Raw genomic sequence first — 105,305 nt, 5'->3', positions numbered from 1 at the left:
ACGCGTACTGCGCTCTCAGTACGTGCCAGGCACTTCGTGGGTGTTTCCTCATTTCATCTTCACAGCAGTTCTACAAAGTAATAATATCTCCATTTTATATCTGAGGAAACTGACACTCTGGGAGGGAGGTTAAGTCAGAAAGCAGGACCTTGGGCAGAGCCAGCACCGAAACTGGGTCTGTCTGAGTCCTAAACCTGAGCTCTTCCCCAGGGAGAGCTAGATGCTTCCTTTTAGGTTCTTTTTCAGCAGCTGGAGCCACCGCCTTCTCTGAAGTCTCTCTGCCTCAGCTAGCCATGGACTGTACTTGCTCATACACTAATGATAGCTCTAGGAACGCTGTGTTATCTGACAGTGTGCAAGGAACTATGGCCCAGATTTTGCGTGAAAAATTCCTGAATTGGAATCCTCACTCTGCTAACTTGGTGCCTACAGCAAGATGCAAAAATGTTACTAAGCCTCAACAGTAATTTCTTTTTTTCTTTCTTTCTTTCTTTTTTTTTTTTTTTTGTCTTTTTGCCATTTCTAGGGCCACTCCCGAGGCATATGGAGGCTCCAAGGCTAAGGGTCTAATCGGAGCTGTAGCCACCAGCTTACGCCAGAGCCACAGCAACATGGGATCCGAGCTGTGTCTGCGACCTACACCACAGCTCACAGCAACGCTGGATCCTTAACCCACTGAGCAAGGCCAGGGATCGAACCCGCAACCTCATGGTTCCTAGTTGGATTCATTAACCACTGCACCACAACGGGAACTCAGTAATTTCTTAAAAGTGGGAAAAATACTACTAAAGTCTTAGAGTTGTTGTGAGGACTATACGCGCATGTAATGAGCAGCTTAATACATGGCACATCCTACATGCTTAATAAATGATGGCTATTCAATTATAATAGCATGAGCCTAATCAGTGACGCTCAGGCTTGACTGCAGTTTGGAATCACCCAGGGAGCTCTGGAAACACCAAAGCCTGGGCTGGCCCCATCCTAAGAGATTCTGGTTTAATAGGTCCGTGGTGCAGTCTGGGCACGGGAGTTTTACAGACTCTCCGGGTGATGCGTAAGTGGTTCTCAAGACATTAGCATGGGCTTCAGGATCACCTGGAGAGTGTGTGTTGAAACACAGCTTTGCTGAGCCCCATCCCCAGATTCTACATTTGGAATCTGAAATCTTTCAGACAACCTGCAAGCTTTCTAACTTCCTTAATGAAAAGAACATTTTTATTGAATACCTCTTTTGTGCGGAACATTATGTTAACTGCTTTACAGGTAGTGTATCTTACTTAAACCTCACAACAACAAAAAAATGATGATTTTTTATTTTACAGATGGGGAACCTGAGGCTCAGAGAGATTAAGTGACGTGCTCCAGGCCCCACAGTTGTTAGGTGGACAGAGCCAGTTTGGGTTCCCAAGGGACATCATCTTTGTTAAGACCTTGTAGGCCTTCTTTGCTCCTAAAACAACGATTCTTTTTTTTTTTTTTTGTCTTTTCAGGGCTGCACCCAAGGCATATGGAGGTTCCCAGACTAGGAGTTGATTTGGAGCTGTAGGTGCTAGCCTACACCACAGCCACAGGAATGCTTCGTCCTCATGGATGTTAGTCAGATTCATTTCCTCTGAGCCACAATGGGAACTCCAAAGCAACTATTCTTTGATCTTACTGAGACCTACAGACCTTGGTCTCTTTTTTTCTCCCAGCATTCATCCTTCTTTCCTTCCCTTTCTATCCTGCCAAGGGTGGAGCCTGAGAAACTGCATTTATAAAAAGTTGCCAAGGTGGTGGTGATGCTTCAGGTCTGGGAACCACAGGTTGAAAACCACTAGCCTAGAGGAAGTGGGGAGGGAATGGAGAGGTGAAAAAGCGCTTTTAAAATGCCACACCCAGGGAGTTCCTATTGTGGCTCAGCGGGTTAAGAACTTGACATAGTATCTGTGAGGATGTGGGTTTGATCCCTGGCCTTGCTCAGTGGGTTAAGGATCCCATGTTGACATTAGCTTCAGCATAGGTCGCAGATGTGCTCGGTTAAACCTTGAGTTTCTGTGGCTGTTGTGTAGAGGCTGGCAGCTGCAGCTCCAATTCGAATCCTAGCCCTGAAACGTCCATTAAAAATAAATAAATAAATAGGAGTTCCTGTTGTGGCGCAGCAGAAACGAATCTGACTAGTATCCATGAGGATGCAGGTTTGATCTCTGACCTCGCTCAGTGGGTCGGGGATCCAGTGTTGCCATGAGCTGTGGTATAGGTGGCAAACACGGCTCATATCCTACATTGCTATGGTTGTGGTGTAGGCCAGTGGCTACAGCTCCAATTCGACCCCTAGCCTGGGAACTTCCATATGCCGTGGGTGTGGCCCTAAAAAGCAAAAATGAATGAAATAAAATAAAATAAAACAAAATAAAATAAAATCCCACACCCAGGACTCAAGTGATTCACTAACCATTTGCTTCGAAGAGCAGAACAAGGTTCCAAGCTTGGGTTTCCTCACCTGTTAAGCGAGTGGGCTCAGAGTTGCGGTTAAAAGTGCCTGGGGGGGTTCCCGTCGTGGCTCAGTGATTAACGAATCCGACTAGGAACCATGAGGTTGCGGGTTCGCTCCCTGGCCTTGCTCAGTGGGTTAAGGATCCAGCGTTGCTGTGAGCTGTGGTGCAGGTTGCAGGTGCGGCTCGGATCTGGTGTTGCTGTGGCTCTGGTGTAGGCCGGCGGCTACAACTCTGATTCAACCCCTAGCCTGGGAACCTCCATATGCTGCAGGAGTGGCACTAGAAAAGGCAAAAAGACAACAACAAAAAAATAGTCCCTGGGATCTGGTGAGTGGAACGAGAGGGCAAACAACATCTAATCTCATACATGGCATAAGGGCCACCTTTCCTCTAAGACCCAGTATGTTTAGAATAGGCAATCCCATCAGGAAAGGAAACATTCTTAGAAATTCTTTACATATTGCTGACAAAACCTCCTGCCCTCTGCACAGCGATTCCTTAATGGCTTTCTTTCAAGCTACACAACAAAGCATCCTGGATTTACTCTATTATCCCTTCCAGGAATATTTGCAATTAAAAAGAGATTGATAGGAGTGTGAAGTTAATCACAAAAGATCGCATTGCTATCTGACAGAACTATCTAGAACTAATACAAATGTCTTTCAGTGGGAGAAAGAGAGCTGAGCTAGAAGCCATCAAACTATCACCAGGCAGGGTCCTTCCATCAGCTCAGATTCCTTGTTAACTGGGCAACAGTGTAGGGTCTATACACTGGCTGACCCCGTCCAAGTAGGGTTTTATTGAGGTCACCAGAGGGGGTGGAGGATGGATTTAAGAGGGCAACAGTGGAGCCAGTGATACCAGGTCAGAGTCTCTTGGAGTAGCTGAGATGAGCAGCGAGAGGTAAGAGGAAGCCGAGATGGAGAGGAGGTTCTGGGCGTGAGATTTTTTTCTTTTTTGTCTTTTTGCCTTTTCTAGGGCCACTCCCATGGCATATGGAGGTTCCCAGGCTAGGGGTCTAATTGGAGCTGTTGCTGCTGGCCTACACCACAGCCACAGCAACTCGGGATCCAAGCTGCGTCTGTGACCTACACCACAGCTCAAGGCAACACCGAATCCTTAACCCACTGAGCAAGGCCAGGGATCGAACCCGCAACCTCATGGTTCCTAGTCAGATTCGTTAACCACTGTGCCACAACGGGAACTCCTGGGCATGAGATTTTAAGAAACAAGAATCTGCAGGGCTTGTGATAGGTTAACTATGAGAGGTGACAAGAAGGAGGAAAAGTCTAGCATAATGTAGGATTCTAACTCTCAGAAGGAGTTGGGGGAGCTCCCATTGTGGCTCAGTGGTAATGAACCTGACTAGTGACCATGAGGTTGTGGGTTCGATCCCTGGCTTCACTCAGTGGGTTAAGAATCTGGTATTGCTGTGAGCTGTAGTGTGGGTCACAGGCTCAGATCCTGAGTTGCTGTGGCTGGGGTGTAGACTGGCAGATACAGCTCTGATTCAACCCCTACCTAGCCTGGGAACTTCCATATGCTGCAGGTGTGGTCCTAAAAAGCAAAAAACAAAACAAAGCAAAAAAACAAAACAAAACAAAACAAAAAAACACCGAAAAAACAGAAAGAGTGGGTTTACAGGTAGAGAAAAGAACGAGGGTCACAGGCAATTGTTTTCATGCGTTTGGATCAGCTGAGTCAAGGTATCAAGTAGGTAACATTTACTGATCAAAAGAGATACTGTGACCAGTGCTTTACAGACCTTATTCCTCAACTCTTTTGGAGATGTACTTCCTTTTCATTTTCTTTTCTTTCTTTCTTTTTTCTTTTTTGACTTTTTGGGGCCTCACTTGCAGCATATGGAAGTTCCCAGGCTAGGGCTTGAACTGGGGCTACTGGCCTAATGCCACAGCCACAGCAACTCAGGATCCGAGCTGCCTCTTCGACCTACACCACAGCTCCCGGCAACGCCCGATCCTTAACCCACTGAGGGAGGCCAGGGATCAAACTAGCATCCTCGGAGATCCTAGTCGGGTTCGCTACGTCTGAGCCACAAGGGCAACTCTCATTTTCGATGAGAAAGAGAATTAATCGGTAAGCTAAATAAATTGTCTAAGGTGAGTGACAGAATCGGGGTAGAAGCCCAACCCCTAAACTAGAGGATGTTGGTATTGGGAGGAGAGGTCTGTGCTCAGGGCCTGAGACTTGGGAGTCATCACAGATGAAGTGGATTGGAGCCATGGCAGGGAACAAGAGAAAGAAGGTGAAGGGAGAGTTCCCGTCCTGGCCCAGTGGAAAGGAACCAAGAGGTTGTGAGTTTGACCCCTGGCCTCGCAGTGGGTTAAGGATCCAGCGTTGCCGTGAGCTGTGGTGTGGGTCACAGACACGGCTTGGGATCCCGTGTTGCTGTGGCTGTGGCATAGGCCGGTCTAATCTACAGCTCCAATTAGACCCCTAACCTGGGAACCTCCATAGGCCACAGGAGTGGCCCTAGAAAAGGCAAAAAGACAAAAATAAATAAATAAATAAAATTAAAAAAATATATATATATATATTTAATCACCTAAACTTTTGTATTATGAAATCTTTCAAGCACCTAGAAAAGGGTAAAGTTATAAAGGGGAGTTCTTTGGAGTTCCCATCGTGGTGCAGTGGAGACAAATCCGACTAGGAACCATGAGGTTGTGGGTTCGATCCCTGCCCTTGCTCAGTGGGTTAAGGATCTGGCGTTGCCATGAGCTGTGGCGTGAGTCTCAGACATGGCTCGGATCTGTTGTTGCTGAGGCTGTGGCATAGGCCAGCAGCTGCAGATCTGATTGGACCCCTGGCCTGGAAACCTCCATATGCCCTAAAAAGACCAAAAAATAAAATAAATAAATAAAGGGGAGTTCTTTGATGGCCTAGTAGTTTAAGACTCCTGCATTTTCAACACTTTAACCCTGGTCACTGCTGTGGTACAGGTTTGATCCCCGGCCCAGGAATTTCCACACGCTTCTGGTGTGGCAAAAAAGAAAAAAACCAAAAACCAAAAACCAAGAGAGAACCTGAAATAAATGTTGAAACTTTCTTTAAAAAAAAAAGCGATGTAATGAACATCCCCACTCACATTTGTCGTCTCTTAATAATGTTTCACTACATTCTTATATACCCGTATACTTCACGTTTAAAAAATTAGCCACGATATGCTTACGTTTTCAAATGCTGAATATTATTGCCTGCCTTCAGAGAGTCTATTGAGATAATGATCTGATTTATGTTCACTTATGAAGTGCAAGGGATGGCCTTGCGGGATGCTTGTGGTACAAGCCTGCTCAGACAGGGTGGGGAAGACTTGACTGTGTAACAGAGCTGGGTTGTACCCACATCCAAAATAGGATCAACCTATAAATTTCTTCTTTCTGGTTCTTCTTTTTTTTTTTTTTTTTCCTCTCTAGGGCCACACCTGAGGTTTATGGAGGTTCCCAGGCTAGGGGTCCAATTGGAGCTGTAGCCGCCAACCTATACCACAGCCACAGCCACACAAGATCCAAGCCAAGTCTGCAACGTCCACCACAGCTCACGGCAACACCGGGTCCTTAACCCACTGAGTGAGGCCAGGGATCGAACCCACAACCTCATGGTTCCTAGTCAGGTTCGTTTCCACTGTGCCTGGTTATCATTCTTGTCAAGTTTTTAGAATTAAAAATCCTTAATCAAAGAGTATAAAATTTCAGTTATAAGATATATAAGTTCTGAAGATATATGATATATAAGTTCTGGAAACCTATAGACCTCCATACTGGCTACAGTTAATAATTTATACTTGAAATTTGCTAAGAGAATAGACCTCAATTGTTCTTAACACCCCCCCCCCGCCCCGCCCCACCACACAGACAGACAGACACACACACACACACACACACACACACTCATGCACACAGTGGTGACCATGTGAAGTTGTGGGTATACTAATTAGTTTGTGGTATCATTTCCCAACGTACAGGCATAACTTGTTTGCTTTACTGCAATTGTAGATACTTCCTTTTTTTTACAAATTGAAGGTTTGTGGAAATCTTTTTTTTTTTTTTTTTTTTTTTTTTTTGCCTTTTTACGGCCGAACCTACAGCATATGGAGGTTCCCAGGCTAGGGGTTGAATCAGGGCTGTAGCCACCGGCCTACACCAAAGCCACAGCAATACAGGATCCGAGCCTTGTCTGCCACCTACACCACAGCCCACGGCAACGCCAGATCCTTAACCCACTGAGCGAGGCCAGGGATTGAACCTGCAACCTCATGGTTCCTAGTCGGATTCGTTTCCACTGCGTCACAACGGGAACTCCTTTTTGTTTTTTGTTTTTTTTTTTTGGTCCGAAATCTTGCATTAAGCAAATCTATGAGTACCATTTTCCCAACATCATTTGCTCATTTTGTGTCTCTGTGTCGCATTCTGGTAATTCTTACAGTATTTCAAACTCCTTTTTTTTATTTTTTGTTAAGGTGATCTGTGATTAGCGATCTTTTTTTTTTTCTTTTTTGGCTGCCCTATGGCATATTGAGTTCCTGGGCCAGGGATCAGATCCAAGCTGTAGTTGGGACTTACACTATAGCTGTGGTAACCCCGGAAACTTTAACCCACTATGCTGGTCTGGGGATCAAACCTGCATCCTGGCACTGCACAGATATCACCAATCCCATTGTGCCACAGGGGGAACTCCTGTGATCAGTGATATTTGATGTTACTTTACTATGACTTGCTGAAGGCTCAGATGATGGTTAGCATTTTTTAGCAATAAAGTACTTTTTTTTTTTTTTGGTCTTTTTTTAGCTATTTCTTGGGCTGCTCCTGTGGCATATGGAGGTTCCCAGGCTAGGGGTCGAATTGGAGCTGTAGCCACCGGCCTACGCCAGAGCCACAGCAACGCGGGATCCGAGCCGCGTCTGCAACCTACACCACAGCTCATGGCAACACTGGATCATCAACCCACTGAACAAGGGCAGGGATCGAACCCACAACCTCATGGTTCCTAGTCAGATTCGTTAACCACTGCGCCACGATGGGAACTCCAATAAAGTACTTTTTAATTAAGGTATGCACATTGTTTTTTTTTTTAAATGCTATTATACAATATACCACAGTAGAGTATAAACATAACTTTTACATGAACTGGGAAAACAAAAAATTCTTGTGACTCATTTTATTACATATTCACTTTATTTTGGTGATCTGGAACTGAACACATAATATCTCAGAGATCTGCCTGTTATATATGGTGTATATGTAAATCAGAACATCACACTGTACACCTTAAATATATGAAATTTTTTCTTTGGAGAGTTTCTGTTGTGAATGTAACAAACCTGACTAGCTCAGTGGGTTAAGGATCCAGCGTTGCTGTAAGCTGTGTTGTAGGTTGCATATTCAGCTTGGATCCAGTGTTGCTGTGGCTGTTTGTGGGCTGGCAGTTGCAGCTCTGATTTGACCCCTAGCCTGGGAACTTCCATATGCCGAAGGTTCAGTGCTAAAGACAAAAACGAAAAAACAAACAAAAAAAGTTGTGTATAGGCAAAAAGACAAAAAAAAAAAAAAAAGGTGTGTATTAATTTTTGCTGTACAGCAAAGTGATTCAGATATATATATATGTATATATATATGCATACTCTTTTTAAAAAATTCTTTTCCATTATGATTTATCATAGGATATTGAATATAGTTGTCGGTGCTATACACAGTAGGACCTTATCGTTTATCTGCTTCATGTGTAATAGCTTTAGAATTCTTCTTCTTTTTTTTTGTCTTTTTGCCTTTTCTAGGGCCACCTCCCGAGGCATATGGAGGTTCCCAGGCTAGGGGTCTAATTGGAGCTGTAGCCACCAGCCTACGCCAGAGCCACAGTAACACGGGATCTGAGCCGCATCTGCGACCTACACCACGGCTCACGGCAACGCCGGATCCTTAACCACTGAGCGAGGCCAGGGATCGAACCCACAACGTCATAGTTCCTAGTTGGATTCGGTTAACCACTGCACCATAACGGGAACTCCTAGAATTATTCTTAACACCACTCAGCCATAAAAAAAAGAACAAAACAATGCCATTTGCATCAACATGGATGGAACTAGAGACTCTCATACTAAGTGAAGTCAGGCGAGTTCCCGTCATGATGCATCAGAAACAAATCTGACTAAGAACCATAAGGTTCGGGTTCAATCCCTGACCTCGCTCAGTAGGTTAAGGATCCTGCATTGCCGTGAGCTGTGGTGTAGGCTGGCAACAATAGCTCTGATTAGACTCCTAGCCTGGGAACCTCCATATGCTGCAGGTGCAGCCCTAAAACGACAAAAGACAAAAAATAAAAAACAAAACAAAGTGAAGTCAGGAAGAGAAAGACAAATACCATACGATATCACATATCTGGAATCTAATATATGGCACAAATGAACCTATCCACAGAAAAGAATCTCATGGACTTGGAGAACAGACTTGCGGTTGCCAAGGGGGAGGGGGAAGGAGTGGGATGGACTGGGAATCTGGGATTAATACGTGCAAAGTATTGTGTTTGGAGTGGATAAGCAATGAGATCCTGCTGTATAGCACAGGGAACTATATCTAATCACTTATGATATAACATGATGGAGGATAATATGAGAAAAAAAATGCATATATATGTATGTGACTGGGTCACCTTGCTATGCAGTAGAAATTGACAGAATACTGTAAACCGAGTGTAACGGAAAAAATAAAAATCATTAAAAATTATTCTTAAGTACAAGTAATTGTTTCCTAACTTTGTTTCTTAAGGAAATTTCCATATTATTATATCACTTACCTATCTGTATTTACATGGTATTTTAATTATTTGCTTTCCTAATGTAAGCCAGGGGCTCTAAAACCTGGGCCAGTACCCCTTCTTGTTTCTATTCTCAGGGTACCAGGCATGTTGTTACTCCCATGACATTTGTTGAAGTGATTTTGGAAGTCCTTCCCACTGAGGGTGATGGCTGAGGTACATAAGAAACATCTCCAGGAGTTCCCGTCGTGGCACAGTGGTTAACAAATCCAACTAGGAACCATGAGGTTGTGGGCTTGATCCCTGGCCTCGCTCAGTGGGTTAAGGATCCAGCGTTGCCATGAGCTGCGGTGTAGGTTGCAGATGCGGCTTAGATTCTGCGTTGCTGTGGCTGTGGTGTAGGCCGGTAGCTACAGCTCCGATTAGACCCCTAGCCTGGGAACCTCCATATGCTGTGAGAGCGGCCCAAGAAATGGCAAAAAGACAAAAAAAGGTTTAAAAAAAAAAAAAAAAGAAAAGAAACATCTCCAAGGAGTTCCCGTCGTGGCTCCGTGGTTAATGAATCAACTAGGAACTATGAGGTTTCGGGTCGAACCCTGGCCTTGCTCACTGGGTTAAGGATCTGGCATTGCTGTGAGCTGTGGTGTAGGTTGCAGACACAGCTCGGATCCCGCGTTGCTGTGGCTCTGGCGTAGGCCGGTGGCTACAGCTTAGACCCCTAGCCTGGGAACCTCCATATGCTGCGGGAGCGGCCCTAGAAAAGGCAAAAAAAAAAAAAAAAAAAGACAAAAAACAAGTATATATGTAAAAAATAAAATAATAATAATAATAAAAAGAAACATCTTCAAGAGAGAACTCGGTTAGGAACTGCACACTCGGCTAGGTACAGTTTACAGATTTAATTTCTGTTCTCATTATCTGTGCACTTACAAGTCTCACAGAAACATATCTTCACAATGTTGCCATCTGCTGCATTTATTACTTGGCTTCTTGACTGCTGCCTGTTTATAAAATTGATAATAAGCACAGTGGTGATTTATTAAAAATTTTAAAAGAGCAAACCCAACAGTTCTCTGCTGCCTTATTGTTTACACATAGGCAAAGGCGGCTGCCCACTAAGTCAGACCTTCCTGTCTCCTGAAGAGTAATAGAAAAAGCAACCCATTAGAAGTAACAGCTGGTTTTCCTGGAGTTCCTATCATGGCTCAGCGGAAACAAACCCAACTAGTATCCATGAGGACACGGGTTTGATCCCTGGCCCCGCTCAGTGGGTTAAGGATCCAGCATTGCTGTGAGCTGTGGTGTAGTTTGCAGACATGGCTCAGATCTGGTGTTGCTGTGGCTGTGGTGTAGGCCAGCAGCTGTAGCTCTTATTCAACCCCTAGCCTGACAACTTCTATAAGCCTCGGGTGCAGCCCTAAAAAAGGAGAAATAAGAGCGGGTTCCCAAGTGGACTTTGCTGCTTACTAGTTGTGTGAACTTGAAGGAATCATTTACCCTAACTGAATCTCACTTGTCTCATCTGCAAAATGAATACTTGCCCTAGACTTTTTCTTTTTGATAGATTTGAGTACCAAACAAAATAGTACCTGCAAAATCCTTGAATACTGCATAGCTCTTTTCTATTTAGACGGAAGAGTCTTCACACACATTCACTAGAGTCTGGTTTTTTCTTTTCTTTTTCTTTCTTTTTTTTTTTTTTTTTTTTTTGTCTTTTGTTGTTGTTGTTGTTGTTGTTGTTGTTGCTATTTCTTGGGCCGCTCCCGAGGCATATGGAGGTTCCCAGGCTAGGGGTCTAATCGGAGCTGTAGCTACCGGCCTACGCCAGAGCCACAGCAATGCAGGATCCGAGCCGAGTCTGCAATCTACACCACAACTCATGGCAACGCCGGATTGTTAACCCACTGAGCAAGGGCAGGGACCGAACCCGCAACCTCATGGTTCCTAGTTGGATTCGTTAACCACTGCGCCACGACGGGAACTCCTTCTTTTCTTTTTCATTTGGCATCATCCATGGCATGCAGAAGTCACTGGGCCAGGGATTGAACACATGCCACAGTAGTGATGGTCCATAACACCAGATCCGTAACTGCTAAAGTACCAGGGAACTCCAACTAGAGCCTGATTTTTTTTTTCTTTTCATTTTAGGGCCACACACATGGCATATGGAGCTTCCCAGGCTGGGGGTCAAATCGAAGCTATAGCTGCCAGCCTATGCCACAGCCACAGCAACGCCACATCTGAGCCGTGTCTGCAACCTACACCACAGCTCATGGCAACGCTGGATCCTTAACCCACTGAGCAAGGCCAGGGATCGAACCTGCAACCTAATGGTTCCTAGTCAGATTCATTTCCGCTGTGCCACGACGGGAACTCCTGATTTTTATTTTTAAAATTTTATGTATGTATGTATGTATGTTTAGGGCTGCATCTGTGGCATATGGAAGTTCCCAGGCTAGGGGTCGAATCAGAGCTGCAGCTGCAGGCCTAAAAACAGCCACAGCAATGCCAGATCTAAGTAGCATCTGTGACCTGTGCCACAGCTTGTGGCAACACTGGATCCCTAACCCACTGAGCAAGGCCAGAAATTGAGCCAGCGTCCTCATGGGTACCGATCAGGTTCTTAACCCGCCAAGACACAATGGGAAGTCCTGATTTTCTTTTTTAATTTTTGTTGAAATATGGTTAATTTAGAAGGTTGTGATAATTTCTGCTGTACAACAAAGTGACCCAGTCGTACACATACACATATGCATTCTCTCTCAGACTCTCTTCCCACACAGATTATCACAGAATATTGGGCAGAGTTCTCTGTGAAACGGCAGGTCCCCACTGGCATATGCACACTGAGGTATATGGAAGATTGGAACTCTTGATTTTTAAGCTCTTTGTAAAATGTTGCTATGAAGAGTCCAGTGCAAGTGTTTCAACTCAGCCTTGGACGCTGAGACGTACATCCAGAGCGCAGTTTACCTATTGGCTGCGATAGCCAGTGCCTGGCACAATATCCGGCAAAATGTAAGTGCTTGATAAATATTTGCTGTATGAAAGAAGGAAGGAATGAAGCTGGGCAAGTAGGTGCAAACACTGTTTCTCTTTAAAGTGTGGAAAAGCAGAGTAGTTGTGTGAATGTAGCGTACTGACCACTTTAGGCTTTTAAGGCAGGATTTCAAGAGTGAGCAGCATCGGTTTGTGGCAGCCAAAGACAAACCATTTTGCATCTGTTTTGTTTTGAATGAAGAAATAACCTTTGTACCTTTGACTAATCTAAGGAGGTGAGAAAAGGCATAAAGGAGAGAGATTGAATCCGCATTTTGTCCGAAAATATTCTTAATTAGAAAAATGCCATCAGGAGTTCCCGTCGTGGCTCAGTGGTTAACGAATCTGACTAGGAACCTTGAAGCTGAGGGTTCCATCCCTGGCCTTGCTCAGTGGGTTAAGGATCCGTGTTGCCGTGAGCTGTGGTGTAAGTTTCAGACATGGCTCGGATCTGGTGTTACTGTGGCTCTAGCATGGGCTGGCAGCTACAGCTCCAATTGGACCCCTATGCCACAGGTGCAGCCCTAGAAAAGACAGAAAGACAAAAAAAGAAAAGAAAAGAAAAACACCATCAGTTAGCAATACCCAGCAATTAAAAATGGAACAGAGTTCCCGTCGTGGCTCTGTGGTTAACGAAGCTGACTAGTGTCCCTGAGGACTCGAGGTCCATCCCTGGCCTCGCTCAGTGGGTTAAGGATCCAGCGTTGTGACTGTGGTGTAGGCGGGCAGCCACAGCTTGGATTTGACCCCTAGCCTGGGAACCTTCATATGCCGTATGAGGCCCTAAAAATGCAAAATAAATGAACAAACAAACAAACAAACAAATAGCAAACTTTGTAGGTAGTACTGCCCTTACCACCCATATCTAGACTGCTTCCTCTCCTGTGTCTCCTAGCCAGACAAGAAGTGCTGGCTGCTCAAACCTCATGCTTTTTCACCTCTGTGCCTCTGTTCTCTTTCCTTCTAGCTGCCTATAAGTCTTAAACGTTTTTCAAAGATCTCAATGAATTGATTACCGGATCAACAAGAATTTATTGTGTTCAGTGACCACAGGAAGTTCATAGTCTAATTCTAGTAGGAGAATAAATACATATAAATACATAATTTAAATACTATATGATAGGTACTTTTTTTTTTTTTTTGTCTTTTCTTTTTTTTTTTTTTTTTTGTCTTTTGTTGTTGTTGTTGCTATTTCTTGGGCTGCTCCCGCGGCATATGGAGGTTCCCAGGCTAGGGGTCAAATCGGAGCTGTAGCCACCGGCCTACGTCAGAACCACAGCAACGCGGGATCTGAGCCGCGTCTGCAACCTACACCACAGCTCACGGTAACGCCGGATCGTTAACCCACTGAGCAAGGGCAGGGACTGAACCCGCAACCTCATGGTTCCTAGTCGGATTCGTTAACCACTGCGCCAACATGGGAACTCCATAGGTGCTTTTTAATATAACAGCTTTATTGACATAATTCACACACCATAAGGTTCACCTTCTTACAGTGTACAGTTTAGTGGTTTTTAGTATATCAAAGAGTTGTAAAACCAACATCACTGTCTAAATTTAGAAGATTTCATCACCCCCAAAAGAAACCCATGTTCATTAGCAGAAATTCCCCATTCCCCTCTCCCTCTCAGCCCCTTGGCAACCAGTAACCTACTTTCTGTCTGTCTCTGTGGATTTGCTTGTTCTGAACATTTTATACAAACAAAAGCATGCAATATATGGCCTTTTGTGACTGGCTTCTTTCACTTAGCATAATGTCTTCAAGTTTCACCTAGGTTGTTGTAGCATTTATCGATACTTCATTCCCTTTTTTTCCCCCCCGCCTCTTCTTTGGCTGCTCTGCAGCATATGGAGTTCCTGGGCCAGGGATCAGATCTGAGCCACAGTTGTGATCTACACTGCAAATGTGGCAACACTGGATTATTTAAAACTTTGGGCCAGGCCGGGGATCAGACCTGTGTTTGGGGAATGCAGAGATACTGACGGTCCTATTCCATCACAGCAGGAACTCCACTTAATTCCTCTTTAAAGCTGAGTAGTACGCCATGGTATAAATATACCACATTTCTTACAGTTAGGTCTATGATCCCTTTTGAGTTAGTTTTTGTGTGTAATTTAAGGGAAGATGTTTTATTTCATTCTTTTGCATATGGCTATAGGATTGTCCCAGAAACACATTTTTTGTTTGTTTTTTCCTTTTGCTTCTCAGGGCCATACTTGTGGCACATGGAGTTTCCAGCCAAGGGGTCAAATCAGAGCTACAGCTGCTGACCTACACCACAGCTCATGGCAACACAAGATCCTTAACAGACTGAGCAAGGCCAGCGATTGAACCCATATCCTCGTGGATACTAGTCAGGTTCACTACTGCTGAGCCAAAACGGGAACTCCTACATTGTTTTGATTACTATAGTTCCTAGTAAGTTTTGAAGTCAGGAAGTGAGAGTACTCAAACTATTTTCTTCTTCTTCAATATTGTTTTAACTATGCTGGTTCCTTGGCCTTCCATTTGAATTATAGGTTCAGCCTATCAGTTTCTGCCAAAAAATGCTACTGAGATTTTATTTATTTTGTCTTTTGTCCTTTTAGGGCTGTACCTGTGGCATTCGGAGGTTCCCAGGCTAGGGGTCCAATCTGAGCTGTAGCTGCTGGCCTACACCACAACCACAGCAACTCGGGATCCAAGACGCATCTTCGACCTACAGCACAGCTCACGGCCGGATCTGTAACCCACTGAGCGAGGCCAGGGATGGAACCTGCATCCTCATGGATACTAGTGAGATTCGTTTCTGATGACAGGAACCCCCTTCTTTTTTCGTAGGCCGAGCCCATGGTATGCAGAAGTTCCCAGGCCAGGGATCCAACCTGAGCCACGCAGTGACAATGCCAAATCCTTAACCTCTAGACCACCAGGGAACTCCTATTGTCTTTAATTTCTTTCAACAATGTTTTAGAATTTTCAGTTTATTCATCTTGTACTTTTGTTAAACTAATTTCTTATTTCATTCATTATGATGAGATTGTGAATAGAATTAGTTTTAAAATTCATTTTGTGGTTGTTTCATTGCTGCTGTATGATAACACAATTGATTTTTGTATATTAATCTTGTATATTAATCCTGCAATCTTGCTGTCAGAAATTTTTTCTTTTGGCTGCACCTTCAGCATGTGGAAATTCCTGGGCCAGGGATAACCCACGCCATAGCACCAACCCAAGCCACTACACTGACAATGCCACGTCCTTAACCCACTGCATCACAAGGGAACTTCCTTGTTGAGTTTTTTAGGTCTAATTTGTGTGGATTCATTAGGATTTTTATACAGTATCAGGTCATCTGTGAATAGTTTCATTACTTCTTTTCCTATCAGGATGCCTTTTCTTTCCTAATTTCTTGGGCTAGACCTTCCAGGACAGTGTTGAATAGAAATGGCAAGAGTATGGAGTTCCCGTTTTGGCTCAGTGGTTAATGAATCCGACTAGGAACCATGAAGTTGCGGGTTTGATCCCTGGCCTTGCTCAGTGGGTTAAGGATCCGGTGTTGCCCTGAGCTGTGGTGTAGGTTGCAGACGCGGCTCGGATCTGGCATTGCTGTGGCTCTGGTGTAGACCAGTGGCTACAGCTCCAATTCGACCCTAGCCTGGGAACCTCCATATGCTGCAGCAGTGGCCCAAGAAATGGCAAAAAGACAAAACAAAAAAAAAAAGGAAATGGCAAGAATAGACATTCTAGTCTTGTTCCTAATCTTAAGGAGAAAGCATCTAGTCTTTTACCACTGAGTGTGTAGTTAGCTGTGTGTTTTTTACAGATGCTTCTTCTCAATTTGAGGAAGTTCCCTTCTCTTCCTTATTTCTAGTTTGTTGAGTGGTTTTTTTTTTTAATCATAAAAGGATGTTGGATTCTTTTAAATATTTTTTCCATATTAATTGAGATGATCTATATGGCTCTTGTCCTTTATTCTGTTAATATCATGTAGTACATGGATTTTTGTATGTTGAGCTAACCTTGCATTCCTGGGATAAATTCTACTTGATCATGACATATAATGTATTCAATATATTGCTAGATTCAGTTTGCTTTATTTTCTGTATTCATGAGGGATAGTGGTCTATAGTTTTGTTTTCTTGTGATATCTTTGGTTTTAGTATTAGGGTAATACTGGCCTCATAGAAAGTTGGGAAAGTGTTCCCTTCTCTTCCATTTTTTGGAAGAGTTTGTGAGGGATTAGTGACACTTCTTTAAATATTTGGTTCAACTACCAAAGAGCCATCTGGGTGGAGAGGTTCTGTAAATACTATATGATAGGAAGTTTGGACAGTTGTGGGAGTTTGGAGGAACATGTGAATAACTGCCAAGAAGAAAGGAAGCTGGAAAAAAAGGAAACAATAACAGTTTTAGGAGTTCTCGTTGTGGCTAAGCCGAAAGGAATCTGACTAGTATCCATGTGGACGAAGCTTCGATCCCTGGCGTCCTTGCTCTGTGGGTTAAGGATCCGGCATTAATGTGAGCTGTAGTATAGGTCACAGATGTGGCTTGGATCCTGCGTTGCTGTAGCTGTGGGGTAGGTGAGTGGCTGCAGCTCTGATTTGATTGCTAGCCTGGGAACCTCCATATGTCGAGGGTACAGCCCTAAAAAGACAAAAAAAAAGTTTTATTTATATGGCTGATATGTTAGGGGCGAGTAGAGTGAGAGGAAAGGGGCTGGAAAGACAGCCTGGAGAGTGATGAAGCAGGACACTGAATGTGTTTGCCAGACTCTCACTAAACTGTGTGGTTGTTTTGAGGGCAGGGGAAATAGGGAGGTTATTTGAGGGCTTTTAGCAAATAGAAAATCCACTGACCAAACGATGGTAGAAACTCACCTAGAGGACAATCAGTCAGTAAAGATCACACTTCATGATGAAGAATGTAGTTGAAGCCTGAATGTCCAATAAGGTGGACAGCTGATAGACTAGATACATTAAGCTGGAGGAGGTAACAAAGTGAGGATAGAAAATGGGTTAGCCATGTTGGTGACCCAGGGATTTAGAAAAGCATTCCCGTGCAGACCATCTGCTGTAGCATCCTAATGCTTTGTCTGGGCTAAAACCATGTTCTTAAGGGGTCCACACCTCATCAGTCAGCCAAGTTCTTTGAAAATTTAATCAGATTTAAATTTTCTTTAACAGCAGAAATCATGTCCTGTGTATCTACCTTCTACAAAGAGATTTACCAAAATCGAAAGAATGCATCCTGGGGGAGGAGGAGGGAGTGGGATGGATTGGGAATTTGGGGGTAATAGATGCAAACTATTGCCTTTGGAAGGGATAAGAAATCCTGCTGTACAGCACTGGGAACTATGTCTGGTCACTTGTGATGGAGCACGATAATGTGAGAAAAAAGAATGTATATATGTATGTGTAACCTTGCTGTGCAGTAGAAAATTGGCAGAACACTGTAAACTGGCTATAATGGGAAAAAACAAAAAACAAAAAGAAAACAATGCATCCATTGGAGTTCCCATTGTGGCTCAGTGGATAACGAATCTGGCTAGGATCCATGCGGACACAGGTTCAATCCCTGGCCTTGCTCAGTGGGTTAAGGATTCAGCGTTGCTGTGAACTGTGGTGTAGATGGCAGACGCGGCTTAGATTCCGAGTTGCTGTGGCTGTGGTGTAGGCTGGTGGCTATAGCTTCAATTGGACCCCTAGCCTGGGAACTTCCATATGCCATGAGTGTGGCCCTAAAAAGGTGAAACAAACAAAAAATAATGCATCCATTATAATTTCTCTGGACAGTTTAAAACAGAATGACTCATCTAAGTCCGCCTCCCACCTCCTGCCCTACCAGCAAAACTCTTAAATTCCTTTTTTTTTTTTTTTTTTGCTCTTTAGTACCACACCCATGACATATGGAAATTCCCAGGCTAGAGGTTGAATTGGAGCTACAGCTGCTAGCCTCAGAATCTAAGCCGTGTCTGGGACCTACACCACAGCTCACCACAATGCTGGATTCTTAACCCACTGAGAAAGGCCAGGGTTTGAATCCACATCCTCATGGATACTAGTTGGACTTCCCCAAACTCTTAAATTCTTAATGTGTCAGGCACTGGCACTAGCTCCAGAATCAAACTTCAGAACAAGAAGGCTGTCAACTCTGAGGTAGACTACCAAGTCCTATTTCTGTCCTCTAAGCTGCAATGAAGATCTCTCAGCCAAAATGTCTCTTCCCCACCAAAAGAGATCATTTTAACCCAAACCAGCCACACAGGCAACTCCCAGTCCCATTTAGAAGCCCTATGGTATTCTCAGAGGGAGCTTGCTGTCTGGGTAGTCATGGACACAACAAGGAAAGAGCATTGGGTTGGGAGCCAAGAGACCTGAGCTCCAAGGACGGTCCTGCTGCTAATGAGCTGTGTTGCCTTCGTGGGGCAAGTCGCTTAACTTCTTTGGCCTTCTGTGAAACAGCAGAGTTGGAATAAAATTCACAAAAGTCTCTTTCAAATATGAAAATAGCAAGCCTCTTTTTTTTTTTTTTTTTGGTCTTTTTAGGGCTGTACCTGTGGCATATGGAAGTTCCCAGACTAGGGGTCAAATCAGAGCTGCAGCACTGCAGGCCTACACCACAGGCACAGCAATGCAGAATCTGAGCTGAGCCTGGGATCTTCCCTGTAGCTCCGGGCAATGTTGGATCCTTCACCCACTGAGCAAGGCCAGGGATCAAGCACACATCCTCATGGATACTAGTCGGGTTCATTACTGCTGAGCCACAACAGGAACTCCTGAAAATAGCAAGCTTTGATGATACATTTGATAATTATTTTTAACAACCATGTTATTTATAGCTATTCTAGAATGTTATTTCTAATGGGTCTCAGGTATATTTTATAAATTATGGTTACCCTGTAAACAAAGTGACATTTTATAAAATTTAAGGTGTGATATTACTAAACTGCTGTCAGCTCACCGTAGCTTCTCTTTTGTGGCTTATTATTGGTCAGGTGTATGTCCAGCTCTCATTAAGTCATACTTTGTGACAGTCTGCACTATTTTAGTTTTGAAATCTTTGAAACCTTACATTAAGATTTCTAAAGTATAAAAGTGGTTTATGGCCGGTGTAGTACAGTGGCTAAACACACAGTTTCTGGAGTCAGAATTCCCAGGTATAAGTTCTAATTCTGTCAGTGCCACCTGTCATTGTCACCAAGTTATTCTTTTTTTTCCTTTTCCAGTCACATCCATGCCTTATGAAAGTTCAGTAGAGACAAGCTGGACCATGAACCCACTGCACCACAGTGGGAACTCCTCACCAAATTATTCTTAGCCTTTGATTTCCTCAGTTATCAAGTGGGAGGTGGGGGGTTTAAAGACATTTACCTCATTGGTTGTTGTGAGAATTAAATGAGATGCTTGTAATGGTGTTTGGCATATGGTGTTGGTTCAATAAATAAAATCTGTTTTATTGTTGTTATTTACATATGTAAGGAGAAAGATCTTTCTCCTCTCTCCCATCAACTTACTCAACAGGGAGTGAGTCCCAATGATTCTTTTGGTATTGACTTCCAGAGTGATGATATGATTCAAAATATGGTTTGCAGAAATGAATTCTGATTAAAATCAGGTATTTCCCCTATTAGCCAGAGCAGAGATACAGATTTGGATAAGAAAGGGATGTCCTGTTTCAGAGGAGCAGTTTTTCTATTTCAGAGGTGTATATTCTTCCCTCTAAGGCCAACAAAACTGATAGATACCCTTACCAACCTTCTTTTCCAAGATCTACTGGTTGTTAAAGTGCATGTAAATTCCCATGCTCCGAGAATCTGACTAGAATCCATGAGGATGCAGGTTCTATCCCTGGGCTTGCTCAGTGGGTTAAGGATCCGGCGTTGCTGTGAGCTGTGGTGTGGGTTGCAGGTGTGGCTCTGATCTGGCATTGCTGTGACTGCGGCGTAGACCTGCAGCTACAGCTGATTCAACCCCTAGCCTGGGAATCTCCATATGCCACTGGGTGAGGCCCTAAAAAAGTCAGGGAAGAAATAGTGCATGTAAAGGGGATTTAACAATGGGAAATAAAGCAGCCATAAGGAAAGTGACCAGTAATTGAGAGAGTCTAGAATTTTAATAAGAGAAATTTGTTGACTATTTGAAACAAATAATACAGGGAAGCATTTTTAAGTATATAGTCTATAGTGGTAACCACGAAGTGTTTCGAGCTGGTGTATATATTTTATTCCAAAATTCCAGTTCATTTTGAGAAGGGGAGCAACAAGATTGAAGTTGGCTTTTTAGACTTTAAAAAAATGGTGCTTAGGATTAGTAAATACATATTATTTACAAATGAGGAGGTAACTACAAGAATAGAAAAACAGCTGAAAGTGGATACTAGCTACCTCTGGGAAGCAGGAACCAGGGATCAGGGGAGTACAGTTCTTTATTACAAACCATGTGCAACTATTAAACTTATGATATACTTGTATTACTTTGATTTATATATTTATTTATTTTTAAAATGTTTTATTTTTTATTATTTTTAATTTTTTTGCTTTTTGGGGCTGCACCCATGACATATGGAGGTTCCTAGGCTAGTGATCTAATCGGAGCTGTAACTGCTGGCCTACACCACAGCCCCAGCAACGCAGGATCCCAGCCACATCTGTGACCTACATACATCAGAACTCAGGGCAATGCCAGATCCTTAACCCACTGAGCAAGGCCAGGGATCAAAGCTACAACCTCGTGGTTTATAGTCGGATTTGTTTCCACTGTGCTACGACAGGAACTCCAAAACAAGTGAGTTTTAGGAAAATCAATTTGTTGACAATTTTCAGAAGGAATAGAGGCAGTGGCTCTGAAAACCCTGGCATAAGATTTTTTCCAATGTGAGGTTGAATGAGACAAAAAAGGATAATATAGTACATTTTTCATAAAGTTGATTCATATAACTAATACAAAAATTGTCTTTTTGGAGTTCCTAGCCTGGGAACTTCCATATGCCGCAGGTGTAGCCCTAAAAAGACCAAAAAAAAAAAAAAAAAAAAAAAAAAAGTAGCCTTTTATGAAATAAAGGGGATGGAAATCCTGCTGTGGCACAAGGGACCAGCAGCGTCTTGGGAGCGCTGGGACACAGATTGATCCCTGGCCCAGAATAGTGGGTTAATATGGCTTCGTTTTCATCTGTGGCTTGGATGTGATCCCTGGCCTGGGAGCTCCATGTTCCAACAGGTGGCCAAAAAAAAAAGTGACCATAAATGTTCATTGGTTTTGATTTTAAATATCCTTCTTACCAAAATTAAGAATTGAAATTCTTTCCATGGTGGTCACCCTTCCCTCTTTTTTTTTTTTTTTTTTTTTCTTTTTGCTATTTCTTGGGCTGCTCCAGCGGCATATGGAGGTTCCCAGGCTAGGGGTTGAATCAGAGCTATAGCCGCCGGCCTACGCCAGAGCCGCAGCAACTCGGGATCCGAGCCGCGTCTGCAACCTACACCACAGCTCATGGCAACACCGGATCGTTAACCCACTGAGCAAGGGCAGGGACCAAACCTGCAACCTCATGGTTCCTAGTCGGATTCGTTAACCACTGTGCCACGACGGGAACTCCTTTTTTTTCTTTTTTGACCACCCCATGGCACATGGAGTTCACCGACCAGGCATCAGATCAGAACCGCAGTAACGGGCTATGCTGCAGCTACATCAATGCTGGATCCTTTAACCCACCATGCTGGCCAGGATGGCATCTGTGTCCTGGTGCTGCAGACACCGCCAATCCCATTACACCACAGCGGGAGCTCCTCTTTCCTCATTTTTGGTTTAACTTTCTTTTTTTTTTTTGTCTTTTTGCTATTTCCTGGGCCGCTCCCATGGCATATGGAGGTTCCCAGGCTAGGGGTCCAATTGGAGCTGTAGCCATCGGCCTACGCCAGAGCCACAGCAACGGGGGATCCGAGCCTCGTCTGTGACCTACACCACAGCTCACGGCAACACCGGATCGTTAACCCACTGAGCAAAGGCAGGGACCGAACCCGAAACCTCATGGTTCCTAGTCGGATTTGTTAATCACTGCGCCACGACGGGAACTCTTTTTTTTTTTTTTTTTTAAATCTTTTCGTTGGGCTGCACTTGCAGCATATGGAGGTTCCCAGGCGAGGGGTCAAAAAGGAGCCGTAGCCAATGGCCTACCCCAGAGACACAGCAACATCAGATCTGAGCCACAGCTGCGACCTATACCATAGCTCATGGCAACACCAGTTCCTTAACCCACTGAGTGAGGCCAGGGGTCAAACCCACAACCTCATGGTTCCTAGTTGTTTCTGCTGCACCACAACGGGAACTCCTGGTTTAACTTTATTTTTTTTTTTATTTTTTATTTTTTTTTCCAGGCTAGGGGTTGAATCGGAGCTGTAGCCACTGGCCTATACCAGAGCCACAGCAACGCGGGATCCCAGCCGCGTCTGCAACCTACACCACAGCTCACGGCAACGCCAGATCGTTAACCCACTGAGCAAGGACAGGGACCGAACCCGCAACCTCATGGTTCCTAGTCGGATTCGTTAACCACTGCGCCACGACGGGAACTCCATCCTGGTTTAACTTTAAAGTCCTGTGATATCCAATCTTCCTAGAAGCCACTGGATGAGTGGGAAAGATTTTTTTTTTTTGGCTATAATGCCTTTAATGGAGGGTGGTACAAAATGCATCAATGCAAAAGAATGTTTTATGTACTCATTAGCATAGTGATTAATGTAAATTAGAGATACACAATGTGTTAAACCTTAAAATCTACAAAGTTTCCTGCAACCTAAAATAATGTAAAAGATTCCTTAAGTTTTTACCCACCACCTTTAAAGTTCTAAATGGTATCTGGGGGAACTGAAAATGTATGTGTAGTATGTTATTTAGAAGAATTTACAAGTTTCTGTTGACTTTGTTGATTGAGCATGACTACTAAAAATTATGTAATGAAATTGAATACAGAAACTTCCATAATTTAGCTCATGCAATGTTTTTTAACCCTCTTTAGAAAGGAGCTGCATGTAGAATGAGATCACATGCTTGCAAGATAGCAAATACCCTTTTTATATTTGAAATGTTTGCTTTAGGAATTAATAGAAGGCATATTTTTCTAATTTTATGACTAAATTTAGAATGAACTGAATGATTATTTTTAAGCCATCGTAAAGTCTCCGAGTGGTAAAGTAGTGTTGCTTTCTAAGCTATCACAGTTGACTTTATTCTTCTACTCTGAAAAAATCTTGACTTGTTTGAGTGTATATAATATATATAAAGGGAGCCTTAATGGATTTGTTTTCATAATTTAATATTTTTTGTATTTGCTCTTGTATAATTGTTTTTAACGGAAAGTATTACAGAATTGAGGGTGGAATTCTTAGAACCAAAGTTATTCTTAATAAAAATCACCACATGCTTGGAAAAAAAAAAAAACAAAAAACAAAAAACTGCACTCTAGTGGAGGGCAGTTCCAACCATTGCAAAGTTTCTGTACTTTTGGCCCAGAAGGGTCACTTGGGGAATGGCGGGGGAGTGACCCAAGCATGTTATCACTGGGGAAACTCCAAGGTCTCTGGCGACCACCTGGACACAGGGGAAGTCACAGGTGAAGGTTTCCTCAGGCACCATCAGTCTTTATTTCTGTTGCCAGCAGCCTTGCATCCCGGGCCTGTGCACACCGTGTGGCTGAAATGGCTCCTGCCTCTGCTTATCTCACTTCTACTTGTGGATTTTCTTCAAATACTTCTGCTCATTGGCCGCTTTCTGGTCTCCCTGGTGGCGATTATGTTGCCTTTTTGTGTAATGCCAGAGCCCTATGCACCTTTAGGATACTAATCACTGTTTGCAATGATATATTTATTCTGGGGATTATTTGTGTCCCCCACTTAATAAGGGCAAGTAAGTGCTTGTATTTACTATGTATTGTATTTCCAATGCCTAACACCTTTCTCACCTGCTGCATAGTATGGTACTAATTCTTGTTAAATATATGACTGAACATCAGGACTGACACTTTGTATAGACTTGTACAGCCATTAGAAATCTCTAGGTGAGGAGTTCCCGTCATGGCTCCGTGGTAATGAACCTAACCAGTATCCATGAGGATGCAGGTTTGATCCCTGGCCTTGCTCAGCAGGTGAAGGATCTGGCGTTGCAGTGAGTTGTAGTGTAGGCTGCAGATGAGGCTCACACCTGGCATTGCTGTGGCTATGGCATAGTCTGGCAGCCGTAGCTCTGATTCAACCCCTAGCCTGGGAACTTCCATATGCCTCAGGTGCAGCCCTAAAAAGACCAAAAAAAAAAAAAAAAGAGAGAGAGAAATCTCTAGGTGAGACTGCACTGACATACAAGTGAACAAGGTATAGCCTGTCATAAAAATTATCTTCACTGTCTCCAAATGGCAATGCCCACCAAGTAAACTATCTCAAGGACTCTTTAAATATTTCAGACAGACACAAAGCAGGGCAACCTTGATTTCCTAGTATAGGTTATATTTTACCAGAATAAAAAAAACTGACCCTTTATCAACCAAATAGGTGGATAAGTAGGCACATTATAGGGAAGCAGAGGAACTCAGGAAATAAGAGTAACAAAGCTTCCTTTCCTTCCTAATTTTTTTTTTGGGGGGGGGGCTTTTTAGGGCTTCACCCATGGCATTTGGAGGTTCCCAGGCCAGAGGTCTAATTGGAGCTGTAGCCACTGGCCTACACCACAGCCATAGCAATGCCAGATCAGAGCTGCATCTGCAAACTATACCATATCTCACGGCAACACTGAATCCTTAACTCACTGAGCAAGGCTAGGAATCAAACCCGCATCCTCATGGATGTTAGTCCCGCTGAGCCATGATGGGAACTCCCCTAAAATATTTTAACACTCAGTCCTATCAACCCACCTTGACTTAAAATATAAGGTTTGCTGCTCTTCTTTCTTCTCTGACTAGGTTTTTCGAGAGGCAAGGATGTACAGTATTCTGCAAAGAATTGGTTCCAATTTCCCTCTTGCCACCAGTTAGCAAAATCTGAGGATGCTCAAGTCCCTTATTTAAAATGACAGTAGTGGCACAAATGAACCTTTCCACAGAAAAGAAACTCATGGACTTGGAGAACAGACTTGTGGTTGCTGAGGGGGAGGGGGAGGGAGTGAGATGGACTGGGAGTCTGGGGTTAATAGATGCAAACTATTGCTTTTGAATAGATAAGCAATGAGATCCTGCTGTATAGCACTGGGAACTGTGTCTAGTCACTTATGATGGAGGATAATGTGAGAAAAAGAATGTATATATGTACGTGTGACTGGATCAGCTTGCTGTACAGTAGAAAATTGACAGAACACTATAAACCAGCTATGATGGAAAAAATAAAAATAAATGACAGTATTTGTATATACCTATGGCACATCCTCCCATTTATTTTTTTATTTTTTTAATGATTGCACCTGTAACACATGGAAATGCCCAGGCCAGGGGTTCAATCCAAGCTGCGGCTGCTTCAACGCCGGATCCTTTAACCCATTGCACAGGGTTGGGAGTTGAACCTGTGCCTCCACAGGGACCTGAGCTGATGCAGTAGGATTCTTAACCCATTGTGCCACAGCAGGAACTCCCCGTTTATTATTTATTTATTTATTTATGGCAGCACCTGTGGCATCGTTACCCAGCCAGGGATCAAAGCTTTATCATAGCAATGATCCAAGCCATTGCAGTGACAACGCAGGATCCTTAACCTGCTGGGCCACAAAGGGAACTCCTCCCCATTTAGTTTAAATCACCTCTAGATACGTAATACAATGTAAATGTAATGTCAATAGTTGAACTTCTTGGACTTTTTTTTTCTCCTAATATTTTCAAGCTCAGGTTTGGTTGAATCTACCCCTGGGTGCGGAACCAGAGGATACGGAGGTCCGGCTGTACTCCTGAGCAAAGGACATGAAGCAAGGAGTGTGGAGGAAGGCATTCCCGAGGTGGCGTCTTCTCACTGAATGTCCAGTTTAAACAGAGCAGTTCTGTGGTCCCCAAGGAGAAGACATTTCTTGTCCAGATTCATGGCATATTTCCATATGTGTAGTTCTTCTGTGTATTTCCCTACCACTGGCAGTCAGTAAAAATCTTAATGCTTTTTTTCCTGCCTTGGTCGAGTCTGTAATCTAAGGTCAGAGAACTAACAGTCTTTTTGGTTGTTGTCTAGAGAGACCCCTCCCTGCAGGGAGATTGTTATTTTGTATTAATCTCTTTCTTCTTTAAAGACACTTCTTTACAGATTCCTCTCCCCTGAAAACCTATGACGTGTACATTATCATCACCCCTATTTTTACAGGTGAGAAACTGAGTCCTTGTAAGGCTAAGGAACATGCCCAAGGCCACAAGGTAGCAAGTGGCAGGGCTGATTAGTAAGCCCACACTTTTTCCACACAGACTACCTGTAATAATTGCTGTAATAAAGGTTCAGACCAGTAATTTGCTTAAATGTATAATGCACAGGATAATTCTTAGAAAATTATAATGTGTTTAGTTATCCTGACCATCATCTCTCCCTACCTCTCCACTTCCAAGAGGTTAGACCTGTCCAGGGAGTATAAAATGTGATCTCTTTTACAAGTGCATCCAATGCAAATAACTAAGAAATATCAGTGGCTTGTAGTAGCCTCAGAACACAGGCTTTTACTTTGATTTGCTTTTTTAAAAACTGAGATATAAGTCACATACTATAATATTCACTTTTTAAACCATACAATTCAGTGGTATTTAGTATATTCACGTTTGAGCAACCATTACCATTATCTAATTCAAGAATATTTTTATACTTTGATACTTTTGAAGGCTCTTTTCTTACAGGTATGAGAACTGGGTCTGTCCAGCGAGAACTCCAAGAACTCCAAGAAAGATCTAGAGACCTTGAGACAAAACTGGAGCCAGCTGGAGTTCCCTCGCGGCTCAGTGGGTTAAGGATCTGGCGTTGTCACTGCTGTGGCTCTGGTTACAGCTGCGGCACAGCTGGCCCTAGAACTTCTGTATGCTGCTGATGCAGCAAAACAAAAACAAAAACAAAAAAAGGTGCCAGCAAATGCAAGCTGCTACTGTAGTGTTTAAAAAGGAGTTGTAGGAGTTCCCGTCGTGGCACAGTGGTTAATGAATCCGACTAGGAACCATGAGGTTGCGGGTTTGGTCCCTGCCCTTGCTCAGTGGGTTAACGATCCAGCATACAGCTGTGGTGTAGGATCCAGCGTTTCTGTGGCTCTGGCGTAGGCTGGTGGCTGCAGCTCCAATTCGACCCCTAGCCTGGGAACCTCCATATGCCGCAGGATCGGCCCAAGAAATAGCAAAAAGACCAAAAAAAAAAAAAAAAAAGGAGTTGCAGGATTTCCTGCTGTGACACAGAGGGTTAAGCACCTAGTGTTGCCACAGCTTTGGTCATAGCTGTGGCTAGGATTTGATTCCCGGCCCGGGAGGTTGCACATGCTCTGGGTACAGCAAAAAATAAATAAAAATAAAATAGAGTTGCAGTGCAAGGAATGACACCTTATCTTTTGTCTAGATCAAGAGCTGCTCTTTAAAAGTGATAAGAGGAGAGGAGTTCCTGTTGTGGTGCAGTGGTTAACGAATCTGATTAGGAACCATGAGGGTGCAGGTTCGGTCCCTGCCCTTGCTCAGTGGGTTAAGGATCCGGTGTTGCTGTGAGCTGTGGTGTAGGTCGCAGACGTGGCTCTGGTGTAGGCTGGTGGCTACAGCTCTGATTCGACCCCTAGCCTGGGAACCTCCATATGCAGCGGGAGCAGCCCCAGAAAAGCCAAAAAAAAAAAAAAAAAAAGTGATAAGAGGAGAAGGGTACAAGAATCATAATGAAGATAATTAAAGAGCAAGAAAGTAAGATTCATAATGAAAACTTTAAAGAGCTTGCAGTAATTTAGTTATTTAAGAAAAAGGCTGTGAAAAGATTTTTATACAGAAAATGGTGACCTTTTCTTTCTCCATCTTTCATTAACAAAAAGACAAAGAAAATGGATTCATTTTATAGTATGGAGGATTAGGTTAGCCTAAAAATCATGAGACACAGCCTCATTAAACATCCAATGGTGGGGGCTGCAAAAAGTCCTCTGATGCTTAAAAAAAAATTTTTTTTAAGTTGCAAAGAATAGTATAAAGAATTCCTTCACTCAAATTTTCCAATGTTAACATTTTACACACTTGCAGTATCATTCTCTTTCTCTCTTCATACACACACACATATGGATGTGTGTGTATGTGTGTAGTCAGAATCATTTGAGAATAAGCTATAGATAATTTCCCTTTATCACTAAATACTGGGTACTTTAGATCTAAAGCAAAGGACATTCTCCTGCGGAACCACGGTAGTATCACAAAAATTAGGAAAATAACACTGACACAGTACTATTATTTAATTTTCAGACCTTATTCAATTGTTTTCTATTGTCCCACAAATGTCCTTTAAAGCAAAACAAAAGAGTTTTTCTGGTCCAGGATCTATATTGTATTGAGTTGTCATGTTTTCTAAATTCCTTTAATCTGGAATAGTTCTCGAGTAAAGAATTTTAAGGTCTTTCATGACCTTAAGGGTTTTAAGAACATAGGTCAGTTATTTTGCAGCCTGCTCTCAATTTGGGTCTCTGCTGTTTTGAAAAAAGATTCCCATTTAAGAAATAAAAATTTAAATCGAAGTGTAGTTGATTTACAATGTTGTATTAGTTTCAAAGCGATTTACATTCGTTTTGGGAATTTTAGGTGTGGTCTTGAGTGAGGACCACAGTTAGAAGGAGCTCCTCTTCTCAAGCTTCCTGCCTCCTACCGATTAGTCCCACTATATTAGAACGACTGTTCAATGGATGGTTCCATGGACACAAAGTTTTTGTATTTGGAACTGATCTTTTTGGGTTACATAGTTTTCTTGGCATTCCTGCATTTTATAAGAGTTTAATTTCTTTCACGGTAGATTTGTTTGCGAATAATTAGCACCTACTCTTTTTTTGAAAAAACTTTTGAGACTTAAGTAACCCGTAGACGCCCATTTTCAGAATCTCACCTTCGAAAGTGATGAACTATGCCCTAGCTCGGGAGACAAAGAGCTGCAAAAATGGGTGGGTGTTGCTCATTAAAATCATTCAACAAATATTTGTTGAGTACCTGGTGTATGTCAGGCTTTATTCCAAGCCCTGGGAATACATTCGAGAACAAAATAAAACAAAAATCCCTGCCCTTGTAATTTAGTTGGGCAAATTAAAATTTAAAAGAAAAAAAAGTCGGAAGCCAGGAATCCAACTTCCTTAAACAGGAAGAAAGCAAATCTCTGAGAAAATGGGGAGCTCTGAGATTCCGTTCAAGTGTGGACAACGCTGCAGAACCCTCGGCAAACGCGCTGGTAATCAAGTTCTCAGTTTATCCAAACGCGCTATGCAAATGATTAATCCGAACACCGAAGGCCTGAAAGGACACGCGAGGCAGAACTTCCTGGGCTGTTTTAACCACATTTTCACCAACAGTTTTCCCCCGGTGAGGAGCCTTCCCCGCCGCTGCCGCGCACTTTTGGGTCAGCCCGGCGGGGGGCCAGGCACCTGGCCTCGCACCCCAGCGAGGCCGCACCTCCCGCTCCCTGCGCGGCGGAGCACCTGGGAACCGCGCACCGAGAAAGCCCCGCAGGGAGGAGGCTCAGGGGAACCGGCTCCTCCAGCGGCCTCGCCCACTGCAATGCAATCTGGGTGGTTTTTCCAGGTCCCTCCCTGCCTCGTTCCGCGCCCAGTCCCTGCCCCCGCGGCGCCTGCGGGCCCGGGAGGGTGGCTCGGTGATACCAGGACGAGGCGGGGCGAGGCTATCGCTGAGAGCCAGCCGAGGGGCTGCGGGGGGCCCTTTCCGGACCGGCACCCTGAAGTCCAAGAGCTGAAAGCATGCGCCGCTGGAACTCCAGCTTGGGACAAGGGTGGTGCTATTCACCCTGGTGGCCCTTCGCACGGCAGCCTGGCCCCGGCAGAACCCGGCCTTAGCCCGCTCTCTGGGGACGCGAGCTGTTACCAGTACCGAACCGCCGTCATCAGCACCCTCTGCAGCCGGGAAACGCGGCGGCGCGGGTCTCGGGCTCCTAAAACCCTCCCGCCAACCCCTCACTCCCGGAGCTTCAGCCGCCTCCCTACTCAGTCCGCGATTGCTCCCGGTCAGGAAAGCTGGCTCTCCAGCTTCCTTTGATAGGAACGGTTCTCAGATTTGTACCCGGAGCGGGTTACTGTAGAGATAGGTGTACGGTTTCCTGATTTCACATCCTAAATAAAGGGCTGAATACCTGGAACCGAATTAGTAATACTTCAGACGGAATAGACTAGTTTCAAATGTAAAATCCGAGGAAACTTCCATCCCTAGCGCTTTTCTCTCCTAAATGTCAACAGGACCCGCCACACAGACAGCCGTCCGACTTGGGGCGAGAGGGTGGCGTAGGGTGGTGGCGAAGGTGGGTAGAGCTCGCTGAGCTGGAGTAGGTAGGTAGACCGCGCAGGAACTTCGCCAAATCCACACAGGTGCAAAGGCAAAGGTATGAGGTCGAGGGTGGGAGATCAGAGAGAGGAACTGTGGGAAAAGCTTGCTTTTTGCCTGATTCAAGGAAACAGGTAAGGGCGGCAGATACTTTTAATTTGGGGCCCAGGGCCAATCAAAGGAGGTGGGCCTCTGCCCCAGAGGAGCCTCCAGACTCCAACTAGCAGCCAGTACCAAACAAGGCATAGCAATTAAGGGAACAGTTGAGAAAAAAGGGAATGGGGTCCATTGTGCCTGAACTTCCTCACCGGGGACCCCCTGCTGCTTTGCGCGCCGCATACGCGTACTTAGGCGTAACTTGGTGCCTAGGTGTCCAGCCCCGGGAGTTTGGTTCAGCCGCGCGCAGGGGTTTCACTCCCCAGTGTGGGCAGCGCCTCGGGGTTTGGAGGAGCTTGTGCCCGGGCTCCGACCCGGAGAGGGGGAGGGCCCGCAGGGTTTCGCCTGCTGTTTGCACTTAAGGTGTGTTGGGCTCGGGAGCGGCTTTTCCGGTGCTTGGCAAGTGCTCCCGCCACCTCCGGGCTGCCGTTGGCCGGTCCCTCCCTCCGCGGTTCTCCCTCTCTGGGCGCCGCGCCCTAGGCAGCTCTGCACCCCGGCCTCACCTCTGGCCTCCTTTCGCCTCCCTGCGCCAGGCCTTTTCGCTTGACCCTTTAGAATCTCCGGCTTCGTTCCCCACAGCCGGCCTTTCTCCAAGCCCCCCACACCTCTCGGCCACTTCCAAAGGGGTGTCCGGCCCTTCCGCGCCCTTTACCCCACACCCTTTTCCCGTCTGGCCTCGGCTACCCTCGGGGCGGCAACCGTCTCTTCCCCGCCCCTCGCGTCTCCCCCTCCTCCCTGCTCGCCCTCCCCTCGCCAATCATCCAGCCATTGTCTCCCGCCCCCTCCTCCCCTTTCCCCGGGCGGCCTCCTCCCCCACCGCTGCCACGTCGTGGTTTGAAGGAGCCAATGGGCCGGCGCCGCCAGGTGTCTCTTACCTGCACCACGTGGGGGAGGGGGAAGGGGCGGGCAGGTAGAGCCACATCCCAAAACAGAAAAGCTTTCAGCCATTGCGCGCGCCTCCCGGGGGTGCAGCCCTGCTCCTGGCTTTTTGCATAGACGCACGGGCAATTGAATACAAAAAGGGCAGGCCGCTTTCGCCCTCCTTCCCACCCCCCTTCCTGCCCTGGGTGTGGAGCTCGGGCCAGGTGTGGGCTTGGGTGGTTGGTTACCGCCTTTTGCATCGGCGGCGGCGAGGAGGGGGGGTGGGCGCTCTTTCTTTTTCTCTCAGAAGAGGTTTTAGCACTGGTTTCCTCGTTCTCACTTCCACCCCACCTCACCGCCTCCCGACCCCCCTTCTCCCCCTCCCCACCTATCGTCATGACGGCGTCTCCGGATTACTTGGTGGTGCTTTTTGGAATCACTGCTGGGGCCACCGGGGCCAAGCTGGGCTCGGATGAGAAGGAGCTGATCCTGCTGTTATGGAAAGTCGTGGATCTCGCCAACAAGAAGGTATTTCTCCACGTTTCTGTCCAGATAATAGGGGAGTGTGGCAAAAGCTTGAAAAAGTTTGGGGAGTCGGTAAACAAGTGCTCTTGTTTGCCCGCTTGTGAGGCTGGACCCAGGGCCTAGAGAATCCAGAATAAAACCAAACTTCTTGGCCAACCGCCTTGGAGCCTCCAAAATCTGGCCCAGGTGGGGAGGCCGGGCGCCGCCGAGCCCAGTTCTCTGCCAGTCGAGGGACGCTCCGCGGAGTTGGGGTGGGAATCCCTTGGGGGCCCAGGTGCCCACTTCCAGGGCCTTTCGGACCTGATCCGGGTGGGGGTGGGGCTGGGGGCAGGGCCGCGCCGACCTCTCGGCCACTGGACCCGCTGGCGACGAGAGAGCTTTGATTCTGAGGTCAGTCCCGTCGAGAGGTGTGGGCCGCCCTTCGAGGGAGCGAGGGAGGAGAGTGAAGACAGAGGTGCCCAAATTGAGGAAGGGGAAACTAAGCCCTACTTCTCCCCCCACCCCTCCACCCGCGAGGTGGGACAGCTGCACGAAGTACTAGTTAGACCGGATCAGTTGGAGCTGACGGAGGATTGTAAAGAAGAAACGAAGATTGACGCAGAGAGCCTGTCCTCCGCGCCGCAGCTGGACCAAGCTCTCCGACAGGTGACAGCCCCCGGCAGCGCCGCGCGGCCCACCCCCATACTAGTCGCCCAGGCGTCCCTCCCAGCCGGCCGAGCCCTAGTAGTCCCACGCCCTCGCCAGGCGGTCCACGCAGTATCCCCGGGGTGGGTTGGCGAGACCCAGACTTGGAGCCCCTGGTGGACCTTTTGCGAGGAGGTCGCTGCTTCTTTTTGCCTGCCAGCCCCTCTCCTCCCAGGGTCTTGGGCCCAAATTCGTTGGTTTGCAATTTGCTTCCTGAATCTATTCCTGCGGCCGGAGAATCAGCCGGGGTTTACCAGTAAAGTGATGATCGGAGTTGGAATCCTAGCGCCCCCACCCTCGGCCCCAGACCCCAGACGCGTCTGTTCTCCGCCGGGGTTTGGGTCTGCGGCTCAGCCCTGGGGCAGGGGGCGCTGTGGTGTAGAGGAGCTCGGCGTGCCGGAGCCCGCCCCAGCTGGGTGGGAACCTGAAGGTGCCTGCTTAGGGTCAGACTCCTGACCCCCCAAAGGTTCGGTTCCGGTTCCGTTTACTTCTTTAGTGGCCTCGGTCTCAGCTCCGGGAGGGATTGCAGGCCCGAACACATAGGGTTGCTCGTTGGGTCCCCGTGAAACTAGTGGAATCCCCTTACTGGTATTGAGCTGACCTAAAACCCGACTGCTGCAGGGTGCAGACGGATACTGGGGCGCCAAACACCTGTGCACAAGTGAGTGTTCGGTGCTCTGACGGCCCCTGCCCTGGCAACATGAGTTGCGAGTTATATGAGAAAGTTATCATTTATGGGATGTGTTACAGGAAACGTGTTACCAGATTTTCCTGAAGTCTGCATATCCATGACCCACATTTATTTATGAGAAACTGACATCTTTTAAGTCTGGCATCCTAACATAAAAAAAGTAGCAGGAGGGAATGATGTAATCGGAAGGCAACTTGCTGATGAAATGAAATGAGACCTCTGACTTAAAAGCCTTGAATGCATTTATCACAAAAATGAAAAAGGGAGTGGGGACGGGAGGAAGAGTGCCTTTACTCAATTCCGATGTGCTTAAACTGGGGATTGATTGGAGAGCTTCCCTATCTAAAGGAAGCTAGACATTTTGTGGCAACTGCGACTTTGTAATGTTGTCCCCAGCAGAGGTGTTCTTAACGGCAGTTTTTCTTCATGGCTCAGTTTTCTCTGGTTAACTAGCGGAGCCACTTTTCAGAGTTTGTAAATCCTGCCTCAATCGCATTCCCTGGGTATGTTTTGTTCTTTTCAGTTTAACCAGTCAGTGAGCAATGAACTGAATATTGGGGTAGGAACCTCCTTCTGTCTCTGTACTGATGGGCAGCTTCATGTCAGGCAAATCCTGCATCCTGAGGCTTCCAAGAAGGTAAGAGTGCTGGCTTCTCTGGACCTTTGGCGTGACTAGAGTCTTTAAAAATGGTTTAACTAAGTTCCTCTATTTTAAAAATATGCATAGGGGAGTTAGCATTTTGTGAGTACAGAATTTCAGTTTGAGAAGTGATGAAGGAATGGTGCTGATGGTGACAGGTTCTCAGTGCTAACACTGAACTTAAAATTTGTTAAAATGGTAAATATTGTGTTGTGTGTATTTTACCACAATGAAAAATTCGGAGCGCTCTCATAGAGGTGGTTATGAATACAGTAATTTTATAGATACTTTTGATGATTTAATGAAAGTTTCCCTGTTATTTACGTCAAGTTTGTGAGATGCTTGACATTCTTTTCCAAAGCGCATTAGCTAAATTAGCATATTTTAAAAACAAAGGTAGGTAGGAGAGAACTGTATTTTAATACATTGTAATACTCCTATCCATGTGGAATATGCCTTATCCTGGAAAGGAAGGAGCAAAGGAAAATCCAATTAAATCTTTTACATTGTAATTCTAATAATTTCATTAAAAGGCTTTGTACTGTAACACTTAAGCATATAACTAAGTGAAATCTTAATTATTATAGCATACTGTGCTTTGCCTGACTTAAAGTAAATGTTCGAAACATTGAATTTGGTATCAAAACAATAAGGTCAGCCTCATCTTTTACCTTTGTTTACCTTTCTGTTATGAAAAAGTGTATGAAACGAGAAAAATACAATATTACTGTAGATGTGTAATTTCCCTTCCTGGGAAGAATACTAAGGGGCCGAGAAGAAATGCTGAAAGTGGATGGCAGACCCAGTGTAACCAGTCACTGCTAATATAGTTGATTTTAATCAACTTAATTATTTAGAGCTGTAACTTTTATTGTGGTAGGCAGATAACTTAGGAAGATGGAAGTAAAATACTTCAAGGAAACTATATGAAATAAGTCTTACAATGAAAAGTTTAGACTGGCAATTGATGTCACAAGTTAGTGGGTAGTCAGTGCAGATTTCTTTACTGTGGTAGGGAAAACGGAAAAAATGAATTAAATGTATAATGATGGTATTAAAAGTTTGAGAAGCTGGAATTCCTTTATCTTGAGGGTTGAAAAAACTCCTTTTTACAGCATTCTTAGTAATTATTTGATTAAAAGAGGGGAGTATTTTTTTAATTAAATGCTAGACCGATTGCTATACTCTTGATCCAGAAATAGATATATATTAGAATTACCCCTCCAACTCATATAAGGGATAAAACTTGATTCTTCCCTGTTGAGCTATAGCAAAATGGCTGTTTTTATTGTTTTAGATCCACTGCTTTGGATGTGGGAAAACCTCCAGAGAAAAATTGAGATTATTTTGCTGAGTCACTTCCATTTGGATTTTGATAAAGAAAACGAAAACAATTTAGTATCATAATGAAAATAATTCTATTCATTAAGGAAAAATAAGAAATGGTAAAACATCAAAAAATTCTACAGTCAGAAAACATTAAAATGTTTTTTTCTGAATATGAGCATACTTGAATGTTTTCTTTCAGATTTTTGTCGAAAAGCCTTAGGGAACATTCATACTACCTAAGCCTTTTAGCCTACTTTGTAATTTAACATCAATATCTTATGTAAGCAATAAAATAATCAGTACTTTAAATGGATACACCTATTTAAAGTAATCTTTTACTGTTGGGCATTCAAATTATTGCCATTATAAATTGCTTTTAAATAAGCAATTTTGTAGGTAATCTTGAAGATTCACAATTCTTTTGGTAACTATTTTGAAAAATGTCACCATGAACCAGTGATACCTATTTCAAATATAGCATGAGCAGATCACATATAATAGAATCCAATAAAGGAAGTTTAGCTAGCAAGACAATTATTGCATAAATATTGTAGGTGACGAACATTAAAAAGTCTTTTATTTCCTTGACCTTATAATGTACAAATAAATTCTCGTAAGTGAACACACAAATTATTTTGAAATTTTAAGAAAAGTCTAAATTTAGTTTTAAAAAATTAATTTTTGAAAGTTAGTCAATGAGGTTTAATATTTCACGGAAAAAATGAAACAGTAGTGTAATATTTGTTTAGTTGAGCTTTGTGTAATTACAAGAGTCGTACTAGGAACTAAGATCAGTAGGCAACCGTTTCTACTTTGCCATTGAGATTTGCGAGCTCTCTCTATATCCTTATTTTCTTTATTTCTTTATTGCTGTGCCAGTGGCGTGCAGGGATTTCTGGGCCAGGGATTGAACCCATGCTACAGCTGTGACAATGCTGGATCCTTAATCCATTGAGTCACCAGGGAACTCCCTGTAATATATATATATATTTTTTAAGTCTACTTTGAGTCCTCAGATATGGCCAGAATAATAATGGTCAGGAAAACTAACGTGAAACTATAATTTGGTGCCAAATAATCCTTTTTAGGTAATTGGGAGTTTACTATCTTAATCTAATTTTAGTGTACAGAATAAGCATTATCAGAAGCCAGTAGTTTAAACTACTGTGTTTTAATGGAAAACTAAATTTTGATAAAGACATAAAATCCTATGTCTAGTTATGCATTATAAACATGCACATATGTATGAGAACTGAGAGGGCTAATATTACCGACTGAAAATACAGATGGTCTAAAATGATTGTGGCTAGACAAGGAGCATAGTTTTATCAAGCAGAAAATATAAAATATGTAATGTTTTATAGTTGCAGAACAGTTTTGAATGGCATACAAAGTGGAGCAAAAACATATAATCCATTGCCTTAAAATAAGGCAATTTTTTCCTTGAGACTTTTATGTAGGATATAACACCGAAACAGAAAATAAAGACACTCTAATATTCAATTTAAAACATTTTTTAGGAGTTACCATTGTGGCTTAGGGGAAACTAGTATCCATGAGGTTGCAGGTTCAATCCCTGGCCTTACTCAGTGGGTTAAGAATCCCGAGTTGCTGTGAACTGTGGTATAGGTCGAAGACTCAGCTCGGATGTGGCTGTGATGTAGGCCAGCAGCTATAGCTCTGATTCGACCCCTAACCTGGGCACCTCCATATGCTGTGGGGGCGGCCCTAAAAAGCAGAAAAAAAAAATTTTTTTTTTCAATTGTGGCAAAATATGCTTACATTCAATTCTTAGGTTCCTAATTGATAGGAAAGGCTTGAACTAAATTCATCTAGGTAACAATGTCTACTTTGTCCTTCCTCAGAATGTATTATTGCCTGAATGCTTCTATTCCTTTTTTGATCTTCGAAAAGAATTCAAGAAGTGTTGCCCTGGCTCACCTGATATTGATAAACTGGATGTTGCAGCAATGACCGAGTGTATCCTTTAAGCCATGCCTCAAGAATCATTTGAAAAACACAGCTCCAGAAAAGAAAAGGCAACTCAAGAAATGTTAAAACACTTTTAACTTTGACAGTGTATGAAAGTTGGCTTATCCAAAATTTGTCTGCTCTGCTAGTAAAAAGTGAAAGTGCAGTTAAAGGTATCTTTCAAAGTAGTTACAATGTACTTACTGAGTTTGGTGATTTTGTTAGATTTAGACTTGGATTTTTGTGAATTCTACACATCTAAAATAGAATTCACTTTCAGATTATGGAAGTGGTTTTGTTTTGCTCTAGGTTTTTTTTTTGGGGGGGTTGATAAATTGATGAATTTGCAATTCCCATGCCACTTGTTCTGGATTATCTTGGTTTTAGAGTTGATTTTGACTTCTTTTGAATGGATAAGAGGTTTTTTTTTTTTTTATTTAAAGTAGTGAATGTGTGCTCTTTACAACTGTTCATTAGTACTCTTTTAACCTGTGGGTTTGTCAAGTACACATAAATTGTGGTAATAATTAGCTATATTTGAGGTTCAGATTTTACCCCAAATTCTTTCACTACCAAGTATATCTGATGCATTATGTATTGTAAAAGTAACTTTTATAATCACAAACCTTGTCATGAATGACCCATCATCTTTAATCCAGTAAGTCTTTAAAGTGCTAACTAATAAGCAGTCATGTGCTAACATATCAGATGTAACACTGAGTAATGGCAGTGTTGGGGACTCGCCCAAAGCCACTATGAGAATCATCATGAAGTCGGACTCAAGTTATTTTTGAGAACTTGTAGGTCGTAGATTTTTATTCTTCCCCCCCCCCCCCCCCGCTCTGCTCATGGCATGTAGAAGTTCCTGGACCAGGGATCAAATCTGTGCCACAGCAGCAACCCAAGCTGCTGTGGTGACAATGCCAGATCCCTAACAGGCTGCATCACAAGAGAACTCCCTGTGGATGTTTATTCTTAAACTTTCTCATTCTTTTTCAGGAGCAAAACCCTAATTTTTGTTTTATTTCAAAATTTCTTTTTTTGTTTTTGTTTTTTTTTTGCCACCCTACAGCATATGGAGTTCCCAGGCCCAGGATCAGATCTGAGCTACAGCTGTGGTAACACCAGATCGTTAACCCACTGTGCTGGGCTGGAGATCAAACCTCCTCCCCAAAGCCCCAGAGATGCCACCAATCCCACTGTGCCACAACGGGAGCTCCCAAAGTTTCTTGATGAAAAAGATTGTTTGGATATTTTTCCTAACCATGTGTAAGCAAGTCAATTTCATCTTATGTGCCTTCTTCATGGAAGTAGGTAGCTAAAATTTTGATTTAGCTGATTTAGCTACTGGTTAGTTACTGGTTTAGCTACAGCAGTGCTGGGAGAAGGGTAGATTTTATGCTCATTGGAGGGAATTCTAGTAAGAGTCATTAGAAGGCTGGAACAGTGGAAACACTTTTGCTATGTGTCTTGTTGCTTAGAGTACTGTATTAGTTAGCTCAGGCTGCCATAACAAATACCATAGACTGTAGCTTATAAGCAACAGACATTTATTTTCTCAGAGTGTGGAAAGTTCAAGATCAGAGTACCTTTTGGCTTTTTCTCTATGTCTTATATGGGTGGGGGCTTGGGGGGAGGTACAGGGCCTGGCAATGCGGCCAGGAATGGTAGAAGAATATCTTTCTTTTCCTCTTTATAAGGCCACAGGCATAACAGATTAGAGCCCCTTCCTCATTTAATCTTAATTGCCTCCTTAAGTACTCTGTCTCCAGATACAGTCACATTGGGGATTAGGGCTTCCACACATGAATTTTTGGAAGGGACACAGTTCCATCCATAGCAATGCTAAACCATTTAATGCACTGGTAGAAAATAGAGAAGTATGCTAGCAAAGTGTTAGTAGTTAATGGAGGGAATCTAATAAGTTAATTTAGAAAAAGACAATTTGAGTAGAAAAGGCAGTATATTAATAACTGTTTATCCTTGACTACTCAGTTTTCTCTTTTAGAGAAGAAAATCTTTCCTTAGTAATTATAGGTCAGATTTTAGTAAAAATTTCCATAGCTACAAGCAGGAGGTTCTTATATTTTAGGTGTATTGGTTTTCTCAGTGTGTTAACAGTTCAGGGGAAACTTGTTCAAAGCTCATCCATTTTTTTTCTCATTGATTTCTTCTTAAAAGTTTCACATATATAAGATCTGGGGTTGTTAGTAAACATTTTCAGTATGGTAACCTGGGCTTTTCACTTGCCCTATGGCATATTATCTACACGCTAGTTCTTGCATTATCTGACCTTTAGGTGAATGGGTAAGATTTTGCTCATTGCTTTTTCTTTTTTTCTTTTTAATGATTTTTATTTTTTCCATTATAGTTGATTTGCAGTCTCATTGTTTTTTTCTGTCATTCCTTTCCATCCTAGCTCCATAACTATTTGTTGGCAGTTCTTTTTCAAGCACCATGGAGATGAAAATCAGAAATAGAAATAGTTGACTATAGGTAAACAGGTGAATTGTGAATAAGGCTCAATTGGGCTCCATTTCAGGCACAGCACACCTGAAATTTGAGTAAAGGTATCATGGCCATTAAGTAATGCACTCATTGAAAAATTAGGGAGTTTTATATTTATTTATTTTTAAAAAGTCTAATTTTAACCTAGTTTATTTGGACTTACACTGGAGAGGTCTTAGCTTTTATAGTTTTATTGCCAATCAAAAAGTGGATTTTAATCTTTCGTGTTTTTATTGGTTCATTTGCATGTTTCTTTGCCCTTTAACAAGTAAGAAATGTTATTAAGCTTTCCTATCTGTTGTTTTTGTTTTATGTTGCTGCTGTGATCAATTATTTTATGACTCCTATTCAGAGGATTCATTATTTCCTGAACTAGGCCACCAAACTAATTCCTCAAGCCAAAGGCAATCATGCCAGATTTGACTATGCAAAAAATTTCTGCAATGTCTGAACTGAAGAGCTAGCTGTCCAGTTTTTTCATACCACTAAACATTTATCTTTCTAATAGGGAAATGGCATTGGACTAAAAGATGCTCATTACACATCCTTGAATGGTTTTGCCAAGAAGATGGCATTTGTTTCGCAGGGATTACCTGTTCCACCAGGTAAACCAGTGGGGGAGGGGAAGAGGCTCTCGCTCACCCTTGGACAGGAGGAAGTAAAGTAAGAATTTGCAACTTTGCTTCCTTGAGAAAGTTACTTGCCTTCTCCAAGCCTCACTTTTATCTCAGGTATTCCCCAGTAAAAATTTCTTAAACCATTGGGTGCTATGTAAATGAAGCAGTATGACCACTTTGATTTTAAAAAGTGGGGGGAGAAGGACTAGGCATTTCTTGAATGCCTTTTTGTTTTAGTACTTATTTTCCTCTTGTCTTTGTCTTGGTTCTAGAACCACTTCTGGTGTTAGTATTGAGTCTCTGAGTTATTCCAGCTGCAGTTTTTTACCTACTTTTTGAGTTACATAGCCTTAGCTGGACAGAGAACTTTGTTTAGCAGGTGACCTGTGGGTGGTATTTTGTAAGCTTTTTACTTAATCAGGTGTGGTGGTGAGATTGTGTTGATAGGAATGTGATTTTTTTTTTTTTTTTTTTAAAGGAAGAAATGTCATATGGTGGCTCTGTTAACAAACCTGACTAGTAACCATGAGGACGCAGGTTCGATCCCTGGCCTCGAGCAATGGGTTAAGGATCTGGCATTGCTGTGGCCGTGGTGTAGGCTGGCAGCTGCAACTCCTACTGGACCCCTAGTCTGGGAACTTCCATATGCTGTTGGTGCAGCTCTAAAAAGACAAAAAGAAAAAAAGAAATCTCCTTTATCCCTTGGGGAAATTAATACCAGTTGTCTCCTGCTGAAAGTACATTTTGATTCTAAGGCTGTTGTACAATGACTGATCTGTTTTTTAAAAAAGAACAACCCTATTTCCCCCACGATGTTGGATGGAATTACTTCCTCCTGGTTTCTTAACCTATTTTTCTTAGCTTTGTTGTTCATGAGTTGCTTTATTCTCCTTTATCAAGACCTCTACCATTGTGTTTATTTCACTCTGCTGAGCCTTTACTAAGAACTCTTTTTTTGTTGTTTGTTTTTGCTTTTTAGGGCTGCTCTGGCGGCACATGGAGGTTCCCAGGCTTGGGGTCTAATTGGAGCTACAGCTGCTGGCCTACGCCACAGCCCCAGCAATGCCACATCCAAGCCATGTCTGAGACCTACACCACAGCTCACAGCAACGCCGGATCCTTAACCCACTGAGCAAGGCCAGGGATCAAATCCGAAACCTCATGGTTCCTAGTTGGATTTGTTTCTGATGCACCATGATGGGAACTCCACTAAGAACTCATTTTAAATGAAGTATAGCCTTGTCTGGAGAGCAGGTGAAAGAAGAGAACAATCAATTGGGTGCTTCCTGTATATATCCCATCAGTAGCTTCCCAAGAGCCCAGTGGAGGAAGTATTGCCCTGTTTTTATAGGTGGGAAAACTGAGGCTTAGAGGTTTTGTCTTGTTTAGAAGTGTCAGCACTTGAACCTGAATGTGATTGCAAATATCCTGCTTGTTAACTAGGGGATAATGTTCTAGAATTTATAAAGATAATTTGAGGGTGGGGTTGGTTATTTGGATTTTTCTCCCTTATAAATTTGTATTCTGTGTTTCCAGAGATTGTTCAGGAATAAAGGGAAGTGAATTTTGTAAAATTTCCATTAAGTTGTAGGATATTGCATCCATGTGTGCTATTCGACGTTATTATCAAATGCCATTTCCTTAGTGCAGCTTTCCAACATCAGGGTTAAAAAAAAAAAAAATTGCTGAACCAATCTTGTCTGCCCATCCAAGAGTTAGGAGGGATATATGTGTCTGTTTATTTTTCACCACTAATTGTTTTTTTTTCTTTTTATTTTCTAGAGCCACACCTGAGGCATATGGAGGTTCCCAGGCTAGGGGTCTAATTGGAGCTACAGCTGCCAGCCTATGCCAGAGCCACAGCAATGCGGGATCCAAGCTGCATCCTCCACCTACACCACAGCTTATGGCAACGCCGGATCCTTAACCCTCTGAGTGAGGCCAGGGATTGGACCAACAACCTCATGGTTCCTAGTTGGATTCGTTAGCCACTGAGCCATGACAGAAACTCCTGTTTCACCACCTCTTGATGGGGCTGAAAGATATGTGTTTGCATGGGCATGCTACCAACACAGTGCTGATGGCCTGCTTTCCCCATATATATTAAAGACATAGGAGTAGCCTTGTGGTGCAGCAGGTCAAGGATCCAGTGTTGTCACTGCAGCAGCTTGGGTTCCCCCCTGTGGCTCAGTTTTTATCCTTCACCTGGAACTTCCTTGTGCCATGGTTATAGCCAAAAAAAAAAAAAAAAGAAAAAAAAAAGATAATAGCCTTACAGCGGAGTGGTTAAGAGTAGAAACTCTGGAGTCAGATTTATTGGGGGTGAATTTACTGTACTGCTCAGTCTCAGTTTTCCCATCTTAAAATGGGCATCACGATTATAAGGAATCACAGGACAGTATATCCATGTGCCCCTTAGCCACTGCTTGCCCTGCTGTGTGCTCTCCAAGGTTGACTGGGTTGTTGGGTGTCTCTGAAGAAAAACAGCTATCAAGGAATCTGAAAAGGTCTTACTGATTTAAGACCTTATCTAAACTATTTACACCTAAAATTTTTTTTTTTTCCTAACCTCATGTGAGACTGGATATAGACCTTTCAGAACATCAGCTACATGTTAGTACAAGTAAACCTCAGTGTTAATTTAGCTTCTCATTTGTAAAATAATGTATGTGAGTGTGGTTCATTCTGTGCTGACTTTTTTATTCCTTGTTTGGCCCAACCGTGGCATACGAAAGTTGTTCCTGGGCCAGGGATCAAATTCGAGTTGCAGCTGTGAACTGTGCCACAGCTGCAGCCATGCCAAATCCTTAACCCAGTGTACCACAGCGGGAACATCCCATTGCTCTTTGTTATTTTTAAATTTCATTTCATTGGGGGTATAGTTGATTTACAATGTTGTATTTGTTTCAGGTATACAGCAAAGTGAATCAGTTGTACATATAAATATGTCCATTCTTTTTTTCCATATGGTTTGTTACAAACTGTGGAGTAGCTTTTCCTGAGCCATATGTAGTAGGTTCTTATTAATCTTCTATATAGTAATGTGTATGTGTTATTCCCACCGTCCCGATTCTTCCCTCTCCCCAATGCCTGTTGCTCTTTTCAAAGAGTGGAAGCAAATGCTGCATGTTTTTTTGGGTAACTTTTTGTATATGAAAGGGATTTTAAATATCTCCAAGTGTAGAGTTAAGCTGGGTTAGTAGTTGACCTTCTTAGCTGGAGGGGTAGGGAATTATCTTTGGCACTACATCAGCATGATGTGAGCCAAATTGGCGAATTCTTTGGTTTGTGGTCTGTAGTAAGTAAAGTGGCTACAAATAACGTATATTCTTGGCCAGCCCTCAGTTGTGTTAATTTTGTGTGGCTTATTTTGATTATTAAAATAATTTACTTTTAAAATGTGAGTTTGGGCATTCCAGGATAGTTTTCTCGTGTTAGAAGGCTCTGGAAGACTTATTATCATGGAGTCTCCCTTTCCTAATTTGTTTATGCCATATAAATGATTTTTTCTAAAGTAGAAATTTTCCTACCTTTTGTTGCATTAGTCTCTACTTCTCTCTTATTTCTTCAAAAGTGTAACTGACTTGTCAGTTTTGTGCTTTGATACAATATCTCCTGAAGTAATAATTTGTTAGAATGGATCTTGTTTGCCCCCCTACCCCTAATCCTTGGAAAGAGTAAGCTTCTGAGGAATAGAGTTAATATCTTTTCCTAGCATTTATTACTGGTGTAAAAGTTTATGTTGCCTTGGCTCCTAATTACATTCTTTTACAGAAGGCTTGATTTTCTTCTTTCAAAGCTTCACGTTATTAAAATATAGCAGATTGGAATTCCCGTGTGGCTCAGCTGATTAAGGATCCAGTGTTGTCACTGCAGTGGCTTGGCTTCAGTCCCTGGCCTGGGAGTATCCACATGCCATGCTGAGGCCAAAAAAATAGCAGATTATTTATAGAACCTATTTTTTAAATTATGCAACTCATATAAGGGTAATTTATCACTTCTTTCCTTCACACAATTATAGGAAATTCAGTTCTTAGTTGGAGCACTATTTCTACTTTTCTCGCCATGTTTTATGTTTGCAGTATATTCCTTTGTTCCTTTAGCAGAGGAATCTTACTGACAAATGTTTGGCAGTATAGCCAATTGTGTTATACTATAAAAGTGAAACAGGAGTTCCCGTTGTGGCTCAGTGGTTAACGAATCCGACTAGGAACCATGAGGTTGCAGGTTTGATCCCTGGCCTTGCTCAGTGGGTTAAGGATCCGGCGTTGCCTTGAGCTGTGGTGTGGGTCACAGACGCGGCTCGGATTCTGTGTTGCTGTGGCTGTGGTGTAGGAGGGTGGCTACAGCTCCGATTCAGCCCCTAGCCTGGGAACCTCCATATGCTGGGGGAGCAGCCCAAGAAATGGCAAAAAGACAAAAAAAAAAAAAAAAAAGAAAGAAAGAAAAGAAGAGAAAGAGAGTGAAACATAGAAGGAGAAGAAACAAACTTCTCTTGGTGGGAGGTGGGATTCAGTGGTAATGAGAAATGGCTTTGAGTTGAAATTATGAACTGGGATGCAATTTTATTTTATTTTTTAATTTTAAATGATTTTTATTTTTTCCATTGTAGTGGTTTATAGTGTTCTGTCAATTTATACTGCAAAGTGACCCAGTCATGCATACATATACATTCTTTTTCTCACATTATCTTCCATCATGTTCCATCATAAGAGACTAAATATAGTTCCCTGTTCTATACAGCAAGATCTCATTGCTTATCCATTCCAAATGCAATAGTTTGCATCTATTAATTCCAGACTTCCAGTCCATCCCACTCCCTCCCCCTCCCCCCTCCTCCTTGGCAACCACAAGTCCATGAGTTTCTTTTCTGTGGAAAGGTTCATTTGTGCTGTAAATTAGATTCCAGATAAAGGCAATATCATATGGTATTTGTCCTTCTCTTTCTGACTTACTTCACTTAGTATGAGAGTTTCTAGTTCCATCCATGTTGCTGTGAATGGCATTATTTTGTTCTTTTTTAAGGCTGAGTAGTATTCCATTGTGTGTATATACCATATCTTCTTAATCCATTTATCTCTTAATATTTAGGTTGTTTCCATGTCTTGGCTATTGTGAATAGTGCTGCAGTGAATATATGGGTGCATGTATCTTTTTCAAGGAAAGTTTTGTCTGGATATATGTCCAAGAGTGGATTGCTGAGTTATGTTGTAGTTCTATATTTAGTTTTCTGAGGAACTGCCATGCTGTTTTCCATAGTGGTTGTACCAGTTTACATTGGGATGCAGTTTTAACATAGTCTAAACGTAATTACTCCACAGTGTATTTATTTTATATGTATGCTTCTATTAAATGGAAACTAAAAGTTTAGTTTTAAAAAGATGTTATTTATGGGAGTTCCTGTTGTGGCTAAGTGGGTTACAAACTTGACTTGTATTTATGAGGATTCAGGTTCGATTCCTGGTTTTGCTCAGTAGGTTAAGGATCCAGCATTGCTCTGAGCTATGGGCCACAGACGAGGCTCGGATCCTGCATTGCTGGGGCTGTGGTGTAGGCCAGCAGCTGCAGCTCTGATTTGACCCCTAGCCTGGGAACTTCCATATGCCACAGAATCGGCCCTAAAAAAAAAAAAAAGTGTTATCTACACATGAAAATTGTTCTGAAACCAAAGGTGTCCATTTTCAAGCTGTTGGGAAAGGTAGCTTCTTTTGAATGGATAAGTTAATCTTGATGGACTTTGTAAAATCTCTCTCTCTGAGGTCCACCTTCAGACAGTATAAACTTGGGGTAAGCCCTGAAATCTGTTTCACTAAAAGTGATACCCAGGAATCGTTGCCCTGGCTCAACTAGAGGCAAAGTCTCTGGACTTCTCTGAGTTCTGTATAAATGCAGCACTTTGCTCAGCGGTGGCCTGAAAGGCTTGTTTTGTTCCCACCGTTTGGCTTTCCCCTTCCTCGTTTCCCGTGGCATTTCTCATTTTGTAAAGCTGGCTGAGCCTGTCGGTGCTGTTGTGGCTGCCTCAAGGGCAGAATGACTCAGTTGCATGACGAACCATAAATAATCAGGAGGTGCAGACTCATCTTTCTTTCCCTCAAGATCAGACGTGCAGCAAGTAATTCAATATGTAATTATAAATTGATAGGGGGAAGAATTGGTACTAAAAACTTGTTTCTCCTTCCCCTTTATTTGTTGTTCATGTTATATTCGGGTCAGAATTATGAACGGGACACATGTTGCGAAGACGGGTGTGGGTGGGTAGGTAGGTGGTTTGGGCATGCAGAAGGTTGGGTGACTTTTCAGAGTTGCTAGGAGCTTACAGCTGCCGATCTTCCTGGTGTGCAATGACACATGTTGGGACGTGTAATGTGGAACCAAGTTAGCCCAATGTTGAGAACATCTTCTTAATTAAAAGTAGGATTCAGTAAAGTGGTTCTTCAGCTACAAATCTCTTCTATCCAGACAGCTCTTTCACTTGGTTTTTATATATCCATTTAGAAAATTCTCACCAAGTATTGCTGAAAACAAAACTAAGCAAACCTTCTTATCTCAGTGTAGGGAATTACACGCACATAGCAAATCAGAGCTGAGTGATAATTCCAGCTCCATGACCTACCTGCCTGGAAACCTGAGTAAGTTACAGAACTTCTGCAAATCTTAGGTTCCTCATCTGTTTGATGTTACTGTTATCTACCTGGCAGGGCTATGGCAAAAAAATAGGAAATTGTGTTTGGCATAAAATGGTGTGTCATAAATGCCATCATTTATGTCGACAGATTCTTAGAAGTGATCGGTGCCAGGATAGATGGAAAGAGAAGGTGTTCCCTGGTGGCCTAATGGTTAAAGGACCTGGCATTTTTACTGCTATCGCACAGGTTTGATCCCTGGCCCGGGCATTTTGTGTGCTGGGGTCGTGGCTAAAAAAAAATAAAATAAAAATAGATGGAAAGGGATCAGGGGAAGGTGGGCCTGTGCTCAGAAAGTGCATAATATAGTTGAAGAGGGTACTATTTTATAAAAATGGTATCCAGTCAACTCTTAAATTGATAGTTGTGACCTAGAGCAGTTGGGGAAGGCTTTGGTGCTGAGTGGGAGTGACCCATGGCCTAATTTGTTTCAGGGATTATGAAGATAAGAGGGCTTTATAGGGGAGTTACCTGAGCAAAGGTGAGAAGGCTTAGATGGTTCTTGTCATTTATAGAAGAGAAAAAAATGGGTGTGAATGAAGTATACTTTCCCATTTCAGTTCCTTCAAAACTTATTTTTTCCCCAAGATTCCGCTTGCGGGTAGAAAATTGTACTGTGACAAACATATCCTGCGGCAGTCTTTATTTTTGGCAATTTCCATTCCTCTAGGTCAGAAGTCAGCAAATTTTTCCATTAAAGGGCTACATAAGTCAATATTGTAGGTTTTTTGGGGGCCACATACAGTCTCTGCTCATATTCTTTCTTTACAACCCTTTAAAAGTGTAAAATCCATACTTTCCTCTGGGCTGCACAAAAATATGCCAAGGATCAAGGGCTGACTCTTGTGTTTTCATCCATATCCTTAAGGTGTAGCGTGTGTGTGAGTCCGTGCATGTGTGTGTGTGTCTGCTGATAGGGGTTTTGACACAGCATCAGGTTGGTCCTTAGGCAGTATTTCCTTGGTCAAATTTCTTCAAGATTTCTGTCCAGTAATGGCCTCCTACATGTAAAAATTGTCATTGAAGGATCAATAGATAGATAGTAAGGGGTTAAGCTGCCACTCCTGGGAGCTGTTAGCTTACACCTATGGTTTTCAGCCTGGGGCAGAGCTGGGGACATTGGGCAATGTCTGGTGATGTGACTTTTTTTTTTTTTTTTTTTTTTGTCTTTTTGTCTTCTGTTGTTGTTGTTGTTGTTGCTATTTCTTGGGCCGCTCCCGAAGCATATGGAGGTTCCCAGGCTAGGGGTTGAATCGGAGCTGTAGCCACCGGCCTACACCAGAGCCACAGCAACGCAGGATCCGAGCCGCGTCTTCAACCTTCACCACAGCTCACGGCAACGCCGGATCGTTAACCCACTGAGCAAGGGCAGGGACCGAACCCGCAACCTCATGGTTCCTAGTCGGATTCGTTAACCACTGCGCCACGACGGGAACTCCTGATGTGACTTTTTTAATTGTTAAATTTTAAAACTTGGGTAGGTAGAGGTCAGCATGCTACTAAAATCCCAAAGTACACGGGAACATCCTCCCACTCCCCAAACAGAATTATCCACCCTACGTGTTACTTATGCCGAGGTTGAGAAACCCTGGCTTATACAATGACGTTGGTTCCCTTTCTTGGATCCATTTCTCATTCCTTCATTAGGCTCTTGCAAGGCTGCAAAGTGTTATTAGAATTGTGGGGTTCCAGATGAGCGTTTGTTGGCAGAGTTTATGTGATAAACTATGACTAGTCACAGCTTATTCTTAGTTCTGTAAGGGCCCTTAAAATCTCTTCCATCTCCCTCAGAAAACATTGGGCAGTTGTCTCCCTAAAGTGTCTTCCTCATCCTTTGGCTTCAGTTTTTCCATCCCGTCATCATATTTGAAAATGGGCACTGAATTAATAAATACTTTATAACGCACTTTTCCAAGGATAACCATTTGCATGACCCCAATCGGTGGTCATTGTTCTGTTGTTTGAACATCTTCTGGGCTTGATTTTCTTTGTTGTTGTTGTTGTTGTTGTTGCTATTTCTTGGGCCGCTCCCGCGGCATATGGAGGTTCCCAGGCTAGGGGTCGAATCGGAGCTGTAGCCACCGGCCTACGCCAGAGCCACAGCAACGCGGGATCCGAGCTGCGTCTGCAACCTACACCACAGCTCACGGCAACGCCGGATCGTTAACCCACTGAGCAAGGGCAGGGACCGAACCTGCAACCTCATGGTTCCTAGTCGGATTCGTTAACCACTGCGCCACGATGGGAACTCCCTGGGCTTGATTTTCTAATCCCTCAGTGGGCAGCACATTTATTTCACCACAAGGTGGTTGATGTCAAAGGGCGGGACTGCAGAAATCATCCTCCATCTCAGCTTGATGATTATCCTCTGAGTATACAGATAGGCATCTGGTGAGTTCAGATTTTTTTGGTCATAAATGTGACCCTCTTAAAGTGTGATTATCCTGGGTTATGAAAGTTGGTCACCTGAGGTTTCTAGGAAGAGGGGGAAGGAAGAACGTCACTTATTAAATGCCTGCTTTGTGCCCTGGGCTTGTTTTATCTCAATCTTCACAAGAGCCCAGGAAGGTAAAGAGTATCACAGTCTTGGCTTTACAGATAAGCTGAAGTTTAATGGGGTTAAGTAATTTGCCAAGGAACACACAGCGGACGTCCTACACGCAGCATATTAAACTGCATAGAAATGCAACAGGTTAAGAGTTAACACAAAAATGAAGTGGCCTAGCACGGTGGGAAAGAAATGCAGTGTGCCTCCTTGTGGGAGAAAGAAAAGAGGAAGCTGGAGGGATGAAATGGAAACGGATTTGGAATGGAGAATGGAAAAGAATATAATATTTGTCTTAATTTTTTACCCTTATTACAAAATACCAGTCAGAAAACATTTTTATAAAATAGGGCAAACATTTTAATGACCACCATCCAGATGGCTGGTTTAATTTTAAACTTGAGGAAAGTTAGAGTCCTGTAGTATTATTTGTTACATGCATTGTACTACATTTCCAAAACGTATGCAAATTTGTACCTAACACAAAGTGACTATAACTATAGCATTGAAACTTAAAACTAAAGAAAGTAAACATTTCAATGATTGTTAGTTCCTAAAGTAACTTTTTAAAATTTGAGTTTATTGGAATATAGTTGATTTACAATGTTGTATTTCAGGTGTATAGTAGAGTGAGTCAGTCATGCGTATAAATATATAAATATACATATATTCTAAGATAATGATTTTTGACAAAGATACGTGCTTATTTCAGATTGGAAATTCATAAAACTTAAGGGAAATCTCTTTTGGTTGCGCCCTCAAACCTAACTTTAGCCACACATCTCTTAAAAGCCACTTGCCCTGGCTTGCCCAAACAGGGTAGTCCCTAAATCAAAGGCCACGTTGGCCATTGTTGGCTCTGAGTGCTTGAATTATTTCTACAAATTTACTCTCAAAGGACAAATATTTGCTACCATCCATGATGGCTGTATTATGGGACTGCAAGAATCTTCTAGAAGGGAAGTTCTGAATGAAAATGGCATCATAGATGTAGTGTTAGCAGTCATCCGAGGTGTCTCGAACATTAGGCTAAATAAAGTGACTTCATACTAAATAGTCTTTTTTTCTTTTTCTTCTTTCTTTCTTTCTTTTTTTTTTTTTTTTTTTTTTGTTGAGGAGCAATCCTGCAGCATATGGAAGTTCCCAGGCTAGGGTTTGAATCAGAGCTGCATCTGCCGCCTTTGCCACAGCCACAGCAGCGCCAGATCCAAGCTGCATCTGGCTTACAGCAATGCCAGATCCTTATCCAACTGAGCAAGGCCAGGGACGGAACCTACATCCTCATGGATACTGTGTTGGGCTGAGCCACAACAGGAACTCCACTACTTTGTAGTCTTGATGGATGTGATTATATCTTTAAGTCAGGAAGGTCATTAACTTGTGTGTGTTATAAAGATCGGATTAAGGATTCTGTTAACTTTGTTGTACACTTCATGGTTTGAAACTAAAATGCTTATTTGTCATGCATTTGCTACTACCCAATACACATGTTATCCTGGTATTACTCATCAGGACAGGATGGCTTTGGTCATCTTAACCCAAAGGTCACCTGGACACTGAGGGACTGTTGGTAAAGTCCAGACTGATCAGAAGCAACTCTTTCTGAGATTTAAAAGAATTGTCAATCTGGATGCATTTTACTTACTTGGCTTCTTGGCTCTGTTTAATTTGGGGTTCGAAGCAGCCTCATTTTACCAAAATGTTTCCTTAACTTAATCTCCCAGGTTTAAATTTTGAGAAGAATAGTTCAGCCTCCCGGTATGGAGCCTCTCAAGTAGAAGATATGGGAAATATAATTTTAGCAATGATTTCAGAGCCTTATAGTAAGTATTGGTGTTGTAACAATGTGGACCCAGAATCTGATCCTATCCACTTTCCCTCAGCTCTACTTCTGAATTTCCCCCCACAGCTTTGTCTCCCTAATAGCTAAAATGATGGCTTGTGTGTTCTCATTTTAGATCACAGGTTTTCAGATCCAGAGAGAGTAAATTACAAATTTGAAAGTGGCACTTGGTAAGTACTTGAATACTATTCCATTTGAGCCTTTTGATATGTTTTTATTCATATCGTGATATTTAACTCCCCTTATATTTGAGTAACTTTATCAAAACGTTTGGCTATCAATGTTCTAATATTAGGTCATTCATCAAAGTAAGCTTGGGTGTTGGGATTAACATTTAATGAAACAGGAATTTGTGTTGTGGCTCAGCGGTAACGAACCCGACTAGTGTCCATGAGGATGTGGGTTCAATCCCTGGCCCCCTCAGTGGGTTAAGGATCTGGCATTGCTATGAGCAGTGGTGTAGGTCGAAGACTTGGCTCAGATCCCTCATCGCTGTGGCTGTGGTGTAGGCCGGCAACTGCAGCTCCAATTTGACCCCTGGCTTGGGAACTTCCATATGCTCCAGGCACAGCCCTAAAAGCAAAAAAAAAAAAAAAAAGTTCCCTTTCCAAATTTAAGGAAATATTTGTAGCCTTAGTTCCTATCACCATATCCACATCATATGTTTATGTTTACAATTTTCATTTTAGCCTCTGAACAGTCCATACTCCATGGAAAACTTTCAAAGGAAAAATCATAGGTTTTAAAAGAGTTCACTTTATTTTATTTTTTTTATTTTTATTTTTTATTTTTTTATTTTTTTATTTTTTTGCCTTTTGTCTCTTTTGTTGTTGTTGTTGTTGTTGTTGTTGCTATTTCTTGGGCCGCTCCCGCGGCATATGGAGGTTCCCAGGCTAGGGGTCGAATCGGAGCTGTAGCCACCGGCCTACGCCAGAGCCACAGCAACGCGGGATCCGAGCTGCGTCTGCAACCTACACCACAGCTCACGGCAACGCCGGATCGTTAACCCACTGAGCAAGGGCAGGGACCAAACCCTCAACCTCATGGTTCCTAGTCGGATTCGTTAACCACTGCGCCACGACGGGAACTCCTATTTTTTTTATTTTTAAGGCCGTATCTGTGACATATGGAGGTTCCCAGGCTAGGGGTTGAGTCAGAGCTATAGCTGCTGGCCTTCTCCACAGCCATAGCAACTCCGGATCTGAGTCGTTTCTGTGACCTACACCACAGCTCGTGGCAAAGCCGGATTGTTTAACTCAGTTAGTGAGGCCAGGGATCAAACCTGTGTCTTCATGGATGCTAGTCAGATTCATTTCCATTGAGCCACGATGGGAACTCCCCACAAGATTTTTACTGAGATAGTTTAAAATATGTTCTATCAGTTCCTACTTTAAAGCAAAGGAAACAACTGGGGAGAAATATGAAATGTGGTATCTCTTTGTGATCACAAGTAGCCCCAAGTCCTTAAGTCACTGCAGTGAATTGCATGAGATTGCTTGGTGCCGGAAGTAAACAGAAACTCCTGACATTTTTTGCCCATAAGAGAAACATCGAGGTGGATTTAGTTGTGGAAAAAGTGACTCATTAGTAAAATGTCCTAGGAGTACTGAAAATACAACTATGGGAGAAAGAGAACATCAAAAGGTGTCAACATTTAGAATAGGTGATTTACAAATGACTCATCAAGTTGTGGGAACTCCCAAGCATTTCCATAAACACTCTCTGTGATGCCTCCCTGTTTGGTAGGAGAGGCATTTTAATGGCAGACTTCTGACCACGTGCACACATTACTGATGTGGGTTAATTACTAGCAGTGTGTGGATCTTAAGTTTTACTGTCAAACTGGATTTAAACCCCACTGGTGGGAGTTCCTGTTATGGCTCAACAGTTTACGAACGCAACTAGCATCCATGAGGATGCAGGTTCCATCCCTGGCCTCACTCAGTGGGTTGAGGATCCAGCATTGCTGTGAGCTGTGGTGTAGGTCACAGATGTGGCTCGAATCTGTGGCTGTGGTGGAGGCCAGCAGCTGTAGCTCCAATTGACCCCTAGCCTGGGAATTTCCGTATGCTGCAGGTGAGCTCCTAAATAGCAAACAAACAAGCAAACAAACCACCCCACTGGTATATTACTGGCCAGATCAGAAAATGAATTTAAAGGAACTTAGAGGCCATCAGGGTATTGGGAGACCCTTTCCTCTATAAATTGATCCTGGGTTCTTTTGCGTGCAAGCAAGGAGCGACTTGGCTGCCAGGTGGTTTGCAGGGGCAACAAGTTGGGTTGCACCTGCATAGATAGTCACCTTTCTATAGTAAACCACCTAAAGAGTACCTTGAAGTGTGCCCAGATAATTTTTGAGTGATGAAGTCGATCGGGCAGTATTACAAATCTGTCTGAACTCCAAATAAATAATATCTCATGTATAAATAGGCCATGTACCTTATGGGGGTAATAGGTCAGACTGCCTAGCATTGATCATGCAACCTGAAGTTTTGCTTGATCCACAGCAGCAAGATGGAACTTATCGATGACAACACGGTGGTCAGGGCACGAGGTTTACCCTGGCAGTCTTCGGATCAGGATATTGCAAGATTCTTCAAAGGACTCAATATTGCCAAGTTGGTTTTCCTTAGTCTCTGTTTTACTTAACAATTCCAAAGGGATCGTAGGCTTTCTGTCATTTTCTCGTCTTTTTTTTTTTCCCTACTGTTTTTGTTCTGTTATTTTTAAAGGGGAGGTGCAGCACTTTGTCTGAATGCCCAGGGCCGAAGGAATGGTGAAGCTCTGGTCAGGTTCGTAAGTGAGGAGCACAGAGACCTAGCTCTCCAGAGGCACAAACATCACATGGGGACCCGGTACATTGAGGTGGGTCCACACATCCTGAAGAGCCTCGGCATCTTTAGTGTTAACGTCAGAAGGTGCAGAAACTGTATTTACTTTCCCTTTCTTTTCTCAGGTTTACAAAGCAACAGGTGAAGATTTCCTTAAAATTGCTGGTGGTGAGTACTTTTTGTATAACATAGCTATGATAAGATTCTGAAATTTTACGTACACACCAAAGTTAGATAAATAGGGTCATGAAAGTTTATTTCCCAGTGAAACATAGGAGTTGACTTTTTTTTTCCTTTTTAGGGCCTCACCTGCAGTATATGGAAATTCCCAGGCTAGGGGTTGAATTGGAGCCACAGCTGCCAGCCTGTGCCATAGCAACATCAGATCTGAGCCATGTCTGCAACCTACACCACAGCTTGCGACAATGCCATATCCTTAACCCACTGAGCAAGGCCGGGGATCGAACCAATATTCTCATGGATGTTAGTTGGATTCTTAACCCGACGAGCCACAATGGGAACTCCAGAAGTTGACCTTTTTTAATTAGGAGGAAAATATATCCAATAGTGGCAGTTAGTATAATGTATAATGCTTGCCCTAAGGTTGAGTCAACCAACTGTAGTTAAATAGCCATTAAAAATTGTTCGATACAGAAGTCAAAGGGTAATAGAAAGTCGTGTACAAAAGGAAAGAGTAGTTCATGAAAGAAATTAAATGGTCTGAAAACTGCTTTCAAACAGCCATACCAGAATAACAGGAATTGTTGTATATATGCTTCCTAGTTTTTCTTTTAATTTCCTTAACTCATCTGTGGCCAGGAACATGGGAGCTTTTTAGCTGCTAGTATTTTAGAATATGTAGTGTTTGCAGTAATATAGCCAGAAAGAAGTGGAAACAGATAAAGTCTTTATCTAATTCTTGAGTGATTCATAACTTTAAAACCTAAAAATAATAGATGCATAAAAAATGTTAACTGTAGTTTGTCCAACAGATTTTTTTTAATGTGTTGAACTATTCTGTAAGATTCTGTTGCTCTGCTCATACTGCTTTAATTGCCTTTCTCCTTTTAGTATATTATGACTATCTTCTTATATTACTGTTTTCTTAAATGTTAATTGCTATACAGTATTATATGTACCATAACTTAAAAAAAAAAAAAAAAAGCCAACAATCCTACTAGGCATTTAGAGCTTATTTCCGACTTTTCACTCTTAAATATGTCACAGTGAGTATTTTTGTGTACAGAGATACAAATGCCACTCATTAGGATAAATCTGTAAAAATAGGGTCACTAAACAGGGAATGTAGGTGGACCTTTTAGGGGGCTTTTGACACTTATTGCAAAATATAGTAGGGTTACATTCACTTAAATGCAGGGAACATTTATATCTTTTCATTATTATAGCCCTGATAAAAATCCTTATATCCGTAAAACTTGTAGCAATGGCATCCTGTTTATACGATTGCTGGTGTATTTCTTGCACTTATTTCTTGAGATAAACCAAAGCCTCCAGATTCAGGGCTTACATTTAATGGTGTTTCTAAACCTCCCAAAGCAGTGTTTGCATTGGTTCAAGATGAAATGTATTTGGAGTTGTATGATCCTGAGATTCCATGGTAGATAAGACCATGCATTGCAGGCGGCAAAGTTAACAAATGTTCACATCAATACCTGGGATTTCATGGTATATGGGCAGTATGATAAGAATTTGCTCTTAGGGAAAATGTTACTAGTGAAGGATGTATGTTTGAGTGTTTGCTACAAAGCAGCACTGTAAAGATTGCTTTATGCAGAGTGTTGATAAATGTTGAAACTAGTTTCCGGGTATATTCATTATGCTTTCCACTTGAGTATTTTTGAAACTTTCTTAATAAAAACTAATCAGGAAAAAAATAAAAATCACTAAAGTGCTTTCTGTGTAATAACTTATTTTCATAATTTATGAGGTAGGTAATTTTACAGATGGGAAAACTGAGATACAGAGGTTAAACTTGACTGAGGTCATATCCTAGTAAATGGTAGAGCCACAATGGGAGCTAGGCATTCTAGCTCCAGGACTGCTGCCCTTAATCACCATGATGACTTGTTGCCTCTCCTTGAGAAGAATATGGTGGGTGGCCCATGACTTAACCCTATGGCTACCTTCCTAAATGAAGAGGGGTATTTTATGAAAATGAGAGGCGGAAAGTTTCAAATCTGGGGGAAGAGAATTCTGGTCCCTGGGATGTTATTATGAATTCACTTGGGAGTGTGGGCTTTAATTATGAACTCAGGACATTGTCAAAATGTCCAGCATTTTAAATTTGCTAAAGTTGATGTCTTAACCATTTCTCCCTGTGCTTCCTGATCTCTGTGTTCCCTAGGTACATCCAACGAGGTAGCCCAATTTCTCTCCAAGGAAAACCAAGTCATTGTCCGCATGCGGGGGCTCCCCTTTACAGCCACAGCTGATGAAGTGGTGGCCTTCTTTGGACAGCATTGCCCCATCACTGGGGGGAAGGAAGGCATTCTCTTTGTTACCTACCCAGATGGTCGGCCAACAGGGGATGCTTTTGTCCTCTTTGCTTGTGAGGAATATGCACAGAATGCACTGAGGAAGCATAAGGACTTGTTGGGTAAACGATACATTGAACTCTTCAGGAGCACAGCAGCTGAAGTTCAGCAGGTTGGTTTTTAAGAGCACGTTGGTAGATTCACATTATTTCTGATCTTTTAAAAAAAATTTTTTTTCTTTTTTTGCCTTTTAAGCCCGCACCCACGGCATATGGAGGTTCCCAGGCTAGGGGTCAAATTGGAGCTGTAGCTGCCGGCCTACACCACAGCAACACAGGATACAAGCTGTGTCTGCAACCTACACCACAGCTCACGGCATCGCCAGATCCTTAACCCACTGAGCAAGGCCAGGTATTGAACCCGAAACCTTATAGTTCCTAGTCAGATTGTTTCTGCTGTGCCACAGCAGGAACTCCCCTGTTCTTTCTTTTTTTTTTTTTTTTTTTTTGTCTTTTTGCCTTTTCCTGGGCTGCTCTCTCAGCATATGGAGGTTCCCAGGCTAGGGGTCTAATCAGAGCTGTAGCTGCCAGACTACACCAGAGCCAAAGCAACGCAGGATCCGAGCTGTGTCTTCAACCCACACCACAGCTCACGGCAATGCCAGATCCTCGACCCACTGAGCAAGGCCAGGGATTGAACCTGTAACCTCGTGGTTCCTAATCGGATTCACTGACCACTGAGCCACGACAGGAACTCCTTTTTTTTTTTTTTTTTTTTTTTTTTTGTCTTTTTCTAGGGCCTGACCGTGGCATATGGAGTTTTCCAGGCTAGGGGTCTAATTGGAGCTACAGCTGCCGGCCTACACTACAGCTCATGGCAATGTCAGTTCCTTAAGCCACTGAGCAAGGCCAGGGATCAAACCTGCAACCTCATGGTTCCTAGTCAGATTCATTAACCACTGAGCCATGACAGGAACTCCACCCCTGTTCTTTATTTCTGAAAAAAATCCTACATTATTCATTGCATTAAAATAAAACTTGGAAATTACACAAAATATACGGCATGAAAAAGAATCTTATTCTGTAACCAAATGATAACCACTATTATCTTACAGAAAAAAATATTATGCCTTCCTTTTTTTGTTTGGTTGTTTGTTTTTGCACACCCATAGCATATAGAAGTTCTTGGACTGGGGGTCAAAACTGCCACAGCAGCAACCTCAGTTGCAGCAGTGACACTGCTGGAACCACAAGGAAACCCTCTATGTTTTTATATAATTGGAATATTTCTATAGATACACCTTTGAATTCTGTTTTCAAAGTTTATTCACGTTTAGGTGTTACCATTGTGGCTTAGCAGGTTAAGAACCCCACTAGTGTCCGTGAGGATGCAGGTTCGATCCCTGGACTTGTTCAGTGGGTTAAGGATCTGACGTTACCATGAGCTGTGGCACAGGTCACAGATGCGGCTCGGATCTGTCATTGTCATGGCTGTGGCGTAGGCTGGCAGCTGCAGCTCCAATTGGACCCCCAGCCTGGGAACTTCATGTACTGTAGGTGCAGCCCTGAAAAGAAAAGGAAAAAAAGGAGAGGTTATTCATGTTTGAAAATTTTAATCTTTAATCTTTTTTCCTATCATAAGAAATTTCTACGAGTTCCCTTGTGGTGCAGCAGGTTAAGGATCCAGTGTTGTCACTGCAACAGCTGCTGTGGCCTGGGTTTGATCCCTGGCCCAGGTACTTCCACAGGCATGCCCTCCTCCCCCAGAAAAGGGGGGGGGGAGAAATTTCTAGGTAAAGATGCTTATAAAACTGTCAATTTCTGATTGATTTCTTTAGAACTGGATATTAGGTTTGAGCTTTTGAGGTTTTAATGTCTTGCCAAATTTATTTCCCAAAAGACTTGATCAGTTCCAAACTGTTGGTGACTCTGCAAAGTGTCATTTTGTCCTGTTACTACCTTTCAGAATTCAGTGCTGTTTTTGAAGCACAGATAAAGCAATCAGTTCCTGAAAGCATAATAAAATGGAGGCATAGAACCATCTGTAAGGTCTTAAGCCTTCTAGCTATTTTTCTTGACTTACCAGCTGAGCATTCCTCTTCAAGGTTCAGTTAGTACTACCTTTGCAACTGAGATTATGGAGACTGCTTTACATGGCTCTTCAATTTACTCTAATTGGCTTCATAGTAGAACACAGTCATTTCAATGATTCCTTTCATCTTTTAGGCAAACAGTTCAGATCCTGACTCTACTATTATTTCTGTGAGTTCATAAAATGATTTTTTTCTAGCTTCTGCAAAGCCTATTGTATGTTGTGATTAGAAATAATTCCCCAAGTTAAATAGAACCAATCACCTGCTAGGATTATCAGATTTTTTTTTTTTTTTTTTTTTTTTTTTTTTTTTTTTTTTCTGGCTTTCCCCTTGGCATTTGGAAGTTCCTGGGCCAAGGATTGAACCTGTGTCATATCAGTGTCAGCACCAAATCCTTAACCAACTGAGCCACCAGGGAATTTCTCAAATTGATTTTTTTAAAGTATAGTTGATTTATGAGACTGACGCCACTGCGTACTGCACTAAGGAAGCAGATTAAAGTATCGTTAATTTAAAGTGTTATGCCAATTTCTGCTGTATAGCATAGTGACCCAGTCATACATATATATACATTCTTTTTTCTCATTCTATCTTCCATCATGTTCCATCCCAAGAGATTGGATATAGTTCCCTGTGCTGCACAGGAGGACCTCATTGTTCATCCATTCTAAATGTAATAGCTTGCATCTACCAGCCCCAAATTCCCCATCCATACCACTCCTTCCCCCTCTCCCCTCCCCCTTGGCAACCACAAGTCTATTTTCCATGTCTGTGAGTCTGTTTCTGTTTTATAGACAGGTGCATTTGTGCCATATTTTAGATTCCACATATAAGTGATATCATATGGTATTTGTCTTTCTGACTTCATCAAATTGATTTTTATACCTTCAATAAGTGTAGTTAAAATTCTACGTTCTAGGTTCTATTATACTGGTGCTCTTAATCCCTAAACTATGAGCCTATGTGTAGTTTAAAAAATTCTGTACCTTGGAGTTCCCGTCATGGCACAGTGGTTAATGAATCCAACTAGGAACCATGAGGTTGTGGGTTCAATCCCTGGCCTTGCTCAGTGGGTTAAGGATCCAGCGTTGCTGTGAGCTGTGATGTGGGTCGCAGATGCTGCTCAGATTCCGCGTTGCTGTGGCTCTGGCATAGGCTGGCGGCTACAGCTCTGATTAGACCCCTAGCCTGGGAACCTCCATATGCCGCAGGAGCGGCTCAAGAAAAGGTAAAAAGACCAAAAAAAAAAAAAAAAAAAAAAATTCTGTACCTTGTTGAAAATGAGCATCATAAATTACAGATCTCTAAAATAATGCTGAGCATGCTTGAAGCTTTAAACTAAGTGGAGTTCCCTTCATGGCTCAGTGGTTAACAATCCCAGCTAGGATCCATGAGGATGTGGATTCGATCCCTGGCCTTGCTCAGTGGGTTGGGGATCCAGCATTGCCGTGAGCTGTGGTATAGGTCACAGATGCAGCTCAGATCCTACATTGCTGTGGCTATGGCGTAGGATGGCAGCTGCAGCTTCAATTCATCCCCTATCCCAGGAATGTCCATATGCTGTGGGTGTAGCCCTAAAAAGCAAAAAAATAATAAAAATAAATAAACATTACAGTACATATTTCCCAAACAGGAGGAGAGGAAATAAGTTTTTTTTAAGATCTTTAATTTGAAGAGCAGTTTCATGGAAATCATAGCCTAGACTGGACTACTCCAGAGACTTGGCTACTGTCTGTTAATAGGCTTGGTTATAGAGTATGCTGACTTTCTATGACTCTACCAGAAGATGGCTTTGAGTGTGCATAGGCTGCTTCTTTCCAGGCTTCCACCCCTAATGATTTCTTTACTAAGCTTTGAAGTAGTCATGGACTCTTCACCGTCTTCATTTCATTACTAATAATCATTTCATTCAGTAACTTTTTACTCACTTGCACTGCCTGTCCCAAGTTTGTTTATAACCACATTTATTTCCTATTCATGTTCTTCACCTTAATGTTTGCACTGTGTCTGGGTTGTTGGTGTATTACAATCTTGCTTCCTCTCTGTCATGAAATTTCTTTGGTGGTGGTGTATATTTCTTTGATGTCCCCTCTTATTCAGATAGCAACCAGACCCAGTGTAAGGAAATGAGGGCAGTTGTGGGGGAGTTCATTAATTTATATTTTTAGTTATAAAATGATAAAGGCTGCAGTGGTAAATTGTTCAGAAAACCTGGGGATTCCATACATGGCATTGGCACAGGAACCTCTTCCTGTTACCAACTTAGTGGGAATGTTCTAAACTGAGACAAAAGTAGATAAGAACCTTGTAATATGAGTATTGTCTGGGAGCAGTTCTTTCTCCAAAATGTATTGGACCTCTCATTTGATCTCAAGACAGCTGAATTCCATGAATTTCAAAGACCGTCAAAATCCTCTGTCTTTTACCATTGTCTCAAATTCAGTGGAAATGAAGTGATTATTTTCACTAAATGATTTTTTTTCAGGTTGCTATTATCTGGCCCTTCTGTCTTCTGCTTTACACATCATTATAAATGTATCATAGGTGTTCCCTGGTGGCCCATTGGGTTAAGGATCTGGCATTTTCAGTGTCATGGCGTGGACTTGATTCCTGGCATGGGAACTTCAGCATGCCATAGGTGCAGCCAATAGAAGGGACATTATATTTTAACATAATCCAGAATCTCTCTTTGGCCTGTTATTCTTTACTAGCTCATTTTCTCTATATTTCTTGGGTTTGGAGGTGGAATGTGAAATGAAATCTTAATAGGTTGCTCTGTAAATCCACACTTGCTATTATGCCCCAATTATATAAAAGCAGTAGACTTTAATGATATTTAGTGAAATGAAATCTTAATAGGTTGCTCTGTAAATCCACACTTACTATTATGCCCTAATTATATAAAAGCAGCAGACTTTAATGATATCTGTCTGAGAGTCCCCCGGTGGCCTAGCAGTTAAGGATCTAGTGTTGTCACTGTTACGGCTCAGATCACTGCTGTGGCTTGGGTTGAATCCCTGCCCTGGGAGGTTTTCATGCTGTGAGTGCAGCCAAACAATAAAAAAGGATCCTCATCTCAAGGCAGGCAATGATGGATTTTTCCAGGTGGATAAGTCCTTAATCTAAGAGCATGGTGTTGTGTGTGGGTATACCGTATACCCAGCATGCATTTTACAGAAGTATCATGCTTTCCCAGATGAAAAGCATGAGTGACTTTCTCCTTGAGTATTTCTCAAGCTTTAATATGCTTGTGGATCACCTGGGGATCTTGGTCAACTGCAGATTCATATTGACTAGGTTGGGATGGAGCTGAGATTATGCATCCCCCCCCACCCCCGCCACTTTATTTTATGGCCACACCTGCAGCATGTTCCCAGGAAGTTCCCAGTCTAGGGGCAGGAAGATGAGCTCCAGCTGCCGACCTATGCCACAGCCACAGCAACACGGGATCTGAGCCGCATCTGACCTACACCACAGCTCGTGGCAATGCTGGATCTTTAACTCACTGCAAAAGGCCAGGGATTAAACCCACATCCTCATGGATACTTGTTGGGTTCTTAACCCACTGAGCCGCAATGAGAACTCTGAGATTATGCATTTCTAACAGGTGCCCAAAGATACCAGAGCTGGGCTGCAGATAGCCTTGCAGTAGCCAGGCTCTAAATCACTTCTGTTTTGCTTTGAGTACAGGTGCTGAATCGATTCTCCTCGGCCCCTCTCATCCCACTTCCAACCCCTCCCATTATTCCAGTACTACCTCAGCAATTTGTGACCCCTACAAACGTTAGAGACTGTATACGCCTTCGAGGTCTTCCCTATGCAGCCACAATTGAGGACATCCTGGACTTTCTGGGGGAATTTTCCACAGATATTCGAACCCATGGGGTCCACATGGTATTGAATCACCAGGTAAGAAAGTCACTTACTGGAAAGCTAATTTGCGTATTATGATCAAAGACACTCTTTCAATAAAAGTGACAGGTGTTCATCAGTTGTACAGTAAGCCTTGAAGGAAAGATTTAAGTACAAACGTAAGAGGTCTTTAAGATCAACTCCTGAAAGAATGCTCTCTTTGGTATGGTAATTGAAATTCAGCTTTGGTTACATCATCACGTAGGTCTAGCAAATTAATGCCAGGGAGGAGACAAATACATTGTCAGTCTAACAAAACATTTTACTATTGCAGCTACTGAACTCTGCAGCTCCACTGCTGTAGAGTTGAAAGCAATCCCAGTCAATGTATAAACCAGTGAGCAGTGTCTGTGTTCTCAGATATTTGGTATCCATACACTGTTTAGAAAAGGCTTATTTCATATGCTATGTATCAAAAGTAAATATCTTATTACATTCAGTAGAGTACAAACTCCAAAAGGACTTGTATTATTACCACCTAGAACAGTATGTGATCATAACAGGCGTTCACATGTATTAATGAAGTAATTATTGAAAATCTTCTGTCAAAACCAAATCAGATTATTACAGTTGGCAGCATATATTCTAAATATATTAAAAGTAGTTCTTGGGAGTTCCTGTCGTGGCGCAGTGGTTAACGAATCCGACTAGCAACCAGGAGGTTGCAGGTTCAATCCCTGGCCTTGCTCAGTGGGTTAAGGATCCAGCGTTGCTGTGAGCTGTGGTGTAGGTTGCAGACGCGGCTCGGATCCCATGTTGTTGTGGCTCTGGTATAGGCCGGTGGCTACAGCTCCATTTCAACCCCTGGCCTGGAAACCTCCATATGCCCCAGGAGCGGCCCTAGAAAAGGCAAAAAGACCAAAAAAAAAAAAAGTGGTTCTTGGAGTTTCCTCGTGGCTCAGTCGGTTAAGGATCCCACATTGTCACTGCTATTGGCTCTGCTTGCTGTGGTGGCGTGGGTTCAGTCTCTGACCCAGGAACTTCCACATGCCTCGGGTGCAGCCCAGAAAAGAAAAAGAAAAAACAAAGTAGTTTGTGGCTTGGTGCTCTTGCTTTTTTGGTTAAATAAAGTTAATTATGGAGTACCCACGGTGATGCAGTGGTTTAGAATCTGATTGCAGCAGCTCAGGTTGCTGCAGAGACAAGGGTTTGATTCTGGGCCCAGTGCATTTGATTAAAGGATCCAGCATTGTGGCAGCTGTGGCTCAGATTCAATCCCTGGCCTGGGAACTTACATGTGCCCCAGCCGTGGGCATTCAAAAAACATTTTTTTAAAATCTTAGTAGTTGCTGTGCAATTTGCCAGTATTTTATGCCATCATAACCAGAACAGAACTATGAAAACCTAGTACTTCTAATTAAAATTTTGGAACTCTTTATTAAAAGCAAAGTTATATTAGTTTTTGAAAACAAGATGTTTTCATAGTTTGAATCTAGGTTTGTATTGGAAATACCATCTTTTTCTAAACTGCTGGTTTCCATTTTCTCTTGTGAAGATTTGGTCACATTCATAACCATAATTCTGTCTCGCTGGAAAGAGTGTGCCATGGGCTACATTCTGAGCTTCTGCTTGATGTCCATACCAGCACACCCAAGTTCTCACTGTCAGGTCAACATTAAACTATGCAACTTTTTATCTGACTAGGAGCCCTCTCAGCATGCTTCACTGATGGGAGTCCTTTTGAGTAAAATTGTCCACAATTCAGCAACACTAGGGAATTGTTTGGTTTCTCTCTGAGTCACCATTTCTAATAACCTACGGGCTATTATTACTCTATGATTAACAACAGTAGTCAGATTTGCCTCTTGTTGACCCTCGTGACCTATGGTGATTGCACTTGGGAGAAATGCTTCTTTGATGACGGAGCTCTTAGCTTCCTCGAAGATGTTAGTTTTCCATCTTGGACTGGGTTTCCCTGGTGTCCCTGATTTCCCTGGTATGGTAACTTATGGTAACTTGCATGGTAATAATTTGCAATAACTAGTCCCTTAAAGACTTTTTAAAAGAAATCCAGGAACTAAAAAAGGTAGCTTTTTTTCTCTCCCATAAAATGTCTGTACTAAATAAAACTAAGGCGTTCTGGTCTGTGGAACCCAAATCTACCAGCTTTGGTTCAAACAAAATTTTTAGCAAGCTGTCCTGTTTGGCCAATGTTTAAAACAGAGATGGAAGGGAAGAGGTGAGAGACGGGCTCCCAAGCGATGCTGATGGTGCAGCTCTCACAACCCTTCACTGCATTGCAGCTCCCAGTTCCTCTCCTCCTTCCCTTTCCACAAGCCACATCCCAACCTAGGCTTCAGGGATGTTGCATGTCAGTGAGAGAGAGAATTGAAAGCCAAAGAGAACACTAGTTTATTCAGTTTCACGTCGGAGGATACATGAAGCTCTAATACTGGTTCTGTTACTAGCTTTTCTCAATCAAGTAAGATTTTAATCCTATTTTTCAGAAAGGAAAAACCCAGTACACAATCCTATACTTCGTAACTGCAGTCACAAGGAGACCCTTTCAAAAGTCCATAAATCTAATTCTGATTGATAAAAACCAAAAAGGATCGCTTTCAGCTCTGAGCTCTCAAAACCATTTCTTCAAGGTTTTGTGGGCGATTCTGTGGATTCAGGGATGAAATTCCAGTCAGATTTCAGTCAATCATGCTGTCACCCAGATTTTGTGGCTAAACTGTCTTGGACTATGGGTGATTGTCAACTTTGCATGTTTTGTAAGCAACCATTTCCTTGTTGAAGGAGACAGTCTCCTTTTGTTTTTATTCTTCCCCTACGCGCTCAGGGCCGCCCATCAGGAGATGCCTTTATCCAGATGAAGTCTGCGGACAGAGCGTTTATGGCTGCACAGAAGTGTCATAAAAAAACCATGAAGGACAGATATGTTGAAGTCTTTCAGTGTTCAGCTGAGGAGATGAACTTTGTGTTAATGGGGGGCACTTTAAATCGAAATGGCTTATCCCCACCGCCATGTAAGTTACCATGTAAGTTTTTCTTGGGTCTTGGCGCTCTTCTACGCTGTATGCTGGTAGGTGCTTCAGCTGCTTTCATAACTTTCTGTGCCCCTGGTTCTTTCTCAGGCAGGTGAGGTGGTTACATAAAGGCTTTTTCCATCTGAAATCGGTAGTATCTGGTAATCATGTAAGACCTTGGTTGTGGACACCCATAATTAGAGATGCTACACATACCTCCTTTCAAATCATATTCTTGCTTTTCCAGTGATAAGCACTTGATTTCTGAAGCTTAGTGTGCTCAAGATAAGCACTGACTCTGGGAGGCAACCTGGCTATGTAGATGTTTTAATAACGCATTTAAAGGTAAAATAAGTATGGCCAGATCCTTTTTCACTTTCTTTTTTTTTCCTGCAACACATTGAACTTTTATTAAAAAAAGGGAAGAGTGGCGTTCCCATCGTGGCACAGCAGAAACGAATCCGACTAGGAACCATGAGGTTGTGGGTTTGATCCCTGGCCTCGCTCAGTGGGTTAAGGATCCGTCCGGCATTGCCTTGAGCTGTGGTGTAGGTCGCAGATGTGGCATGGATCCTGAGTTGCTGTGGCTGTGGTGTAGGCCAGCAGCTGTAACTCTGATTCAACCCCTAGCCTGGGAACCTCCGCATGCAGAGGGTGCGGCCCTTAAAAAAAAAAAAAAAGAAAAAAGAAAAAAAAGGGTGAATTGATGCCCATTTTTTATTTTTAATTTTTGGAGCCCTAAGTATTTGTTGGGAAGGATAACCCAAAGAGCATCTCTCTTGCTCTCCAGGATACCTGGAATGAACAAGCCAGTAAAATACATAAATGCGTGAATAAATTAGCCAAAGTTTCCATTGGATCACAGGATCAGTGCTTAATATCAAGCCATGCTCTTGCTCATTGGCACCTGGGTGCAAGCCGTCTTGGAATCCTGTTGGAGAGGAATAAGCCCTTTAGTCTGGAGACCCAAGTTCTGGTTCATGACTAAGGAACATTTGGGGATCTGATGTTAAAACTTGAATTTGGGGGTGAAGTTGTCGCTTTTGAGTAAGATGTACTTCGGTGTGAAGCATGTTGGATATGTTTAAAGAATGTAGCACTTGGAATAGTCCAAAGATACCTGAAAAAGTAGACTGCATTATGTGCTTGATGCCAATAAAATGGGGAATATTAAGACATCACTTTCTAGTAAAGAGGGATCTATACCAATAAACCTATTTGATAAAGTCTTGTTCCATAGAACATTTGGTGGGGCTTAATCCTTCACTTCCCTTGGAATTCCTAAATGGTAATGTTCTATTTATCTGCTGCTTGCTGTTGGTGAATATCTGAGTTGATCACTAATAACAAGTTTTTAAAATTCATGATTGGGTTTAAGTGGATATCTTAAAAGTAATCTTAGTCATATGTTTCCTGTCCATTAACCACTGATAATATCAGTAACTTTTGCAATTTCCTTTTGTGATAATCTACCCAGCATTGTGAGGCCAGGGAATTTCTCCATCATGTATAACCCAGCTTGTTATACTATAATATTCTTTTACTTCTCTCTCTTCCTGGTGGAAAAGTGGTCATTACAGACTTTATAGGAATTCTATCTTAAATCTTTTACCCCTCACAAGCCCTAAAATACCAACTTTAAAATTTTAAGTGCTTTTTTTTTTGCATAAATGTATTTCCATGTCTTTTAGTAGTGTCTAAAATTTTTAACTAAAATCTGGCCTTTTGTCATTTTAGTGGAAGAGTTTACTCGATAAAAAATCAGAATTCCAATTTGTGCATGCTAATAGGCTTGTTCTTTTTTTGCTGCTAACTCCCTTTAGATGACAGCCTATTTATAACTTAGGTGCCTCAGTTTGTTCTGTCTGCCCTTTTTGTGGACTTTTTAAAGCTGGGGATCATGATTTTAAAATGATCTAAATTAGGTATCTAACATGTAGCACAATTTTGGGGTATGAAGAAGGTGCCCAAAAGTGGAATAGATCAGTGTACCAATATACTTTGGTTCATCTACCCATATTCAGATGACTTTCTCACTCATCTCCATAGACATGTAGAAACTCATAAGAGCAAAAGACAGTAGAGATTTTCAGGTGAAATGTTAGCCCTTATGCCTCAGCTATTTGCAAAATATATCAGGTGGTTCCAGGTTTGAAAATTATGAGAATTCTCGGAATTCCCGTCGTGGCACAGTGGTTAACGAATCTGACTAGGAATCATGAGGTTGTGGGTTCGGTCCCTGCCCTTGCTCAGTGGGTTAACGATCCAGTGTTGCCGTGAGCTGTGGTGTAGGTTGCAGACGTGGCTCGGATCCCGCGTTGCTGTGGCTCTGGCGTAAGCCGGTTGCATATGCCGCGGGAGCGGCCCAAGAAATAGCAAAAAAAGACCAAAAAAAAAAAAAAGAAAATTATGGGAATTCTCATGGCTCAGTGGTAAAGAACCCTACCAGTATCCATTAGGATGCAGGTTCAATCCCTGGCCTTGCTCAGTGGGTTAAGGATCCAGCATTGCCATGAGCTTCGGTGTACGTCGCAGACATGGCTTGGATCTGGTGTTGCTGTGGCTGTGGTATAGAGCAGCAGCTTCAGCTCTGATTCGACCTCTAGCCTGGGAACTTCCATATGCACATGTACGGCCCTAAATAGATAAAAAGAAGAAGTGGAAAACCAAAGTCAGAGACCCCAGATTCAGGCAATCTCTCAGTTATCTCTTCTGTTGAGTACAGATGGCCTGTCTACTTGTGTTCATCCCCCATGTTAAAGCTAGTGACCAGCAAGTGGTCTAGCTTAAATGAGTTACTGGACCTCAAAGATGTTGCAAAACCAGGAGACAGGAATTTCATCCTTTTTATTTTCTATTTGATCTGAATCAACTCTTCATCAGCTGACTCTCAAGTCTTGTACATAATCTTTGGAGTTACTTCTCAAGTTGGATTTTTTTTTTTTTTTTAAACAATGGTCTGATGATATAGATTAGCTTCAAAGCCCATCTTCTAGGTGCCTTGAAGTATAAACAATACAGAATAAATCTACTCCTTTTGGGTCAGTTTACCCTGGCACAACCTATGCTTTGGCATAACATATGGTACTGGTGAAGTAGTGTTTTATCACAACTGTCTTCATGCAGATCATAAGATAGAATAGCAGTGTAGCTTTCAGAGGGAAAGAGAAAAACAAACCTAGCTTTTAGTTTGAAGTTAGAGTAAATGTGAGTCCTGTGTACCTTTCCTTAAAGAGTTAGTTTGTGGTAATTGGGGCTCAGGAGTGGTGGTGGGGGAATCATTTGTCATGAAATGGTCAAGAAGACCTGAAAGTCCACTTGATCCTGGTTTCCAGATTTCAGACTTTAGGTCTTTAGGTTCTTTAGATTGATAGAGTCTGAGAGTTGAGATTGCTTCTAGGTGTGATCTATATAATCAAAAGAAAGTTGCTGGGGATGGTATAAGGAACTGGTCTCTTGCAAACGTGTATGGAACAGTGACCTTCTGGCTGTAGTGCTAGCACCTGTGTCCACCACTACAGCTATATCTTAAGGTCTTCTCTCTTTGCTCGTTTAGGCCTGTCTCCTCCCTCCTACACATTTCCAGCTCCAGCAGCAGTTATTCCTACTGAAGCTGCCATTTATCAGCCCTCTGTGCTTTTGAATCCGCGGGCACTGCAGCCCTCCACAGCGTACTACCCAGCGGGCACTCAGCTCTTCATGAACTACACAGCATATTATCCCAGGTAAGGCTTGATGGAATTGGCAATGAGGGACAGAAACAAAAGACCCTTTGATAGTCTGTGTCTGAGTTCACAAAAGAATATTGTCTGCCACACTGAAGGTTAGCATGGGCGGACAACAGCTTTTGGTCCTATCTCTGTTTTTTTGTTTTTGTTTTTGTACCCTCGGCATATGGAGGTTCCCAGGGCTAGGGGTTGAATCAGAGCCTTAGCTGCTGGCCACAGCCACAGCAATGCAGGATCTGAACCATGTCTGCGACCCACACCCCAGCTCATGGCAATGCTGGATCCTTAACCCACTGAGGGAGGCCAGGGATCGAACCTGCATCCTCATGGATGATAGATTTGTTTGTGCTGAGCCACGACAGGTACTCCTCTTTTGGTCATATCTCTGACCAAGAAATTGTTTCACGGCAAACCAAAATGTTTATTTATTTTGACCATATATTGACAGCGTGGTCTTATATTGTTGCTTATATAGAGAGCTTGCCATTTATCCTTTATCTTAGGGCCATTAGTGAGTAGCACAGCAATCATTGTAATAGGGTGGCAGTATCATGTGAATGAATTACAAAACAGGACAATCCATGGTGGGGACATTATATTTTTAAGTAGCATGAATACATGTCAACCCAAAATAAATAAAAATTGCTGTTTTAAATTTTGTAGGGATGCTTTCTTTGCTCTCTAAATCTTTACTAACAAGTCCAGAATGAGATTCTTCAGTACTTACTTAGAATCAGCATATTTTATTTTCTTTTTTTTTTTTTTTTTTTTTTTTTTTTGGCCATACCCACACTATGTGAAACTTCCCAGGCCAGGAATCAAATCTCTGCCACAGAAGTGACCTGAGCCACCAGATCCTTAACCCACTGCGCCACAAGGGAACTCCCTAGATCAGCATATTTTAAATCTGATTCTTTTTAGTTGTCCCCAGTTTCTTGGAGGCAAGAGGATATAACGGAGAGGAGATCCTGCTGTGGTGCAGCGGGATTGACAGCATCTCTGGAGCCATTGGAACAGGGTTTCGATCCCCAGCCCAGCACAGCGAGTTAAGGATCTGGCATTGCTGCACTGGTGGCATAGCTTGCAACCTCAGCTCAGATCTGGTCCCTGGCCCAGGAACTCTGTATGCCGTGGGGCGGCCAAAAAAAGAAAGAAAAAAAAAAAGGACATATGGGGAGAAATGTGTCCGTCTGGAAAATGGTACACTTGAGTTTTAGTCTTATTTCTTCTTCTGCCTGAGGCAATTCACTTAACCCTTCTGGTTCTTATAAAATGATGGGATTAGCCAAACCCAGGCCTGATTGCCTGTGATCCTAACTTGGATGTGTAATGGCCTCTCAAAGAGAAAATTTTTTAAAAATCTTTGTTTAGCTACTAACTAGTTCAATTTATTACATTTTTTCACTTTAGCGCAAGCAGTGTTGCTCAAAGTTTTTTTTTAAATTATACCAGGCCTTGTTTTTTCCTTCTCAAGCTGTTTAAAATAAATAGTTTGAGGAGTTCTCATTGTGGCTCAGCAGTAATGAATCTGACTAGAATGCGTGAGAATGTGGGTTTGATCCCTGGCCTTGCTCAGTGGATTAAGGATCTGGTGTTGCTGTGGCTGTGGCACAGGCCAGCAGCTGCAGTTCCAATTCAACCCCTAGCATGGAAACTTCCATATGCAGCAGGTGTGGCCATAATAAGAAAAAAAAAAAAAATTGAGTACATCTACCACTATGTATGTGAGGTTTTTGATAAGTGGTCTGAAACTAACCTATCTGATCCCTGTAGTTTCTATGTCCCATTGCATTTTTTATTCTCTCTCCAGCTAGTTTTCCAATAGAGAACAAGAACTTTGGAATCTTGGCAGTGGTGAAGCTTCTAGCTGTTACTAATTATTTATTTATTTATTTTTAGGGATTAAAATTTTTTATTTAAAAAGCATTTTTATTACAGTTGATTTACAATGTTCTGTCAATTTCTACTATACAACAGTGACCATCATATATACATATGTGTGTATGTATATACATTATATACACATTATTTTTCTCATATTATCCTTCATCAAGTTCTATCACAATTGACTAGATAGAGTTCCCTGTGCTAGGAATTTTTAAAACATTCATTAATTGAAAATATTCTTTATTTTACTGATCTAGAAGTGTAGGGAGAAAGCCGTGACGGTCATCAACTGGCCATCTTTTGAAGGTTTGGAAAAGCTCAGAGGCATGTGTGATAGTTCATGGTTGAGTACTGTCAGGCACTAGCCCAAGCCCAATGTGTCACCTTCTCTGGACTCTGTGACAATCACTTGCTGGCACTGGGCACTGGGTATAAGAAAGACCTTTGTCTTCCTTTCTTACACCATCAGAATGTCAGGCATGGAATGAATGCAGTGGATGCTGGTGCAGTTTCTTGTGCTTGCCTTAACATTTGCAAAGTATCCAGTTTTACTCAACCTGGTGTCTGTTCACTGTTAAAGGAATCTTTTAGAAAGAGTTTCCCATCATAGTGAGATGGTAACCTGAGTCTTGAATTGAAGCCCCAAAGGCAGAAGGTATTAGTATTTTTGGCTTAATAGCTCTTGTAATTTTGGGCCCCTATTATATGTTAATTTTTTTCTGCTAGGAGATTTAACATTTGTAATGTCCTCACTAATACATCTAAAACAAAAGTATAGTGAGTGTAAGTAGACTCCCATTTTACACAGGCTAAGTCCAGAAGTGCACATACCTGATTTTATATATATATATATATATATCTGATTTTATATATATATATGTATATATGATAACATACACATATCTGCATGCTTGTAAATAATGTGGCATACTAACATACTGCCCACTTAACTTTTTTTTTTAACTTGCCGGTATGTCATTGACTTCCTCCCTAAGAAAGATCTGTATATTCATCTCAGTCTTGTAACTTCTACATGATAGCCCAAGGCTGAAAATATATAATATATGTATTCTTCTATTTTTTAATGTATAACTTTGTTTTTTGTTTAAACAAAACTCATATTGATCTTTTTTATTTATTTATTTTTTAACAGAATAAAAAACAAAACTCATATTGATCTTTAAACACTTTTATTTCTATAGAATGATTTCACAGAAGTGGAATTTTTTTTTAATCAAAGGCATGTGCATTATCATTAATATTTCCAAATAACTCCTAGAATGTTTCATAATTTTAACTTAAATTTCCCTAATTCTAGTGAAATTGCAGACTGTTCAGACATGGGGATGTGCTATGAACTATACTTAAAATCTGGAATAATTTAAAACAAATTCCCAAAACCTTACAGTTTGGGGAGACCACCATTATTTTCTAACCTCACATAACTATGAAGCAGTTGAGATTTTGTAATGTAAATGTTCAAGTGTATTTTGGCCGTTTCTTTGATACCTAGGGAAGAATGAGTTAGCATATTTTGGGCCAAAACAGGATGTTAAATCAGAAGCTCTGGAGCTTGTTTCTTTTTAAATTAAAAAAAATGTAAATTCTCTCCATTAAAATTTTTTTATTTGATTTACAATGTTTTGTCAATTACTGATGTACAGCAAAGTGATTTATACATATACATGTGTGTGTGTGTATACACACATTCTTTTTCTCGTAATATCTTCCATCATATTCTATCCCAAGTGATTGGATATAGTTCCCTGTGCTATACAGTAGGACCTCATTGCTAATTCTTTCAACTTTCTAAATGAAATATGTCTGACTTCAGATTAAGGCAAATGTTCACTGCTTTAAAACATCAGGATGCTAATGTATTTTAGAGATTTTTTTAAAGCATGTCCCTCAAAAAAAGTGACTTGTTTTAACTTTTTAACTTTGGATTTAACTGCGCCAACTGTTATTTAATACCTCTGTGTGCGACATATATTGGGAACATTAGGATTTGTAAAATATGTACGCTTTCTGATGTAGAGTAGCTGACAGGATTCATCTCTATGCAAAGTCAAGACTCTCAGGTAGAGGGTATTTGTTCTTATTTTATTTCCTCTAACTTGTTCTATGTAGATAGACACTATGGCTGGTGTTGCTCTGACAATATAGTATCTTTCATCATAGGATTTGCGTGACTTCAGGAACATATAAGGAGAAAACAACAAACTAGTGAATTGCTTTTATTTATTGTTAAATGAATTTTTAGCAGTCCAAATGTGTGACTATAACAACAGCACCTTTTTTGCGTGTGTGTGTGTGTGTGTGTGTGTGTGTTTAGCGTGTTACCTGCAGCATATGGAGGTTCCCAGGCTAGGGGTTGAATTGGAGCTGTAGCTGCTGGCCTACGCCGCAGCAACATGGGATCTGAGCTGCATCTGAGACCTATACCACAGCTTGTGGCAACACCGGATCCTTAACCCACTGAGCATTATAAATAATAACATACCACCTTGAACCAAAAGAGAGGGCAAGGGATACTTGACTTTTTTAATGAGTGGTACTTTATTTGCATACCCATGAGAAAGGTTTATGATTGGTGAAAAGCCTCTTCTTTCTTGGGATAACCTTCTCTTGTAAAATCAGCTCCTTTCTACCCAAGCATTGAATATGTATATTTAGTAATATTGAGGCATTCTGCAGTGCTTTGTTTGTTGTGTAATGTTTTTGTATTCTATTCTGAAATTTTTTGCAATTGAACCAAAAGAATACCAAGCCTCTGAGAGACGCCTACATTGTTTTTGACTTTTTTTTTTTTAAAGCCACACATGCTTCAGGTGGATCGAACCCACACCATAGCAGTGACCTCAGCCACTGCAGTGTCAATGCTGGATCCCCAACCCCATTCACCACAGAACTCCTACATTGCTTATTTTGAATCCTTGCCTTTCTTGTTCCAGTTTCTTTTTTTTGAGATAATTATAGGTTCACATATGGTTTTAATAAACAGTGCAGAGGCATCGCATATACACTAGTTTCTCTTAATAGTAACATTTGACAGCCAGTTACCCTTTTTTTCCTTTTTTCTTTTTTTTACATTAAACACAATGACATTTTATTAATTTGCAGTAAGACATGTAATGATCAAAGAGAACAAATGCCCATTTCCACTTGACAGCATAGCTGTCAGATATTTCATGGAAGCCAGATTACCATGTGAAGGTTTCCAAGTGTTCCTACAAACTTAATCATAGTGCTACTTTTAATAGCACTTTTTTTTTTTTTTAATACTTTTAAACAATCATAAAACTAAGTCCTGGTACAATTTGCTTTCCAGTTTACTTGTTGAAAGCTTTTTGAAAGAACAAAGAAAAAAAGATTCTCGGTTAAAAAATTATTTTTACAACCTAAATATTTAGTACCACAAATGCAAACTGGAAGTCGGCATGCAATGAAAATGACACTAGAATATTGTAACAATGCAACGGTAATACAATATCAAGTGAAGTTGTAATAATGGAGAAGCACCAGATAATTTTTGTTGGTGGGAACAACAGTTGTAATGATGTTAATGAATGATGTAAGCAAGGACTTCTGTGGGCAATTCACTGCTATCAGTCACTGAGAATTCAGTTCAGTTTCATAGAGGGAAATCGTCATTTGCTAGCCTAAGACCTTATCCATATAATGAGCAGTTCAGGGAATTAAACTAAAAATATGCTTAAAATTCTTTTTTAGCGTTGTAGAAAATTATCAAGTGCAGTAATTTTAATTACTCAAAATATCTGATTGATTTCAATGTATAACAAGTTTTCTTTCCTAAGGATTTTTTTTATAAAATGATGTTATATTTGGTATTTTCAAGTATTACTTTAAAACATTTTGTATTATAGAAATTTTGAAGCAAACATCATTTGAGATAATATCTATTACCCAATTTAAACAGTACCAATATTTTGCTAATCTTGTGTCAACTATTCCCTGTGTTTACCCTGCCGTATCCACACCTCCAGAAAAGTTTAAAGCACAAAAACCCTACAAAAAAGGCATAAAAACCTTGAGATCATGTTGCTATTTATATGCCCATCGTATCTTTAAATTAAGCACCTTCGTCTTCAGCATCACTAACTTGAATTAAAGCAGAAGAACTTAACTAAAATACATATACCAATCTTGATAAACAGAACAAACCTAGTTTGCCTCCACTGTGCTAAGTAAGTGTTTCCTTGGTATATTTTTTAAGATCTTTTTTTTGTCTTTTTGTCTTTTTGCCATTTCTTGGTCCGCTTCTGTGGCATATGGAGGTTCCCAGACTAGGGGTCGGATTGGAGCTGTAGTCGCCCAGCCTTGTCTGCGACCTACACCACAGTTCACGGCAGCGCTGGATCCTTAACCCACTAAGCAAGGCCAGGGATCGAACCTGCAACCTCATGGTTCCTAGTTGGATTTGTTATCCACTGAGCCATGATGGGAACTCCTATTTTTTAAGATCTTAAGTGAAGAAGCCTTAAAGGAAAAAAATGACATTTGTCTATAAATTTTATGTAATAATAAAGATTAATGACTTTTGATTTTTTTTTAATGATATGTGGTCTTTTAAGCTGCCTTTTCTTTTTTTTTTTTAACCAAAAGCAAAATGGCTTTATTAGCAAATATTTTCCATTTAAGTTCAAAATAATCCATAATAACCATGAAGCTAGAATGAAATTGCTTCTAGAGAGGTTCTGATTTTTGGGGAATGTTGTGATGGAGTTACACGGCTGCTCTGTATTTGTACCTTCCAATGCTGTACTCCATTCCTGTTCACAACAAGACAAAAGTGCATTTAAAATATCAGCTTCCAAAGTAATAACTTGTTTATGTTACCTCTGGAAATTGTCATCTGTTACTTTGCCAAGGAACACAAATGTCTATGGATCACAGTGCGTTTTGCTTGCTTTTCATCTAGATTTTTCATCAAAAATACTATTTTTTATTTTTTTTATTTATTTTTTTTGTCTTTTTGCCATTTCTTGGGCCACTCCCGCGGCATATGGAGGTTCCCAGGCTAGGGGTCCAATCAGAGCTGCAGCCACCGGCCCACACCAAAGCCACAGCAATGCGGGATCCTAGCCGTGTCTGCAACCTACACCACAGCTCATGGCAACGCCAGATCGTCAACCCACTGAGCAAGGGCAGGGACCGAACCTGCAACCTCATGGTTCCTAGTCGGATTCGTTAACCACTGTGCCACGACGGGAACTCCAAAAAAATACTATTTTTTAAACTGTCATTTTCTTCTAAACAAGCAAGAGGATTGACTATCATTTTGTACTTTAAATCAGGCAAAAAGATTACTTTAAAAATAGAAGTTCCCTGGTAACCTAGCGGTTAAGGATTTGGTGGTGTCACCTTTGTGGCTTGGGTTTGATCCCTGGCTTGGGAACTTCCGAATGCCATGGGCCTGGCCAAAAAGGAAATTTCTAGTATAGAATTCAGTTTTCAAATTGAAAATGAAGCATCGTGGGGGCAATTCTTTTTTTTGTTGGTGTTTTGTTTTGTTGGCTTCGACGATGGCAATGGTCCTTCCACAGGGCAGGGATCGAACACATGGCAGTGTCAGAGCCAGATACACTGGGCCACCAGGTAATTCCAGGATGATTTTATTTGCTTTTTTATTTTTTTGGTGAGGGCAATTCTTATTTTGAGTAACTAGAGTAAGTAGTTTTAATTTTACTATGTGTTTGGAACATACGATAACTACAGTAAGGGGTTATATTTTTTTGGTAATCTTTGATGTAATTTGGTGTAAATTTAAATTTAGTTACCAAGTTTTTTTTTCTTTTTTGGCTGCCCCGGCATATGGAAGTTCCCCAGGCCAGGGATCAAGTCCAAGCAAGAGCTGCGACCTACATCACTGCTGCAGCATTGTCGGATCCTGAACCCACTGCACTGCACAGAGACAAACTGGATCATTATCCCACTGCACCACAGTGGAAAGTCTTTCAGAATATATGGAGGGGAGTTCCCGTTGTGGCCCAGTGGTTAACGAATCCAACTAGGAACCATGAGGTTGCGGGTTCGCTCCCTGGCCTTGCTCAGTGGGTTAACGATCCGGCGTTGCCGTGAGTTGTGGTGTAGGTTGCAGACACAGCTCGGATCATGCATTGCTGTGGCTCTGGTGTAAGCTGGTGGCTACAACTCCGATTAGACCCCTAGCCTGGGAACCTCCATGTGCTGAGGGAGCGGCGCAAGATATAGCAAAAAGACCAAAAAAAAAAAAAAAAAAAATATATATATATATATATATATATATATATATATATATATATATGGAGGTTCCCAGGCTAGGGGTCAAATCCAAGCTACAGCTGCCAGCCTACACCACAGCCATAGCAACACCAGATCCTGGCCGAGTCTGTGACCTACACCACAGCTCGTGGCAATGATGAATCATTAACTCACTGAGTGAGGCCAGGAATCGATCCTGAAACCACATGGTTCCTAGTCGGATGTGTTTCTGCTGCACCACAATGGGAACTCCTAAAATATTTTGTCGTTGTTGTTTTTCTATGGCCACACCTGCAGCATATGGAAGTTCGCAAGCGAGGGACTGAATTGGAGCTGCAGCTACCTGCCTGAGCCACAGCTTCCACAACACCAGATCCAAGCTGCATCTGCAACCCATGCTGCAGATTGCTACAATTCCAGATCCTTAACAGCCATGGAATGAGGCCAGGGATCAAACCCGTGTGTGGTTTGACTATTCCTTATCTTTCCTCCAACCACCATCATAAAGAAAATGCACACAATTTTTCATTATCTTTATTCTGTCATGGCAGCAAAATCCATATATATTGTGAAGCTATTTTTAGGTTTAAAATTATTTCCCGGAGTTCCCGTTGTGGTGCAGTGGAAACGAATCCTACGAGGAACCATGAGGTTGCAGGTTTGATTCCTGGCCTCCTTCAGTGGGTTAAGGATCCGGCATTGCCATGTGCTGTGGTGTAGGTCGCAGGCGTGGCTTAGATCCCGCATTGTTGTTGCTCTAGTGTAGGCTGGAGGCTACAGCTTGGATTAAACCCCCAGGCTGGGAACCTCCATATGCTGCAGGAGTGGCCCTAGAAAAGGCAAAAAGACAAAAAAAGAATTTCTGGATCATAGGGTAACTTTGTTTTAACTTTTGAGAAACAGCCAAGCTTTTCCAAAAGGCTTTGCCATTTGACATTCCCATCAACAATGTTTTAGAGTTTCCATTTCTTTACATGCTTTTCAACTTCTTAAACTTTTCGTGGGTGCAGATTTGCTATGTCATTATGGTTTTGATTTGCATTTACTGAATGACCACTGATTTTGAGCAACTCTTATATGTGTTTATTAGCCACATATATGTGTATGTGTGTTTTGGAGTTTGGGGGTTTGTTGTTGGTTTTTTGTTTTGTTTTTGTCTTTTTAGGGCCAAGCCTGCAGCATATGGAGGTTCCCAGGCTAGGGGTCAAATCAGAGCTGTAGCCTCAGTTGCAGCAACTCAGTCTGGGCCACGTCTGTGACCTACATAGCTCGCAGCAACACCAGATCCTTAACCCTCTGAGCAAGGCCAGGGATTGAACCCACATCCTCATGGATACTAGTTGGATTTGTTTCCACTGTGCCATAACTGGAACTCCCAATATTTTGTTCTTTTTGATGCAATTATGACTGGAATTGTTTTCCTAATTTCATTTTTGGATTGTTCATGGTGGTGTGTAGAAATGAATTTGATTTGTTTTGTGCATTGATTTTGTATCTTGCAACCTCGCTGAACTGGCTTATTCTAGTAGTAGTTCAGTAAGCTCTATGATCTTTATTTCAATAAGTTAAAATACCTTGGAATTTAGGTTGAGAGAAAATTTAGTCTCATGCCATGGAAGGCAGACAGATTATAAAATATATATAGCCGGTATTCCTAGAATGAAAAATAAGGAGTTCCTGCCTTGGTCAGTGGGTTAAGAATCCAGCATTGCTGTGAGCTGTGGTGTAGGTCGCAGATGTGGTTCGCATAGGCCGGCAGCTGTGGCTAGATTTAATTTATGAGATCTTAATCCAAAGGATTAGAATATTCCAGGAGTCATAGAAGTAAGTTGTGTATTATGGAAATGATCTGACTTTCATAGCCAGCATGGGAAGTCTGAGTAACTCGGCCTCAGTGCACAAAAGTCTTGATGGTCTTTGAAAATTAGCATTAGTATCAGGCATTAGACATGAGCAAATATAGTGCTTGAATGGGGGAGGAAACATTGAACTAGAAGTTGGGAGATCTAGGTAGTTCTGGTTTTGGGAAGAGCTGCCTGGTTGTGTGACTTTTGAGAAATTATTATTATTTTTTGTCTTTAAGGGCCACACTGGCAGCATATGGAGGTTCCCAGGCTAGGGGTCGAATCGGAGCTGTAGCTGCCAGCCTACTCCAGAGCCACAGCAACGCTGGATGCAAGCCGCATCTTCAGCCTACACCACAGCACACGGCAATGCCGGATCCTTAACCCATTGAGTGAGGCCAGGGATCGAACCCTCATCCTCATGGATACTAGTCGGGTTTGTTAACCACTGAGCCACGATGGGAACTCCTTGAGAAATTATTTAACTCTTAGTTTCTGTTTCCACCTCTGTAAAAATGAGGTGTGGCTGAATGATGGCAAAAGTCCTTCTCAGGCCTAAAGTTAAACATTCCCTCTCTCTTGATTCTCCCAGTTTTAGATTCTCCATAGAGAGCTGTAGAAATCTCTCCAAGTGCCTCTAATATGCAGACAAGTTGAAACTCACTGTTTTAGAGGCTTAATAAGTTATGGGCAGCTTAATATCAAGTCATATTTTCAGGCTCCCATGTTTTTGAAATGTTGAAATAGAAGAATGGTTATGGAAATAGCAAGAGAACAATAATAAAATAAATGATTGCATTTTATTGTTTATGGATTAATTAATTTGATACGTTAAATCATTGAAGCTGAAGAACAATTCTGTGAAACTAGAAGGTTTTGGCGGCCCATTTAGCAAATGATGAAATTAGAATTCAGAGAAATTCAGTGAGAGACTCAAGGTTACCGTGCTAATAAAATGGAGGCTGGGACTGGATTCATCATCTGATGTCATTCCTGTTAACCCATCAGTGGGGATTATGTGGGATAGATACTCTCGAAGATTTTTATTTAGTCCCTTCCATTATGTGTTGACTTGTCTTTAAAGTGGGATAATTACCTACTTAGAGTGATTTATACGGGTTAATAATCTAAAGCTGTGGGTCGTTATTGCTCTTTAAGGTAATAACTTCTCTTTAAAAATTTCCCTGTGCGTGTATATTTTCAAGTATGGTTATCTATCAACTAATTGGGGTGGAAAACAGATTGGGTGGGGTGAACTTAATTTCATAATATGGTAATCACTTGAGTTACCACATCAAGCATAATTAGGTATTCACGTGGCTTGTGTTCCTTGGAGGTAATTGCTGCAGGTGTTCAAGGAGGGACCCATGCAACCATTTCCCCTCCTGTTTAATGGTGGTTGATTTCATTTGTTATGCATCCCTTGCAATTTACCTGCTTTGCCCCACCCCACCCTACACATTTTTTTTTTTTTTTTTTTTTTTTTAGAAGTAACTCATGGGTGCTATAGTACTTTGGTGGCTTGTTGTGCTGTACTTATATTGTGTTGTTCATTTGCTTATAGGGGTAGAACAGTATTCTTTGGAGCAATCATTTTGTATACTTTATGGTCTCTGTAGCTATGGTTTCTATTATTCCTTTGTGTTCATGCCTTTTCTTGCCTTAGTATTCCTAATACCTAGCCAGTTAATCATCAATGAGCTGGGCTCTGGAAGTGGTGCTTTGTGGTTGAGTGGCTGCCAAAGCTTTACTCTTTCCTTCCTCCATTTAAGAACCTCAGATAGAACTGGATCTTTGGGGAAACCCTGCATTTAATTCTGCATTAACCCTTCTATCTTTCAACTTTTGGCTTTTGTGGAAATATGGGGCAGAATAGCTATGGTGTACTTAACCTATCTCGCGAAAGATAACTCAAAAGAATTTTAGCAAAGATCACCTTGAGAAAGTCTGTTTCCTTAAGTAACTAATGTTTTTAGAGTAAATATTAGACATTGTCTGTTTCTATTGGTTCACTGTGCTTTCTCTCCCTTTAGCCCCCCAGGTTCGCCCAATAGTCTTGGCTACTTCCCTACAGCTGCTAATCTTAGCGGTGTCCCTCCACAGCCTGGCACGGTGGTCAGAATGCAGGGCCTGGCCTACAATACTGGAGTTAAGGAAATTCTTAACTTCTTCCAAGGTTACCAGGTCAGTACCTTGAAGAAGAAAAATGCTCAGTGCCCTTATTACTTAAGTTGACTTGCTTAAAGGATGCAGCCAGGAAGGAAGCAAATTCTAAGACTCATGGACAAGCAGTAATAAATAAACCGGAGTCAAAGTCAGGGGGACTAGTTGTCTGAGTGCTAACTTCAAACTCTTCCCTTTGACAATATTCGGGTTTTCCTATGCTGTTTTAATGACTTCAATGTAATCTGTTGATGCAGTTTTGTTTTGTTTTGTTTTTTAATTGGACTGCTTTGGGAAAGCTCTTGAGGGCACACAGCTGTGTGGGTCTTTCCACCTAAAATAGGACTGGCTAAGAAGGAATTTTCCTTGAAGTCAAATTCTTGATGAACAAAAAAAGTACAAAGCTTTAAAAGTAGTCTGAAGCCTCTCTGTATAATCTGGAAAAAACAAGGAAGATTCAATCTTTAGATGGTAATCCCTTAAAATGAGCATATTCAGGGAGGGTTTTTTTATGATCTGCTAATGCTGGTGAAACGGATATTTACTCTTGTCAGGTTTTCTCCCACTGCCTGTGTCCATCGGTTGTTTTCTGATTTAAGCTAAGGAATGAGATATTTCTTGGTGAGAACTCTTAACAGTGAGCAAAATCTTCTCATTGCCACCTCCCCTGAGCAGACACCTTTCCTTCCTCAAATTACGTAATTACCTAGAACCTGAACTCCTTTCCTGCAGTGTCTAACAGTCAATAGTGTCTTACAGCCATTTGATTGTCCTAAGAGTGAAAATGGTCTTTCCTCTTGGAGCCGAGCTTCACTTGAGTCTTTAGAGTTGAGAAACATTCATAGGGATGATCATCAAATTATAAAATAGCCGCTGAGCATTTCAGTACAGCATTATGACTTGTGCCTACAAGGGCTGTTTCACTCTCAGGTTTACAAGCTTGGTATCCATGAATCATGGAGGCTTGTGGGGCTTAGCTAAAATAATGTCAGTGGGGATGGCCCAAACCTACCAACTTAACCATCATGGGGTTTTAACAACATACGGAGGATATTATTTTGACATTGAAGAAAATCTGTGTCTGAGAGTTGAAAGACTGAGTGAAGATGGACCATTAAGTTATCTTTTGTTACTGCCTGGCTTAGCACATTCTTTGCATTAGTAAGATATTTCTCAGAGATCAGTAGATACTTTCCTTCTTCCCTAAACAATTATCCTGCCTGTTAGAAGGCTTTAAGTTGGTAAAAAACAAAAACCAACTTTTTTTAAACTCCAAACTTCATGTTTGATTTACTAGATTATGAAAACGTAGATGATTTTCCTGAAGCCTATTGATGAGGTTACTTAATCTCATGGAAAATATATTTGTTTTGTATTTTCTCCCATGCTTTTCCAGTCCTAGAAAATATAAGCAAAGTTTTAGGTTTTAGTGGTCAGTTGAATTAATTTGTTTTGACTAATTTTTATTACATTCACACTGACTAAAATTAAGTGGTCATATATATCAGTTGGTTATGAGAGTAAGTAAAATTGCTCCTATTATGAAGAGTGCTGTGGCTGGCTTTTGTGGGTATGCATTATATCAAAATACGTGATTGTGCTTATTTCTAGATTTAGGACTAAAAGGTCAATGTGCTTCAAAATTGAGAAGAATAGCTAAAGCCTGGAGTTATTTTATCTTCTGGTAGTTTCTAGAGCATCATTCAAGGTGGGAGCAGACCTGGTATAATCAGAAGCACAAAGATTGTGCAAAATTATTTCATCTCTAGGCAGTGGCCTTCATTTCTGAAGGCCAATTTATGAACTGGGTCAATGAGTTAGGATTACAAAGGAATCTCACTTACCTCGTTCAGTATATCAGGGATACCTGTTGTGGCTCAGGAGGTTAAGAACCCAACTAGTATCCATGAAGATGCGGGTTCAATCCCTGGCCTCGCTCAATAGGTTAAGGATCTGGCATTGCTGTGGCTGTGGTGCAGGCTAGCAGCTGCAGCTGATTTGACCCCTAGCCTGGGAACTCCATATGCCACAGGTGTGTCCCTAAAAAGAAAATTAATTAAAAAATAAAATAATTTGGTATTTTGAACTAGTTTTCCTCCAGTTATTTGAACTTTAGGGTAGTTACAATGCATACATTCAAAAACTTCTGTATCTAACCTAATTTCATATCACTCTATATGAAAGCTCATATTTTCTGCTGTCTTTGGGATTTCTTGCCTTATTTATTTTTGCCTGTTCTGTTATTTTGGTAATAGCCACCAGCAATGAGAGTCTGGATTCTTTTAGATATGGCTTTGTTACAAGATAAAAATCAATGAATGTCTTTTAAAAAAAATTGTTCTCAAGTGTAATCTGTGTGTACTTTTACCTATGGGGTATTTATTGCTTTTGCAGATTTAATTGTAGATTTTCATTTGGTTTTTGGTTATTTATAATGTATTTCACATAATTGTACAATTTATATAATTAGTAGTAATTGGTTAACTGAATGAAATATCTTAATGGTTTCTAAGACCACAGTCCTTTAAAATACACACACACACACATATGTATATGTATATATATAGTTGTAATAGTGGTGTATGTCATCTTTATAAGTATGTTATTTGGGGGTTCTCTGGTGGCTCAGTGGGTTAAGGATCCAGTGTTGTCACTTCTATAGCCCCAGTCACTGCTGTGGTGCAGGTTAATTTTTAAAAATGTTATTTTTAAAATTTAATTAATTAATTTATTTTTTTACTTATGGCTGCATCCACAGCATATGGAAGTTCCCAGGCCAAAGATTAAATACAAGCTTCAGTCTCAACCTACACCACAGCCGTGGTAACGCCAGATCCTATAACCCACCACTCTGAGCCAGGGATCAAACCTGTGCCTCCGCAGTGACTCAAGCCTCTGCAGTCAGATTCTTAACCCACTGCACCACAGCAGGAATTCTTGGATGCATGTGTACCCATCCTCAGCAAAATTCCTTCTATAAAAGTACTCCAACTTAATTTTTCTATACTTCATTTAGGGCTAGGGGGCGGGGATCTGTAAAGCTGTAAGGGGCAAGAGGAAGGATTCTGATGCTAAAGCAAAATGCAGGAGATGGGTTCTGTTATCAAATTTGAATTCTTATAAAGTTAAAGTACCTGAGTTAGCCCTGTTTTGATAAATGAAATTAATAGAATGAGGATTGAATTATGAAAGCAAACTACTATAAATGTATTTAGTGATGAGGTTATCATTCTGGTCATGAAGATTAATCTGTATTTATATTTTAGTTGATGGGCTTCTTATTCCGAAATGGACGTTTAGGTATCTTTATATAACTCCTTTAACTTTTTCGTTTGGTCTTTGCGTGAACCTTTATTGTCAATGGCTTTGCATTTTCAATAGTGCTATTTTTTTTTTCCTTAACGTACTGACTTTAGTCCTTATCTCTTTGGGCTTCTCACTGCTTTTTACTTGCTGCACTGGTGAGAGGATTAGATTGATACTGCAAATAATATCTAATGCTATTTAAAATTTACAGAGTTGTTTGAAGGTATTGGGCTTACTGTACAATACCCTGAAAATAGTGCTCAAACATTTGATATCTAGTCGCACCTGTGGTGTCATGGAAACTGTCCTATGAGTAGAATCTGAAGTGTTTTGGTGCTCTTGTGGTACAGTGTTCTTTTTCTACCCATGTGTTCAATCTGACTTCCCTCCTAGAGGGGATTTTTATGGTATTTAGACATGTTAAGTAAGCAATGAAGACTTGGGATTAGCAGTTCCTTACACAGCTTGTGTCAGCGTTAATTGTTTCCTATAGGCTAAATGTCCTATAATTCAGTCAGTATATCTACTTAGTTGAAATACTAACCATCCACAGTGACAGTTTGTCCGTCTTTTGATCCTGTTTGTTTTAACTTACATTTTAGTATGCAACCGAGGATGGACTTGTACACACAAATGACCAGGCCAGGACTCTATCCAAAGAATGGGTTTGTATTTAAGGGCCCCAGCATTTAGACCATCCTCAGAAAAGAAGGTAAGGCTCTATGATGTGAAAGCTAAACTATAGAGGGCCAAACAAATAGAGGTCAAGCCTCTCAAAGTGGTTTTTAGAAGTCACATGAGAGGTGTCCTCTTACCTTGACGTAATGTAAGTACGTCAGAAATCCTGGGAGAAATGGAGACTGGAGTTAAGGATGTCATCTAAGTAGAGAGTGTCTGGGCAACATTTGTGGATAACAGTTGTATGTGGGATAAAGGAAAACTTTTCCATTTAGATATTTATTTACAATATCTCGAGGAATACAGATGGGGTATGCTTTTTTTTTTTTTTTAAATCCAGGTAAAAAGCATGTAACAAAATTAATCATTTTAAAGTATATAATTAAATGATATTTAGTGCATTTGCAATATTATGCAACCACCATCTCTATCTAGTTTCAGAAAATGTATCACACACCGCCACGTGTTAACACGAAGTAGTCATTCTTAACTTCTCACCATCCGAGTCATGGGTATTTCTCACTTGTTTTTTTGCCTCGTTATTGGACTCCTTGTGTGAAATTCTACTTTACTGCCAGAATGCTTGTTGAAAAAGAACAGTCTTTTTAAACTAAGAAACACAGATCTGATTACGTGTATTTTTATTTTTTTTATTTTATTTATTTTTTTTGTCTTTTTTGTTGTTGTTGTTGTTGTTGCTATTTCTTTGGGCCGCTCCCGAGGCATATGGAGATTCCCAGGCTAGGGGTCGAATCGGAGCTGTAGCTACTGGCCTACGCCAGAGCCACAGCAATGCAGGATCCGAGCCGTGTCTGCAACCTACACCACAGCTCACGGCAACGCCGTATCGTTAACCCACTGAGCAAGGGCAGGGACCGAACCCGCAACCTCATGGTTCCTAGTCGGATTCGTTAACCACTGCGCCACGACGACGGGAACTCCTGATTACGTGTATTTTTAAAACCACATTATTGAGGTATTACTGAGATATAAAGAAACTATACTTGGGGAGTTCACATTGTGGCTCAGTGGTAACAAACCTGACAAATATCCGTGAGGACACGGGTTCCATCCCTGGCCTTGCTCAGTGGGTCAGCGATCCGGTGTTGCTGTGAACTTTGGTGTAGGTCACAGACATGACTCAGATCTGGTGTGGCTATGGCTGTGGCAGGCAGCTGCAGCTCTGATTGGACCCCTATCTTGGGAACCTCCATATGCCACGGATGGAGCCCTAAAATTTAAAAAAAAACAGAAAAGAGTTCCCATTGTGGTGCAATGGAAATGAACCCAACTAGTATCCATGAGGATGCGGGTTTGATCCTTGGCCTTGCTCACCTGGTCAGGGATATGGCATTGCCCTGCGCTGTGATGTAGGTCGCAGATGAGACTCAGATCCCCTCATTGCCAGGGCAGTGGCATAGACCAGCAGCTGTAGCTCCGATTCAACCCCTAGTTGGGGAAGTTCCATAGGGATCCAGCATCGCTGCAGCTGTGGCTTAGAAGGCATCAATGGCACGGGTTGGATCCCTGCCCCATGAATTTCCACATGCCATGGGTGCAGCCAAAAATAAAAAACAAAAAAGCTGTATTTGTTTAAAATATACATAAAACCTCATGCCCATTAAGCAGTAGTAGCTCCCTCTGTTCACTTTCCATAGACCCGGGCAACCAATCTGCTTCACTTCACATGTTTCTTTTTCTTTTCTTTTCTTTTCTTTGTTTTTTTTAGGGCCATACCTGAGGCATATGGAGATTCCCAGGCTACGGGTCAAATTGGAGCTACAGCAGCTGGCCTACAGCTTAGCCTTAGCAACTCAGGATCCAAGCCATGTCTGCAACCTACACCACAGCTCACAGCAAGGCCAGACCCTTAACCCACTAAGCGAGGGAAGGAATCGAACCTGCATCCTCATGGGTGCTAGTCAGATTCATTTCTGCTGAGCCATGAGGGGAACTCCACTTCACATGTTTCTGAGGTGTATCCATGTTGCAGTATCACTATTAGTTCTTCATTCCCTCTTATGACTGAATAGTATTCCATTGTGTGGCTATACCATGTTCTCTTTTTTCATTTATCCATCGATGGGCATTTATCCATAAGTAGTGCTGATATGAACAATTATGTACAAATGTACAAATATTTGAGCATTTTAAATTCTTTGGGTATATATCTAGGAGTGGAATCACTGAGTCATATGATAATTCTACTGAGTTGGTTACAATCTTTTTCCTAGTTTTTTTTTTAATTGTGGTAAAATAATACATAATATAATACCATTTTTAAGTTTACAGTTCAGTAGCATTAGGTACATTCACAGTGTTATGCGACCATCACTTCCATCTAGCTCCACAACTTTGTCATCTTCTCAGACCGAAACTTAATATACATTAAACAATCTCCATCTGTCTTTTCCCCCAACCCCGGCAACCATCATTCTCTTTTCTGTTTCTATTTGACTATTCTAGGTACTTCATAAATGGAATGACACAATTTTTTTTCCTTTTTACAGCCACACCTACAGCATATGGAAGTTCCTAGGCTAGGGGTCGAATCAGAGCTGCAGATGCAGCCCTGTGCTACAGCCACAGCAACACCGGATCCAAGCTGAATCTATGACCTACACCGTTCGAGGCAGCAATGGATCCTTAACACATTGAACAAGGCCAGGGATAGAATCTGCTTCCTCATGGACGCATCTGAGCCGCAATGGGATCTCTGGAATAACAATATTTATCCCCTCATGACTAGCTTATTTCACTTAGCATACCGTTTTTAGGGTATATCTGGATCTACTTTTGTTTTTTGTCTTTTGCTTTTGTTTTTTTAGGGCCATACCTATGGCATTGGAAGTTCCCAGGCTAGGAGTCAAATCAGAGCTACAGTTGCTGGCTTATGCCACAACCATAGCAATGCCAGATCCAAGCTGTGTCTTCGACCTACGTCTCAGCTCATGGCAACGCCAGATCCTTAACCCCCTGATCAAGGCCAGGGATCAAACCCTTGTCCTCATGGATACTAGTCTTGTTCATTTCTGCTGGATCCTGATATTTTTTGAATAGTGTTTTTTTTTTTTTTTTTTTTTGGTTTTTTTTTTTCTATTAATCTATAACCTTCTCTTAAAGAATATGGCATTCTTTGTGGGTCTCAAGTGTTAAAATTATAAGGACCTGGTCAGGAATTGGTATGGCTTATTTCTTCATTTTTTTGTTATTAAGTTTGCTGAAATTTGTTTGCTGGCTTGTCATTTTCAAATTTTATAACCATTTTCATGGCCAAAGACCATGTGGGCTTCATTCAGATGGATTCTAAACTGGAAAAGAGGTTGCCAGTGAAGTGTTGTCTTTGGAAAGAGATAGTCTTACCCTCTCATTCTGAGGCTGTAGAAACCCTAGTTCTGGATTGGGAGTGATGATTTGTGGTAATTTTCAGTGAGGCATCAAGATCTCTTGGTACTGTGAAAGCATCATCCTCAGATACATGGTGATGTGTGAATGGGGGTATTTTCTAGTCTAGCTCACTGTGGTAGGAGCACATTATTCTAACTGTTGGTATTCTTTTTGGTTCATGGTCTGTCTTTGCAAGTGTTCCTTATTCAACCCTTAATGCTGTATATGAACTTGACAAGCATATTGTCTGTATTATAAAATGAATATATTGAATAAGACAAGACTAGAGGGAGTTCCTGTCATGGTGCAGCGGAAATGAATCCGACTAGGAACCATGAGGTTGTGGGTTCGATCCCTGGCCTTGCTGAGTGGGTTAAGGATCCAGCATTGCCATGAGCTGTGGTTTAGGTCGCAGACTTGGCTTGGATCTGGTGTGGCTATGGTGTAGGCTGGCAGCTGTAGCTCCAATTCAACCCCTAGCCTGGGAACCTCCATATGCTGTGAGTATGGCCCTAAAAAGCAAAAAAAAAAAAAAAAAGCATGACTAGAAGTGGAACCTTTTGATACTACATTAGAAATGGCCTTAATTGAGGAGTTCCCGTCGTGGCTCAGAGGAAACGAATCCATGAGGTTGTGAGTTGGATCCCCAGTTCTGCTCAGTGGGTTGGGGATCTGGCGTTGCCGTGATCTGTGGTGTCGGTCGCAGATGTGGCTCGGATCCCATGATGCTGTGGTGTAGGCTGGCAGCTGTAGCTCTGATAAGACCCCTAGCCTGGGAACCTCCTTATGCCACAGGTGCGGCCCTAAAAAGACAAAAGCAAAAAAAAAAAAAAAAGAAATGTCCTTAATTGACTATAATTATTATTCAGCACCTCTAATTCTATCTTATGTTTATATATTTGGGGTTATGATAGAATAACAAGTTAGCTGTTTTGTTAAAATCCACATGTTTGCATTTTTTCCTTTCTTCCTTCTGCTCCCTCTCTCTCTTTCTTTCTTTCTTTCCTCTCCCACAGCACATGGAATTCCTGGGCCATGGATCAGATCTGAGCCACAGCTGCAGCAGTGCTGGATCCTTTAACCCACTGTGTCAGGCCAGGGATTGAACCTGTATCCTGGCGCTGCAGAGAAATCAGTGATCCTGTTGCACCACAGCAGGAACTCCTCCATTTTCTTATAACATCAGGTTAACTTGCCTTTATATGAAGAATTTTAAAAGTTCACATAGAGTACTATGTGAAATACTTGGCATAAGTAATCTCATTTAAGTATTGGAGTTCCTATTGTGGTTCAGTGGGTTAAAAATCCAACATAGTCTCTGTGAGGATGCAGGTTTAATCCCTGGACTCAGTCAGTGGGTTAAGGATCTATAGGTCACAGATATAGCGTGGATCCTCTGTTGCTATGGTTGTGCTGTAGGCTGGCAGCTGCAGCTCCAATTTGACTCTTAGCCCTGGAACTTCATATGCCACAGGTGTGGTAAAAAATTATTGTATGCTAATTGTAAAGAATTTGGAACATACAAACAGGTACAAAGGAATCACAGTAATCGCATCATCCAGAAATAACCACAGCGCATATTTTCTTCCAGCTTCTTTCTTGTAGGCCCTCAAGGAATTTTGGACCTTGTTTCTTTCCTGTTAACCTTATATTGTAACTATAAGTTTATATTTTTTTGTCCTCAACCATATAAATATCAAATTCATCATCACCAGGAATCTTTAAAACTGATAGGGTGGCTTACACTGTGAAAGCACTGTTATATCTGCAGTCTCATTTGTGTTTTACCACAACCCCATGAGGCATCAGGCCAAGTACCCTGGCTCCATTTGACAATGAAGAAATGAAATCCAGAGAAGTTGGACAACTTTGACAGAGTCTTCCAGTTAATGACCAAGTTGACCCATAGACCCATAACTTCTCGCTTTAGTCTTGATGCTCTTTTCCATTGACTAAATAAAAGCATGGCAGAATAACTGCTTGCAGTGGGCTGAATGGTGACCCAAAAATGTATGAATACATCCTAATCCCTAGAACCTATGACACCCCCCCCCTTTTTTTTTGGCTGTGCCAACGGCATGCAGAAATTCTCAGGCCAGGGATTGTACCTGCACCCCAGTGGTAACCTAAGCCACAGCAGTGACAACACTGTGAGCCACCAAGGAATTCCTGGAACCTGTGACTTTTACCTTGCCTGGCAAAAAATGTAAAACAAGGATTTTGAGAGGAAGGGTTTATTTTGGATTACCTGAGTGGGCCCTAAGTGTAATTATAAGAAAAAGGCAGGAGTTCACACTGTGGTGTGGTGGGTTAAGAATCCGGCTAGTAGTGGTTCAATGTTAACTGCAGAGGCACGGGTTTGATCCCCAGCCCAGAACAGTGGGTTTAAAGGATCCTTAGCTGTGGCGTACATCACAGCTCTGGCTCATATTCAGTCCCTGGCCCCAGAACTTAAATATACGAAAGATGTGGCCATTAAAAAAAAAAAAGAAGAAGAAGAAGATGCAGACACATAAGAGAGAGAAGGTGGCAATGTGACTACAGAGACAGGGTTTGGAATGATGTGGACACAAGCCAAGGAACACCTGCAGCCACCAGAAGCTAGAAAAAGGCCAAGAATAGATTATTGTCTCTAGCCTCTGGAGAGTATTCAACCTGGCTGACACTGACTTCTGTCTTGGCTCATTTCCGACTTCCTGCCTCTAGAATTAAATTGTGAGAATAAATGTCTGTTGTTTTCAGCAACCGATTGGTCGTAATTTGTTATAGCAGCCATGGGAAACTAATTTAGTGCTCTAGAAATTGATTAAAAGAACAATGTCACTGCTGGCTAGAGGATCACATAAAGGGAGCCAAGACCCACGGTTAGATCTGGTAAAGATGTCATGCCGTCTGTCTTCCCATGTAGCCTCCTCAACCCAGCTAATATTTGTTGACTGCCCAAGAAATCCTGTTGATGTGATTTTTTTTTTTTTTTTTTTTTTTTTTTTTGTCGTAATGGACCAAGAACAGCTTACATACAAGTCGTTAAAGATAACCAAGAGACCCTCCAGAGAAGGATATTGGGCTGGCTGCCTGGAAAGAAGACCTCAGATGGTCAAAGTTCTTGTACTATAAGCCCTTTCACTGTGAGCCCCAAGTCTCATTCTCCTAGGGTCTCAAAATGGCAGGGTCTGCTCGTAAATTTAGATCTCTCAGCAAGTGTCTCTTAACTACATTTATAACCATATTTGGCATGTATATGGGGATAATTCTTATTTTTGGCCAGAGGCTGCTGAATGTGGGGTTTCAGTTCCCAGGCCACAGCTATGAAAGCATTGAGTCCTAAGCACTAGACCACCAGGGAACTCCCTGGAGATAGTTTTTAGAGGTGACATTTTTCCTGCTCTGTAAAAATGGGGAAACAATTCTACACTGGTATCATTGGGGGGGGTGAGAATCAAGTGGGTTAAATTACATGAGTATAAAGTTAAACTAAAATTCTATATGTGCACAAATAACTTGTTGCTGTGATGGCAAGAATAATTACAGGGCAATGTTTTGACTCTTATCTACATTCCAGGCATTACTCAGATTTTACCAGTATTGCCATTGATGTTGTTTTTCTATTCCAGGATCTAGTCTAGGATTCCACATTTAGTGGGCCTGTCTCCTTAGTTTCTTTTGGTCTGCGTTAGTTACTCAGTCTTTGCTTGTTTTCCACAACCTCAACAATTCTGAGGTCTACTGCTTTGAGGTCTTTTGTGGGCTGTCCTACAGTTCGGATTTGTTTGATGTTTTTCTTGTGATTAGACTGGGAAGGTGAGTGAGTGTTAGAATAGATTCCCTTAGAGGTGAAGTGCCCATCTCATGAGATCTCCTGAGCATAATATCCAGGGTGCTGTATCCACATGACATCCCTGGTCAAGTTGGTTCTGATCATTTGGTAAATAGCTTGGTCCATTAGGGCTGTCATAACAAAATTCCACAGGTTTGAGTACCTTATAAGCAACAAGCATTTACTTTCTCACAGTTCTGGAAGCTGGGAAGTCCAAGATGAAGTGTTTAGATTTTCCTTTGCTTTTTTTTGTTTCTTATTGTTTTTTGATTGTTTTTTTAGGTTTTGTTTTTGCTTTTTAGGGTTGTACCTGCAGCATATGGAAGGTCCCAGGCTAGGGGTCAAATCGGAGCTACAGCTGCTGGCACAGCATCTCAGGATCCGAGCCATGTCTGCGACCTACACCACAGCTCACGGCAACACTGGATCCTTAGCCCACTGAGCCAGGCCAGGCGATCAAACCCAAATCCTCATGGATCCTAGTCGGGTTCATTAACTGCTGAGCCATGAAGGGAACTCCTCTGCTTTTTTTTGAGTGTGAAAACTTTTGCCTGTAAACTAGATATTTTTGGAGGCTCTTGTAATGTATTAAGGCTGGTTTGTCACAACAGCTAAGTTTCATGCACAACAAAACAAAAACCCCTCCAGGTAGCTCTCACGTGAAGAGCATTTTTTATACTTGGCCTCTTAAGTGTATAGTTTGCATTACTTTGTAGGTTAAAAAATAATTTTTTTGGATCAATACCATGACTAATGTTTTAGTTTCTGGTCAAAAAGTTCAAGATATCTTTTTGATAAAAAAGCAGCTTTCAAAATTAGCTTCTCTCTTCCTCTTTCTTTTCCTTAATGGAAAAGAACAAGATAAATGCCAATTTTATTGATTATAATGACAGTGTATCAAACTATCTTTGAAGAATTTAAGTTATGGGTTTTATTTTTAATATAAGGAAGAAGAAAACTCTTCCTCTCTCCTACATAAGACTTATACTTTACTGAAAAAAGATGTCAAAATTATTGTTAGGAAATATTACAGCTAATCAGAATTGTGGGCTTTTTAAAAGGGATTTAGGTTCATTCCACAGGACACCAGTTGGTGAAATCCAGGTATCTTAAAAGACTTCTTAGTATACAGTACTTTGAATGATGATTTAATGCAAAATATAGCACTGTATGTTTTAACACAGATCTTAATAGAAAAGAAAAACAGATTTGTGGATGATTGCAGTTGTACCTTCAGATACCCTTTGCATAATAGTGTTTGCTTTTTTGCAGCTAAAGGGGAGTAGGAAATGTTTTCTTCTTATACATCTGAGGTTTTTCTCCTTTTTTTGCTGGCAGCTAGGAGCCTGCTATTTCATGCTAAACACTAAAATTCCATTGGATACCACTGGGATTAAAAGGCAGATCTGAGAAGATTGAACTTTTTAATTTCTTCTTGACTTTGCCACATTTTCACAAAATACGCAGGTATAATTTTGAGCATCTGCAACATTTTCCTATTGGAATATTAATAATATAGTCTGAAAATGAGGAAGGTGGTATTCATTGACTATGACAGCAGATAGGTCCAGAGGTGACTGACTTGGCTGGAACCCAGGCTTACTCTCAGCCAATCTCTCTCCATGGTGCACCCCCAGCAGCTCCTGGCTCACCCCCCTTCCTGTGTAAGCCCAGGAACAAGCCAGGAATTCAGTGTCACTGACCTCACTTCAAGTCCATCTCTGAAACTGTGGCCAAGGACATGGGGCCTCTACTTGGTTATATCTAGGTCACTCCTAGGCCTCAATGGTAAAACTGCCTTATAATGGCATTGAGATTGGATGAGGGGCAGTGATTCAAGGAAAATTCAGGTTCTATTGCCACACGCCAGACAAAGTAGGTAGTGGGCAATAATGTTGTTGGAACATTAACAACTGTTATTTAGGAGTTCCCGTCGTGGCGCAGAGGTTAATGAATCCGACTAGGAACCATGAGGTTGCGGGTTCAGTCCCTGCCCTTGCTCAGTGGGTTAAGGATCCCACAGTGTTGCCGTGAGCTGTGGTGTAGGTTGCAGATGCGGCTCGGATCCCGAGTTGCTGTGGCTCTGGCGTAGGCTGCTGGCTATGGCTCCAATTTGACCCCTAGCCTGGGATACCTCCACATGCCACAGGGGCGGCCCAAGAAATAGCAAAAAGACAAAAAAAAAAAACAAACAAAAACTGTTATTTAGTATCCACGGAAGCTCTTTCAACACATAGTATTTTAAGCTAAGTACTAAAGTACGGTCACTTTGTAAACTACCTTTTAAAATGAATTCTAACAAGCAACTGTATCTCTGTTCTTAAGGTACCTGCTTCTACTCTACCAACTTTAGAATCTGACTTAAGAAAATTGAATCTAGACCATAATTACACACTGGCCATATGAATCTGCCTGAACTCTGAAGAGCTGTTGTTATTTCTATCTTCATTGCTGTTTCTCATTTCCATGTGAAAGCATGCACGTGCCTAGTTAAAGTTTTCATTTTAAAGATTTTGTGTGGTGTATAAGTGAAACAATGTGGTTGAACCAATGTGCATTCAAATTCAAGATCTGCCTGTTATTGATGTAATTACTCTGTACCCCAGTTTCCTCATCTCTAAAACGGGGACAACATGGTAATCTAATTGGGTGGTTGTGAGGATGAAATAATCCACTTAAAGGTGGCTTTTCTCAACTACATAGTGCTCACATTTGCTACAGTGTCATTCCTTTGTGCTTCTTATTGATACAAATATCCTTGTTTGAAATTTTCGATTTTTTTTTTTTTTTTTTTTTTTTTTTTAGGGCCGCACCCACAGGATATGGAAGTTCCCAGGCTAAGGGTTGAATCGCAGCCGGCCTACCCCACAGCCAAAACCATGCAGAATCTGAGCCACGTCTGTGACCTACACCACAGCTCAGGGCAACACCAGATCCTTGAGCCACTGAGTGAGGCCAGGGATCAAACCTGCATCCTCATGGATACTAATTGGGTTTGTTTCTGTTGAGCCACAACAGGAAATCCTTGCAATTTCTTATACTAGAATTTAATTTAAAATTCTTATCTTAATGTTTATTTTTAAAATGGTATTTAACCTCTATTAAAATGGTGTGCTAACCTGTAGAACCAGAATTAGTCTCTTCAGGAGTTCTCGTCATGGCTCAGTGGTTAACAAACTGGACTAGCATCCATGAGGACGCAGGTTGGATCCCTGGCCTTGCTTAGTGGGTAAAGGACCTGGCATTGCCATGAGCTGTGGTGTAGGTTGCAGATGTAGCTTGGATCCTGCATTGCCGTGGCTGTGGTCCAATTTGACCCCTAGCCTAGGAACCTCCATATGCTGCAGGTACGGCCCTAAAAAGCAGAAAAAAAAAAAATAATAATAATTTAGTCTCTCACAAAAGAGTCAAGTGGGGAGATAAAAACATACACATTATTCCATACACATTATTCCATGCATGATAATACAAAGGGTAGGGTGTTGTGGAAATGCCAATTATCATGTTGACTTCACTTGTCAGCACTGTACTCCCTGAGAATTTGCTGTGTCAATCCCAGTTATCTGTGTGAGATAAAAATTGGACTAGGTTTCTTTGTACACTTTTTGGAATTCAGAATCTCTCTCTTTTTTTTTTTTTTTGGCCATGCCTACACATATGAAAGTTCCTGGGCCAGGGATTGAACCTAGGCCACAGTAGCAATCCAAGCCGCTCTAGTGACAACACCAAATTCTTAACAGGATGCTAACAGGAGAACCCCAGAATATCTTTTTATGACTACTACGAATTGTAAAATTTAGACTCTAATTTTTCCTTTTGTTCATTTTTTTTCAGTGTTTGAAAGATGTATGGTGATCCTGAAGCCATCAGACATAAGACAACTTCTAGCAACTTCAGGGGAAGTTTGTTGACACTCAGGCTGCAGTATTTTTAGCAAACGTGATTGGACAGTGGGCCTGTGGCCTATCTTTTGGTGGAGTGAAAAATTTGAGCCAGTGAAGCCAAATCCTTAGAGTAAGCAGCATGTTTGTCTGCTTGCTAATTGCAAATAGGCATTTACAATGTGAATTTGAAATCAGATGTCTCCATTACTTCCAGCCAGTGTGGCATCATAGGTGTTTCCTAAGTTTTAAGTCCGAGGGCGGGGAAAAAAATACTCCACTAGCGTCTACTGTCTCCACCAGAGACTGCCATGGAAGCTTCATTTTTTTGTGTCGCCATTCTTTTTCTCTCCATCTCCCTATCTTCTGCACAATCATGCCTTCTTCCTAACTCAAGAATAAGGTCTTGGAATAGTTATATTACCAACTTACCCAAAGAAATAAAAGCAATATTTTCCCAGCCTCTTGACCATCATGATGTCTTACAGTTAAAAGCCAACAAAAACTATTTCAGACTCCTCGGAATAAATTAGAAGAAATGGCACACTCACCACAAAACATGCATAACTGAAATGGTTTTTTTTTTTTTGCTCAGCAGGTATCAGGTATAAATAAGAATGAACTAGGGGCCAAAATGCGAAACCAAAAATGAAGCAGCTACGTGTAGGTAATAGTTTCTAGTCTGAACCGTTATCTGAATTTTGTGGCTTCGTATGTATTATTTTATATTGTACTTTGCCCATTATCAATGGCTTGGACTTTGATGAGAAATCCCATAGTTTTTAACATCACAAAAATGAGAATATTTGGACAGTGTATTCTAGAAAGCAGTATACTAACTGAAGTGAATGCTTGTATATATTAAGATAGGCTTCAACCTCTTTCTCTAATGCCTTAACTGTCAAGTAATTAAAACTTTTAAACGCATAGGGTTATAGTCAGCATGCTAGACTGAGAGGTAAACACTGATGTGACAGCAGGTACCGATGCTGTCAGTGTTTAACACTATGTGTTTAGCTGTGTTTATGCTACAAAAGTGCAATATTAGATACTAGCTAGATAGTACTGCTGCCTCGTATAACTCCGGAGAAAACAGGATTTGATTAACTGAGTGCACGTGTTTAAGTTACTCATACTGTCCTTAGCTTGGATGCAGTGCCATGTGGATTTATGTGGCTGCTATTTTTATTTACTTTGCATTACTTTGATTAACAACCTTGGATGGAGAGCTAAACATTCCCTCTTTTTTCCTGACCGGCAATGGCCCTTTAACTGCAGTAGAAAAAAAAAAAAAAAGAAGAAACAAAAAAAAAATTGTGTGTGAAAATGGGTGATAACCGGCACTTAAGATCATGAAAAAAAAATAGTTCTTGATACTTGCTGCCTTAAGATGCTGACGACTGCCCAAAGTTCTGAAAGACTTCATGATAGGCAGTGATACTACAGTACTACTGAGTTTTTGTAGAATTGTTACATTTGATAATAAAACTTGCCGCTTAATGTCAATGTTTGCCTTCTGTTTTCTTACTAGAAGAGTTAAGGGTAATGGTGGGAGGCTGAGGTGCTAAGGTTTTTCCCTGAGTTACTGTAAGTATTTGTAAAAGCTATCAGTGATTAATGCAGTCCACATACAGATCAAACAACCATCCTTAGTGCATAAATCATTGAGACTGATTTTGAAATTCCTAACAATTATGGTAGTAATAGATATTAATATTTAGTCCTTGCATCTTTTTTTTTTTTTTTTTTTTTTTTTTGTCTTTTTGCTATTTCTTTGGGCCACTCCCGCAGCATATGGAGGTTCCCAGGCTAGGGGTCGAATCGGAGCTGTAGCTGCCGGCCTGCACCAGGGCCACAGCAACGCGGGATCCAGGCCGAGTCTGCAACCTACACCACAGCTCACAGCAACGCCGGATCGTCAAACCACTGAGCAAGGGCAGGGACCGAACCCGCAACCTCATGGTTCCTAGTCAGATTTGTTAACCACTGCGCCACGACGGGAATTCCAGTCCTTGCATCTTGTTACTAGAGTTCTATTTGCTTGACAATTTGAAAATCTATTCAAGACATACAAACGTTTTTGTTTTTTGTTTTTTGTTTTCTGCTTTTTTTTTAGGGCCGCACCGTGGCATATGTAGGTTCCCAGGCTAGGGGTCTAATCAGAGCTACAGCTGCCAGCCTACACCACAACCCCAGCAATGCCAGATCAAGCCATGTCTGTGACTGACACCACAGCTCACAGCAATGCAGGATCCTTAACCCACTGAGCAAGGCCAGGGATCAAACCTGCAACCTCATGGTTCCTAGTCGGATTCATTAGCCACTGAGTCACAACTCCACAAAACATTTTTTAAAAGCCACACAGGGAGTGCCCATGGCACAGCAGGTTAAGGATCCAGTGTTGTCACTATAGCCGCTGAAGTAGCTTGCTACCAGGTTTGATCCCTGGCCCTGGAACTTTCACATGTGGCCGAAAAAAAAGCCTAGAACTTTAGTGTTTCTGAATCCCACATACTCCTCTATTTCATCATTTATTCTCTTTGCATTGCTGAGTCCTCCAATATTTTTTTTCTTTTTGGCCTTGATGGCGGCATGGGACGTTCCCGAGCCAGGGATCAAACCCTCGCTGCTGTTGCAGCACAAGGGAATTCCAGTCCTACCCATTCTTTAGGACCCAGGTTAAGTCTTGTCTAACTTCTACCATTTCAGAGTTACATATTTGTTGTCAGTATTGCTTATTTGGTGTATATACTCTTTTTTTCTTTCTTTCATTTTTGGCCACACCCTTGGCATATGGAAGTTCCCAGGCAAGGGATCAAACCGGGCCTCAGTAGTAACCCAAGCCATAGCAGTGACAACACCAAGTCTCAGACAGCTAGGCTACCAGGGAACTCCTAATACATATACTCTTTATAGTGTTCAATTATGGATTTAGGTATTAACCTCAAGGACAGGAAATATACCTCTATTTCCCTCGAAGTCTCGTATATTTCTACACAACTGCCCTTGTTAAGCATTCGCCAAATGAAGTTTAGTTCACTTGGGACAGTGTTTCGATCTCTATCCTTGCCAATGTCATTTGTAAAAATAAGGCAATTGCTTTCAATTTTGTGTTTCAGCTTTGGGTCTCTCCCTTCTGTGAGGAGGCAGCAGAGCTCTCTAGGAAAGCTGAGGTTCTGCCCTGTGTTCCACTCTCTTTTTCATGTTTCAGGCAGGCATCTAATGTGGTCCAGGCTACTCCTTGCCTTCAAGCAAACAAGTGCCTGGACTAAGGTGTTTTCCTGTTTACTTCCTTAAAATAGGACCTCTTAGAGCTGCTCTGTTCTTTGCAGCAAAGGAACACAGGCAGTCAGGGAAGGAAGAGAATGAGAATAAAGAGGACCATAGTATTTTTATGTCTGTCTCTTAGGTTTACAGCTGATTACCCAATTTTCCCCCTCTCTCTGCTTCCACCAGCATTTTGCATAAAAGTTTTGAAAAACATAAAAAGTAGATAGAATAATGGAAACCATGTCTCTATTCAGCTTCAATTATGCCTTTCCTATAGGTTGATTATACAATTAATTTTGTAACCTATTATACAGAAGATTATATGTAATCCTATTGATTATATTCCTTTCCACTTTCCCCACTGTTGAAGCAAATTCTTGGGGCCAAAATTAAAATCAAGCTCTAAGTTTTAAGACTGGGCCACTACAGGAAGTGCTCGCTTTTTTTTTTTTTTTTTTTTTTTTTTTTTTTCCCCAACAAGTTTTAACAGGAGTTCCTGTCGTGGCTCAGTGCTTAACGAATCTGACTAGGAACCATGAGGTTGCGGGTTCGGTCCCTGCCCTTGCTCAGTGGGTTAAGGATCCGGCGTTGCCGTGAGCTGTGGTGTAGGTCACAGACGCGGCTCGGATCTGGCATTGCTGTGGCTCTGGTGTAGGGTGGTGGCTACAGCCCCGATTCGACCCCTGGCCTGGGAACCTCCGTATGCCGTGGGAGTGGCCCAAGAAATGACAAAAAGACAAAAAAAAATTTTTTTTCACATATTTATTACTGAGGCAAAGTGCTGTACAGAAACACCAACACAAAGAGGACCCATTTCCCAATATATCCAACTGTGGCTGTGATGTTTTCAGAGTGATGAGGTAAGATGCCAGTGACTTAAACAGCATAGATATATGTACCACCTCATGTGCGAGGCTCCTTATGGACCCAGCTTGGTCCTTCTCCAATGTCTTCTCTTGGATTTGTACCTGATTTTATTTTATTCTTTTTTTTTTTTTTTTTTTTTTTTTTTGTCTTTTTGCTATTTCTTTGGGCCGCTCCCGCGGCATATGGAGGTTCCCAGGCTAGGGGTCGAATCGGAGCTATAGCCACCGGCCTACGCCAGAGCCACAGCAATGCGGGATCCGAGCCACATCTGCAACCTACACCACAGCTCACTGACGCCGGATCGTTAACCCACTGAGCAAGGGCAGGGACCGAACCCGCAACCTCATGGTTCCTAGTCGGATTTGTTAACCTCTGCGCCACGACGGGAACCCCTGATTTTATTTTATTCTATTTGTCTTTTCAGGGCCGCACCCATGGCATATGGAGGTTCCCAGGCTAGGGGTTGAATCAGAGCTGCAGCCGCCAACTTAGGCCAAAGCCACAGCAACACTGGATCCAAGCCGAATCTTCAACCTACAGCACAGCTCACAGCAATGCCAGATCCTTAATCCACTGAGTGAGGCCAGGGATTGAACCCACATCTTCATGGATGCTGGTCAGGTACATTAACCACTGAGCCACGATGGGAACTCTGAGTTCTATCTGAGTACACCAGTTTTCACTCAAATCCATTGGGGAATGGGATGATTTTGCTTTTGCTTCTTGGCCAGGAATGGCTTGATCCTGAAAATCTTGCGAGAAGACATGGAGCTAATTCAAACTGCACATATGATGTTGGAGAAGAAAACAATACAGGAAGTGCTCTTAATGAGAAGAGGAAAAGCCTAAATAGGACTGCACTGGTGAAAATAATTTGATTTCTGGATATCTTCTGTTCAAGGTTGAATCTCCAAATGCACTCAGTAGTCCATACCCTAGTCCCTCTGCTAATATAAGACATGCCCTAGACAGGAGGTGACGTAAACTCAGGACTGGAAGGCCACCAGGATAATTTTCAGGAGTAAGAGAGCACTAAGTGGGTGCCACAAGGAAAAAAATTGTTTTTTCCCACTCTTGGGCATCTATCCAGAGAAAACCATGACTCAAAAAGATACATGTACCCCAATGTTTATTGCAGCACTATATACAATAGCCAAGACATGGAAACAACCTAAATGTCCATCGACAGAGGAGTGGATCAAGATGTACATATATACAGTGGAATATTACTCAGCCACCGAAAGGAAAGAAATAACAGCATTTGCAGCAACATGGATGGACCTAGAAATTTTCATGCTAAGTGGAGTTTAGTCAGACAGTGATACACCAACATCATATGCTGTCGCTTACATGCGGAATCTTAAAAAACGGACACAATGAACTTCTTTGCAGAACAGATACTGACTCACAGACTTTGAAAAACTTAAGGTTTCCAAAGGAGACAGGTTGGGGGGTTGGGGGGTAGGCTGGGAGTTTGGGATGGATATACTATAAAATTTGATTGTGATGATCACTGTACAACTACAAATGTAATAAAATTCATTGAATAATTTAAAAAAATAAGCCAAATAGAAAATAACAGTAACACACACACACACACATACACACACAGACCAAAAAATTGTTTTCTACCTTTTGCTGCCTCCTTTCGTGTTAAATGAAATCTTGAAGGCCCATATCCCAAGGTATGGGCCTAGGGATGAAAGGTTTAGAAACTGCTTGACTTGTCCCTAGCTTAGACCTAAGCTAAAGGGCAAACATCCTGGGGTACCCATTGTGGTTCAGTGGAAACCAACCTGACCGATATCCATGAGGATGCAGATTTGATTCCTGGCCTCGCTCAGTGGGGTAAGGCTCAGGCTTTCAAAAAGAAATGCTTAATTTTATGTCATGTAGCCTGGCCGCAATATAAACTTCTGGGAGTTCCTGCTGTGGTGCAATGGATTAAGAACCTGACTGCAGCAGCTCCACTTGCTGTGGAGGCACAGGTTACATTCCTGGCCAGCACAGTGGGTTAAAACATCCGGTGTTGCTACCAGGGCTTGGGTTCAGCCATAAAAAATAAAAAATAAATAGGGAGTTCTCCTTGTGGCTCAGTGGGTTAAGAACACAACTAATATCCATGAGGACTCAGGTTCAACCTCTGACCCCAACTCAGTGGGTTAATGATCCAGCATTGTCATGAGCTGTGGTGTAGGTCACTGATGTGGCTCAGATCTGGCATGGCTGACTGTGGTGTAGGCCAACAACTGTAGCTCCAATCCAACCCCCCTAGCCAAGGAACTTCCATATGCCAGACCTGCAGCCCTAAAAAGCAGAAGGGAAAAAAGGGCAAATGTCCTTACTTCAATGTACTTCCCCTCAATTCCTTTCTGCAGAAGGTGGTGGAGCATTTCAGGCCAAAACTGAAGCTGGTAATTATTACCTTGGAAGAGTGAACCATAAGTTACAACAATACCACCACCCAAGAATACATAGAATATATATGCTCAACATTAAAAAGCATTTTATTGGTTAAATGAATCTTCAAAACAACCTATTACAATAGGTACAACTGTTACTATTTTATAGACCTGTCATGGTTGCACAGAAAGCAACCATGTAGAAGATAAAGATGGATGTAGAAGATAAAGCAGGATCTGGAGGCCCTGTTAATGGGATTAGTGCTCTCAGTTGCTTCTGCTCTGGCTCCTTTCCTAGCCTTGCACAAATATAGTCCTTTGTTACAAAGTTACAGAGTGGGGCTTCCTTGTGTTCCTTTGGTCTGCCTTTTTACTTTATTGCCAGCATGCAGTTAATTCAGCTGAATTATTCAGTAGCTACATATTGTTGCTGTTCTAAAAGTGAATGTTGATAAATGAGTAACAAAGCTGCTGATTACACCCTGGAATTTGAGCCAGCGTTTTATAACTGAAACCCATATGATAGTAAACACCAGAAACATTAAAAAAAAAAAATCAATGTGGAATTGTCAGCTCCTTCTGAGTGGTCCTCAGGCTTTCTGTGCATGATTCATTTTTCCTTACTTGACACTCTCTCCATGGTTTCATCCTCAGCCACCTTCTCTATCTATTCTCTGGGCAAACTCACTCATTTACTTCCACATTCTCCTTTGGAGCTACAGAATTCCTTTTTTTTTTTTCTTTTTCTTTCTTTCTTTCTTTCTTTTTTTTTTTTTTTTTTTTTTGGTCTTTTGTCCTTTTAGGGCCGCATCTGCGGCACGTGGAGGTTCCCAGGCTAGGGGCTGAATCGAAGCTGTAGCTGCTGGCCCACACCACAGCCACAGCAATGTGGGATCCGAGCCATGCCTGCAATCCACACCACAGATCACGGCAACTCTGGATCCTTAACCCACTGAGCAAGGCCAGGGATCACACCTGCGTCCTCATGGACATTAGCCAGGTTTGTTTCTGCTGAGCCACGATAGGAACTCCAGGAATCATTTTCAACTCACCATGTATTACACCCAGTTTGTCATTAGGCTCTGTAAATTTTACTTCAGCACGTTTTGAATCCATTCACTTTGAACATTTTTATTTCCATTACCTTATTTTAAACCTTTATGTTTTTTTCAGGCACACTTGAGGCACGTGTAAGTTCCTGGGCCACGGATTCAGCCTACATCACAGAAGTGAACCCAGGCCTCTGCAGTAAAAACTCTGGATCCTTAATCTACTGCACCACAAGAGAACACCCTGTAGTTAATATTTTGAATGAAAAAAGTTTGTTTTCCTAACAAAATTACGTGGATTCAGGGATAAAGTATGCATTCTCATTATCCTCATGTGGAGGTTTTAGGGTTCAAGGGAATAATGTTTCTACTAGGGAACACAACATGATACCACTGATTTCTATCAAAAGACTGAATAATTATCTCTCTTCTATCATATTTCCATTTGATTTTTTTTTTTTTTTTGGTCACACCCATGGGCATTCAGAAGTTCCCAGGTCAGAGATGGACCCCACATCACAGCAGTAATCTGAGCAACAGCAGTGACAGTGCTAGATTCTTAACCACTTGGCCACCAGGGAACTCCTTTGCTATTTTTTCTCTCTATTCACTACTGTATAGAGCAGGCACATTTACATTTAAGTTCTTCAGGTGATCATGAAGGAA

General features: G+C 41.8%; 1 protein-coding gene across 12 annotated transcripts; it reads left to right on the top strand.

Annotated features, from left to right (window-relative positions):
* ESRP1 (epithelial splicing regulatory protein 1) lies at nt 30,795-98,557 on the top strand. 12 transcript variants are annotated; one of them, XM_005662962.2, is made up of 16 exons: nt 31,265-32,286; nt 32,800-32,928; nt 34,182-34,295; nt 37,493-37,607; nt 51,676-51,774; nt 51,910-51,964; nt 54,302-54,412; nt 54,527-54,659; nt 54,751-54,793; nt 56,991-57,292; nt 62,903-63,121; nt 65,910-66,096; nt 69,653-69,821; nt 81,853-82,003; nt 85,891-86,000; nt 97,005-98,557. In XM_005662962.2, the coding sequence occupies exons 1-15, from the start codon at nt 32,155-32,157 to the stop codon at nt 85,963-85,965; spliced, it is 2,034 nt and encodes a 677-aa protein (XP_005663019.1). In that variant the 5' UTR covers nt 31,265-32,154; the 3' UTR covers nt 85,966-86,000; nt 97,005-98,557. The 12 variants fall into 12 exon arrangements, with proteins under 12 accessions (XP_020944749.1, XP_020944751.1, XP_005663019.1 ...); XM_003125564.5 differs by having other exon boundaries at nt 31,818-32,286; nt 65,910-66,108; XM_021089090.1 differs by lacking the exon at nt 54,302-54,412 and having other exon boundaries at nt 30,795-32,286.

The sequence above is a fragment of the Sus scrofa genome, chromosome 4 (genome assembly GCF_000003025.6).
Source record: "Sus scrofa isolate TJ Tabasco breed Duroc chromosome 4, Sscrofa11.1, whole genome shotgun sequence".
NCBI classification, from domain to species: domain Eukaryota; kingdom Metazoa; phylum Chordata; class Mammalia; order Artiodactyla; family Suidae; genus Sus; species Sus scrofa.
This window is presented reverse-complemented; position numbering and strand designations above follow the sequence as displayed.

Bases quoted from the DNA above. Each gene is read 5' to 3' on its own strand.
- ESRP1 (XM_003125564.5), top strand. From the start codon at position 32,155: ATGACGGCGTCTCCGGATTACTTGGTGGTGCTTTTTGGAATCACTGCT. The intron at 51,775-51,909 runs GTAAGTATTGGT...TTCTCATTTTAG, and splicing joins AATGATTTCAGAGCCTTATA to ATCACAGGTTTTCAGATCCA. The intron at 66,109-69,652 runs GTAAGTTTTTCT...TTGCTCGTTTAG, and splicing joins ACCGCCATGTAAGTTACCAT to GCCTGTCTCCTCCCTCCTAC.